At 45.7% G+C, this 144,179-nt stretch overlaps 1 protein-coding gene and 1 pseudogene across 7 annotated transcripts; both read right to left on the reverse strand.

The window, feature by feature from the left end:
• Positions 1-4,400: 4,400 nt before the first annotated feature.
• On the reverse strand, positions 4,401-5,335 carry LOC308254950 (small ribosomal subunit protein eS1-like; annotated as a pseudogene). The gene is made up of 2 exons: positions 5,119-5,335; positions 4,401-4,921 (listed from the first exon to the last, which is right to left on the reverse strand). The product of its transcript is annotated as a small ribosomal subunit protein eS1-like (transcript).
• Positions 5,336-23,858: 18,523 nt separating this feature from the next.
• On the reverse strand, positions 23,859-79,199 carry HNF1B (HNF1 homeobox B; the record flags this gene model as incomplete). 6 transcript variants are annotated; one of them, XM_080679834.1, is made up of 9 exons in its annotated part: positions 23,859-24,813; positions 33,351-33,469; positions 35,697-35,891; positions 40,269-40,404; positions 45,531-45,691; positions 66,208-66,443; positions 68,000-68,264; positions 73,843-74,042; positions 78,494-79,199. In XM_080679834.1, 9 exons carry the CDS (start codon positions 78,835-78,837, stop codon positions 24,793-24,795), a joined length of 1,677 nt encoding a protein of 558 aa, XP_080535960.1. In that variant the 3' UTR covers positions 23,859-24,792. The 6 variants fall into 6 exon arrangements, with proteins under 6 accessions (XP_080535960.1, XP_080535962.1, XP_080535961.1 ...); XM_080679836.1 differs by having other exon boundaries at positions 68,000-68,186; positions 78,494-79,003; XM_080679835.1 differs by having other exon boundaries at positions 23,860-24,813; positions 40,269-40,401.
• Positions 79,200-144,179: the final 64,980 nt, after the last annotated feature.

Raw genomic sequence — 144,179 nt, forward strand, 5'->3', positions numbered from 1 at the left:
TTAGCAGAACAGCTAGCTCATGGAAAGCCATCACGGGGGAGTTAGGGGTGGTAGGAAGGCAAACACCTTATTAGATGTTTCTTTCAACAAAATTAAGAACATAAATATATATATGTATATATGTGTGTGTGTGTGTGTTTGAAAAGCTATAAACCTGTTGGAAAAGAGTTTTTGATAGCAATTTTGAAAAACTCACATGTACCAGAGATAAATTCTATGTTTCTAGTCATTCAACAACAACAACAAGAAGGTTGGATGAAGATTTCAATCTAGGAGACCTAAAAACCAAAAAATAAAGAAATGGAGTAATTTCTGTTCTTTTCCCAGATAGTAAATTTAAATAGAAATTCTAATTATGATGGCAATGAGAAAGTTTTAATGTTACTTATGCAGAGACATACTCCAAAACTGTGGTGTTGTTTTTTTTTTCCTATCACATAGAAGTATAAAATCATTGGAAGTACTGTCCTAGGTAATGAAGTCATAATACTACTACTGTGGTGACTTGAAAAATACTATTCTAAATATAATTTATATAGTCGTCCATTTACTCTCACTGCAACTCTGTGTAGTAGATTTTATTTTTTAAATATATTTTTATTGATGTTGAAGAGGAAGGCAGAGGGAGAAAGATAGGAGCATCAATGATGAGAGAGAATTATTGATTGGCTGCCTCCTACATGCCCCACACTGGAGATCAAGCCCACAATCTGGGCATATGCCTTGACTGGGAATCGAACCATGACCTCCTGGTTCATAGGTCGATGCTCAATCAGGCCAGGCAGTAGGTACTATTTTTAGAATCAGCTTACAATTGAGAAAACCAAGGTTCTCAAACTTTCATAATTAACTGTGCTCTTAGTGTCCTAGTAATTTTTTCATGGCAACTCAGGCAAAAAGAAATACCTAATAAATCCATTTATTAAATTGTTAGAGCCAAGCCGAAACTGGTTTGGCTCAGTGGATAGAGCATCGGCCTGTGGACTGAAGGGTCCCGGGTTCGATTCCGGTCAAGGGCATGTACCTTGGTTGCGGGCACATCCCCAGTGGGAGGTGTGCAGGAGGCAGCTGATCGATGTTTCTCTCTCATCGATGTTTCTAGCTCTCTATCCCTCTCCCTTCCTCTCTGTAAAATATCAATAAAATATATTTAAAAAAAAAAATAAATAAATAAAAATTGTTAGAGCCAAATATCTTAACACATATTTATGATTTCACAATTTAGTAGCCATTGAAAAATACATATAAGTTGAAAGAGAAGACAGTATTCTTATTTTATTTAAGTCATCACCATTACTGCCTGGCCGGCATGGCTCAGTGGTTGAGCATCGCCCTATGAACCAGGACGTCGTAATTCAATTCCTGGTCAGAGCACATGCCCAGGTTGCAGGCTCAATCCCCAGTATGGGGCTTGCATGAAGCAGCCAATCAATGATTCTCTCTTATCAGTGATGTTTCTATCTCTCTCTCCCTCTCCGAAATCAATTTTTATATATCACCATTTCTTGCTAATAAGATATATGAGCCTGTTGGGTGCTGCACACATTTTAACCTTGAACTTGCATTAGACACTGCCATACTCATCTCCTTTTTTAAAAAAAAAAAAATCTTTATTGTTGAAAGTATTACATATGTCTCCTTTTGCTATATTCATTTCCTGTTCCACACTGATATTCACACAGTAATTGCTTTTCATCATAGCAACTGCAGGAAATTCTGTTTTGCAAAGATATGATATCATCAAAAGGATAGCAGTTTAATGTTGAAACAATGATCTCACATAATTTTCAACAGATGTATTGCCCTTGAAAATTTTAATTGTCCTATGTCACTCCATGTGCTTGCTGCTGTGGCACCCTGTGGTACCTTGGGGCACAGTCTGAGAACTGTGTATCTAACACAGAATTATCATTCAGGTTTGAAGACAAACATTTTGGAGAAAAATCAAGATCACAGTGTCATATATGATATTACTATGTTAAAATTGTATAGAGTTAATATTTTAAAAATATTGCTCTCCATGTATCCTTTAAAATGCATGCCTATTTTTTTTTGTGTGTGTGGCAGTTTTATAACTTCACTTGACAATCAACAGTTAGTTCTCATCCACATTAACTGTTGGTAGATTTCTGGAAGTAGTGACAGGCACATATGTAACCAATGTGTAGAGCTTGCTTGGTGAATCTTCATTCTCATTGTTTTCTGGACAACCACACCTGGATATAGTATGAGGCATCTCTTATTCCTGTGGGCCAGACAGCTTTGTTGAACCTGGTGTCAATGCACACATCTGGATTTCCCATCTCCTTCATGGCAACTTTCTGGATCTCTGAGTGCCCAAGGGCACTTTTTGAAACCCACTCTATGGATGGGCATGTGAATGTTGATGGTGTATTCTCTGGTCACTACCCCGTTGATGGCAGAACAGCCCTTCTTCTTTTTGCCACTCTTCTTTGCAGGAGCCACTCTGCCAGGCCCAAGTTGGAAAGAAAGTAAATGCATGTCTTTTATTCTGTTTTGTCTAATTGCTTTGGGATAGACTTCTATTTTACAGATAACATAACAGACACATAATCATCTGGCATGAACAATAAAATGTTAACATCATGTCGGTCAAAGGTAAATGCTTGCAGTGAAGGAGTAAGAAGCAAGAACAGTACATGATAAATGTTTCAGCTGATAATAAATGCAATAAAAATATTTTATAACACCAACTGCACAGGGTGAACTCAAGGAACTTTGCAAGTTTAACTGAACTTCTCTTTTAAGCAGATTGATTACTTGAGATTTTGAATGTTCAAACCAGTATACAAGGGACTTGATTGTTTTACAAAAGAATATTATTTTATAATCCATGGTACATTTAAAGTATGATATGATTCACTGAAATTAAGATGTATGCCTAACTTCTTTGAACATATTACTTTATAAAATATCCCTTTGTTGTTTACATTGCATTTTGAGTTTTCTGTCTTTTAGGAGGATAGGAAGCAAACCATTCACCTCCTAATTGTATACCAAGGGAAACTGAGACAGAGAGAAGCAGTGAGTTTATTAAGCATTGAGCAGTAAGAAATTAGAAGGCATCACTTACACATCTGAGTTATAAAAAATGCATGTAACAAATCATGTATGATATGTTAGTATCTAACAGCCATAGTTCTTTTCACAACAAGGTGATGACATATAACAATCAATAAATAAAATCATAAGTGTCCATTTTACATGATCTTGGATTAGTGTTAGTGTATGTGACTTAATCTCAATTCTATTGACATAGTCAAGTTAATGCCAACATATAATAACCCATGAGCGATGTGATTGAAATAGGCTTACTGAGAGACAGATGGAAGGAAAAACTTACTTCTATTTGACTCCTATAGTCATGATAAAAGTTTACTTTGATTAGTGTAACTTCAGCTTATATTAAAAGCATGAAAAACCACGAAAGTTTCAACTCACTTTACCTCATCATTTTGATAGCAGATTGGCCAAACAAAGCTACAGGTCCCAGAGCATTGAGTAAAAACACCTCTGAGACATCTTTGCAAAGTTATTCTACAACCTAGACTGAAATACTGTGATAATACCTTCCTTGGGGCTTCTGTTACTTTAATTATGAAGAGATGACACAGCATTGCCTTCCATAGTCAGATGCATGTCTCCCCCTTTCTTCTCACTGCTCAGGCCGAGTACCTGGGATTCTTTAAGGTAAAAATAAAGACATTTCTTTCTCTGTATCTTTGGGGAAAGGAGGGAAATCTAAGATAATCCCCATGGAGAGGTGGTCTTTTTATAAGTCTGCATACTAGCTCTATTGTTGTTCAGGTGTCCTGAACTGTCTTCAAGACTGTGAGCCATATAGTTCACTATCTAAAGTTTCATTTAAGTATCATGATGAATTGACAAAAAGAGGATGGGGAGGAATGTGAAAGAGTTTGTATAACAAAGAACCATAAATCATCTCTGGTACAGTGAGCTTTCTATCATTCAGCCAGTGGGCTTGTCAGAGGAGCTGCAGGGAGAAAGATGAGAGGAAAGAAGGTCTTTCAGCTACAGGGCTACAGCATCCCCCAAAACAGGAAAGCCATTTACTCCCAATAAATTCCTCCCTTAGGTATTTTTCACTTATTCATTTAGGAAAATCCTATCAAGCGAGTGCCAAATATGTACAAGACACTTCTAAATGCTATTGGGGAGGGAAGGGTTAAGGGAAAGGGGAAGTAGTACCAAGTTGAGTGAGATGCAGTACCTACCTGCCTTACTGTTTTCCTCCCCAAATAGGATTTTTTTTTAACTTATTGCCATTAAAAGTCTGAATTTTAAATAGATTCTTGGACAAGAAGCTTATCCATCAGCTTGTTCAACTTGGCAGTGCCCATCTCATCCCCAGTAGCTTTTCAAAACTGCTTATCTTCACTATTAAGCTCCATGAGTTTACTCAATTCAGATGTGGGCTTCTTCAGCATTTTGCCTTTTCTTACCAGGTCATCACGGAGCAGATAATTAGATTGGCAATCTTTTCTATGCCTTTTCCAATGCTATCTGGAATCAATTTATTGACCACTTCTTTCAAGTCATTTGTCTGCATCTCTAGGGTCTTTATTCCCATCATCTTCTTCCAGAATTGGTGGACTTGTTGATGCTGAGCCTAAGAGGCCTTCCAAATGTGATGGTTATATTTTTTTGTAAAACCAACACAGACTAGATGAAGCAAGTGACCATTAGTAGTCTTGACATCAACATGAGCTTTAACCATGGTCTGCCATTTTTTGACCATGGAGCACATTTTGTCATGGGTAAGATCCATGCCATGGAAAACAACTAGGCAGGTTTATCCTGAACACTCTCAGTAATTAGCTTGAATTTTCTAAATGCAACTTCATCATTCTGTACATCAGCTAGGCCAGTGGTCGGCAAACTGCGGCTCGCGAGCCACATGTGGCTCTTTGGCCCCTTGAGTGTGGCTCTTCCATAAAATACCACGGCCTGGGCGAGTCTATTTTGAAGAAGTGGCGTTAGAAGAAGTTTAAGTTTAAAAAATTTGGCTCTCAAAAGAAATTTCAATCGTTGTACTGTTGATATTTGGCTCTATTGACTAATGAGTTTGCTGACCACTGAGCTAGGCTTACGTCGAAAACATGACCCTTGAGACCATCTGATGTGATTTGGTTCCTTGAGTTCTTGTGACTAGTGTTTTTCCAATATTTCCTATGTTGAACATAGCTGGTGCTTTCACATCACACCAATCTTTCTTAGAAAATGGACCAACAACTTTCTTCTTGGCTTCCTTTTAGCCACCTTTGATAAGGTGCTTATTTTTGCCAACAACCATAATTCTGCTCAGAGAGTTAAAAGGCCTGCCTTACTATTGATTAGACATGTTTATGACAAGGACTCTGCTACTTCTTCAACATAAACGCTGGTCCGTTATTAGGATGTTCCTCCTTTTATGGAACAGATGTATTTCCAAGCCTTTCTGACTTTAAAGTATATTTCCATCAAGTGACTCTCAACTACATTCTCGGAAACTGTCCCTGTTACTTTAAGTTGGAATTAGTTACCTACATTCTTGTAGACCTCTCTTTGTGTATACACCGTGCGTGTGTGTGTGTGTGTGTGTGTGTGTGTGTGTGTGCGCGCGCGCGCGCGCGAGCTGTGACTTCTTCAATGGGCCTTTTTTGAGGCAACTGTCATAGAATCAAACGTGAAAGAGCATGGGCTCTAGAGCCAAACAGCTCAAATTAGAATCCCAGCTTCACTACTTACTAGCCATGTGTGATCCGGGTTAGTTTCTTAACCTCTCTAAGACTCAGTTTCTTACTCTGTAAAGTGGAAATAAAAATAGTTCCAATTTATTAGAACCTTGTGAGGCGCAAATGAGATAAGTTATGTCAGCATTTAGAAAAATGCCTAGAATAAGTAAGCATGCAGGGCTGCTTAGTCATTCCTGTTAGGCGCTTTACAGGTGAGCATTTTACAGGTGAGGAAGCTGATGCTCATAAAGACTGACTTAGGTACATTGGAGGAAGTGTGGTGCTGCATTTAAGAACTCCGGAGTCATGTATACCTCATGCATGTTCCTTTTCTGCCATTTATTATCTATACACCCCTGAACAAATAATTTAATTTCTTAGCCTTCATTTCTTTATTTGTAATATGAGATGACAATTGCTAAAAAATATCTACCTCACTGCTTATTGTGTGCATCAATAAGGTGATGTGTGTCCAGTGCCTGGCACTTGGAATGCACTCAGAACATTGGAAGCTGCTATGATTACCAAAAGTCTCCCAGTGGACCAGAGGCAGGGCCTGGATTTAAAGGCAGTGGTCTGACTCCCTCGTGCTTACCCTTTTCTAATAAATACACCACCAGCTGCCTTGTCCTCTGAGCTAGAATTCTAAAGAATCAGCAGAGGCAGTCAACAATTGGAAGGCTTGTTTCAAGCCCAAAATATTAGTTTATATTCACCTTTTAATGATTGCTTTAGAGTTTCTCACAAATATGTACTCACCCATAATTTTGACCTAGCCTTTCCGCTCTCAATCAAAGGAACATACTGCTGCCTTCACCCACATGGATTTTTCAAAACACGTGCCTTTGAAAGAAATCATCATCACACTCAAGTCTGTGGAGTGAAACCCAAGTGAAAAGGAAAGGTAAAAGCTTGTCTTCTTCCTTCCAGCAAGCCTTGCTTTGGACTACTGCCCCTCCCCAACCCCAGGAGGGGAGAGAGACCAGCCATAGGGTCAAGGAGTGGTGACCAGGTTAGCAACAAGGGCAACAGTGGGAGCAGACAAAAGAACAGAAAGTGGAAGCGGCTGGCTGAATGCCTGAGCATGTTTCTTTGCTGAAAGAGAATGGCGGGAACAACGAATCAAACTGAGAGAAAGGAGGGTGGAGGGGGAAGAGGACAGCTAATGGATGGGGTGGCCCAGCAGGGGTCAGAGGTCATGAGGGCACTCAGTGAACTAATTGGCCACTCTGTGCATATTCACTTTCTGCTTCTAGCCTACAGCTGGGCCTTGAGAGAAAGTTCTGGGGTTGATGTTGGCTTTATTTATTTATTCTCTGAAATCTGAGGCAATTAGTGGAAGGCAATTGAAACTGAAAAGTGAGACAAGAACTCTCTTTCTTTCTCCTGAAACAGCTGACCACAGACAACCTTCAGCAAAAGAAAATGCTAAAGATTTCACTTCATTCATTCATTCATGCATTTCTTCATCATCATCATCATCATCACCATGTTCATATGTTAATTGGGTGCCCTAGTAAATGTTATACAAGGCACATTCCAGATGGGAAAGGATTATAGACCTTTGGCTTAGAATTTATAGACTATCAGAGTTAGGCCTGGGCTTTAGGGATCACCTAGTCCACTTCTCTCCTTTTTTTTTTTTATCCTCACCTGAGGATATTTTTCCATTGATTTTTAGATAGAGTGGAAGGGAGGGGAGAGGAGGAGAGTGGTAGAGAGAGAGAGAGAGAGAGGAGAGAGAGAGAAACATCGATGTTAGAGAGACACATCGATTGGTTGCCTCCTGCTCGCACCCTGATTGAACCTGCAAGGGAGGTATGTGCCCTTGACTGGTGCCCTTGACTGGAAATTGAACCGAAGACCCTAACGCTCTAACCACTGAGCAAAGCTGGCCAGGGTTAGTCCACCTCTCTTGTTTCGTACTAAAGGAAATGAAGAAAACCATTTCTCAAACTCACAGAGAAAGTAGCAGACCAGGGTGCAGAGCTCAGGTCTTCTCACCCCCAGTTCAGAGATTTTTCCATTACATTTTTCTAAACATATTAACTTTGAAAATGTGTGCAGATTGGTGCAGTTAACAGCTCAGCCTCTGGGTCAGACAGCCTGGGCTAGAATGTGGGCTTCCAACTCTGGGCCTTAAGATAATTACTTAATCTTTCAAAACAACATTTTGCTGATCTGTAGGGTTGTTATGTGGATCAAGTGAGGTAAATGCATGTAAAGTGAGCACATGCTTCAATAAATTTTAACTATTGCTATTACTTCAGAGCCCAGTATAGACTGTGCTTATGATGATAAACATATACCACAATGAATACCAACTCTGTCCTCCCCAATCATCTCCATGGGCAACGCATTCCAAGATGAAAACCCTCATTCCCCCTCAGTTAAGAGACCTGTGGAGATAGGAGGGAAATGTTGGAGTCCTGTCTGAACTCTCTACAGACAGAGCTGTCCACATCTGGAATGAGCAAAGGGCTTGAACAGGGCCAGGCACATCATTAGCGGTCATTGTTGTTTGTTATTATTACTGGGAAGGAGGGATCTCTTTGTCACTGCAGAGGTTCAAGCATAAGACTGGCTTACCTGTTGTAAGAGAGACTCATGGATCAGACGGCAGTTCTGAGAATTTTCTTTTTAACTTTTGTGTAGTTGAATAGAACCAGTTTGCCTCACTCTTCCCAGAGTTCTGAAACAGACCATCATGCTGGTACTGTTGTACATGGATTCTGGAGCAGATGGAAATACAAAAGAGATGTAGATCATCTATGAACACTGTGCTCGCCTTCCCCGCAATGGGGCTTTACATTCTGAGCACCGTAGGGTCAGAGAGTGGAGACTATAAGCTTCTGCCCAAAATTTAACTTTAAAAAATATATATATTTTATTGATTTCAGAGAGAAGGGAGAGGGAGAGAGAGATAGAAACAACAATGATGAGAGAGAATCATTGATCAACTGCCTCCTGCACACCCCACACTGGGGATTGAGCCCACAACCCAGGCATGTACCCTGACCAGGAATCAAACCGTGACCTCCGGCCAGGCTCCAAATTTAACTTTGAAGCTCCCTTCCAGTTCTTTCCAATTCATTCATTCACTCATTACTGGAGTTTAATTTACAGACAAAAAAAATGACACAACTTAAGTGTTCAATTCTATGAGTTTTGATATTGTATACACTCATAGAACCTCCATTCAAATCAAGATATAGAACAGTTTTATCTATCTGTTGTACTGTATTACCTTTCTCATGTAGCATATTGCACTTAAAAAGAGATATTCCAGAACAAATAATGCCTTTGTCCAATTAAATGACTCTAACAGTGGAATTTTAGGGAGATATCCTGTAGAAGACTCCACCTATTTGTAATTTTTAACAGATTCATAGACCCTTAGACAACTCTTATTTTGTCCAATCTGCAATTTAATATAGTTATCCCTATACTACATCACTGACAGATAATCCTCCAGCCTTTACCAGCTGCCAGGGTGGGTTCAGTTCAGAGACAAACTGTTGAATAATTCTTACGTGGATCCACAATCTGCCCACTGGTCCAGAGAGCAGGGTGTTTTCTCCTCTACATAATACCTCTCATGTGTTTATTCTCTTTAGGTCTTCCCTTTCAGACTATTCAGATATTTGCTATTTTCTGAATGACATAGTTTCTAGAATTTTCACTCTCCTGATTATTACCCTCTACAGGCTTTCCAGTTGATCAATGTCCCTCTTGAAAAGTAATGCCCAGACTTTAAGGTCAGGTCTTATTGCAAACAAGAGGAGTCTCTTATGTCATACAATCTAGACACAGTTATTTCCATTGATGCAGTCTAGATTTTTGTCTTTTTTAGTAACTATGACGCATTGCTGCTGACTTATGCTAAGTTTAAGGTTAACTAAATCCATCTATTTTCTCATTTGAACTACATTACTTAAAATGTGTTATTTGTATGTTTGAAAATAGAGAAGAAAAGCTCTAAAGGCAGGAATATATATATGTGTGTGTGTGTGTGTGTGTGTATACCCACACACACACACACACACATACATACAGAGTCTTGTTAAAGGTCTAAATAGGTGCTGGATGCTATAATCTGGAATTGATTTTCAAGCCCCAAAGTGAGGGTCCCTGAAAGTATTAATAACTCATCATTGACCTGGCAGAAGTTAGCTGAAGAGTAAGTCCTAGCATAGGTTTCTCCATCTCTTGAGCAGGCTGGTTGCTTTCATTTACTGTTTCATTCATACACCAGATCAAGCATAAAAGTGTGTTTTCAGAATATAAGTCAAGGGCATAGCTCCTATAGAGCTGCGGTGTCTGGGGTTCCTGGGATATGCACACACGTGTGTATGGCACGGACAAGCACACACACCACGCTGCCATATTTGTGATGAGCAGTCTCTGGAAACAAGGGTGCCTTCGGGGGAGCAGCAAGTGCATGGGGTTGTGGTCTCCATTGCCAAGGGTGGCCACTTACTTCCTGCGGGGGTGGGGTGGGGCCTGCCCTCTTTGAACTGAGTCCAGGTGCGGTCAGTCTTTCCAGAGGTGTATCCAGGTGCCTGCGGACGTAGTTCCTATCAGGTCTGCCAAACACATCACCTGGTCTTAGACTGGCAAGGGAGACTGGCAGGAATGCCTACCTCACTGCCCCTATGCAGAGTCCTGTGCTGCATTTTTCAGGGATGCTTTCTTAGGTCAAAGGGAAAGCATTGTTGCTGCCCTGTGGCCAGGCAAACAAGCAACTGGCTTTGAAGTTCCAGCAGGATTTGCTCAGGCTGGAGTTGGGAGACTGAGGAGAGGCTTGCAAGCCTCCCCCAAGCCAGGCTGTGTTTGTTAACTCGGCCAGCCCACCTAGGCCTGGGGTGTTTGATGTCTCCAGAGTAGAAGGAGGGAGGCTTGCTCTGGGGGCCTCTGAGGGACATCTTTCAACTCCTGCTGAGCCTGCAGTCCCACCTAGGAGCAGAATGCAGACCAGGCTGAGTCCAGAAGAGCCGGGGACAGGGCTGCAGTGCAGGAAACACCTAGTGCCCTCCCATCAAGGTGGTATACTGGGGTCTGGTTTAGGGTAAATTGCAGAGTGTGCTGCTTCCCTTGGACACCTGTTTTTATTCAGGAGACATCAGGTAAGAATAATACCTAGCCGGTTTGGCTCAGTGGATAGAGCGTCGGCCTGTGGACTGAAGGGTCCCAGGTTCAATTCCAGTCTGACATGCCTGAGTTTCGGGCTGGATCCCCAGTGGGGAGCATGCAGGAGGCAGCCAATCAGTGATTCTCCACCATCATTGTTGTTTCTATCTCTCTCTCCCTCTACCTTCCTTTCTAAATCAATAAAAATGTATTTTTTAAAAAAATAATAATGCATGTCAAGGGAAGACTATTTTTTTAAATTCTTACCCTAAGATATTTTTTTCTTTGCTTTTTAGAAAGAGTGGAAAGGAGGGAAGGAGAGAGAGAGAGGAATATTGATGTGAGAGAGACACATTGATTGATTGCCTCCCACATGAGCCTCGACCAGGTTGGGGATCCTGGTCAATGGCATGTACCTACCTAGGTACATGCCATTGACGAGGAATCGAACTCAAACACTTCAATGTATGGGCCGATATTCTAACCACTCTAACACCAGCCAGGGCATAAGGGAAGACTTGAAGGGAGAAAGAGAGAGGCATCTAAAGGTGGCACTGGTGCTTTAGCAGCCACAGGCCTGAGGTTCCCACTTGCAGTCTCCTCCACCCCTTCTCTCCCTCCGCCAACTGCTTCCCTGCCTCCAGGCCTCCCTGCCTCACTGCCTCCTGCACACACACCCCTCCCCCACTCCTACCACTTACAACCTAAGCAGTTTGCCTTTCTCCAGGCAGGGATAACCTGCTATGTGCCTGACTTGGAAGCCACAGGTAGACCAGAGACACTGTCCACCTGCCCCCTCCCCTAAGCAATAAAATGCACTAGGTGAGGAGCCCTGGGTGTGGGGGAGAAACTTCTAGAAAGCAGAAGCCTGGGTAGGACAATGCTCCCACTGGGCTGGCTCTCTCGGCTTGCCTCACGATATCACTACATTCCAAAGCATGTTTATGACCTTTTGGGCCTGGCCATAGGGAATAAGGCAAGAAATAAAGCATTATAATTAACCAGTTCAATGTTCCATACAATATTAGCCATGAACAACTCCACCCCTCCACCCCTCTCTCACTCTCCCACACACCTCCCTCTTTCTTTCCTAAATTCCCCATTCTGCTACAACCAAATGTGCACATTTCTGCTAGGATCTCACCGCCACCCCCAGCACTGTTCTCTAGTCTGCCCCTAGCTGCCTACTCCTCCTACCCCTGACCCGTTGTGACTGAGAGAGCCTGTTTACAAGAAGTCCTTAAAATCTGGAGTTATAAATCCTTCCAGGACAGCCGCTCTATCTCAGCGCTAATGCTTGCGGTGCCAGCAAAAGGAGGCTCACCTGGTTGTGACCCATCCCCTCTTACTCCTTGGAGTTCACTGCTCCTCCTCTGCAAACATGGGACAATGGGCAAATGGAGTTACCTGTCTCAACAGGTGCTAGTCTGGCCTCACTTTCCTACAGGGTGATGGGGAGGTCACCCTTCGGCCCACCCACTCTGGACATTCCTGTGATTGTGATAGCCCACTGTTGAAGGTGATCCTCCCTTTGGTCTCTCATGACTTCAGCTGCGGGAGGCTGGGCCCACCTCAATGGCTTTAGAAGTCATCACTTGATCTACTAAGTTCCCTGGCTAGCCGGCAGGCATCGCCTGCATTGTCTGGGAGGGCTTCTGAGTTTTTCTCTGTCATGCAATGTGTAGTTTCCATACTAGCCTTCCCTACTAAGAACCTTGAGAGGAGTTGTTTCTCATTCATCATTGAATCCCTATGTCCAGCAGACTGCACAGAACATAAATATCTGGCAAATGAGTTAGGCGAATGCCGTCATACTCATCACCAGCAAATATTTATTGGGGGCATCTTCGGTGCAGTGACGCTGCTAAGCGGCAGGAGTACAAACATTAATTAGACATCATTCCCACTCTCAGGGGCTGGCACTGGAGTCAGGAGACCCAGAGAAGCTGCCCTTGCCAGAAGGTCAGAGGAGCTGGATTCCCCCAGGGACTTTGCTCAGGTGACCAAAGTTTGCCAAAGAGTAAAGTTACTACACGTGCCCCCAGACCCTGGTGCTCATTCATGGTTCATCTCCGTGTATTCCAGAGTGGAGCTGTCAACTTGCCCTATGTGATTCAGTCTCCTGGTCTCAAAAGTGTGAATAAAAATAAAACAATATTGCCCAGCCAGTGTGGCTCAGTCGTTGAGCATCAACCCATGAACTAAGAGGTCCCTGGTTTGGCTCTTAGTCAGGGCACATGCCTGGGGTTGTGGGCTCGATCCCCAGCAGCCAATGGATGTTTCTCTTTCAGCGATATTTCCATCCCTCTATCCCTCTTCCCTTCCTATCTAAAAAAATTCAATAAAAACATTTTTTTTAAGTAAAACAATATTGTCTCTACTTGGAAGGAATTGCTCAACCCTTTAGCCCTGGAAACAAGTAGAGTGAAACTTGCCCCCACTGCCTGGACTAGAGCCGCACCTGTTAGCAGTGACCATGCTGTTTGGTTTGGTCTCCCTGTGGATTTGAAGCCAGAGCTTCCACCACCCTCAAGAGAAAGAAAGGCATCTGTCTAGAGCTCAGTTCATCCCAACACATTGAGTGCCTCATCTGTGCTGAGTGCTGGGCTGCCACCAGGAATGGAGAAAATAATAACAGGGGAACAGTTCCTCCTCTAGGATGGGGGCTTATATCTCAGAGAACCTGGGAGAAGGACAGCAAGTTGATCTCTTGGGGTTCAAGGGTCAGCCCAGATGATGTGAGGGGCTGCTGCTTTATCAACGCCATGGTCTCATTGAGGGAACCTTTACTGCATAGGTGGGGGTCTAGCAGCGTGCATGGACAGTGGGGGCACTGGCAATGGGTGACATTTTCCTGCACAGCTCTTTTCAGTCTGCGCTTCTGAAACCTTTCTACTGAAGGGCCATTATTGGCAGAGAAGAGTGAATTCGCAGTCTCGAGGGGCCTAGGATTTTAAGTCACTGCACACAGGCAATTTCTTTGAAGCCCCATATTTTACCTTAAAAATGCATGTGAATTTTCTATTTTCTACCATAATGTGTTGATTTGCTTTTATATAAAAATGCAGTAAAAATTATTTGTCTTTGAATAAAATTGATGCTCCAGAAAGACAAATTCTTTTCTGTGGCTCTTGTACCCCCGGTTCACTGTCCTACCTATACCCTAGTGTGAGAAGTATGCCTTTTATTTTTAATCCTAACCAAAGGACATTTTTCCATTGCTTTTAGATAGAGTGGAGGGCGGGGGGAGAGAAAGAGAGAGAGAAACATCAGTGTGAGAGAGACACATCAATTGACTGCCTCCTGCACCAGGTACATGCCCTTAACCTGGAATCAAACCCATGACACTTTGGTGCAAAGCCGATGCTCTAAACACTGAGAAACACCAGCCTTTTAGGACATCAGACCTATATACAGGTACCACATCCAGGAGTACCACCTCAAAGGAGGCCTCTAACATGTGTGCATGGACCACATCCTCTATCCCAAACACTCTTCAGGGTCTGTCCTATGCTGCCCTGGTCACACATGCCTCTAGTCGGACCCTGTGGGACCATGCTTCATGTCTAGGATGATCTTGGTCCCTCCAATAGGACTTGATATCCAGTAACACTATTCCTCAAATACCTAGGGGCAGTGGCTCTAACCCTTTTGTAGTCTCAGGGAAGGGGGCAGTAAGCCTGAGATCCTGAGGCGAGTTGAAAACTACTATTAAAGTGGGTGCTTGCTGAACTAGTTATCGAAAGGGTCCTTGGCTAAGTATTGTCCTTGCACCTGCCTTGGTAGGCTTTGGCACCACACCCCTCCTTGCTTTCCCTGATACACCTGCTCCTTCCTACAAGGAAACTAGGAACCAAGGTTGCCTACTTGTCTGATGAGGTGGAAGTTAGATGACCTGAAGTCCATAGTAGGTTTGTTATGGATTCATTATATCAATAGTTTTCATATTTTAAAAGAAGTGCAACCCATTCATTGATTCATTCATGCATTTGCTTATTCATTCAACAAATTTTTGAAGAGAACCTACTATGCCCCAGGAACTGTATGGGGTACTGGAGATATAGGGTGAGCAAGAATAACCTGGCTTGGGCCTGCTAAGAACTTTTAAGTGGGAGACAGAACTAAACAAATGGTCTCCGGGGAAGCCAATAAAACAAGCTCAGATGGGGCAAGCCCCGGGCCTTCTGCCACTGGCTGCTCCTGCCCTAGATGTTCTACCAAAAAGCCTAAGTACACAGTTAGTAGGTCCCGAACTAAGTTGGGGGCAATGGTGAATTGCCTGCAACTCCTCATAGAAAGGTAAAAGAGAACATAAAATAAAATTCCCCTCCAAGTTCTCCCTAACTGTTCAACTGCCCCCAGAGACAATGCATCAAACCCTAAGTGTGCAAACACTTGAGATGAGGAAATTCATTTAATCCCCACATTCGAGCTGTGACGTTAAATGGTATGATTCTCTCCCACTTCACAGCAACAGAACTCGAGATCTTAGAGAGCTCATTTCTGAAACTCACCTGGCCAGGAAGGGCCTGAGATGGGGTTTACAAAGGAGGTGGGGAAGAGTAGGGCCTGGGGCGTGACTCTTGACTCTACTGAATAGTGCTGGGCTGGAGGCGTCCAGGAACTCGCCAGACAGACCCCCGTGGTTCCAGAGACTCTGGCCACTGCCCTTTATCTTTCCTCCCCATGACATGTACAGATCTGATGGCTCTGGACTCTAGAACTCAGCTAAGAGCTGGTGGGACAATGGAAATGTGGGCTTTGGAATGTATCCAAACAACCCACAGCCCTGTCCCCTCCTGCCCAAAGACTGGCCAATGACCCCTAAACCTCCTACTGGATTGTTCTTAAGAAACCTAGTGTGGTTTTGGCAACTGCCTGACAATGGACTGTCACCCTTTTCCACACCTCACCTTTGGAGGATCTTCACTTAAGGCTGAACTGCCAAATAAAGGAAAGTTCAACCGAATTTGGAATAAGTTATACAGCTAACCATGTTTACAGTCACCTTCCTATGACATTAAGGCCTCCAGGAGAGTCACTGAGAAGTCTGTGAGGTCTGCTAATTCCATTGCGAGTGAAGAATGTGTTTATTCTTCCAAGGAGCAAAGATCCCCCATTCAAAGTGACGTTGCCACATTGTGTAACCAGGAACACGGGTTGTTGCTGATGTAAACAAATGGCCAGGGCCAACCCTGCCAGGAGCCTGGTCTCCTTTTCTCAGAGGTGTTTCTTATGAATGGTTGTGCCCAGTGAAGCAATTTCCTGCCCTGTAAACTTCTGCCCAGCAAACCACATCTCCTATCTAGTGCTGCCTGGCTCTGGGTCATAAAACAATTCTCCAGAGACCAATCAGAACCCGATCAGGAGTCCTTGAGTAACAGGAAAATTACCCTCCACCTCCAGACGTAATGACACTTTGCAAACTAGTGGCTTTGCAGTTTGTGAACGTAAATATCACATGCCTTACCCCATGCCTTACTTTTGTTCATCTGAAATGTGGGGCCCACACACTTGATTCTCAGGCCCTGGTTCACTCCTCAGAGGCACTGGCTGGCTAGTGATCCATTACCTTGACCTGAGGACCCTGCAGCCTGGGGAACATATTTCACTGTGTCCGATCATGATTTACAGAGCCAGGGTAAGAGAAGGTCAGGCAAGGTCTCGGGCATGCAGAAGACAGAAGATTTGGGCTGAAACACTACCAGGAGCTCATTGATTTGGACACTCACTTTGCATTTTGTGGTCCTTGGCTTGAAATGTCTCCTCCACTCTCCCCCTACCTCACCGCGCTCCCCCGCCCCAAGTTGCCTGGCAAACTGTCACTCATTCTTCATGACAGAGTTCAAGTGCCTTCCAAGGAACCTTCTCTGATTTCTACCCAAATAGAATTTCCTCCATTGTCCTACCACTCCATCTTCTAACACCTGCACACTGCACTGCAATCACCTATTAATTTATCTGTCTCCCCAGCCAGGCTGGGAACTTCTTCAGGGTCTGCCTCAAAGTCAGTGTATAAAACAGGTTTGTTGAATGAATGAGCGAATGGGCACCTATTATGTGTCTTAGGTGCTTTGTATTTTGAAAATGTACACAAAATGTAGTCAAAGGAATGAAGACCTGGGTTAGGCTGGTAAAGAGAGGCATGACCTAGGATCTCTTGTCCTTGAGAAGTTTGCAATCTGGTCATCTTTCTGTGGATGGTAGGAATATTTGCAGATGAGGTATAGAGATCAAACCCACAGGTAGACAGACGTGGTTTTGTGTTGTTGTTGGTATTCTTTCCTGAGTGGCATCTCAGAAGCCAGAATGGGTTCCGTCTGAGCTAGTCTAACTAACCCTTGTACTACACAAGCCTTAAAACATTATCTAGGACTTCCATTTCTACCTTTTTCCTTTTTCCTTTTCCCCATTAATAAAACAGAAATATGTAATAAACAATGACGCACTCCTCTCTTTGAAGCATGGGAGGCCCCAGAGAGTGGTGGTGATGGTAGGTGTACATTCGGGCCATTTTCCCCACATAAAACCAACAAACTCTATGACATACATACACACATTTAATCCTTCAAAAAATAGTAACTGAGTGCCTAAGATATGCCAGGTACTAAATGCTGGGGACAAAACAGTAAACAAGACAACAAGTCCCTGCTCTCACAGAATTTACATCTAGTTGGGGGAAGACGTTCAGTGACGGTGGAAATGGAGCCATCATGTTCTCTCATGTTGTCATTGAAGAAGGACTGGATGTGAATCACTAACGTTTATTGAGCATTTTCTTATGTACCAGGCAAAGGGCTTTATGTGCCTTGTTTCTCACTTAATCCCATTTATAAAACACACAAGGACACAGGCTCAGAAAGGCTAAGCAGCTTTCCCAAGATCACACAGCTAATAAGTGGTAGAGCCAGGATTTGAACCCAGATTTGCTTGACTCCCTCAGCCTGAGCTCTTAGCCACCACTCGGCATGGCAGCAGGAAATATTTACTAGATGAACAAAGGGGTGGATGAATGGTTAACCCTAATGACAGCAGCAGCCTATTGTTTTGTTTCCATGAGACAAACATGAGCAACATGTTTAAGTTTTTCAACTGCTGAGTCAAGCTTCTCCAAAGTGTGGCTCCTGTTGAGAGTAGATTTCATAAAGATTACAAAACCAGCATCTTTCTGGTGACCATCCATGTTTCTTGCACAAGGCAAGGCAACCTATTTACAAAGGTAATGATGACTTGTAATTGGAAAAGTGCTAATAAAGAAATGATGACATTAAGTTCTATTTTCACGGTGCGTTGTAAAGTCTCTGTATTAGGCTGTATAACAACCCCCCGGAGAGATTAGGTCCTAATCCTTGGAAGCTGTAAATGGTCATCTTAAAAGGAAAACAGAGTCTTTTAAGGAAGATGTGATTAAGGAAGATTACAGGTGGACCCTAAATGTAATCACACGTATCCTTATGAGGAGGAGGAAGAGGGAGATGGGATACAGAAGAGAAGGCAATGTGACTGTAGGCAGGGACTGGAATGATGTGGCCACAAGCCCGGGAACCTGGCGGCCAGCAGAGGCTGGAGGAGGCAAGGAACAGATCCTCCTCTCTCACCTCTAGAGGGAGTGCAGCCCTGCCAACACCTTGGTTTTGGCCCAGTGATACTGATTGTGGACTTCCAGCCTCCACAATTGTGAGAGAATCAAATTCTGTTGTTTTAAGGCACCCAGTTTGTGGAAATTTGTTATAGGGGCTGCAGGAAACAAATACTCTCTCTGAGAAAAGGAAGCAGCGCAGGGAGTAAGTTTTTAACCACTAGCATAGGTGATTCAGAAATATACACTCTTGTGTCTTTTTAGGCTGGATGCCCAAAAGAAGTGCTGCCTTGGAAAGCAAGGGTATAGAGATCCCCCTACAGAAATGCATCTACGTCCTTCTGCTCCTGTGCCCTTTCTCTGCTTCGCTCTCTCTGGTACCTGTCAATAGCTGGCATGGTTTGTGTACTTGTTTAGTTATTGTTGGTTCCCTGACAGTTGAATGGAAGCTCCATGGACAAAGTGACATTTTAAAAACTGCTTTTCTCCCCATGCCTAGAAGAGTATGTAGCATATAATGAACACTCAATAAACACTTGGAGGAATGATTAAATGTCATCTTACTGTCACCTGGAGAGTCCTGATATCATATCAGAGATATGATAATAGCAGACATCACAGCATCACTTACTACCAAGATGCTTCCTAAAGTACCACTTTCAAAAATAAATGAGATAGGACCTATGTTCGGGCAATACTGTTTTTCATTTCCTAGAGCATCAATTTCTGCTTCCTACTTTGTTCAGGCCCCAATCCTCAGAATCATCCTTGATCCTTTTCTTTCTTACATTCCACGCCTAAACCATCAGGAAATCCTGGTGCCTTAGAATTCTCTACCTTCAAAATAACATCCAGAATCAGATGGCCTCTCTTCACCTCCATGCCCCGCCCACAAATTGGATGATGGCAATGGGCTTCCTGCTGGTTGGTCTCTTTGCTCTCTCTCTTGGCCCCTCCCTACAACTCAGCAGTCAGAGGGGCTCCTTTAAAGCATAAGTCAGATCTTATCGCTGCTCTGCACAAAACTCTCCGGTGGCTCCCCCAGCCCCCTCAGAATAAAACGCAAAGTCCTGACAGCAGCTTACAGCAGTCTCACAAATGGTGACAAGGCCCTGTGCCATTTGTCTTCATGCCCCGGCACTGCTCACTTTCCTGATCTAGCATACTCCCTCGTGCAGCTCTAGCTCCTCTAGCCTCCCTGCGTTTCTGTTCCTGTCCCCGTGCCTCTGTCCTGGCTGTTCCCTCTGCCTGGAATGCTCTCCTCCCAGGTGTCCACAGGGCTCCCTCCCTCGGCAACCCCAGGGTTCTTGGATGCCACTTGCTCAGTGAGCCTTCCTTGGCCACCCTATTTCAAATGACTGCCCCCACTGCCAGCACCTTTTCCCTGTTTTATTTTTCATAGACATTTTTATCACCTGACATGCGCGCACACACACACGCTCACACACACACACTTTATTGCCTTTTTCCCTCACTAGAATGTGAATTTCATGAAGACAGGGTTTTTATCTATTCAGTTCACTGAGGTATCCTCAGTGTCTAGAACCATGATGCCTGGAACACAGTAGGTGTCAGTAAATATTTCTTAAATAAGTAAGTGAATAAATAACATTATTCTGAACTAGATGATGTTTCCAAAAGCAAAGGGATACACAGAAGGTCTTACAGTAACTCAGGGAATCAGGCCTGCTTGCCATAGTGCGGGGTTTTAGGTTTGTCTCTTTTAAAAGATGTGCTTTATCTTTTTATCCTTCTCGTAATTGGGAATAATTTAATATAATTGGCTTATTAAGGATGTCTGGAGAATAGGGCACAGGAAAGAAACCCACTTTGGGGAACATAACAGTATGTTTCTGGTGAAAAAATTAAATATGTGGAGACAGTGAAGAAGTATCTGGTGTTTATTTGTATTGCATGATCTGTTGCCATAAACATACATATGCAGGAAAGCTGCTCTGACGATTCCTGCTCTTGAGGTTGTTCCCCTCATGTTTGCTCTGCTCCTTATCCCTAGTGTTTCCTGTGTATTTCCACATAGCACTTCACATGCACCCAGGAGAAAATGGTCATTGCAGCGCATGTGAAGTCCTGCACACTCCAGAGATTCGTTTATAAAATACAGTCATGTTATAAATCTTAGCTGACAATCTAGTATTTGATCTCTGAGAGAGAAAGAGAGAGAGAGAGAGAGAGAGAGAGAGAGGTGTTTTATATGCATTTGGTTCAGCTAATTGCAATTTCTCATGAATATTCAGCCTGTATGATGTAATTGGGACAGTTTGAAGTGTTAAGACATGAATACGACATATGCCACAGTGTGGTCCATTAATGGCATTTGTTTGAATTAGCTCCTCATTCAAAGGGGACACATTAGTCCCCTTATTTTCCTTGGAAGAAGTTCACTCTTGCCTCTCTCCTCGAGCCACACCCTTCCTTGCTCCCTGCACTCCTCCTCCACCTATCCTTCGGAGCACAGACAGCTTTAGTCCCCAGCTTCCTAGCTCGGGGGGGGGGGGGGGGGGGGCGGGGGGGGCCTCATTGCAAGATTACTACATCCTACTTTCTTCTTTCCTGAAAGAGACAAAGCCTTCCCCTGTCCTCAGACTTCCCCTTCCTCCCCCATCCTTGGTTCACTGCTGGGTTTGCTACACATCCTAGAAATGAACAAAATCATTTAACCAATTATTGGCAGTTTTCTTTACCAAGCATCCAATTTGTGATGAGGTTATCTGGAAAGATCAACCAGACCTAGAAGACTACATGAGAAGGCATTTTGGCATGAAAGAATATGAACACCAGTGCACTCAATGACACACTAGGCATGTTTTAAGTATGTAACATGTATTAACTCATTGACTCCTCAAACAACCTTATACAGTAGGTGCTATTATCATCACCCAACTTTATGTAGGAGGACAATGAATACGGGTTAGGTGGTGGAGCTGAAGATTCTAATCAAGGCATTCAGGCTCCAAAATGAATATCAAAGACCTGCCCCCAACTGGGGGCCAAGAGCTCACATTCTCTGCATTGTGTTTTTATCCACTTGAACTCAGCAACTAACACTCCGGTTATCTCTGCTTTGGGGGACAATAATCCACTGTTTGGCATGGAAAAGTTTAATACATTTTAAGGCAGATTTTTCATTCCTAATTTTATTTCTTATCCATGGATGTTAAAATGAAATCTGCCTTCCCTAAAGCTCACCCTAGAAAGTGACAGCCAGTCATGGTGAAAATGGAACTACCTATCTGTTAACCTGGGTGCAGAGTGTAAAGAGAGACCCTGGGAATGGTGGTCCATAAGGTGCGGAGGAAGGTATGGGGGTTTTCAGTTGCAAATGAATCTTCAGAGTAGGTAATACCCACCTGGACCCATACACAGCAGACCTCCTCGTCCTGCTTAGAGACAGTGGAGGAAGGTCCCTGTTCTATTTATTTTTCAAGTACAGTTGCTATTCAATATTACTAGTATATTAGTTTCAGGTGCATAGCATAGTGATTACGTATAACTTCCGAAGTGACTCCCCTGATAAGTTCAGTGTCCAGCTAGCCCCATACATAGTTATTATATATATTATTGACACATTCCCTATGCTGTACTTTACATCTTCATGATTATTTTGTAACTACCAATTTATATTTCTTAATCACTTCACCTTTTCACCTATCCCTCCAAGCCCCCTTGCATCTGGCAACTGAGTTTGTTCTTTGAGTCTGTTTCTATTTTATATTGTTCTTTAGATTCCACATATAAGTGAAACCATATGGTATTTGTCTTTTTCGGTCTGACATATTTCACTTGGCACAATATACTCTAGGTTCATCCATGTTGTCGCAAATGGTAAGACTTCATTCTTTTTATGGCTGAATCGTATTCCGTTGTATATATGTCCCACAGCTTTATACAATCATCTATTGATGGACACTTAAGTTGCTTCCATATCTTGACTATTGTGAATAACATTACTATGAACATAGGGGTGCATATATCTTTTCAATTTAGTGCTTTGGGTTTCTTCAGGTAAATGCCCAGAAATGGAATTGCTGGGTCATCAGGTGGTTCTATTTTTAATTTTTAAAGGAACCTCCATACTGTTTTTTGTAGTGGCTGCAACAAGTGGTCCCTGTTTGATTAGAAGGGAGGTGCTAATCTTCTTGGGGGCTTTCAGTTGACAGGGTCATTTTCTACATGCCTTTGTTTACATCAGATTTGGTCCCTGAAGACCTTCCCAACCCACCTATCCTCCCTCCCATCTCCACCTCTGCCTAGGTGACCTCTTGGATGAATATAACTTTCTGAATTCTCAAAGCCATCACAACAATGCAAGATCTAAAATCTATCAAAGCAGATACTTGCTATTCCAGGAACAACATGAGTCCAGAAATGGGGCTTCAATTGAGAGTGGCGATTGAGGCCTATATTCCCTTCCTCTTCCTGGAACTCACAGGCCATCTCAACTAGTGACAGGGGATCTTGGCCTCTCTTGACACGTGGTGCTTGGTCTTGGCCTCAGCCATCTCAACCCAACCATGAGTTTGCTCTGGACTACTTCAGTCCAAATTACATTGTTCAGGGGAGCCAGGAACCAAAGGAGGTCAGCATTTCCATATCCATCCATCCCTGCCCTGGGCACATAGTAGGTACTCAGTAAATTTGTCTGGCTCACTGAGATTTGCATCTCCCACTAAACTGGAATTTTTAAAAACCTGTTGCTTGGGGCCTTGCTAACACGTTGACTAGGAAATATTCCATCTTAAAGCAAGAAACCACAAGAAGTGAGAAATGCTGGTAGATCTATGCTGTATACAAGAAGAGACAGTCAAGAGAGCAAGCCCATCTTTCTTCTTCGTGAGTCAACACTGGATTATTTATGGCAAAGTCCCTGCTGGCAGAGTGTCCAGGCCTTTAGCTTTTCCCCTTTTGGACTATTTGTATCCATTAGCATCCCTGCTAGAGGGGGAAACCCGGGCAGAAGGCGACACCCACAGGAGCCCACTCTCCTAGTGACTGACAGCCCTACAGAAGGGAGGAAAAGCTGGAATTAATGTTTAAGCTGTGGTTGAAAAAGTGGCTCACAGGGTTTCCATCTTCCTGCTTTTTATCTGTTCCTATGACCACAGTCACCAAGAATTGGCTCTATCACTTTACTCTTGTGAATTGCAAAGAAAAAGGTGTTCTCTCCTGCTCTAGCTAGATCCTCTCTGATGGATCTGTGGAGTCTGGCTGGGACAAATGAACTCTTACCTTAGCAGTAAAGGCAGTGTAAAGACATGGGGACATGCAGCAGGGAGCCCAGTGGAGTAAGTGGAAAATTCCAAGGCGGCGGAGGCCAGGGGTCCTCTGTAGAATGGTGGCAGGGGAAGTGTCAGAGACAGAAATATGAAACTCTGGGCAGTGATAAAATAGTTTTAATGGGAGGCTTTCTGAAAGGACTTTTTCTTATGCTATTAAACAGCCAGTTTCCCTGCCTTGGGGTTTCTTGGGGTGCACTGGCTGAACCCTTAGCCCCACCAGATGCTAGGACGTTACTCTGACACTATGTTCAGCCCCTCCAGGGATCCAGAGGTGTGTCTTAACATCAGGAGACTGGAGTTAGCTGGGAGTCAGTCCAAAATACACGGTGTCCCTGTGCGTGTCCAGGCATGACAGAGGGGGCAAGGGCTGCACTTCCGATGTAGGATATTTCTCCATACGGGAAGGAAAAAGGGGGCAAATCACTTTGAAAAATTCAACTCTGACCTTTACAATGAAAACTAATAGATACTTTAGTATTATATACATGGCAGAGGGGCAAAAAAGTGGAGGGGAAATTGCACTTAATTACAGTAGTTTATAGTTTACACCCATTGGACAAATTTACTTCTTTAAAAGAAATCTCAAGATCAGTTGGGATGGGGGTGGGGGAGGGAGTGCTGATATTTACAGTGTGTTTGGCTCAGTTCAATATAGCACGTGTCCTCCTCTCCTCATTTCAGTAACAGATTCAAGTTTTCACATCAGTTTGTTCGATGAAGGAGCATAATGTAGACACTACGGCTTTCTCTCTTCCTCTTCCGTGGTTTCTTCTCCCACCTCTGGGTTGGATGGGAGGACCTGGCATCTTGGGAGAGGCATCGTGACAATACTGCATGGAAGGGAAGCTGGGCTTCGGGCTGCGCCTCCTGAGAACGGATTGTCCGAGGTACCAGCAGGATGTCAGGTAAGCAGAGACCTCTTGCAGGTGCTTGTCAGGCCACTGGACTGTTCCATGACAGCTGCCCGGAGAGTGATGGTGTGGAAAATAGGATCCTTGTTGCTGTGCACAAAGTAAGTGATGTGTGGGTATCACCAGGCTTGGAGAGGACACTGCAGAGAGAAAGGACAGAGAGCTCAGCTGTGTGCGATTGGCAGGGACATGGGCCATTAGTTTGGCTTCTGTAGGGGAGCTGAGACCCAACTTGGTCGGCAAAGAGCTGGGAGTGGAGGGCTGAGGACCGAGTGTCTGCTCAGTTCTGCGGTGCTGGTCCTGAAGCACATTTCCTTTAGCAAAACCTGCCAGCCAGCTTTCCTGGCCACTTCAGAAGGGAGAAGTGAATTGCTGCAGACCTTGCAATAGTCATAACTCGCTGACCTTTATCCTGAGCTTGGGCTCCTCTTTCTGTGAGAGCGGTGTTTATAAAGAGCTCAGTGTGGTTGCAACAGCGGCTGGATGGGCAGCTCTTGCCTCTCATAGAAGTGAGACCTCCAAGAGCAGGGCCCCTGAGAACATTGGTTCCCAAACGTTAATGGACCTACGAGGACCAGAGGTCCTGTTAAAACGGAGATTCTGATTCAGTGGGCCTAAGAAGCTGCATTTCTAATCAGCTCCCAGGTTGTGCTGATGCTGCTGATCTATTTTGAGCAACAAGGTCATAAGCACATGAGAAAAACGGCACTTACTCCAGTGATTTACCAGGGAAGGAGCGTGGGAAACTGCAAAGTGTTCTCTAAGGCTCATTACTATCAGGGCAAGAAACTTAGAGAGTTGGGAAAGAAATCCAAGGGCTGAAGGCTTCTGATGCCAGGCTTCCAGTGGGCTGGGGCGGTGGGGAGAGACCCCAGAATGGACAGGGAAAGCCTGCGAGAGGAGCCACACCCCCATCACTGGGCAGGCCCCTTTCCAGAGCCCTGGGCCTCATTCATTTCAACCATCGTGGAACATCATTCCTCTCCTTTTCCTTCCAAGGAGTCCTTTTCCTGTTTCCCTCTGTCTCCTCCTTCCCTTTCACTTGTGTTGGCATCTCAGGGGAAGGTTCTGCCTTTTGGCTTAGCAGCTTATTCTCTCAAGACTCCCCCTCAATCACATACACATGCGCCTACCACGACCAGTACAGGCCTACTATCCCATTATCATTTCATTAATCAGTACTTGCAACCATAACCCTAAATGAGGTTGCCATTCTGTCCATTTTACAGATTAGGAAATCAGGACTCAAGGAGAGTCGGTGAATTATGCCAGATTTCAGAATTATGAGGGACTGGAGCCAGATTCGTACCCATTCTGAGGTTTGAACCCACGTGTTCTTTCTATGACGCGCTGAGGTAAGGAGCCTTCGACTAGCTTTGAGCTCTGGGGTCAAGTTCCTCTCTCTGTGTGCCTCAGTTTCTTCACCTATAAAGTGGAGACTGTTGAGGGATTAGATGAGTTGATACGCAGGAAGTACTCAGACTGGTGCTCGGCGTAACTGTTCTCATTAAGACTGCCATACAGGGTGCCTCAGTCCATGCTGCTCTGCGTGCCCTTCAGAGCAGGACAGAGCTGTACCTTCGTGTGACAAGGCAGGTTTCTGACCCTTTTACATTCTTGAGGCCCTGCTCAGGGTCCTCTGATACCCTTTGCCTGCTCTTCCTCCCTCCACCCACCCCCACTCTTGAGTCTCTTTACTTCCCACTATCAGCCTTTTTCCAATTTTCAGATTTCAGGTGGAGGAGAGAGAAAATGGCTTGTGACCTTGCAGGTTTCAATAGAAGAGCAAACAAGAGGGCAGATAAGGAGACGCCAGCGAGATTCTATGACCTGTCATTAGGGATGGGCTTTCCCAGCTATCAAATGTTTGCTCACATAATAAAATGGTGACAGGGCCCTAAATGTTGTCAAAGGAACTAGAGTTATTTGCCCCCTTGAGTCTAAACACAAACATCTGATAAGGGGGACACTGTGGTCCCTCAGAACCAAGGCCCAGCACACGCAGCCCCACGGGGGGCCTTGCCCACAGGATCTCTGAGTGACTACAGAGCCCTCCGTCTGAAAGGGGTGGTGTCTGGGGCGATTGTTCAGGATGTCCTCCTTCTAAGAGGATTTGTTGATAGTGATAGCTAACATTTATCGAGGTCCTACTGTGTGCCGGGCACCAAGCTAACTAAGGGCTTTACACACATCATTGCACTGAGTTCTTACATCAGCCCTTTGAGGCAGGTAATTATCATTCATTCCTTTAGCACATGTGAGTGCCTTCTACATGCTTAGTTAGCACTTTTTTAGGCAAGGGGATGCAGCCCTGAACAAGACCCTGTTCACACCCTCACATCACTTTGGGGAGGGCTTTGAACAACAAACAAACAAACAAGCAAATATACACTGAGTGGCCAGAATATTATCATCTCTGAACGCATAATAATCTGGCCACTCAGTGTACATCCTATATAATAAAAGGCTAATATGCAAATTGTCCCCTCGACCAGGAGTTTGACCAGCAGGCAGACCAGCCAACCGCCCATGTCCCCTCCCCCTGGCCAGGCTGGCCAGACCCCACCCATGCACGAATTCATGCACCAGGCCTCTAATACACACACACACACACACACACACACACACACACACACACACTGAGTGGCCAGATTATTATGCGTTCAGAGATAATAATCTGGCCACTCAGTGTACATATGTATGTATAAAACTTTAGATGCAGATGAATACTTTGCAGAAAAATAAGCATGGTAAGAGGGTAAGGCGACTTGAGGAAAAGAGAATAATTTAGGGAGGGAGATCAAGAGGGACTTCTTTGAGGTGGTGACATTTGAGCTTAATGAAACGAGGGAGAGCAAGCAGGCAAAGGTGCACATTAAGGAGTGTTCCCGGCAGAAGATACCTGTAGAGGCCTGTAGCGGGACCACTTTGGCTCTGGTTCAGCTGAAGCTGAGGAAATGGGAGGAGGGGAAGGAGGTGAGAATGGTAGGGCCAGTAACAGGCTGATCACAAAGGCCTTGGAAGTTTTGATTGCAATGTGAAGCCATTGGCAAGTTTTGACAGGGGATTAACATGACTGATTTCCTTTTTAAAAGAGATAATTCTGGCTGCTGTGTGCTGAACAGACCATTCCCACAATAGGGGGGCAAGAGTGAAAGTGGGAGTGAGAAGTTAGGAGCCATGGCAGGAGGTCAGTGAGAGACGGGGGTGGGGTGTAGGGAGGGGTGGGGTACGGTTTCGGGGGAGGGGGAGGGAGGCCTTAAACTGATGGGGTGGGAAATAACCAGATTTAGGATGCATTTTGGAGTATCCCTAGAAGAACTTATTGATGGACTGAATGTAGGATGTGGAGAGAAGACTCAAGGAGACTCTCTGGCATCTCACCTGAACAACTGGTACCATTCTTGGAAATGGAGAAACTCAAGGAAGAAGCAATTTGGGTACAGAGAAATATGGGCAAAAGGATGAGTTATTTTAGGCAGATTCAGTTTGACAGGCTCGTCATATATATTAGACATGCACATGTATAGGCCAAAGTTGCATGGTGTTTGTGAATGGGCACTCAGGGGAGAGATCTGCACTGGAGACAGAGTTATAGAATCCATCAGTGTGTATACTTGATCCAAAGCCACTGGATTCATGGAGATCACTCAGGCGTGAACTAAGAAGAGAATGTAGCCTTGGGGCCCTCCAACAAGTGAATACTGGGAAGATGAATTGCCTGCTAAGGAAATGTGGAGAGCCATACATGGGTAATGTCCCAAAATCAAGTGAAAAAAAGGAGTGATTGGCTGTGTCAGAGATAGAGATTGAAAAGTGACCACTGAGAAAGAAGATGGGCTACATATATACAATGGACTATTACTCAGCCATAAAAAGGAACGAAATCTTACAATTTGTGATAACATGGCATTATGCTAAGTGAAATAAGTCAGAGAAAGACAAATATCATACGATTTCACTTGCATGTGAATAAATGCCCTTTGCCATTTAAAACCCTCCTTTCTGAGTCTGAGGGGCTCTCAGGGTTGACATCCTAGGAAGCCTAGTTTGCCCCAGCTGCCATTGACTGGGCATTTTGGGTCAAGCACTGAGCTAAGTGTTTTGCATTTAGTTATTATTTCAATTGCATTTAGTTATTTCAAAGATCCCATAAAACAGGAATCATTATCTTCATATACAGGTAAGGAAACTGAAGCTCAGAGAGGCTAAGACTTTTCTCTGGGGTCACACAGGTAGAAACTGGTTGAGTCTTAAGCCTGGGTCTGCCTAACTCCCAAGTCAGTACTCTTAAACAATTTTTTAAATATATATGTTGATTTCAGAGAGAAAGGGAGAGGGAGAGATATAGAAACATCAATGATGAAAAAGAGAATCATCGATTGCCTCCTGTATGCCCCACACCGGGGATTGAGCCCACAATCTGGGCATATGACCACGACCAGGAATTGAACCATGATCTTCTGGTTCATAGGTTGATGCTCAACCACTGAGCCACACTGGGCAGGCTCCAAGTCAGTACTCTTAAACTTCAGACCGTACTGCCTCACCGCCAGTGGAGAAGACCGGCTGGGTGGGGAACAGCTGCAGGGGATTTATGATGAGGCTTCTTGTCAGCACCCGTGGCCAGTGACCTCTCTATAAACTAGGACGTGGAGCAGTGGGTAGAGAAGTTGTGGAAACAGGAGTCAGCTCACAGCCTGCCCACACTTGTTCTAACCGAGGTCAGTGCTTGCTGTGGTCTTGTTTCCAGACTGGCAGGGTACTGTTTTGCAGGAGCTCAGGCACAGACCCAGTCAGACAATAACTTGCCAGCACCCAAGGGTTGAGAACAAGAGGGCAGCATAGCTCTGGGAAGGACAGATGGCAGAAGCTGAAGAAGGATTCCCAATGACAAAGTTCTAGCCTGAAGTTCCCACAACATGATCCACAAGGCCCCAGGGCATGTCTATCTTGACAAGAGGAAATACTGGGTTGGGACAGATACAAGTTCAAATTCTGGCTTTAGCCTTATATACCTGCATAATCTTGGGTCATTTTTATGGGTACTTAGAAATGGATATTGGAAGCGGAGTGTTGTTGAATGGATCTGGAGAAGACCAAAATCTGGAAGTTCAGCTCCAGATTTATTATCTGTGTGAACTTGGCCAGATCCCTCCCCATCTTTGAACCTCAGATTTTTGCTCTGAAAATCAGACAAAAAAATATCTACCTTGCAGAATGGGTGGGAGGGTTGCTCAGGAAAGGTAAGATGAAAAAGCACCTGGCGTGCTGCTTAGAAATGCTAGTTTTGAGTTCATTCATTCTTTCATTCATATTTACTGAATATCTACTATGGCCCAAGCATTTAGCTAAGCACAAAGGGCTTGGGTGCTTTGAGAGGCCCCTGAACTACTTGTATTTTCCTGGGAGGCAGATGAGGAGGCGTCTAGGTGTCAGCAGAAAAATGAGAAGCAGGGATCTGGAGAATGGTTCCAACAGGTGGGACGTGCTGAGAGATGGTTCTCATCCTGGGAAATGTTATTGTCAGAACCAACTTTGATCACATGTATACCAAGAAATGAGTTCAATATTTAAAGAGTGGATGGAAGGTGACTCCTAAAGGGTCACAGAAAGGGAGGGAGTTACCACTTTGAGTACTGGACTATGTACCAGCCACTGTCTTAGGCCCTTTTTTTATTTTATAAAGATAATTTTAAAAATGTATTTTTATTAATTTCATAGAGGAAAGGAGAGAGAGAGAGAGAGAGAGAGAGAGAGAGAGAGAGAGAGAGAGAGAGAAACATCAATAATGAGAGAGAATCAATGATCGGCTGCGTCCTGCACGCCCCCTACTGGGGATCAAACCCGAAACCCAGGCATGTGCCCTTGACCAGAATCGAACCCAGGACCCTTAAGTCCGCAGGCCAATGCTCTATCCACTGAGCCAAATCAGCTAGGGCCTCTTAGGCACTTTGACATTCTGTGAGATGGGGTAGGATGTCCCCATAAGAGATGAAGAAATTGTTTCACAGCAGTGAGTTAACTGCCCATGGTCATGCAGCAAAGGGTAGAAGGAGCTGGGATTAGCTCGGGTCTGTTGGCTTTTCCTAGCACTTTAGGGTGCCTCTGAAGTAGCATTGCCCTGGCTGTGTCCCTATGACTTGATTATTGAGGTGCACACCAATGGCCCTGTTCAATACATACATCAGCATCTGAAAGATTCTGGAAACCCTGCCTTGTGGTGTTTAACTGTTTAGGCCAATCATTCCCCCAACATATTTGACCAAGGAATCCTCCTCTCCTCATTCTACATGCCCCTGATTCCTAACAATGGTCTTGAAATCCTTTTCAGAAAATACTTTAAAACAAACAAAACAAGCAGATCTGCAACCAGGTCTCTTTTGGAACTCACTTTTGACTATCTGCCTTTGGAAGAGAATTTGTACAATCTTTCTTCACCCTGGGTTCCTTTACACTCATCCCGCTTCATTCTGCTTTTCCCATTCCCTCTTCTTCATTTTGGAGGAAACAGTTGAAATATAATAGCTAAATGCTTGGGCCATAGTAGATATTCAGTAAACATGAATGAATGAATGAATGAATGCATGAATGAGTTTAAAACTAGCATTTCTACTTTTTACTGTTCTTCCTAATTGTTAAAGACCACAAGAGCAGCGATTACTGTGGGTATTTTAAAGATGGGTATTGAAAGGCAAGTGTTTTTTAAGTGGAAAGAGTTCAGGATTGAGAGTCAAAGACCAAAGTCCAGAGATCCTGCTCTAGAATTGATCATCTGTGTGACCTTGGGCGGCACACTCTTCATCTCTGAGTCTTAGTTCATTTCTTTGTACTTCTTAGGTTTCAATAAAGAGAAAATGACAAGATGATTTTCTTGAGAAGTATAAAAGTACTATATAGTTTTATCCTTACTAAATGTAATCATTATCCTCACCGTCCTGAAAGTGAGTCTGTCACCAGACTCCTGAAGTGTCTGGGGACTTGGAGATAACTTCATGATAGTTCTAGAGGGACATGCACGCAAGCGTCAAGGTCGGCTGGCCACTCTGTCCAGTGAAGGGGAGAAGCCATTTGGGGGCTGGTACGGCGTCTCAGGGAGCATCTTGAAGTATTTTGATTAAGAGACCATTTCCTGAATTCAGAAGACTTGTTTCAACAAGCAAGCATCAAAGTCAACTTGGGAAAGACAGAAATAATTAATTATAGTCCTGTCTAGGGCTGACCAAGCGGCAGATGGATTGATAAACCTTTCAAAGGGGAAGGTATTCCCAAGCAGGGCTGCTGCGCCTGGCTGCCCCCGATTGAGATTTGTGAGCACAGATAAATGTTTTCCCTGCTCGGTACAAAGAGTGGGAAATCGCACAGAGTCGAAGGGCAGGGCAGTGTGTGGGGGGCTGTCCTTTCATCTTCCATTGGGTGAGAGAAGAGTAGCAAAGCAAGTCCCACACACCTCTCCCTTGCCCCCCAACTCCAGAGCCCAGCTGTGTAGGCACTGTGTGTGTGTGTGTGTGTGCCCAAGACACGCCAGGCACTTAATCTGGGTGACCTCATCGAATCCCAGAACAGGTAGGTGTTACAACCTTGTTTTAAAAATGAAAAAACAAAGGCTCAGGAAGGTCAAGATCACCAAGCAAGTGGTACAATCAGGAACAGAACCCTCCTGCTTTACACTGCAGACCCAGGAGGACATGGGGCAAAGAAAAGAGCAGAGAACCCTGAGCCCATGAAAGAACCTGCTGGAAGCGCATGGCAGTGGATAAGGTGTGATTTCCAGAGCTCAGATGGAAATAAAGATCATCAACAAAACCAAACCCTGCTGAGAGCCTCTGACATGAAGTTCAAGGTTGTCGTCTGCTTATCTAGTAATCAATAAAGGCTAAGCAGTTCCCACGCGGCATAGAGCCCAGCCACCAAAAGGCCTATTGTATTATTCTGGAATTGACATCTGTATTCAGACTTCTTGTTCTATTTTCCAGCTCTCAGTGCCCCATTACCGTCCAGCTGTCCAAGCTCAGCGACGAGCCTCGCTGTTGGTTGTCTTTACTACCCCATCACCTCTATGTGGTCGTGGGAATTAGTCATCAACTGAAACGGTGACTAAGCCTCTGGATTCCCCACTTTCAGTGCAGCAGGAAGTTGATTCTAAGGTGTTTTTTTATAAAACACCAAGTGAATGCAGGCCCCTGGACAGAACAGGCTGTCTACTAGGGAGTCCACATGGGTTGGTAGAATGGGTCATTCTCTAGAGCTTACAGCATTCTAGGTCCAGTATGGGTCCTGGACTGGAGAAATCAGCTTCAGGATTCCTGACTTACTACTTTCTCCAGCAACTGATTTGTGGGCAATCCTGAGCTCTTTGGAAATATCTTTTCCATGGATCACTGGAAATCCACTGGGAAATAGTCAATCTCCATGACTAATGGCTCTGTGGAATCCAGGCTCCAGTGACTTATCAAACTTCAGTCCTCATTTAGAGCTCTTGTTTGGGACACCAGGGGAACAATAAGCCTCTTTAGCTTGTGGCCCATCTTCTTTGCCCTGTGACCTCAGCGATTCCTTTAGCAAGTAGCAGAGAACCTCAGAAGGACCAGACTTGTGGCTGAGTCCAAACCTGCCAACACTCTCCACACATCAATAATTTTAGTCATCCCCCCACCCCCTTTCCCAATGGCATTACCTGTTTACTGGAAGACATGTTGGTGAGCGTACTGATGCTGCTGGTATCTGTTACCACCATCGCAGATGGAAACCGGGAGGTGTGGGAATACTGGGGAGGTTCCTGCTTGTGTGTGTACACTGGAGAGAGAGAGAGTGAAGACAAAATCAAGGTACCGATCACTCAGGCGTATGCACATCCCACACTATCCTTAACCAAGTTACTTAGCCTCAGTTTCCTGCTGGTAGAATGGGAATGATATCGGTTAAGGATTAGAAGAGATCATGTTTAAAGCACTTTGTACCAAATAAAAAGATAGCCTTGCACAGTGCCTAATGTGTAATGGTGGACAGAACTTCTGTGGTGGGAGCACTTCTGTTAGATGCCTGAGTGCCACCAATCGATCCTTAGGCATATGTGGTACATCTGGGATTTTAAAGCAAAAAAGTTCTAAGTAGCTGGAAAACTGCCAGAACTCAAGTACCAGGTTTCATGCTAGCAATCATAGATTAATTAAAAATTGTAATTAGACATGGGCATAATTAATTAATATAATTCTGGGCTTTCCAGATTACACTAAATGCCTTCTGACATTTAGTCACACACACACAACACCTCTTATGATACCCCAGAAATATGAAGCATAGACAAAAGGAGACTAGAATCTAATAAAACCTCCAGGAACATGTGGCTCCCTTTTTAGTGTTTTTAGTACTTATTCACCAAGTCTGGAACCTTTTGATTCACACTAGTTATGACTCTGTAAGATTTATGTAAATTCTAGGCCATGTGACCAACTAATGAAAGCATGTGGATGCTTGGCCTTGAGGGAGGGACCAGCCTGTTCCACCAAGGAGTCCTCTAAGTAGGGAACAGGGGTGAAGGTCACTGCCTGCTGCCTCAGCTTGCCCTTCCTGTGGAGGGAGGCTGGTTATTTCCTGGTCTGGAGCCCCACAGGCTATCTCTTCATAGTCAGCCAGGCCAGCTGAGCCTCAGCAGTTCATAGGTCGCTGGTGATCACTCTCTGACTGTCCCACCCACCCAGGAAGCTATGGAGGAAGCCTGCCCAGGTGAGGGGCAGGGGCAAGTGGGGAGTATACTGCCAGGCCCTGAGAAGAAGGGGACTCGGGCACATGTGCTCCCAGACTCTGCTACAGGCTGTGGCAGATGTTTTCAAAGCCACGAAAATGTGATTGGAATGTGAGATGGTGCTTAGAAACCAGCTCCACAGGCCTGAGGGGGGAACAGAGCCCGGAGGATAGAAGGCTGAACTTGACTGTCTCCCTCAGATCCACAGCTCAGCCCGCGGCAGTCAGGGGACAAACTAAAGTCCTCTTCCTCATTCCGGCCTCCTCCTATGAAGGAGTCCCTTAATGAACAGTCACTTGTGTTTCTATAACTCTTGATGCTTACCAAACACAGTTCATAACCACTTTTATCTCCACAATCACTCTACACACATATTACTTCCGTTTTATGGGTGAAGAAATTGAGGCTCAGAGTGGCTAAGTAACATACCAATGGCCATATAGCTGGTATGTCTCAGAGCCAAGGTTTAAATCTAGGTCTGTCTGACTCCACCACTCTATTCCAGAGACTTCTCTGATGTTCCTGTGGGGTCATGCCTGAAGCAGGGAAGCCATCCTTTCCCCAAATTAGCAGGCCAGGGGCTATACCCTAATCTAGCCAGAGGACTGGGGGCCCAGGGCTCAGGGTGGGGGTGGGGAGAGCTATAGGGGCTGGAGGTGGGTGGAAAATAAGTGGTTGAAAGGTAGATTTAGGGTAGGTGTAGAAATTGGAGATGAGAAATAGCCGGGAAGGGGGTGGGGTGGGGCAGACACACTAACATTCCTGGTCCAGGAAGGCGTGCAGGTGGTATTTTCCACCTCTACTCATGGTTTGTGATGCTTGGAGTGCAAACTGGAGGGCATAGGGACTCTAGGAGATTCTTCAATTCCAGGGAAGTCAAATAGGATGCAAATTATCTGGCAACTATAATCGTTTGGGAACGGCTGCTTGGACTTTTAGGTTGAAAAGGCTAACTTGGGGCTCACTGGGAAAGGTGCTGAGGTTGACTGGTGACACCATGTGCACGTGGTCCACACTATCCCTGCTCTCTATCTCCAACTCCCTCACAGGCTTCAACTGGCCTCTTCAGACCCTCCCCGGGACTCCTGAGGGTAGAGCAGAGGAAGTGAAAAGGCACAGCACCACACAAGGGTTATGCTTCAAAAACTGTCTTGGTTGATCATAGGTAGGAAAAAGGGAGCAAACCGACAAACTTCAGAGAAAGTTCAGAGCCAGAGTGGGAAGGGGTTGGCTGCTGAGGGCCCTCTGCGTTCCTCCCCAGCACGCCTGTGTCCTTACTGTGTGAGTTCTGCAGCTGAGTCACAGCAGCCATGAAGGGCTGCTGGGCCATGTGGCTGCCTGGGCTCTGCTGCATGAGGGGCTGCTGGTGAGGGCTGTGCAGCTGCTGGGAGAACTGCACCGGCTGCAGGGCTGCCAGGCTGCCAGCCACACTGTTGATGACGGGGACGCTCTGTGCTTGGGAGGTGTTGAGGCCTGTGGGAGGAAGAGGGAAAGATCAGAGGTGGCTTCAGGGATGAGGAGAGGTAAATGGATAGCCAAGGCCATCCACTAAGCCCCTGCTATGTGTCAGGCACTGGACTCAGCCGGTGACCCAGAGACTGCATAAGAAGCAGTTTTACAGGTCCATTTTCCAGACAACAACACTGAGGCTTAAAGAGATTAAGGGACTTGCTCAAATTCCACAGTGAGTTGTAGATGGAAATGGGCTTTAAACAGATCTGACTGAGGCTGAAGAGTCTCCCAAAGTCATATGACCTCCCAAACTTCCTTCCCTTGAGGTTGCCAGGGCCCTGGGAAAGCTGACCCTACTTGCTTACTCAATCCATGCCTGCCTCTGTGAGACATTCGCCCTGGTGATACCCTCAGGGCAGAGTTAAAACCACTCTGAAGAGCAGTTTATTGCCCAGATCTGTCTGTCCAGCAGAGGGCAGGAGTGTGCAGGGACGCACATTTTGGTACACACACACACATATACACACGTGCGGCGCGCACCACCTCTGCAGTCCTGGGAGTCGGAAGACACTCATTTAGTAGCTTTGTGTAAAGACCCTGGGAGAGGCGAGGTGTTCATTCTCTTGGCTGTAGCAAAGAAGGGGGAAAACCCTGGAACTTAGCCAATCTATGAGTGGGCATATCTTATCTGGTAACACCAGGGCTTGTGGCATCATAAGGAGCAGGTACTGGGAGGAGGAAATAGTAAATTGAAGGTTGGCGGTTGTAGTGGTTCTTGCCATCTTTCTTTCTTTTTTTTTTTTTTTTAATATATTTTATTGATTTTTTACAGAGAGGAAGGGAGAGGGATAGAGAGCTAGAAACATCGATGAGAGAGAAACATCGATCAGCTGCCTCCTGCACACCCCCCACTGGGGACGTGCCCGCAACCAAGGTACATGCCCCTGACCGGAATCGAACCCGGGACCCTTCAGTTCGCAGGCCGACGCTCTATCCACTGAGCCAAACCGGTTTCGGCTCTTGCCATCTTTCTGATCTGGGGATATGAGAACCTCTGGGGTTCTGTACTGTTTATATCCTGAGGCCTCTCTAAAACTGGGGTGGGCACTGCAAAGTTTGGGTCCCTGGTACCCACCTGCCATCTGTTCCCTGCACAAGACTCTGGGGAAGGCAGCTGAGGTGGTTGGGAGTGGGGACAAGAGCATCAGGGGAAAGACACCCAACCTCTTTCTTGGACCTGCCAACGTTCCTTTGACCTTGCCTTTTGGGAAGTGGGAGGAAGGGGAAGGGGAGAATAAAATGAAGAAGGAAATCCAGGAAAAGGTCTCTTTTAGTAAATGTGGATGGAACACCTACAGAGCCTTTCCTGAAATGGATAGTTTCATAAGCAGGTCTGTGGGAAGTCCTCCATGGAGATAGCACAAAGACCTCAACAATTGCCTACTCAGAGCTTTAGCTGATATTGTTATCAGGAACATAAAAGGTGAGTGAAGGGGGAATAAGCCCCCTCCTGGCTCTCCTGGGTGGGGCCTGGGGTGGGGTCCTCAGATCATCCTCAGAATAGCACTATCTCCAATTCCCCACAGGGGCTCAGTATCTCCCCAAGCCAATGTCTCACCTGATATCCTGGTATTCTGTTTCCCTCTCCTACCTTCCACTGATGGTCTCAGTCTCCTAAGAAGTCCCATAGACTTGCTGTTTCCCAAGAGCCCATTGTTGCTGCCTGTTGGGAAATCTCTGCCCAGAAAAGCAAATTATCCTGTGTAGAGTGGATGACATTTGAGGGCACGGTTCTGAAACCTGCCTGTGCTTTAGCATCATCTGGGTGAGCTTATGAAATACACATTCCTAGGCCCCACCCAAGGCTTAATGAGTTAGAACCTTTAGAGGTGAGGCCCAGGAATCTTACTTTCAACACAGTCTGTGACCCTGATGTGCCTCAATTCCAGGATTGAGAGCCACTGATGTCATTCTAGCTCCCATGAAGTGTATCTCTTGGCCTTTTCATCTGTTTTCTGGGCACTAATTCCTGCTTAAGAAGCATGGTGTCCAGGCCAGTAGATGAGTACAGAAGGAGGAATTGGCACTGCCACGTAATTTGTTAACACATTCTCCATGGCCTCAGTGGTCCCCAGGCAGGACTCACATACTCAACAGGACATGAGCTAGCTAAAAGAGGGTGCCTGCAACTAATTCTTCATCATGACACTCCACAGATAGGACTACTGTATCTCAGCCATGTTTTCTGGTGATCCTCACCATCCTTCATGCGCCTTCCCACTCCAAGTACACACACACACACACACACACAAACACACACACACACACACACACACACACTCACACACACCTTACAGTCAATGTACACTCTGGTGTTGCCATGCTGCGATAGGAGATTAAGATTAACAATACTGTGAGAAGGTAGAGAAGCATGGATGAAGAAAATCAGGAGGAACTAAATTGAAAAATATGGAGCAGCCTCAGGGAGGATTTTAGTTCAGATAGTGCCCAAGAATATATATAACTGTGTATGTCAGCCAAAGTTTGACATGGGAAAAACAAAGATAAGTAGGATAGTTTATGTATCTTTTTGGCTGTAGAACCAAACAGGTGGGATATCTTACCCATGGGCCTTTTAATCAAATCTTCTAGAAAGCAAGTGAGCTGATTTCAGGTAGCCTATCTCACTCTCAATGGCATTAGTATGGTTACCATATTTTTGGAGAGGGCCCAGTGAAAAAGCAGTAAGTTTAAACTAATTTATTATTTTTTAAGTCCTCTAAGGGCTTTCTCCATTCCCATTCCCATTTCCTCTAAGGCAGTGGTTCTCAACCTTTGTAATGCCGCGACCCTTTAATACAGTTCCTCATGTTGTGGTGACCCCCAACCATAAAATTATTTTCGTTGCTACTTCATAACTGTAATTTTGCTACTGTTAATGAATCATAATGTAAATATCTGTGTTTTCCGATGGTCTTAGGCTCTACAGCAGAGGTTCTCAGGTTGAGAACCGCTAGCAGGGTCGCCTAAGACCATCGGAAAACACAGATATTTACATTATGATTCATTAACAGTAGCAAAATTACAGTTATGAAGTAGCAACGAAAATAATTTTATGGTTGGGGGTCACCACAACATGAGGAACTGTATTAAAGGGTTGCGGCATTACGAAGGTTGAGAACCACTGCTCTAAGGGCTTTCTCCATTTCCCATTTCCTCCAAAATAAATGTGGAGTATACAAATTTCCGAGCAGCTAAGGATAAGGTGAGAGCCACACATACTCATTCAGACCGTCTGTGTGCCTCCTGTGGGCCTAGGCCTGTTCTGCCCTTAAAAAGCATACGAAGTCATTCTCTTCAGAAGCGACCCAAGTTGCTATCCTGGCTAAAGGTGGTTTAGGGAGAGTGGAGAGAAGGAGAGGAAAAGGCAGGAGAGGTGGCCAACTTGGGTACTTGTCACAAGGGAGGCCATGAGTCCAATGGGGAAGTCCCAGAAAGAAAGATGAGCAATGTGCCACCCTTAGATCTCTCCCGAGACTTCTCAGGAATACTTTCCAGAGTCACGGTGATGACTTGGCCTGAGCTGTCATTATGCAGCTGAAAATACGCTGAATACCAATCAAAGTTAAAACTCTGTGAGAGGCACTCATGGATACAGCCTGCATCCGCCCTCCCATGCCCTGAAATGGCCTATCTGAGATGGGGCACAGGCTCCCTGTGGAATATGAGCCTTCTGGAACTGGAAGGACCTGACCCATCTCCCCATCTTCAAGACAGGAGCTTCCACAATCTATTTCTCCTTAAAGACCCAAGGATGCCATGACTATTTCCCTTGGAGTTCCCTCCCACTGTATTTTCACCTTGGGCCAAAGAGGTCTCATCTGATCACACAAATTTCATTTAGAAGGAAGCCCATCATGTCTTGCTCCATCTTCACCGACACAAACATTAGACAACGTCCTGGAGAATCTCCCACATACTTAGGGATAGAACAAACACTAGACAAAAGTATAAACTACAGTATTATACATACTCATGCCTTATAGACTGACAAGTATGTCTATGCACACTGTCATTGATCAGCAACCCATTTTACAGACTAGGAAACTGAACCTCATAACTATTCAATGATTGGAACCTGGATGCACAGCTGGTAAGCTGTGACCAAGATTCAACCCCATCGCATAATTTTGTTTGTTTGTTTTAGGCTAAACAATCCAAATATCGTCGAGGTGCGAGATAAGAAACTAAACAAGGTGAATCAAACCTACAAGTGGTGGGTAAGTTTGAGTCCTTTCTTACCAGGTTGACTCCTTTTAATCCTTTCTTACCAGGTTGACTCACTTCCCATGCTACTTCTCTGTGCCCCCAAGTTTTCTGATCAAGAACAAGGCTTACTTTGTGCAATGGCCATGACTCCAGAGAGGGGTGTCATGATGAGGTTTTGAGATTGCTGGGGGTTATGGTGGGACAGGCTGTGGATATTCGTCAAGGTGCTGACTGGTGGCAAACCACCTCCTGAGACCGAGATCTGCTGGAAAGAAAAAACAAGAGTAGCATAAGTGGAATTGAAACTGCAAAGAGCAGTGTCCAAAATGACACCACTCAGCAATTCCTTAGCACGACTAATTAATGGATTAATTCATTCAGTCACTCATTCACTCAATAACAATTATTAAGCACCTACTTCCAGGTAGGAACTGTTCTAAGTGCTGAAGACAGAGCAGTAAATAAAATAGACAATAATCTCTTCCCTTATGGTTCTTCCATTTGTTGACTATCTTAGAGTTACCAGCCTGCCTTACTGATTCTTCTGCCCATGGGTATTATATGATTGTCACTTGCTCACTTCAGAAGTATCCTCTGTCCTGCTCTATGCCTTCTATATTATTGGTGCTAAAGACACATGATGGCTAAAAAATAATAACTGAAGAAATATCCTGGGATTCCCCGGTGAGAGCAGGTTAGGGACCAGAGAGGAGCTCAGGGAAGCTCTTGCTGACTACAAGCTCTGCCAAGCACTGCTCATACATTAACTCACAAACCTCACCATAGTCCCATGAGGTAGATACTCCTGCCATTCCCATTTCACTGATGGAAAAACTGAGGCTCAGCATAGATATGCATATTGCTTAAGATTCATTAGTAAATGGTACATCTGGTATTTAAGCTTGGGACTTATCAGACTCTAGAACTCAAGTTTTTACCTTTTATACAGAACTTTTCCCCACCCCTCTACCTATTACTAAGGGTTGGGGCGGATCAGCTATTATTGAGCTTCTCTACTTTTTCAAATCTCCACTATGCATTAGAATTTTTTTTTTTGTCAAGTAGCTGACATTGTATGATAAAGCTACTAGATAAGCTGTGGGCCTCAGGTATGCCCATTCTGTTTTACCATTACATTCTAGTGGCAGATTAGTAAGAAAAAGCTAATGGCATTTATGTGTTTACTTCATACACAGCCACTCTGAATCTTTTTCTTGACAATTGATTCCTTTTATTTATTCCTAAAAGTGTCTTTTCCATTTTGATTTTCTTCATTTTTCCAAGTGTATAATGGTAACATAAGCATATAATGCTGATAGGGTCTCTTCTGTGCTAGTACTAATATGTGTACATGTCATATTGCATTGGTTGGTATTAAATAATAACAGCGGTAATAGATGTGCTTGCTGTGATTCTGATGTTATCAGAAATGCTTCCAATGTTTTACCATTAATTGTAAGAAACTATCAGTTACACACACACTCTTTTTTTTTTCATGACAAACCAGTCTACTACTTATAGTTTTAACATAATTTTTAAAATTATTAAGAAAAGACATCCCCCCTCATTCTGAATTAATCCAGACATTCTGGATGGCATCAGGAATCCTGGGAGGTGCTTTAGGGTTAGGATACACACATCAGATGTAGTCTAGTTTCTCTTCTATCTCTTGTTACCAAGAACTGCTCAGATTATAGGTCTCCCACCAGCACCAAGGTAAGATACTATCTCCCTCTTCCCCTGCCCTTCTGATCAGCCCCATAGCTTCCAAGGTTAATTTGAAAAAGAAAGAAAAAACCAAACAGGTTTGTGTTTTCAAAATGAGCATCAAGAAGTGAGTTAGGGGTCATGTGACCAAGAAGGAATTCCAGCCACATCAAACAAGAGAAAACCAGCCTGTTCACTGGACTTGTTTTTCAAAATGTCAGAGTCATTAAAAAAAAAAGTCAGTAATGTGCCTTCAGACTCCCCTTGGGTAATGCAGTCCTTCAGAAAAAGTCAAAGAAGTGACAGTGATCTCTGCCAGTTCTTGGGTTTAGTGGTGAAAGAGAAACGTGGGTGCCAATGATACAAACAACGTAAATGTGGATGGCTTTAGAGTTCGTACAGTGCTTTCACTGACTGTCCTCGATAGATAATGACACCAAGAGGGAAGGCTTTATGATGATTGCCCCTCCATTCCAGATTAAGAAAATGATCTTCAAAGAATTGAGAAACTAGTCTATGTCATTTGACTAGTAAGCGAGGAAGCCAGAATCCAAACCCAGTTTTGCTGGAGTTTAAATCACACCCACTTACTATGTCTGGGTAATAAATTCCTTCCCACTCTAAAATGCAACCATTATTCCTTCCCTCCCTCCTGAGTGGTAGGGAGGGGGAGAGACACAGAGAAAGAAGCATTGATGTGAGAGAGACACATTGATTGGTTGCCTCCCATGTGTGCCCCGACCAGGGCTGGATGAAGCCTGCAACCGTGGTACGTGCCCTTGACCAGAATCAAACCTGGGACCCTTCAGTCCTCAGGCCCACACTCTATCCACTGAGCCAAACCGGCTAGGGCTGCAACCATTATTTTTTATTTGCCTCCAGAACTGATGGAAACCAGGGGGCTGCTGAGGATATCAATCATGATCCTTACACGGTAATTCAGAGAACTTGAATTAATGCTGCCAAGTGCAGTCCTTTCACTATGCCAACTGCTTTACCTGCCTACAACCTATGAGGTCGGTATTATTCTCCCTACTTTGCACACAAGGAAACTGAAGTTAGAGAAGTTAAGAAATGTGCCCAAGTGGTAGAGTTGGCATTGAAAGCAACTACCTGACTCCGAGGCCTGAGCTTTTCGCCATTAGGTCACACTGCTTTGATGCTGTGAAAATAGCCAGTACATGCTTTTAAAAAAACAAGGTTCAACATGCACAGACTGCAACCCTAGCCCTGGCCAGCTCTTTGTCAACGCATGCCATCTGGGCAGGGGTGGGGCACAGAGAGTACAAAACGAAGCGCAAATGGATCAGCATTATTTCCAAAACCAGTATCTGGAGGAAGATTTCAAATGCAAGTCCTACTGAAAGCACACATTGCTTGTACAGGCCTTACTCAAAGAATAGAGGAGCGATAAACCATCCTCACACCCATTCCCCCTTATTTTACCCCTCATTTTACAGATGAAACTCAAGTTAAGCAATGCCCATCCTATTGCTGATAAATAACAGAGCCCAAGACTTGGACACACTGGTCCCCCTGCCTGTATTATTGTTGCCTTGGTGGACCAAGATCTGTTAGATATTAACAGAAAACAGACTCTTGAATTAAGGTTTCAAGTAATAGCGACATAACATATGAGCCAGGGTGTTGGAGACTGGTGAAAAGCTGGTTCCTGCAAACAAGCTTCCAGGTGTTTGCTAACACTGAGGTGTGCTGTCTTGGTCAATCGTCAATCCAAGAATATACTGCCCATCAGGGCACTGTTAAGCAGAACAGCAAAAAGAAAGCGTGTCTGCAGGCTGCCCTTGGGGTAGCACAGCCTGGGTCAGGCAGTCTGCCTCTTAGGAGATCGAGGAGGGAGGGCTCAAAGGGAAACTCCAAGAAAAAAATCCACTGAGAAGTCAAGACCTCTTCCACAAGGCCCCTTCTCCAAGGAAGCCTGGGTAATCCCTACTTGTTTGGGTCTCAAAGTGACTCTTGAGAACTCATAAAGACTTGCTTGTGCCTCTCACAAGGTAGCTGAGACAAACTGTTCTTCATGGAGAAGCTGAAGGGAAAAGGGAGGGCCAGGAGGCTGCAAAACGCCTCCCCCAGGAGCCCCTTTCATTTATTTTGCAGAGGCCCTGCCAGGGAGATCAGCTCAGGTGCCCTGAAACTAGAGTTGACCAGGCCAGCTCTCTCCTCAGAAACTACACTTTGTTTTTCCTCCGGGGACCTGGGGACTCAATCACCTGTGACTCACCATTCCTGTGTTGCCCATACAGCACACACGTCAAGGTCTAAAATGGCATCTGCTCCCTGTCCCTTCCCCCCACTCCGGCCTCCACCGCCTCTGGGTCAGACACCTTGAGGGAATGCGTGCAGCTCCACCTTGAGCATAGAAGCCAGGAACCTGTGGCCCCCTCCCTGCCCCGCCTGAAACACAGAGCATGACCAAAGACTAAAGTTTTCCATTTCCTACCCTTACAGATGTCGTAATGCCTGTGTTTGCTCATGGGCCGCTCTCCCCTGTAACTGTGCTGCTAGAGGATTCAAACTTTGAAAATTCAAACTCAAAGAGTCCATTCCTCACCAAGTGTGCTCAACTTTACATCTGGGCATGGACTGTGGTTATGGATATAGAAAACGTCATTCAAAGAGAATAACACTGATGTTCACATAACAACAATACTGTCACTTTTTTTTTCTTTAAGTATGTTTTTACTGATTTCAGGGAGGAAGGGAGAGGGAGAGAGAGAGAGAAACATCAATGATGAGAGAGATTCATTAATCAGCTGGCTCTTGCACGCCCCCTATTGAGGATCGAGCCTGCAACCCGGGCATGTGCCCTGACTGGGAATGGAACTGTGACCTCCCTGGTCATAGGTCAATGCTCAACCACTGAGCCTCACTGGCTGGGCAACACTGTCACTTATTGAATATTTACCTTACCAAACACTGTGCTGAGTACTTCCCATGTTATCGCCTTTGTCTCCTCAGTAGCCCTATTGTTATTACTCCCATTTTATAGATGAGAAAGAGACCTGGAGTAGCTCAGTAACCTGCTCAAGGCTATACAGCTATTAAGTGCTGGAACTGGGATTTGAACCTGGGTCACTGTAACTTCAAAGTCGGTGCTTCTCACCCACCCTGTAAGCACTGCCCCACCCCATCTGCCATTCTGTGCCACAATCGTCACTAGCGTGCCATCCAATGCCCTTCAAAATCCCTGTTTAAGAAGGCTCTCCCCACCTGCCATCTACTAAATCCTGACTTAATTACTCTCCTTGCCAGCACCAGGGGGTGGTGAAGAGAAAAAGTGAGGCCCTCTCTGGGTTAGAAAAACTGGCTTTGGAGGCCTTGGGTTGGGGGTGGTGGTGAATGAACATTTTATCAACACAAATGTCATTGGCAGCCCCAAAACAAACAGTGTCCCACCCGGCTTGCTCCTTTATGAGGCATTCGATCAATAAAATGAGAGCAGAGCTCTGTCAGATTTATTGGCTGGGTTCAAACCGAACACCTCTTCTACCCGCCAAAGGCTGGGTCACCCATTCTACCTTTCCATTCCGACTCTGGGCAGCCCCCATCTTCCCCAGTAGGGCTACAATGGTTCATTGTTTGAGGCAGGCCTTGTGAGAAGTTGTGTTTGTTTTGCCTCTTATCTTATCAGCTCCAGAGCTACAATGGCCCAGGTGTACTCACCATTTTACCATCAGGTGAGAGGAGATTGTGGCCTGGGTCCAAGCTGGCTGGAGAGACTTGCTGTAAAACAGACTGGCTGGTCACCATGGCGCTGTTGCCATGGTGACTGATTGTAGAGGAGGAAGTGACCTCATTGTTTCCCTGTTGGCTGTAGCGCACTCCTGCAAAACAAGGCAGACCCAACAGTGAACATTAGTGCCACCAGGGCCCCAGAATACTAACTCCACTCCTTCCCTTGTTTTCAAGAGTGGATGACAAGAAAACAAAATTGCTTTCTTCTCCCCTGTCTACCCACAAGAAATACTGGCCGTCTTTTTCTAGGGGAAAGGCCTTTATTGAGTTTTGCAATGTAAGCTCCATGAGGGCAGGACATTTTTATCTGTTTAGTTTGTTCACTGCTGCATCTCCAGTAGCCACTCAATAAAAACGTGTCAAATGAATGAATGAATTCTGCTTGTTGCTGCATTAGCATAGTTCTTTTAGGATTCAGGGTTTTTTTCTTCCTGGCTGGAATATTTCTTTTATTCTTCAAAATGCCTTCTAAAAATATTTCCCTGGCATCTCTCGGCTATGTGTGGTTGCAAAGTATGAGTTAACCCATTTTACAAAGAGGCACTCGCCCAATGACCCCTGAAAGAGCCATAGCAAAATGCATCAGTCTCTGTGCACCACTGTTTTGGCTGAGCCCAAAAGGCCTGGGGATCACAGGCAAACCAGGACAGGGATGGGGCTGCAGCTAGGAGTCTTTGGCTCTGGGACTCACATTCCTTAGATGGGGTCCCATTTGGCTGACTTTCAGGGCACAGGGGAAGGCTGGGAGGTGGGGCAGGCAGCACACACAGGTGGGATGTAGATGCTTAGTAAGCACTGTAGTTTGGTCTGCAAGGGAGGGGAGAACCAAGCATGTTTATAATCTCACTGCCCTGACCCACCCTCTTGCTCAGGAAAGGGAAGATGCTGGGTAGAGATCAGACAACTGAAGGAAGCAGAAGCTGGGCAAAGAACCGGGTAAGTTTGCAGAATCAAAGTCCTGCTTGATGTGCCCACCAGACAGCCAAAGACAACGTTGGTGTAGCTGGGCAACTCACCCTAAGCTCAAAGCTTAGAGAGTGTTTTTGTGTTTTGCTTTGGATTTGACAAGAAAGGATTGGGATACCCTGTTCTGCAAGGGAGGCAGATTGGATATTCTAGGCATGAACTCATTTGGAGAGGTAGACCAACTATTTGGCTGTACTTCTCCTTTTGCCCAGTTTCCCAAGATAAAACTTAACTTTTTAAAGTATATTAATTCTGCTGGTCTGTTCCCACCCCCCCTCGCACCCTGCTCCTTCCCAAGGAGGCTACAAAATCCTCCCAGAAACCAGGCAAGCTGTCATAACCTGCAGTCTCCAATCCACTAAGATGAAGCTTGCCAAGAGGGGACCCAAGCCAGTTTTCCTTGGATCCCCTAAAAGACACTATCCAAGGCTGATATGGCCTAAAGCTTATGAGGGCTGGGAGAAGACAAATAAGTGCTAAAGCAGGGCTCTAACCCTCAAGAGCAACTTGTTTGACTATCAAGTGGTTGAATGCATGCTCTATGGGCTTCTACTATTGGTTGTTTTCCCCACCCTTTGATTCAAGGGGCTCTTGATGGGGGTGGTGTTGATAGTGGAGCAGCACTAACATTCAGTAGCTATTGGTCTGGGCCGTTACACTTTTGGGGAATTAAAAGCCATGAAGTTAGAAAGGAAGGCTTCCGCATCTCCAAATCAACACCCCCTGCCTAGTCCTGTCTGTCTTCCTTTGCACTGATCTGCAACCCCCTGCTTTCCTATTTATCACCCTCTACTTTGTCCCATTGGATTAAATTAGGTCCTTTTTCTCCACTCACATTAGCTCACAGTATTGCTATAGGGAAGAATAAAGACTTGAAGCTTGTGAGCTCAGAAGCCAGAGCCATGTTCAATGGAAAAGAGGGAAGCAGATTTCAAATCAATGAAAGGAAGAATTTTCTAACAAGGAGGGGCGGTGGGAAGACTGTGGGCTATGGAGCTAGACAAACTCAGGTTCAAATCTTGACTTTGCTCTTAACAGACGTGTAACCTTGGGAAATTTTTCTCTCTGTGCCTTAGTTTCCTCTCATAAAGTGGAGAGAATACTTTCCTATTTTTATATTAGAGATAACATCTAGAAAGCTCCTGGCACAATGCTAAATAAATGGCAGCCACTAAGGGAGATGCTGGGGGGGAGAGTGCTGGTATAGGAATAGACCCCAATATATGTGCCCAAGACTCAAGAATTCTAGACAACGTAAGGCAGGTTCTAAGCACTGAATGGAATTATCTGTCCATGGAGAATAGTTTCCAGAGCATCCAAACCTGGTGGACCACTGAGGCCCTCTGGTCCTCTCCTTTTGGAGGAACTGGACTTCACCTTGTTTTTCTCCTGCTTTCTCTGACTCCCTGACTAGCTATTTACCTCCCCAAGATGCTCTGCTCCTGAGAGAGTGGTGATAACGCTGGGAGTCAGGTGTGTTTTCACCCCCAGCCTGTCCCCATCATCGATTCAGTCTCAAGTCAAACAGACCCTGGTTTTAGCCTATTTAATTTGGCTGAAGGAAGAGGGCCAGGCCTCTGATGATCAAATATGGGTCACTGGGAGGCTTCTCCCCTACCACAGGCTACATAATTATTTATTTAAAAATAATTAACCAAAGATATGCACAGGAAACAAAGCCTTCTTTACAAGAGAGTCTGGCATGAGAAAGTCAAGAGCCATTTGTATAGCCCAAGGTTGCTGTGGTTTTCAAACATTGTTTTCTTCCCTAATAGAAATTCAGCATGTGAGAAATAAAACAGGGGACCTACTCTGTTTACACACAGATGGACCTAGACCTCTGTACATTCCTTTAAAGACCTCTGGCTGAGGGATAGTGTCTGCCTGAGAATTAGGAATCCATGTTTTGATCTTCACTCTGCCATCAATGTATCGGGTGAACTCTAGCTTCCTCATCTGTAAGCCAGAGGACTTCCCACTGTGGGGAGGGGGCTATTTCACTGTAGAGTGTGGTGGGAACTAGACATGAGGCCATTCATCAGCTCTGCATTTACCTATAACCCTTCCCACTGATGCTTTTCTCACCAGGAATTTAGTAATCACTCTGGACCCTGAGAGGGTGACTGTAATCAGCCAAGTGCCTGATTTGGGGAGGGGTTTGGCGGTACAGGGTGTATCACAAGGTATCTGCTGGTGCTCTTATTAAAGGAAGGAGAGGCCAGGTGCTTGTGTATTTCACAAACTCAGAAGAGGGCTTGAGATGAGAATGAAAGCAGAAGTCTCAGGAGCCAGGCAACCTGGGTTTAAATCTTCGCTCTATCACATAATAGCTGTGTGACCTTGGGGAAGTTGCTTAACCTCCCTGAACTTCAGTTTCTTTACTGTTAACATCCACCCCTTAGCTTATTGGGAAGAAGACTGAGGAGTTAATGGATGTCAAAGAACCCAGACCATGCTTGGCACATAGCAGTTGCTCAAGACACATCGGTTCCTCCTCCTTTGGAACTGTCTTTCTCTAAAAGACATTCTTAGAAAGGCTGATTTGAGCACATGCCAGGCATGTGTTAAGAAGTGAAATGTCATCTTCCCTTTTCTTTCACCATTGTAAGCTCTGAAAATAAATATGCTATGTGGGCTCTGGTTTAATATTAACTGGTCAAAGATGCCAGCTTAATAGCCCCAGAGGTCCCATAGGAGAAATGACAAGGCCAGAAGGTGACCATATACCTTCCACTCACTTCCTGGCTCAAGTCACTAATTGAGCACGTCCCCATCACTGGCCCTATGAACCATAGCAGGTGTGTCCCGTAGCAGATGTTATCTCAGCTGGAATCTAAAGACATCCCAGAGGCCCCGGCGAGGTTACGTACTTTCACCGGTTCCTAGTCCTCAGCGTCATGGATGATGATGCTATTCCTGAATTCCTGGAAGCATGTGGGACAGAGACAAATCATTTGCTTTTTCACATAGACCTGCCATTCCTCACACAGGCCCTGCCATCTGCTGCCTCTGTGCCTTTGCTTATGCTATTCCTCCTGCCTGGAAAGCTCTTCCCTTCTTTTCCATGTCACATCCTGTAAGAGAGCTAAATGTCACCTCCTCTGGGAAGTTTTCCTTGATTCATCCTGATAGTTAATCTGCTCCGTTCTTTGTATTTGAATGTAGTAGAGACTCCTAATGCTCTGATGATGTCTTTACTTGTCTTTCCCTCTTAAAGGAAGAGATGGCTTTTACTCATTATTGCATCCTCAGAGCCTACCAGAAGGCCTGAAATTGGGACTATTTATTGAATGAACCTTCAGCAACTTTGAGTATTCATGCCCCACAACAAGGAAGCATCCCTCTGGCAGAAAGAGAAAATATAGTCGGTTCTGCAGTGAAGTTTGTACTGAAAGTGTGGATTTCTTTCAAATCTACTGATATATTAGGGAATAACTTAAATGCAACATGAATTTCGCATTTGAAGAATTCAGACATCTGTACCCAGCTGAATGGAGCTACAAAGGAATACATTAAACACACTTGTGTGCATAAGCGTGCACACACACACCCGAAAAACATCTACTGCCCACCATCAGTTCACTGCATGTGCCATAAGCTGCATCTGTCCACATGTGGAGTCACAACTTTCCTTCTGATTTTCCATCACCCTTAGCCCACCACTTCACAGTAGCTCACAAGTTGCAATCCTTCTGACACCCACATCCATAGGCAAACTTTGGGACTTTTTCAAGACAAAGTGCCATATTTATTATTTCACAGCATTTATGTAGTCCTTAATCACTTAACAGGTGTAAAACCCTGCTGATGTTTTTATTAGATTCTTATCTGTTTAAAAGGTGTCAATGACGGAGTTTTTGAGTATTGTGCCCTCCACCCCATTTTTTCCCATAAGCCCTGTGGGTTTTATGGTGTGACTTGGCAAAACATGGTGGCTTTTATGATGCATATGCTGGGTTCTATAGAACTGGCTGTGCACCTGTGTTCAAAGACACACACCAATTGCCTTACAGAGAGGAGCTGCTCAGTGTGTAATTAACCACAGAGATTGTTCAGAAACCTGTGCTCGGGGACTTAGAACCACAGCTCATAGAGCCCTGTGTATCTAACCCAGCTCTCTAGGAGCTTGAAAAAGCAGCTGAGACTCCAATGCCACAATTCCAGAAATCAACAGGGCACCAGTGTCTACTCTAGATACCTTGAACTAACTCTTTCTATCTCTCTGCTTTGACTAGGGGCCTGTCAGCTTTGGGGCCTTGGCATTTTTGTCTATAAAGTGGCCATGCAGATCTTCCTTCTTCAGAAGCCAGGAGAATGAATGAATAAGGTAAGGTTAGAACAGCACTGGGTTTTCCCGGGAGAGAAAAATGCTAGGCAAACAGAAGAGTAATGTCAGCTCGGAAAGCATGACCAGAATTACTCACTTAGTGAGAAGAGGAGGGGAAGTGGGGCCTCCTGGGCAATGACAGGCTCAGCTTGCCCCCATGTGGTCTCTGGCACTGAAGCCTGGGGTCCCTTTCACTGGGGTCTGTGAGCTGCACCCAGAATTCGGTGGGATGCCTTTCACCCTTGACATTTCAAAGCCAGTCTCCCATCCCTGATAATGCAGGAATGTTCCTCTGGCTGGTGGACCTCTGCCAGCAGGAGCGAGCGTCCCAGCCACCAACAGAGTAAACATTACTCAACTGGCCAGGGCTCTGTCACACACATTCTTCCGCTGTGTTCCTAACCTCATGCAGAGCGCAGCCCAACCCTGTTGGGTCTAAAAACTGGGAATTAAACTCCAGCAGGAGGGACCATGCAAAGGAGAAAGTCCTTCCAAAAGGAAACAACCATGTCCATCAATTATGGGTAGACAGAGCTGTCTTTCCTAAAAGGGTTGGGGAGGGAACCCAGAGGAACCAGCCAGTCTTGATGGGCCCAGCACTGTGTCCTTAGAAATCCACTCCCTGTTTTTGCAAAGAAGAATCACTTTTTTGAGGAGAGAGGCAGAGACAGGAATGACGCAGTCTAGTGAACTTCTGAGACACACATTTGGAATAAAAGAATGTGAACCATTCCCTGGCTCAAGACTGAGAACTCCAGAAATGAAGGCTCTCAAATGAGTTAGCATTGCTGCCTCAGTTTCCTCATTGATAATACAGGACTACTGCCAGTTCTTATTAATATTACTGCCTCTGCAGGAATAAAGAATGTGTGCAAAGAGTTTAAAAATCTGAAAGTCTGGGAGGAAAAAGCTGATGCAAGATGAAAGTAATTTAAACACTGGGCTGGCTTCGATTCCAGGTGTCTTTCTACCTGAGGTGGCTTAGTTAGGAGCCCAATTCATAAGAGGAGAAACACAGACAGGCCTACAGAGATGGTAAACATTCTTGAACTCAAGGAGTAAAAGTGGAGTGATACTTAAGGGAAGCCCACAAACTGGTTTTCTTATAAAAATCAAAGCAAATGTAACCAAGAAAAGAAAAAAAAAGTCTTCCATCAAAAGCATCTTGGCTGAGAACAGAAGCTAATGTACACGGTGCACCTGTGGGAAGGTAGAAGGGACACAAATGCCGCCTGTCCTCCCAACCAGTTCCACCAGCCACCACAAACGTCAGATGGTTTGCAATGGACACTTCAGCCTAGAGACCCAGGCTGCCGGGGAGAGAAGCCAGGTTGGCATTTGAGAACTTGAGAAGTCCTCACATATGGGAGTGTTTTACACAGTCTGCTTCTCAGCATGTCACAGGTAGGTGCTCAGGTGACTGAGTGGAGAGCTGAGGTTTGAAGAGGAGGAGGTGATTTTCACTACCTCTTGCTAAGGGTCTCCCAGCAAGTCAGTGGTACTTCGAAGCTGACCCTTCTCCCTCTTCCCCACAAGCCCCAAACTGACTCCAGATATGTTGAGATGTCTATAGTTCAAAATAGTTTGAAACTATCTTATTTGTTTACTTGTTTCTTGGCTGTATCTCTCATTGGAATGAATATAAGCCCAAAGAGGGCAGGGCCTCAGCATCTTGCACAGAGCCTAGCCTGCGACAGGCTCTCAGAAGTATTTGTTGAATGAGTAAGTGATGGATGAATGGCCTACACTTCAACTCTAAGGGCTCCACGCTCCCTTCATCTGTAGTCTGAGTTGAGCAGTGGAGAACTGATAGGGGTACATTTATCCTCTAATTTTCCTGGTTTTTCTGAGATTAGGGAGAGGCATATGTTTTTAAGGAGGAAGAGAGGTGGGGGAAGAGAGAAGGAGAAAGCGAGATTAAAATATAATCAAAAAGGACCAAGATGGTGGCATAGGTAAGCACCTAAACTGCTGCCTCACACAACAATTTCAAAACTACAACTAAAAGACAGAACGGACATCATCCAGAACCACAGGAAAGCTGGCTGAGTGGAAATTCTACAACTAGAAGGAAAAAGAAAAGCTCACGGAGAATCAGAAGAACTGCAAAGGGCTGAGGTACGGAGACACGCATGCAGAGAGGAAGGGCGGCTGAGTGCCTGGCTGGCTTTCTCTGACAAGAGGGAGAAGGAAGCTCCCGACTGCACTGAACCCCAGTTGCTGGCGAGACCCTGTAGATCCAGGCTTATACGGGGGGAGTCTGGACTGCCAGGTAGAGAGAAAGACACACGAAGACTCAGGGGACCTGCAGAGGGCAGGGGTCTGGAGGTGCACGCGTGAGTGCGCGCAGAGAGGACTGACTGCTGAGGTTGCCGCTGGCTTTCCCTAGAGGGAGGGAGTCGGAAGCTCCCGACTGCACTGAACCCCAGTTCCGGGTGAGCCCCTGGGGATCCAGGTTCTTACGGGGGGAATCTGGACTGTCAGGCGGAAACTAAGGGGAGCTGCGAAAGGCTGAAGTCTGGAGGCGCGCGAGCAAGTGCGTGCAGAGAGGACTGACTGGTGAGTGTGCCGCTGGCTTTCTCTAGCTGGAGGGAACCGGAAGCTCCCGACTGAGCTGAACTCCAGTTCCACGCAAGAATCTGGGAATCCAGATTCATTGGGGGAGAAACTGGTCTGTCTGGCAGCGGGCGAAACTTGAGGGCGGCTTTCTCTCAGAGGTGCTTATAGCGATTACCGAGGGACACTGAGACCCAAGGGCCTCATAGGGCAGGGCTGACGGGAAGCCAAGACTGTCTGCTCAGCCCTGAGACACTGCCCCATCCAAGCTGAGCACAGAGGCTTTTGCAATTTTGCAAGTCTTGTCTCATAAGGCTGTCTCCAGCACAGAAGTTCTCCCGGCGTAGACACAGCTGATCCTCACAGCCAACTGGCCTGGAGGTCAATTCTTCCCAGTGACACCAACAACAATCAAGACTTAACTACAACAAGGCTGTACACACAGTCCACAAAGGGGTGCACCAAGAGTGTCCACCTCAGGTTAACTGGGGAGGCCGACCCACTGGGCCATATAGGAAACCTAGCACACATATCTACCCTACCAACTCAGGGAAGCAGTGAAAATGCCGCGTCAAAGAAACAGATCACAAACGAAAGAAATGGAGGAAAACAAACGACTGGATATAGAGTTCAAAACCACAGTTACAAGGTTTTTCAAGAATTTCCTAGAAAAGGCCGATAAATTTAGTGAGACCCTCGAGGATATGAAAAAGGACCAACTAGAAATTAAACATACACTGACTGAAATAAAAAATATTATACAGAGACCCAACAGCAGATAGAGGAACGCAAGAATCAAGTCAAAGATTTGAAATACAAAGAAGCAAAAAACACTCAACCGGAAAAGCAAAAAGAAAAAAGAATCCAAAAATTTGACGATAGTGTAAGGAGCCTCTGGGACAACTTCAAGCATACCAACATCAGAATTATGGGGGTGCCAGAAGAAGAGAGAGAGCAAGAAGAAATTGAAGAAATAATGACCGAAAACTTTCCCTACCTGGTGAAAGAAATAGACTTACAAGTCCAGGAAGTGCACAGAACCCCAAACAAAAGGAATCCAAAGAGGACCACATCAAGACACATCATAATTAAAATGCCAAGAGCAAAAGACAAAGAGAGAATATTAAAAGCAGCAAGAGAAAAACAGTTAGTTACCTACAAATGAGCACCCATATGATTGTCAGCTGATTTCTCAACAGAAACTATGCAGGCCAGATGGGAGTGGCAAGAAATATTCAAAGTGATGAATAGCAAGAACCTACAACCAAGATTACTCTACCCAGCAAAGTTATCATTCAGAATTGAAGGTCAGATAAAGAGCTTCACAGATAGGAAAAAGCTAAAGGAGTTCATCACCACCAAACCAGTATTATATGAAATGCTGAAAGGTATTCTTTAAGAAGAGGAAGAAGAAGAAGAAAAAAGTAAAGATAAAAATTATGAACAACAAATACATATCTATCAACAAGTGAATCTAAAAATCAAGTGAATTAAAAATCTGAGGAACAGAATAAACTGGTGAATAGAATCAGGGGCATAGAAAGGGAGTGGACTGACAATTCTCGGGGGAAAAGGGGTTTGGGGGGTGCGGGAAGAGACTGGACAAAAATCGTACACCTATGGATGAGGACAGTCGCGGGGAGGTAAGGGCAGAGGGTGGGGTGGGAACCAGGTGGAGGGCAGCTATGGGGGGAAAAGGAGAAACAATTGTTAATAATCTGAACAATAAAGATTTATTAAATTAAAAAAATATATATAATCACAGAGAAGTAGTATGGACACATTTGGGCAATGTCATGAAGATGGGAGGTGGATGTGCTGAGGAGTAAGTGTGACACAGCAGGACTTCCTTTTTACACCTGCGTTTTGGACAGTGGTTTATCTAGTGTGTAAAGGGGCCGATGGGATGTCTTCGAGGACCTCACCCATTCTCTGCTTCTTGGGGACTACTCATAGCACCCATTAATTACCTAGGATGCTGTCAGGGGCATGGGAACGGGTGCTTCCATGAGCACAGATTTACCTTTTCTAAAGGTTTTGGGCTACAGGTGGGGACCAAAAATTTAGATTCATCACGTTTGAATCCAGTCATAGGCCCCCTGGGTTGATTTGGGGATAAGGATCATCAATTAATGAGTGACTTAAATGCCTTCTTCTCCAAAGGAATCTAGAGTAAAACTAGGAAGGGTTAACGGTGGCCATCGTTAGGCTGTGGGGACAGACAGAGCCTGCCATAGCTTGGCTCCTCGGGTCTTTTCCAAGAGGTTGCCTTTGCAGGCAGGGGCAATGTGGCTGCAACAAAGGCCCCCGGGCTTGGCTGACGAGGAGAATGATGATGCTTCTTGTGGGTCTGGGCAACAGGGGGGAAGGTTATAAAGCCATCAGCAGCCTGAGCCACTGGGTGTCCACACAAAAGTTAGGTCCTATAAACAGACATCTCTATTGTGACTAAAGGGCTAATAAAATTGCCTTAGAAAAGAGAGGTTTTCCACTGCGACCTATTCATAAGCAGGACCCTACTGGGAAGTGACACCGAGGGAGAAGATCCTCTGAGGCCTGGCAAGTGTCAGAGCTACCGTGTTAAGGGGGTTTGCTTGGCCAGACCCTGGCCTCTTCATCAATGTTGGTGAGGGCAGTGCCATCAGCATCATTATCATCATCATCATCACCATCATCATGACAGACAGCCACTGATCACCACCTCATGGATGCTGGGCCCAGGGAGCACCAGGTGTTGGGCACTGAGACTCTGAAGGTGGATGGCTACTGACTTCCATTGAGGAGGAGCACCAGTGAAGTGCGCAGGGAGCACCCCAGAGAACTGGTGGCTGCCTAGAGCTGGGCAGTTTCCTTTCTGTTTTTCTAAATGACTCTGATTTACAAAAAGTCCAGTCCCTTTTCTAAACCTCAGTTCGCTCAATAGAAACTCAGGAAGAGCTGTTCTAGCTCTTTTCTTGCCCAAGAGATTATAAAAGGAACTAATCTAGTAGAACATAAAACTAACTAGAAGAACTAAACTAGTAGACTATCTAAACTAGTAAAACATTAGGGAGAAAGAATAACAAATATGTTCTTCAAAAAATCCCTGGTAGCATTTAATGTTGAGGGTTTTTTTTTGAGAACTATATACTTTGATTAAGCAGAATTAATGGAGGTAGAGCAAATGACATTGTTCCTAGAAAAAAAAAAACTATGCTTTAAATAATAAATGCTCAGTTTAACTCTGAAATTGAATAACAGATTATAAAACAGGGGATTCAGATATTAAGCTTCTGGACAGAAAGCCCTCTATAATATTTATCTCCATTCCACAAATACATGGAATGTCTATCATGTTCCAGGCATAGGGTTGTGGAACACAGTGGTGAAGAAAGCGAGTTCACACTTACATGTGAATGTGACTGCGCACAACTCTGACACATGGAATACATACATACTGAGCTAGATTTTCAGAGACTTCGGAGACTATCTTCCTCACAGTGAGAAGAAGAGTTACTTTTTCTTTGATGGGTAGGAATGCAAACCCTTGCTGTAGGATTCTCAAGGAGGAGGAGGAGAAGGCTCCATCTTGAGACAAATTAAGCACCTATTTTGTGCCCATCATGCAAACTGATGTTGCATAAATAGATGTTGTTCAGAGGTTTTCCACTCTTGCTGAGCAAGAGCTCACTGGACTTCACTGCCAACCCCACTCAACAGGAAGAGGCACCTGCAGTAGGCAGGGCCAGAAGGCATGGGCAGGCAAGCTGCCACTCAAAGGCCCTGAAAGTGTTAACTTCCAGCGGTTATAGGTGTCTCGTTTATACCCATTATAAATCTGTTTATTGTGACTGGCCCCACCCAATCTTCTGGTGCTGTAAAGCTCTATTGGTCCCTAATAAAGGTGGAAGGCCTCTAACAGCACACAATTCCTGAAATGGGGAAGGAGCGAGAGAAAGCAGGAGGGAGAGAGACGGATGAGGAGCTTAACAATAAAATATCACAATGGCAAACCTCCCTCCTGTTAATTCAAGCAGCAGAGTCCTGGGCCCCAAGACTTGATGCTCCACACAATCTCCAAATGAGAACCTGTCCGAGCTGAAAGGTCCAACACCCTCATTTGCCAGAATCCCCGAGATGTTGTGATTTGCTCAAGGTCACCCCTGCTCCTTAGTGACTCAGGTCTCCTGAATCCTAGTTCAGGGCCCCTCATCCCGGCTGCCTAGTACAGTAAGGGGCCATCAGGATGATTGCCAACCCCTTCAGAACCCTCTTGTTCCATCAAGCCTAATGGTGCACAGTCCTGACTCTACATCTAAATCTCTTAGGGAATTTGTTGAAACTTCACATGCCTGACCCTCTTCCCCAAATTCTGATTCTAAATGTGAGTGGGGGGAGCCATGTATATTTTTAATGAGCTCCCCAGATGTCTTTTATGTGGCCTGGGAAGGAGATTCGAGAACCACTCAGGTTTCATTATTTCTGATGTCGCAAATAACAAGCAGGGTTCATGAAAAGGGAAACTTCCAGGGAGAAACTGCAAACCATACCCTGGTCAAGAACCCAGGGAGATCCAAGCTCTTCCTCCTCTCAATGCCCTGAGGGTTCTGAGTCAACCCAATCAATCACACCTTCCCCGTGCCAGGCACTGCACTTGGCTCTGGGGGTGGCTTACCATATTTAAGCCTTACAACAGCCCTAAGGAGATAGGTATTGTGATCCCCATTTTACAGATAAAGAAGCTGAGGCTTAAAAAGATTAAGTCACTTGTTTGACGCCATGCCACCAGACAGTGACAGAACCACACTTCAAGCCCAAGCCTGTTTTGGGTGCTGCACCTTGCTACCCAGACATACCCGTCTGAGTGTAACCCTGACATGGGACTGCCTGTAACCACCTTGCCTTGGGGGATGCAGACACCCTTTGGGGAAGTCATTAAACACTCAAGATTGAATGGTGTTCCTTCAACTTGGGAAGGACATGCCCAGTAGCTGTCCTGAGAAACTTGACTCTTAAACTCCTAAACGCATGAGAGAGATTGAGCCTCATTATTGGACTCCAGTGGCTGAACTCACAGGTGTGCTTCTGTGGGGGCTGCTGAAGCCAGGGCAGAGACTGTGGGAAGGCGTCTGAAGCAGACACATGTTCACGGGTTGAGGGGAGTGACTTCCAGAAAGTCAGTCCTCAGGAATTCTGTGTTCCTGTGTTCATTACCTGTGTTCACTGCGGGGATTGCATCCACCCTCCCCTTCTTACTGCTCTTTGCCTGACGTGTAGGGGAGCTTCCCTCTTAAGAACAAAGGCCATTGAATTTTTCAGATTTGGACTCCCCCAGGAAAGTACCACACCCCACCACACCCCCAATTTGCAAGTTACCGGGGCTAAATAAGAACACGCAGGGTACACACACCTCCTTTAATTAAAGGATAAAAAATGCCCCATCAGGTATAGGAAATTGAGGATCATTTTATGAACCTGACCTCCTGCTACATGTTCATGAGTCCTGGTCCCCCACCACAATCCTTGGCGCTTCCCAGCTTTCTCTCACTGGTTAGTATATTTGCACTAAATGCCTATGGCACTGGAAATGCCATCTGGATGTCACAGAGCAATCCTTCTTGGAAGCGTGAGAAACTGCCTCGTGCTCAATGTGCTACAGAAGCCAGCCTGAGTCTGCGGCAAGCACCAAGGTTAGAAATACTCAAATTCTCTAAAAATTAGGATTGAAAGAAACCTCGAAGAGGAAAAGAGGAAACAACAAAAAACAAAAACAAGTAAAAACTAACAAGGCTCTGCAAGGAATGGTAACGGCTACCATTTATGAAAGTCCAGGATGCTTTACATATATTCTCACTAAATCCTTCCTGTATCTGCATGAGTGGGTGTCCCCACTTTACACATTGAGAAACTGAGGCTCAGAGATCCCAGAGACTTGGGATCACACAGCTAGTAAGTGGACAAGTTGAGGTTGGAATTCAGACCTGCTTCTGTATTCTATAGCCCATGATTTGGTTGCTATGCCCACTGGGTTTACAAAAAGATACCCTGTAGAGTATCTTCAGTGTATGTTAAACATTGGGGTTGTTGGTGGTGGGGCATCTACGGTTCAGCCTGCACACTGCGATTTTTAGAAGCTCCACAGTTGATTCTCAAGTGCAGTAAGGTGTAGGAACCATTATCCTAGAACGTGGGTCAGCAAACTGGGTTCACAGGCCAAAGCAGCCTGTTTCTGTACGATCCATGAACTCAGAATAGTTCATGGATCATACAAATAGTTATATTTTTAAATGGTTGGGGAAAATCAAAAGAAGATTTTGTGTTATGTGAAAATTCTAAAAAAATTCCAATTTCAGTTTCTGTAAATAAAGTTTACTTGGAAGACAGCCGTGTGCATTCATTTGCATATGCTCCATGGCTGTTTTTACTCTATAAAGGCAGTGTCAAGAAGAGACAGTATGGCCTGGAAAACCTAAAATATTGCCCTAGTCAGTTGCTCAGTGGTTAGAACATCAGCCCTCGGACTGAAGGGTTGCAGGTTCAATTCCAGTCAAGGGCACATACCTTGGCTGCAGGCTCAATCCCCGGCCTGGTGGCATTGCGTGTGGGAGGCAACCAATCGATGTGTTTCTCTCACATCGAAGTTTCTCTCTCTCTCTCCCCCTCCCTTCCCCTCTATCTAAAAATCAATGGGAAAAAATATCCTTGGGTGATATTAACAAAAAAACACACAACAACCTAAAATATTTACTATCTGGCTCTTTACAAAAAAATAGTTTGTCAACCACTATACTAGAATTCTTGTGAACAGCTAGGATGATAACCACAATTGAATGCTTCATTTTATTTTATGACTATGTTTCATTCATTCATATATATGTGTGTGTATATATGACTATGTTTCATTCATTCATGTATATATGTGTATATATGACTATGTTTCATTCATTCATATATATATATATATGTGTGTGTGTGTGTGTGTGTATATGACTATGTTTCATTCATTCATATATATGTATGTATGTATATATACACATATTTTTTCCTTCTCCATTTGTGCTTGTACTTCTTGGAAAGTGGGCAGAGGCACAGGCCAGATCTTATGCCTTTCCATCAAGCAATTAGCTTCAAAGACCCCTGCACAAATTTCTGCCTCTCTTTGTACCTTCAGTGTTTTAATTCTGTCCAAGTTCCTGTCAGTTCCCATCAAACCTTCAACAAACAGATTCCAAGGGCACTTCTCCCATTACCTGCAGGCCAGGGCTCTGTGCTCGCAGGCAGCTTCCTTCCTTCTCAGAGCTAACTGGAGGCAACAAGGAGTCCTTGAATTCTCTAAGGGTCCTTCAGGGGGATTAGGCATGGCCAATAGGCTGCTTACAGTGATAGGACGCCAGTATCTCCTGGCCCCTTTGTGCAGAGGGTGGAGCCCCGCCAGCCCAGCAGCAGGCTTTCTTTGTATGCAGGCCAGGGTTGGTCGCCTATCCCGGATGGTTGCTGGCAGAACGCTCTGAAGGCCAGGCCTCGTAATCTCATTAATATCCTGATTGTCTTCCCCAATCTAGTGGCAGCCCATGAAGGTGATACGGTAAGATAAAACGACCTCCAAATTTAACAGATAAAATGGCAGCCAGATAAAGTCCTTAGGAAGGAGAATATTTGGGGCCATATCCACCACTGAACTCCAAGTCAGTACAAAAGGGTTTCCTAAAATAGCAGATGTTTCAAGACAAGATTTGTTTCTCTTCTGAACTGAAATAATCTGCTACTTAGGGACAAAGGGGCTTATTTACTATGGGGACATTTGTTGCCGAGATGAATATTTTTACAACTGCCCTCATAAACCCCCTCCCCTTGTCTGCTGCGCAGAGAGGGGGTGGGGCTCCAGAGGTGAGCTGAGGTGCCTGCACTGTCTAAGAAGTCCCATTAAGTTGTTAAGACATTTAGTGCCCCAGACAGTGCTGACTGCAAGGGCAGTTCAAATCCCCACCCAGATGGGGATGGGGTCCTGAAAGAGAGGGCTTTGTTTCTTCCCCGGGCAGGCACGCATCCACCTCGGTCAGGGGCAGCAGTTGGGTGGGTGGGTGGTGGGGGGGGAGCAGTAAACTAGCCAGATTGAGAGACCCCCATGCTAACCCCACCTTTTTGGCCATGCTCTCCCAAAGCCTCTTTGTCATTCAGGAGGGGAGCAGTAAGAAAGTGGGAGAAGGGACTGTGTGTGTGTGTGTGTGTGTGTGTGTGTGTGTGTGTGTGAAGTGGAGAGGGAGAGGGAGAGAGAGTGTGGGGGGCGGGGAGAGAGAGAGTGAGAGGGAGGAAGAGAAAGAGAGAGTTGGTTGGTTTTTGTGACTGAAAAGTTCTCAGCACCTGTATAAAGCAAGGAGAGGTAGACAGGGTCTGACAACTCAAAACCTGTCTCTGCCACTTACTAGCTATATAAACTTGGGCAAATCACTTAGATTCTAAATATCTTACCTTCCTTGGTTGTAAAATGGGAATAAGGATACAGATGGTTTCTACCCATCAAGGTTGTTGTCGAAGATGCTGCATGTATGTAGGTGCTCAGCCCAGAGCCTGGTACCCAAAAAGTACTCAATCAACACTAGCTGTTATGATGATTCACTTTAGTTACAACCCTGCCACTGGGCACTTTTGAGATTTCCTTGGGTCCTGTCGACTTCAGCATCAAGGAAAACAATAGCAACCATACAGATATCCTAGCCCAGAGTTAGGCTTGTCTGGGACCCAGAGTTAGATTCCTACCGATGACTTGGGAGATGTGAAAGGGGATGAGGAGGAAGCAGGATGCTTTGGTTTTCAAGCTCTGATCTGACCATCAGGACAATCAAGTCCACTGGGCTTGGAGAGAGAGGACTAGAGTACAGAGGAAGGGAGGAGTAAGCAGCCACAAAAATGAACATCTCCTCTTAGTAAAGACGCATGCTCCAGGGTAGCTCACCCCTGTGCCCCCCTTTCTTTCCAGGAGAGTGATCCCTGATCTCCATCTGGAAAGGTGCTATAAGAATGAAGACAGTATGAGTGGGGTGAATGAAGGCTGATGAAGACCTGCCCCTCCTTTGCTGTCGCAAGGCAGTGAGGTGAGTCTACTGAGGGTGGTGGGGTGAGTTTGCTGAAGGTGGCCAGGTGAGTCCGCTGCAGATTGGAGCAAAGGGTACAACCAGCAAGGCCACCATGGCTTGGCCCAAGGCTAGCCCAGCTTCCATCCCATGCCAACTTCCTCCTCCTCCTCCTCAAGCCGATCAATACAAGCACCAGTCTCCAACCAGTCCTTTTCCTTGCCACAGCCCTGCTCTCTGACCTTTTGGGGGCCTTTCTCTTGATTCCACTCCAGAATGGAGGTAGGGGCCATCACTCCGGGCCTGCTCAATGGCCTCAGAATGGGCTGTCATGGGGTCTATAACCAGGGACAGCTCCTGCTGGCAAGAGTTGGAATGGGGGTTGGGGGTGCAGATAAAGGCTTTCCAGGCTGAAGATAAATGGCTGCCTGCAGCCTGCTACAGTAACTTCAGGCCCCCAAGAAGAGCAAACAAAGGGTGCCCCTGTGACACTCCCTGGAAAGATGAAGGCCCATCAGCGGCAGCCAGGCTGGTTCAAAGCCCCAACTTAATTGTCAATTAAGCATGCATAAGGGACACAAAGCCATGACAACCGGGGACTGCATGCTGATGTGTGATTGTAAAGCCGGGAGGGGCTACGCTGAAAACAGCTGATTCTGCTGACAGTGTGTTTGTAGGGCACCTTGTAACCAATCAGCCGCTGACAGAGGCAAAGTGCTCCTCCTGCCACTCCTATTGTGCAGGACATTCCAGGACCAGGGTCACACCGTGGTCATCGTGGGCAAGTGGGCCACAACGCGCTAAGCGTGGCCGGGAGGGAAGGGGCTCAGCTGGCAAAGGGATGCCCTCCTTTCCAGGAAGAGGCTTGAAGGGAAAGATTTGTCTCTAAGGTGCCTCCAGTCCTCCTGGCTCAGATGCTGGTGTTTGGAGGGGAACGAGGGAGGAGGTAGGGGCCATCACTCCGGGCCTGCTCCGGGGTGGGGAGCTGGGGCCTTGTCTTCACAGCTCAGCCTGAGAGGTTGCTAGTGCTGACGCTGGATGCTGGTTTCTCCTCGCCACCACAGAGCAGTTTGTATTCTGCATCCAGTTACAGTTTGGACCTGGTTAGAGACCAAGAGACCTTACCCTGGTCATGGGGACTGTGATGGGAAGGAAATACATGAGGCTCTGCCGGACCAAAGCCTTCCCTGAGCACTGGGCTACAGCCTGCTGTCTGCCTGGCCCCAGGTGCTTTCCCGAGGAGCCCGTCACAGTTCATGTGCCACCCGCCTTGGCAGCCTGAGAGGGGGACACTGGAACTGATCCCCACTTCCTGCACCCCAGGCACCAGCCCAGGCCCAGGACACATCTCACTGCCTCTCAGCAATAAGGCCCCAGTGTGTGAAATTTACAAGGAAATAGCTTCCTGCTGCCTATCATTTTTCCCCACTGTTTAGTTGTCTGTAATGATAATGATAATGACAGTAGTTATGGTTTACTGGGAAAGATAGTATTTATACATTTTCTCATTTAACCCGCACATGGACCCTAAGAGGTAGGTACTACCTCTCCATTTTAAAGACAGTAAAGTCAGGCTCAAAGAAGTTATGTGAACCGGCCACGCTGTAGTTATGGGAATTAACCTGGTTGATTAGAACCAGGATTCAAAACCAAGTCCAGAGAATCCAGTCCCTGGGTGTGGACAAGGACTAGCTTGAGCAGCCCTCCGTGAAAATTAAGGCAGAGGGAAAGGCGGACAGTACAAGAGAACAGCATCCCACGGTTCTGGCTCTACAAACAGCAGTCTGTCCCTAGAAAGATGCATGAACCCCCAAAGAGGACTTCAATTCCAAGCTAGTTCTGGGGACTCCACGCTAGCATGATGCCTTCCAACTAGTTAATAAGCTCTCAAGGGCAGGGACATGTGGCTTCCTCATCACTAGCAGGGTGTTGGGACTTGGTATGTGCTCAGAGCACACCTGTGCTGTGGAAGACACGGCATGGGAATCAGCAGCCTCAGTTTCCTTCTTCAACGTCTCTTCCAGTTTTAATATCCCATGATTTTTTAAAAGGCCAAGATTTCTGGGGACCCCAGAAAATCCACTTCCAGTAGGATGCACCTTCTCAGACTGACCAGAGGGGTGTCTGGGCCCTGCCTAGCCTCCAGGACCTGCTGCCATCCCTCCAGCCCAGCTCCCTGGGCCTCCTGTCAATACACAGAATGCCTAAGCTAACGACTCCGTGGTGACCTCACCACAACCCCAGCTTGTCAGAAAGCTGCTGGGCCTTTGTTTGGCTTGCAGGCTCCCTGACTTTGGTGTGGAGATCACAAGTCCCAGAACAATAGCCATTGTCTTCTCAATAATGCTCCTTGCCCCAGCCACGCCCCCCGCAGCTCCCAGCTCCAGCTCCATGGATCACTGCGGACAGCAAGCGCTCTAGTGCTGCTCTGTGCCGGTGCCGGCCACAAGCCATTTGCCACTCTCCTCTGAACCCTGCTTTGAATTGCCATAAAGGGGCTAAGTTACTCTGCAATCAGGCCAGTGTTGGTCTGGGGGCTTCACCGCCTCTCAAGAGTAACCAATCTTTCTCCCCATGTGGCTGAGCCCTTCCTCCTGTGTGATCTGGGTCCAGAGAAGTTCTGAGTCCTGGCCTGGGCTTTACACTGGACAGTTGCAGGCTCCCAGAGACCCCTGAAGAGGTCATGTTATGGGAGGGTACAGTGTGAAACAAATGCTTGGATACCACACAGCTGGCTGCTCTGAGCCTGCACCCCCTACCCCCTCTCCCCACCCACCCAACCACACACACAACACTTAGGTCAGCTCCAGATCTCAAGCCTCTCCCAGCAGAAGGGCAACCAGCAGGCAAGGGGAGGAATAGGTTTCAGAACCACTCCCAGGTTAGAGATGGTGCTTGTCTCTCCTTTCACAAGTCCTATCCCAGAGCAGGCAGGGGACCATCACACCCTTGGTCTATACAACCATCAAACCGGCCTCAATAAGCACACCCATCCCAGGAAGCCAGCTTTCCTGCAAGAACGAAGCCCCAGGGGGAAATACTCATCCCAGCCTATGCCTGATGCAACACTCAGCATATAAGGGTGCTTTCCCACAATGAGGATGTGGGATTCCATCCTGACAAGCCCATAACCCACAGCATAGGCATCCTAACCCAGGCCAGGGCCTGGCACACAGACACACACAGTAGGTACTCAGTTGGTTTTTGCCAACTCATCACTGCAAATATCTCAAGTGACTCCACCCTAACTCTGGCAGAACACAGAACCAACAAGCAGAGGCTGCCCATAGAGTGGCCCTTCCCCAGAGGTCCCTGGGCTCCTCCTGCTGGAGCTGGACAGAGCCCTGACAGGCTATGGACAGGCAACCTTTCTGCCTGCGGTTTGCACCTAGCACACCAATAAGGTAGGCTTCTCGGCCCAATCTGATGGCGGCACTGACCTGCTGAGTCATCAGCCACAGAGGGAGAGGAAACGGGACCAGAGAAGAATGGGGCAAAGGGCTCTCTGGAGGTGGAGCAAGGACTCAGAGGAACCCTGACCACAGCCACACACTCTTTTCATGAGAATATTCTGGCAACAGGAGGGGGCCGGCTGTTGGGCCATCCCAAAGCATTTTTTCCTCTGAAAAATCTTGAGCCAGATGAGACCCTGGGGAGAAGCAGACTGGTTGGATGGCCGAGGCCGTAGGGTCCAGGGCCTGCCTACCTGACAGCTTGTTGGGAGGAGAGGCACTGGGCTGGTGGTGAGGGGAACCGTGGGAGAGCAGGGGGTTCAGGCTGTGCGTCTGGTTGGAGCTGTAGGCATCCATGGCCAGCTTCTGCCGGAACGCTTCCTCTTTCCTGCGGTTTGCAAACCAGTTGTAGACACGAACCTCAGTGACCAGGTTGGAGCCCAGGCCGTGGGCTTTGGAGGGGGAGACGCCTCGCTGCAAACATTCTGCCCTGAGAATGGATAGAGGGGAGATGGTGAGCGAGGGTGGCCAGGGGCGGCTGGCTCTGCTTGGCCCCAAACACATAACCCCAATGGTTTTGGTTAGGAGTGTGAAGAGGCCAAGGAGAGCGCGGAAGCCTGGGAAAAACCTGTCCAGAGAAAAAGATGCCCGTGTAGTTCTCTGATGAGATGGCTGGAATGGGCTGAACACAGAACCAAACAAGCTCTGGTGCCTGGCAGCCAGGGGCTTAGCCTCTGATGAGGCTCCAGTAAGAAGAGAAGAGAGCAAGCTGGGGACAGGCAACAAAGCTAAGTGGGTTTCTTGACACCTCCTTATATTGCTGCTCTTCCCGCCCCACAAAAGGCCAAGTCCTTCCTTCACTGGCTATCTGAGTCCCTTCATAGCACTCTAAAGGAATTCTGGTCTTTTGGGGTTTGGACACCCCAAACGAGTGCCAGGGAAGCTAGACCCCTTATTTTCACTACAGGAGTCCCCCCCAAAGAGCAGGTTTGAGAGAGATTCTTAGACATCACTGGATACTGTCAGGGGGACAGAGCACAGCATGAGGACTCTGTGACATGCATAGCTGACTGCTCTGCCTTCCTATTTTCTGGCCTGACCTCCCTCGCCACATCCTTCCACCATCAGAGCCAGTCCAGACAAAGACAGAGAGAGCCCAGAGCCAAGAACAGAATGTTTAAAAAGTCACCGTTGGACGCCTGGCCAGTGTTGCTCAGTGGTTGAGCGTCAACTTATGAAACAGGAGGTTGCAGTTCGATTCCTAGTCAGGGTTGTGGGCCTGATCCCCAGTGGGAGCGTGCAAGAGGCAGCCAATCAATGATTCTCTCATCACTGACGTTTCTATCTATCTCTCCCTCTCCCTTCCTCTCTGAAATCAATAAAAAAAATTCTCTTTTAAAGTCACTGTTGGAGTAAGGGAGGATGGAGGCAGGAATGAAACAAAAAGATATCTCAAGGATATCTAATAGTTTTCTTTAAAATTACATGTAGTTGATAAGATACAAAAAGAACTCTAATCAGTATGGGTAGAGTGCACTGAACAGATCCAAGTCTCCTTTGGGACCAATGGATATACAACTGGTTGAGGACAGAGTCAGTCTGGGACTCATGGATAGTTTTTCCCTGGTCTATACGACAGTCAAACATGTGAGTCCCATTTCACTGGCACCATATTTTAGACCAGCGCTCTCCAGACTATCCTCCCTGGAATAACAGTTCACAAAGGGAGTCCCCAGAAGAAAAGACTCCATGGTTCACAACCAATTCAATAAAGCTAAGTGGGTTTCTTGACTACAGGGCCTTTATGACGCAGGGCCTTTATGACGCAGGGCCTTTATGACTGCCTACGAAGAAGTATGCATGTGATATTCCTCAAATTTACTTATTAAGGACTTGAAATTACAGTTCCATGGAACATGCTTTGGGAGACCCTAGTTGAGCCACACTTATCTGGGTAACCAGTGTCTCAACATCCCAGGACCCGGGGGATGGATCTCAGGTCCATGTGTTTGCCCGCCTGCTCGAGGGAGCTTCCGGTGGTGTTACCTGTTGCACTCCTCCACTAAGGCCTCCCTCTCTTCCTTGCTGGGGTTCTTTTGCCGATCGTAGGCCTGGTACAAGATTTGCTGAGATGCGGGCCCCCATTTGAACCGGTTGCGACGCATCTTCTTGTTGGGGGGCTCAGAGCAGGCATCATCGGACTGCCCAGGCCCCTGGCTCTGTTGACTGAACTCTGGAAAGAGAAACAGCAGCTGATCCTGACTGCTTTTGTCTGTCATATTTCCAGAACTTTGGACTGTCTGGTTGAATTCTGAAAAAAGAGAAAGGAGTAGATTTGATAGGGTCTACAGCCTTCACTTGGCAGACAGACAGATGAACAAAAACATTTTTATTCCTCTCCCCTAAGCTTTGCGACCTGCCGTTATTGTATGCGAGGATACAAAGGGGAGGCTCCGGGTAGGCCCCTCATGGCCCACCTCAGTTCATACCACCAAAGCCACCCCTTTCCTTTCTTTGAAGGAGCTCAAAGGTGGCCACGCATTTTTTTTATAAGAGCAATTTATTGTTACTTTTTCCCATTGGTTCCCTGGCCTCAGACATGAAGCAACCCTCTGTATCCTGAACTCTTGTATTTTGATGTCAAGGGGATGAACTCAACCAAGTCTCAGATCTAGGGGGAAACTACTCAAAGTACAATTTGCAGTTAGACAAATAGCTCTCCCCACCACTCCTCTCTCCTCATATGCCCTCGGCATCTTCATTATGATATTATGCTCTTAGGAAAACCTCAAACCTCAAACTTTTGACCACAGCTTCAAAATAAACAAAACAAGAGCTTTGTATTGGAAAGAGAAATGGCTCTTTAAGTATCAGATAATTTCAAAGGCAATGGTGTGTGTGTGTGTGTGTGTGTGTGTGTGTGTGTACACTCAGGGGACTATTTATGAGGGAAATGTCTTACAGACCCACCCACACATTTGAAAGATGGCAAATGCAGACGACAACAAACACAGGACTCTTCTAGGAATGGCATTAATGAGTTGGAGAAAAAGAAATGCAGATGGAACGATGCTCCCTGTCTGTCTAGTTCCCAGGATCCAGGCATATCATGACCCTCAACACATTTTGGTTGAAAGAATGAAAGAAAGACGGCAGCTTGCTCAGTGGTGATACCCTAGCTTTATGGTTTAAGTGGGATTTGGTATTTACTTATGGAAGGAGAGAGCTTCGTTGTGCTCTTCCTTACATCTGCGTGAAGCAGCGCTCATCGGGGTGACTGATTCCATTTACAGGTGAATAAGCACAGGGGCCAAGCACTCTGCTGAGCCAGGACACGTAGCAGATTCATTTCCTAACTCCTGGTACCCATGTTCTGGACCTTGATGTTTTTCTCTCTTGGTTCCTGAAGTCACACCCATATGTCTCAGAGACAACTAGATCCAAAATCCTAGGTCCAAAGTCAGGCCACTACTTAATGTTTGAATCCCCTCTACCACACCTTACCACATGGTCCTCCATCCATACACCTCCAGCAATGGGGAACTTAACCACCCCAATCTAGGGATTAATTTCCACTTTGGTACATCACAAGGAGCAGTGGGCCCCTAATGCCCCTGGATTCAGAACCCCCGCTGCAGGTGGTATTGGGCTCTCCTTAACTAACTGCGGACTGGCCAAGTCAATGAGCAGTCTCCCAGGTTGATGGACTGAACATGTTACTGGGCCTTTTATTTGGATCCCACCCACTTTTGACGATTCTCAGGCCATTTCAGGCTGTTTTCACTGGTCCCCAACTATTCCTTGAGATACCTAGGAGAGTTTCTGCCCAATTTACTGGCAGGAAGTCACTGACTCAATGGGATAATGCAGAGCCAGTACCAGCCAAGCTACTTAAGTCCCTGGTCCCTCAGCTTCTCCATATGTGGAATGGGACTGGGTGAAAACCTAAGGGGCTCTAAATATATTAGAACATCTACCCCTAGTCAGGATGATGATGATGACCCCAATTCCTACGGAAGCTATACTTTTCAAAGTGCTTTCACACCTCCTATGTCATTTGGTCTTCACAGCAGCAATCTAAATACAGTCACTTTAGGGACAAGCAGTCAGAGGGACAGAAGTTCTCTACTCAGTGGGGGTCTGCCTCAGTGTCTTCTCTCCTCTCTGTGGCCCTGTGGAATCACCATGAATAGTAGCCAAAGCCAGTATGGCTAAGCCTAAGGACCCAGGATCAACTTGAGGTTCTTCACTTGATGTGAATGGATGTAATAACAGTTAACATTTATTGAACCTTTTCTATGGTATTGAGCCAAGTTCTCTAAATGTGCCCCTTCATCTAATTCTCACAACCTCTCCATGCAACAAGTATTGCTCTCTCAATTTTATAGATGAAGAAACAGGTTCAGGCTGATTAAATGACCTGCCCAAAAGTCACATGGATGTGGGGCAGAAGCCAGGATGTGAACTCAACCTGTAGCCCCTAAGGCTCATAACCAGCAGCCTTTGCATCACTTCTCACCAAAAACGAAACACAAATAATACACCTACAAAACCTTCAAATCTGACTTAGGTGGAGGTAACAAAACTGAATCCTGAAGTTTTGTCTGTGGCAGGTGTGAAACACATTCACAACCACCCTTGGTGTGGGGGCTGCCTGTCTGTCAGCTGTCCTTTGAGAAGGCAGCAGCCCTCATGGTGCTCAGAACTCAGGTTCAGCCAGGCTGACTTGCCTGTAGGTGCTCAGTAACATCCAGGCTCTATTTACATCAGAGCCTTGGCCCTAACCTCTCTCAATTTTTGGAGAACAAGATTCTCCCAGGTTTTCCAGCCACCACCAACTCTCCACTTCTTTCCAGATTAATGGGGCGGGGGTGGCGGGCTGAGGCAATAAGAAGAGAAAGAAAATGTTCACTGCTAATAAAAATTAATTTGGAGAAGTTGGGTGCAATAAATTCTTTATAGGCTCAGAGGCTGGCTTGGACAAGGAGATTCTACATGCATAGAAGGGCCCATGAATATTACCATTTATTATTTTCTCAAGAAAATTTGTAATCAAGTAATAGCTTTTTAAAATTACCCTACCTCCTTTTCCTTCCTCCCATCCCATTCACACTGTCCCTCTTTTATTTATCTCACTTCCTAATTTTTATCTGTCAGACTTTGGTTCAAATGTCACCTCCTCCAGAAAGCCCTCCACGATGTCTCCAGCCAGTTTAGCAATTCCTCTGATGTCCCTTGTAATCCTATCTAATAAAAGAGTGATATGCAAATTGACCATCACTCCAACACACAAGATGGCTGCCCCCATGTGGACACAAGATGGCCACCACAAGATGGCCACCAGGGGAGGGTAATTGGGAGGGACCAGGTCTGCAAGGGAGGGCAGTTGTGGGCAATCAGGCCAGCAGGGGAGGGCACTTGGGAGGGACCAGGCCTGCAAGGGAGGGCAGTTGGGAGCGAACAAGCCTGCAGGGGAGGGCAGCTAGGGGTGACCAGGCCGGCAGAGGAGGGAAGTTGGGGGCAACCAGGCCTGCAGGGGAGGGCAGTTAGGGGCAATCAGGCTGGCAGGGTAGCAGGTAAGCATCAATCAGGCTGTCAGGGGAGTGGTTAGGGGGTGATCAGGCTGGCAGGCAGAAGCGGTTAGGGGCAAACAGGAAGGCAGGCAGGCGAGCAGTTGGGAGCCAGCAGTCCTGGATTGTGAGAGGGATGTCCGACTGCCAGGATCGGGCCTACTGGGATCGGGCCTACCCGGATCGGGCCTAAACGGGAAGTCAGACATTCCTCGAGGGGTCCCAGATTGGAGAGGGTGCAGGCTGGGCTGAGGGACAGCCCCCGCCCTGTGCATGAATTTCATGCACCGGGCCTCTAGTACCATTATAACAGCCTTTAGAAAGCCGTTGTCATTATTTATTCAAACATTTCATCCCTTCATTAGGTTGTAAGTCTCTGGAGAAAAGATCTTGGGTATCCCACAGCCCAGCACAGTGCTTGGCACCTAACAGGAGCTCATATAATATTTTCAGAATGTTTCTGAAGCTTTTAAGCTTTATGTCTCATTTGACTTTGAACAACAACAACAATGTAAAAACTCCCCTGCAGACTATCATAGATTTTTGTAAAATGTCGCTTCTCAGGTATCTTGAGAAATTTTCTAGAACTTCTTGTCTTTTTAGAAGCGCCCAGTTGGTCTCCCCTTTCTGAGGGAGCTCACATTGAACACAGGGAGGCAGCTCAAGCTAAAGATGCTGCGTGGGGCCTGGCTCCTGATAACGGACTTTCAGGAATTACAGAGTTGCTTCAGGTCAGAAACCCCAAATTTTCCCGAACTAGTCACCACGGATGATGGATCAACCCAGAGCCCCTTCTCCGACACAGCAAAGAGCTTTCACGTTACTGCTTGTAATCTATCCATTTAATGCCTCCAACAAAAGAGCAAATGACCACAATATAAAATGAATGTCTAAAAAACCTTTCCTTCCATCATGAAGGTCTCTCCAGCTCCCAGACACTGAGACAATAAATACTGAACCAATCACTCTGGAGCAGTGTATGACAGAAAACAAGAATGATTTTTTAAAGTGGCCATCCAGCTAGAGGGGGGTACAACTAACCCAGAAAGTGATGGAAACTAATATCTTGACAAAGACAGAGAAACTCACAGCCCAGGGGACAGTGTGTGGAAGACTGAAAACTCATACAAAATTTTCCTAGGAAAAGTGTAAGATCAAAATAATTAAAGCATTGCTCTGGCCAGTGTGGCTCAGTTGGTTGAGCATTGTCCCATGCACCGAAACGTCACTGGTTCGATTCCTGGTCAGGGCACATGCCCAGGTTGGGAGCTCAATACACCATCATGCAGGAGGCAGCCAATGTTTCTCACATAGATGTTTCTCTCTCTCTCTCTCTCTCTCTCTCTCTCTCTCTCTCTCTCTCTCTCCCTCCCTCCCTCCCTCCCTCCCTCCCTCCCCCCTTTCCTCTCTCTCTCAAATCAATAAAAACATATTTTAAAAAATAATTAAAGTATAATGTAAAAGTATACTTTTCCTAAAATAGAAACAGTATGTTATTCATACTCTGGCCATTCAAATCAAGTTGAAACTTCCTTAGACTTCAAAACAAAACTCTCTCAGTATTATTGAGTGAAAGAAATCTTGGGACAGAGAGGAAATTTGGGAATGGAATGACAAGAATTGACTGGTCAGAGTTCCAAAGGCAGACACGTTTACTGAGTCCTGCCTTAGTGAGAAGCAGCTTCTTCATTAGACAGGGTCACAAGCTGAGGTCCCGAAATGACCAATTTTCATCAGTGTGAGTAGCACCTTAAATTGCTTCAGAACTCAGTAACTACCCCCACACCCACCACAACAAAAAACAAAAACCAACAACAACAACAACTATGATCAGGTTCTGAATGTATTTTTATATAAATACTCTCTATTTCTAAAAATATTTTTCCAGAGGGGAGAGAACTAGCAGTAAGAGTGATCAATATTATTGATTGAATATGAAATGTCTTCCTTGGGAACTTTAATCTGTGTCAAGGGGAGCTGCTTTGCTTACTTTGAGGATAATATTCCTCTGTTACTGTCTCGGTTTCAAAGAGAAAGACGTTGGAAGCAGGGGCCAAAAATTTCAAGGTAAATTGCACACACTGAAGGACTTGTCAAAACACCAGGCTGGGTAGTAAAGGAACCAGGGAAGAAGAAAATGCTGTAGGCTAATCCATCATACAGCGACTAGGACAGCCAAATCCACCTGCTAGCTTCATTATATGTAGCAAGTGCTACGAAGGCTTTTTTGATGAGGTGAAAACTGAGGTATCCCACAGGGGTCAGAGTTAGGGCAAAGGTCACTCCAGGTTGAGGCAGAAGCAGAATTAAAACACTTACGTCGGAGGATCTCCCGCTGCTTTCGGACGTACCAGGTGTACAGGGCGGCGCGCTTCTGGGTCTTCATAGGAGTGCCCTTGTTGAGATGCTGTGAGAGGTGTGACTGGTTCAGACCCGTGACATCGACCACCTCCCTCTGGGGGATGTTGTGTTGCTGCATGTAGCCCTTGATCATCTTGGCAGCCCTCCAGGGGTCCTCACTAGACAGATAAACAAGTGGTTAGGGTGCTGGTGGAAGATGTCTGGGGAGAAATAATCTCTTTCTCTGGGTTTTACCTAAACTCTGTGCAAAACTCTGATCTTCACCTATTTCTTCACCTGTCCTAGCTACATCCTTGGGAAAGAGATGAGGCCAAAATAGAACCTATATAGTACTATATGAGAGCTCCTATAGAGTACACTCCATCCCTTTCTTCTGCGATTAGGAGGGGAAAGATGAAGATGACTTCCTGTCTTCAGGAATGGGAAAGCACCACCAGCACTTGATAGGCAGAAAGAAAAGATCCTATTTTATTTTGGTTTTCTTCATTTGCCTGGAATGTGAGAGACTTAAAAGACAGGAGCCCCATTAGAAAGTGGAGATGCCATCGGCTTGGGCTGGGCAGAATGATCCTACCAGGATAGGGGGTAGCATCAGTTTCTCAATTTACCTAGACCTCTCCCACATTATTTTCCTTCTGAATGGGTGTCTCAGTTTCTTGTCTTATAAAATAGGAGTAAAACATATATGTCCACCTCCTGAGAAGCAAGGAGGACTTCTTAGCCAGATATTAAATGGTTTTCCAATTTTTTGAAAAGTTTTAAGAAGTATAATAACATTCTTCCCTGGGACTGAAAAATCACTCCATTGAGGCAAACACATAAAGTTAAAAAATAAATTTCACCACAGCCACGCCTCCAAAATAAAACCTAATGGGGAGAAATAAATAATTTTGGTTTCTGAATAAGATATTACCTATCCCCAATGCCTTGTTTTCCTGAATTCCTACATTTCTGCCCTAACAGGGTCAGAATATCTGAAAGGCAAATTTTCTCCTAAATTTCAAGCTTCAGATAAGAACTTGCTTATATTTTTCATTTCTCATAAACAATGAGAAATGGGGTGCAAAAGGCTTCTTTAAAACAATGTGCTGATGCCTTTGAGTTTTATTTATTCAAAATAGTTTCAACTTTGTCAATATCTTTTCTTGCTTGTTGAATAGGTGACTTAAAACTGAGAGATACCATTTAAAACAAACAATGTACAGTATAGAAAAAAGTGCTAAAGAAGCAATATATCCACATACACTATTTAATGCAGCTACATACTTAATTTTAAAAAAATCAACATCCCTTTACTGTACGTTGATATATATAGTAGCCTGATAGAACATGAAAAAAATGAAGGGAAAAATTAGTTTCAGATAAAACAATAAAAAACGATGTAGAGATCAAAACAGATATGGTGTTGCAGATTAAATAACCAATTTATTTCTAAATGGTACCTATAATATGTCAAATAAAATAAATTTTGTCTAATGAATTAAAAATCTAGTAATTAAATGAGTATAGTTTGTAAGCATTTGAATAACAGGTTATTTAGCAGTTCTTTGATATTAAATTCGTGAGAACAGAGATGTTTTTGAGAAATGCAAACTTATAAGATTAATTAAATATAAGTTAATGAATTTCTCAAGAATTAAAAAGGCTGCTTCCAACTAATACAATATAATGAAGTAATAACAAGAACAAAAAGAAATGAGAAAATGCAAGTACAGTTTCAAACATGGAGAATTCACCTCCAGTAAGAGAAAAAAGAATGTAACATTTTGGACATACCCGTGTATCAGAGGTAATTTAAAAGCTTATTTCTGGTAAGTACTTCCACAGATATTTTTAGGTTAGGAAAACACTTTCAGCAGATAGGAATAATAATGGCTAAAGTTAGAAAAAGCATTTGCTTCAGTTAATACTGTTTTAACAGATTCTTTGGTTATTTTTGTTTTGCTTACATTTCTTTACCTGTGTTAATTTTGTGTGTCTAAGAAACCTAGCAGAATAGTGTAATGTTCTAAGATCTAAAGGTTCTGTGGAAAGAATGAATTAGCTCAACAACTGGGAAGGTTTAAAAAAACAAAAGCCCAAGAAAACCCCACGAACTGTAGCAAACCTGTAAGCCGCATTGAAGGACTAGAGTCCGGCTAAGATGGCGTAGTTATACCTTTACAGCTTTCTGCCCCCAGAATTTACATCTATTCACTGGGAAGAGCTCAGAGAACTGCTTACTTTTTAAAATTTGAAAATATTCTGGGGTCCTGAGCCCGGTAAGTACACGGCTCCGGAGAAGCGCGCGCGGCCATTGTGCTCGCAGCGCAGGTGTCAAACGCCCGCCCCGGCGCGGGCACAGCCGCCCAGCACGCTCCTTTCCAAACAATACCTCCTGGGCCCGAGCGGCACCGCCCTGGACCCCGAAACCGCCGCCGCCCGGCTCCTCCGCAAGCCGCCAACTTTCCCAACGCGCGCGCGCCAGCCGGGAGGCCGGCTCCACCTGCAGCCGCGGACGCCGGCCGCACAGCCCCCGACCCTTCCTTTCTCGCCTTTCTCTTCCAGAAGGTATCCGGTGCGGTGCGGGCAGGAGCTCCAAAAAGTGACTTTTCCTGTTCGTTTCTTTCCGCCTTAGGGAACTGAGTGAGCCAAAAGGGGAGTGCTTGTGTCTGGTGCTCAGGACCCGACTGTGCAGTGCCATGGGAACCGTTAGCAATTTCTTGAAAAATTACTTTAATAAAGTCCGACAACTCCCGAGGTGGGGGAGGAAAGGCAGCGGCAGCCTGGGACGAAACACCGTGGGTCTGTCCTGTGTCTGCAGCCCGGCGAGGGCCTGAGGCCCCCTAGGCTGGCTCCCCACCCGCGGGAGCCGGGGCTCGGCGGAGGGCGGAGGACGGCGCAGGCGTCGGCCGCGCGGGGGCTTGGCCGGAGCGCCCCGCAGCGCCATGCGTGCCTGTGCGCGCTGGCCGCGGCGAGCAGCCCCGCGTCCGCGTTTGGATCTCCTTCCCTCTCTAAGCCGCGTTTACAACTTCACCAATGAATAACCCGCCTCTCTTTTCAACCTAATCACGGCTCTTTGTGTATCTTTCTGTTGATGATTTATAGAAATAAATTAATAACGCCCTAACTCCACGTGCTGCCGTTGATGTTACCTCTGTGCTGCGTCCAGCCCCGCGTCGGGCTGGGTGCGGAGGGGCGCCCTGGGTCGCCCCGGACTCCCCAGATTTCCCCGGAGCCCGGCTGGAAGGTGGGCGTCTGCGGCCGGGCGGATAGGCCTAGGCCCCGCAGGCCCAGGTGGCAGGCGGCGGGAGCTCAGTCAACCCGCCAGGCCCTGGTCAACCTCCAGGCCGCCCTGGCGCCCCAGTCACTCCTTCCGACCCGTCTCACCTTCCTGTCCCCGAACCCTCGGAGGGGGGAGAGAAACCGCCACTGCACCGGGGAAAACAAGGGAAGAACCTCAAACCCATGAATTGTAGCAAAGTACTTTGGGAAGAAAAATCTAGAAATTCCCCTGACTGTCTTTGCTAGAGAGTAAACCGGCGGGGTCCCCAGATAGCAAATTCAAATGCAAGGTCATATCCCATCCCAAACTGCCGCTGCGGGCGTGCAGCCGAGGCTGCCAGAGTCCAGGACGGGACTTTGGTCCCGGCCCTGCCTTGAAACCGCGGCGCTGAAGTGTCCGAGGCGGCGCGAGGGGCTGGGTCCTACAGCGAAGTGGCCGGGAGCGACGTGCACTCTAAGGGAACGGCTCGGCTCCTTCAATAATTAGTAACCAGCTGTCAAAGCCTAAAGCCGGTCTACGAGGCCCAGCAAACGATCCCGAACCGGGAGACAGACCGCCGGCCAGCCGCCTGAGTTCCCCGGGGACGCGGGGATGTCACCGGCGAGATCCAGAAACGCCCTCCTTTCTCAAATCGCGACCAGGTCCGCTGCGAACTGGAGTTTGAGCCGCATTTGCCTCTCGCTCCCTTGCTTAAATACGTGCACTTTCTTTTGCCCAGTGCGGGTCCACCCTGACCCTACAACAGACAAACCTTTTCCTTTGCAAATCTACACCTGTTTGGGGGATTCCGGATAATCCTGGGGCCTAGCAAGAGCGCTGACAGTGGGAGTGGGAGTGCAAATGGGAGAACTCGCCCCCAGATCCCGGCCCGGGCGCAGCCGGTCCCTCTGCAAAGCACTGCAGGGCACTGTGCCGTAGGCCGGCCTGCGTTGTCCTGGACCGAGTGGAAGCGGCCAGGAGAAATGCGTGGCCTGCGACTCATGGGGCCCGAGCCTCTGCTCCTGGGAAACCGCGGCTGTTTCACTGCACCCACTCGCACCTTCCGTTGCGTGGGCAACCCGTAGGCAAAGGGCTCCGCTGCTCGGTTCCTACAGGCCCAGCTCCAGCTCTGCCGGGAGGGCCCCTCGGGCCGGACACTAGCCTGAGCCGGGGGATATGAAGCCCCAGGGCTCCGGGCCGGCCGGGGGAGAGGCTGGGAGGGGTCCAGGTGTGGGGAAGAGAAGCGGAGCACCCCGCCGGGGCCTTACTTCTCTGGTGGGAAGTAGGCAGAGAGCGGGTGGTCGGGCGAAGGGTGGCTCAGGCACATAGGGTCAGGCGCATACTCCCCACCTGGCCCGCACCTACCTGAGCATCCGGTCCACCTCCGCCCGCTGCTCCACCGCCTCCTCGGTATTGAGCGCTTGCAGCTCCTTGAGGATGGGAGGGGTGTCATAGTCGTCCCCGTCCTCGGAGCCCTCGTCCCCGGACAGGCGGCCCTTGGTGTGGCCGTTCGTTAAAGTATGGAAGACCGGCTTGGTGTCGGGTTCGGCCCCGCTCCCGGGGGACAAGGGCAGGGTCTCCAGCTTCACCCCGAAGCTCGGGGATGGCAGCAATTCCTCCAAGGCCTGGACCAGCACCTCCTTGGTGACGCCGGAGCTCAGCAGGGCGCTCAGGAGTTCTTGCTGAAGCGACGTGAGCTTGGACACCATTTTCCAAGGACAGAAAAAGAAGGGGGGGATGTAGGTGCGAGAGAAGAGGGTGGTGGGGAGTTTCACAAACGAACCCCAAGTCCAGGAAGCCCCCCACCCTTCAGCCTCCAGACACCTGTTACTCCCCGGGGTCCCGGAGTCTCCTCCGAGAAGTCAGAAAACTTCTAACTGGCCATGATCGCCACCATTAGGCCATATAAGATATGCAAATCAGCGGGGAGGGCCGGCTTTCGGCAAGATGCAAATGATCGTGGGGAGGGGGGAAAACCGAGAGCGGGAGAGCCCGAGGGGCAGACGTGGGGAGCCGGGGACCCGGGCGGGAGCGGGGCTTGCCGAGCCCATTGGGCTCCCGCTGCGGGGCTGAGGGCCTTCTTGTACTGGTTCTGTTTATCAGCCAAACTTTAGCCGACCTTTGGACTTGTTAAGCAAGGAGTTTGCAGCCTGGTGTGGAAGGCTCCGGGCTTTCCCACCGGCTCTAGTCTGGAGAGAAGAAACTGCGCTTCAGGGGCCCAGGTGAGAGCTGGAGGAAGTTGGGGTGTTCTTGCAACTAGGAGATGGAGGAGTAGGGAGAGTAGAGTCTCTCCGAGGCTTCCGAACCAACGCAGGAGGTGGAGGGCCGGGGGAGCCAGCCGGACAGAGATACTGACCGCTTGGGAAGGGACGCCCGGACCTGGGGGAAGAGGTGGAGGAGGGGAGGGGGGTTAGGCGGGATGAGTGCAGGTTGCAGAGACCTCGTTTAGTTGCACTCTGCAGCCCGCCCCCTCTAGCCCGCTCGGCGGTTAGATTTGCAGAAATGTCGCCTCCGAACGTAGGCGAGCGGGAAGGAGGCACAGGCTAATGTATGGTCAAGGGGAGTAGCCAAAGCTCTTTCCCCAGTACCGGGCTGCCCCCGCACCAGGCCTGGCCCAGCTGTGTGTGTGTGGGGGGGGGGGGGGCGGGAGCGGGGACGGGGGGGCGGGCGGGGGCGGACGCTTGGGCCACGCTCTCCAGTTTAAAACCAGACTATCAAAGCGCCTCCACTTTCGGGACAAAATTAGGATGGAGGGGGGCCTGCTTTCTAGCAGTGAAAGCAAGCCGCGGCCTGCATGCAGCTGGTGGCCAGTGGATGGCCGCGTGTCCCACCTTGACCCACTGACTTCTGGTTTATTCACAGCTCTGGGACACGAGCGGTTCCTGGGGGCGAGGCCGCACTCTGCAGCGCAGGGAGGAGGCACACGTTGAGATGGCGTCCAAGAGGGAAATACGTTTTGTTTTGTTTTGTTTTGTTTTGTTTTTCCCACCCCGGTCTGGGCCAGGAAGGAGGCCGGGAATCTTTCGGCATCATAGAAATTTCACCTGCATCTCCCTGGGGCGTGGGCAGGGCAGGCAGGAGGCCCAAGAACACCCCATTAAGACAATGCAGAAGAAAGAGGGGAACGGGCTTTTTTAGGATCCACTCATCACAGACACACAGTTTCTGGGGCAGAGAAAATCCCTTTCCCCTCTCTAAGCCTCAATTTCATCTGTAAAATACTGATGCCTGCAGTGCAAGGGGCGGGGTGTGTGTGGGGGGGTTGTGTTCATTGAAGGAGACTCCCTGGGAAACCCTGGAGCCTGATAATACTTGGCAGTCTGGGGAGGCAGGAAGCCAGTTCCCGTAGTAAAATCTAGCCCCTCTGGAGGTTTAGGGTTCTCAAAGTCCAGCAGATCCAGCGCTGGGGTTGGAGGGACTAAGAGATTAGAAACAAAAATTCAGACCCCTCGGGGAATTAGCAAAGGTGCTTCTAAGCAAATTCTCCTACCTTTCCCACTTTTAACAGGTAATTAGGAGGAAGTTGGGGTTAGTTTCAGGAAGAGAAGAATTTCGTTGTGGGGGAGGAAAGGTCTACAGCTCTCCATCTGCTAAATTCAGAGTCAAATCTAGGTGTAGCAAGGCGGATCCTCCCAGTGTCACTGATCCAAGTCAGGCTGCTGAGGAACTAGGCTGCCCCTTTTAAATACAGAATCTGCTACGCATGTGCTAGGAGCCAAAAAGAAGGAGGGTGGTTGTGTGCATGGATCCCTGGGGGAAGTTTGCACTATCTCAGACTCTCCCTGAGATCGGGGTAGGCAGTAAGTTCATGGAAATGAGGTTCCTTCGTTTCACCTTATTGTGTTCTGGTTGTTGTGACATATGGGAGGTCCTCCCCCTCACAATTCGGCCCACTGGGAGAACATTCTCTGCCTACCCAGCTCCCCTCAACCAAGATAATGAAGTGTTGGGAGAGTAAATGTCCCTGGAGAACACGCTCTTTGTCTCTGTCTCTCACTTGCTATCATGATAGAAGCAGTCAAGTGTAATGAAGATCAGTTTCTGTGTTTAGCTGGAAAAACCCATTAAAAAAGCAGCCATCACTTCCCTTTTAACCACAGAACTTTGATTTGTAGTTCCAATTGCTCTGTGCCCCGTCTGACTCGCAAGCTCCCTTCTCTCTCAAAATTCAGGTGGCGGCAAACCCATCCTTCCCCCTTACCCCAAGCAAACTATGTGAACATACAGGAAGTCTCACAAAGTAGAGGGAAACTTCCTATGAGTGTCCAGATAGTCTTGCAGGTGATCTATTCCTACCCAGTGATTTCCGGTAACCCCCTGCCCAGATGGACCTTGTGTATGCCGCCTAGGGCAATAGGAGCCCTCACAAAGTAACTGCAACTACAGATCCGTGAACAGATCCAATACCTACCCCTTCATATGGAAAGTGTAAGCATCCCAGCAGATAGTCCTACAGGATGTGAGCCGAAAATGCCAGCTAAATGAATTATCTCATAAAATCCTTTGGTTAAACTTCCCCCAAACAGAAGAAACGAGTACAGTGGAAATACTCTTTGTTTATGCTTCACATAGGATAAGTGGTGATGGACTGATAGAGCAGCCCCATTTTAAAGATGGGAAAATAAGACATAGGGCATTTTAAGGAATTGTTAATGTAAAGGCTGAGTGGTTATTTCTGGATGATGCCATAAAGGTAATTTTTGTTTCCTTATTTGTACTTCTCAGTTTTCTGAGTTGTCAGCAAGGAAGTTATAGAATACCTTTCCTAGACACAAAAGGGTATATACTATGTGATTCCGTTTATACAAAATTAATAAGCAGGAAAAATTAATCCATGGTGACAGAAGTTAAAATCGATGTTACTTCTGGGTATTCATAAAGATGGATGGGTCATGAGGGAGCTTTCTGGTGTGCTAGAAAAGTCTTATATCTTGATTGGGATGGTGGGTACATCATCAGGCTATACATTTAGGGTTTGTGCATGTTGCTATAAATTATAACTTAGTAAAGAGTAAATTAAAGCAATAATTCCAAAGTGTAAAATGTAAAGAGTGGATGGAAGTCACTTTCTTACTCCCTCCCAACTGTTTACTGTTGACATGTGACCCTCCAGCTTCTTTTCCATTTACCATATATAGTTTATCACCATTAAAACCTATAGACCGATATGTTCCAGGGGTTGACAAACCTTTTTTATAAAGTGCCAGATAGTAACATATTTTAGGCTTTGTGTGCCATACAGTCTTTTGCACAAGTACTTAACTCTGCTGTTATAGACAATACATACCTGAATATGTGTGGCTGAATTTCAATAAAACTCTATAAAAACAATGGGCTGAAGACCTTGTATGCATATATGCATAATCCATGGACCCAGCCAGTGGGATGATAAGGGCCTGGGCAGAGAGCTGGGGTGGACTGGAAGGGGGCGATGGGGGAGTAAGGGGGACATATGTAATACTTTCAACAATAAAGATTTTTTAAAAACCAGTGGGCTGGCTGGATTTGACCCATGGGCCCCAGTTTGTCAACAGTTGGATAAAGCATCCATGTAGGTAGAAATAGATGTGAAAGAGACCCGAGGGGCATCTCACTTCACTCCTTTATGTTTGGGATGAGGGAGCAGATCCAGGGAGGAGAAATTACTTTCCTGAGAGATACCGCAGAGTGCACTGGGGAAATCCTGGCTTTGGAGTCAAATAGGCCAGCTGCTTTCTGGAAGGTTGATGGGGGGCAGGGGGCGCGGGGGGCGGGGGAAGGGGCTGACTTTGGGCAGGTGACTTAATTTCTTTGAGTTTTAATACGGTCATCAAATGTAAATGGTGATAACAATGGAATTTATACTTCATCGGGTTATTGGAAAAATTAAATTAGATAACTCAGAAGAACACCTTGTATGGGGCTGGCACAGGCAGGACTTGGTTTCATAAGTGCTTCCTCAAACAGCACGTGGCTCAGGGGCTCCCTGCCTTCCTCCATTCCTCCTCCTAAATGCACAGCTTCTGGGGTAAGTTCCCTACAAACACGACCAAGTGTCCACTGTGCGTGAAGCCTTTTGCGGAGAACTGAAGGACGCGGGAAGATCTCCAATCCCATCAACCCCAGCACTCGGCTTCCTTTCCAGAAATCCCTCCAGCTCTGCGCTTTTGTTTCCCTGTCAGACATTTGCTGGGGAAACTCCTAAGCGTAGAGGAGATTTCCCTCATTTTGATTCAACAACTCACATCCTTCTGCCTGGTCATTTTTAGAAATAGGGTGTTTCCAGTAGTTTGTAAAAGATTAAATTAAATATTAGCAACCTAGTATGCTATTAAACTAATAAATACTACACCTAGCAGAGAGAGAGCCTTCACTCCAGAGCAATAATCTATTCCCCTTTCTTTTACTACACCCATTAAAAGTGAGGCTGGCAGGGGGCCCAGCACACAGCAGGTGCTCCATAAATGTTTATTGAATAAACAATATAGCTAGGCTATGGTGTTTAAAGGGAAGGATAAAAAGCAATGCCCTTTACTAAAATTTCTTAGAATCTGTTTTCAGATTAATATTCAAATGCGTGTTAGTGAGATGCCCTGGCTACTCTTTCTCCTTTATTTCTCCTCACAAATCTATGAGGTAGACAATATCATCCCCACATTAACGATGAGGAAACGGAGGCTCCAAGAGGGTAAGGATTGGCCCAAGGACGCACAAACAGAAACGGAACCTTGGACTTGAACTATGGATTTCCTAATCCCATGCTAAGTGTCTCCCGTCAGCTCTTTCCCATCTTCCGAGCCCTCTACCCACTTAAACAGAGCGGGAGCACATAGAAACACCTGGAACAGTCCCAGCACAGAGAGAGGTCTTGTGATTGTGTGTGTGTGAGAGGGAGACCAAAGTCTTCCTATCTAAGGAGATACCTGCCACATAAAGAACTAGCATGTTTGCTCAGTGTTTTATGGTGTGCAAAGATCTTTCTCCTTTTGTTTGATCCTCAAAATAGTCCTGCAAAGAAGGGAAGGCAGGCATTAGGACTCACATTTCACGGATGAAGAAACTGAGGCTCAGAGAAGAAAAATGACCCCCCCCCCCCCGAAGATGCCAGAATCACCATCTATTGACCCCGCGTCATCTGAATTTAGACGCCACTGTTTTCTCTACAACATTGTGTTTGTATAATGACCAGATTAGTGCAAAATGCTGCCCAGGAGCAGATACAAGACCTAGGAATAAGACAGGATAAGAGACCCCCATTTCTACGTCCAATGCCATGCTTCTGTGATGGAAAAGCTTGGAAGGGTGTCGGCAAAGGCTCTGGGTCCAATCTATGAGTTAGGAACTGCGGCCTACTTGGTATTACCCTGGGTCTTGCCCACCTATGTCTCCTCTCCTCTCATTCTAGTTCTTAGTGGTAGAACAGAACCAGGGAGGACCCTGCCCCTGCTGTGCCAGCTTGTGTCTGCTCAGGAGTGCTGTCCACACATGCACCTTGGGCATAAAGGTGGCCACGAGGCTTCACGCTAAGGGATGGTATCCTCTAGTGCCCTGGTTTGTAGACAAAGACCCTGCTTCCAGGCCTGGGGGGTGAAGAGCCATCAGGGGTGCTGAATCAATGCAGCAAACATTTATTGAGCACCCACTATGTGCTGGGCACTATAGGAGGTATCCAGCACTGCTGGGATGAACAATACTCAATTTCTGCTGTAAAGAAGTTGGTTATATAGTGGGAGAGACAGACACGTATGCTCTTAACTTCTATTGCTAGATAGAATGGAATAGTCTTTATAATACTAGTAGGTGCTGTGCTGATTGCTTTACAGGAAGAATCTCATTCACTCCTCATAACAGTCCCAGGAGACAATACCATTATTCCTATTTCTAGTTTTTTCAACTGATGCTCAGAGAGCTTGACTTGCAGAAAGCCTGTTGTTGCTCAGACCCAGCTGAGGTTCAAAAGCAGCTCTGTCTGGCCTCAAACATTTTCTGTACCAGCCAAGAGGCAGCGGCAGCGGGGATCAGTGTGGGGCTTGGAGTCAGGCTCAGGTAGTTTGAAATCTGTCGCTGCTGCTGCCTAGGTGTGACCTTGGGCAAGTTTCCACTCTGAACCTCAGTTTCTTCAACTGTAAAAAGGAAAACTGTAGAAATTGGCAGGAAAGATAACATATATAAACAACTGGCACAATTAATAAGTAGCAACAAATGCTAATGATAATAGGAGCAACAGCCAAGTTCCTGTGGGGGCTCAGAGCCCTGGACGGGTAAGATTTTGACAACAAAACACCAGAGAGCATTTCAGGCAGAAAGCAGAGCTGAGCAAAGCTTAAAGGTCAAACCAGATCCCACAACTTCCCCGAAAACTTGCTTTAAAATTTATGATCTGCAGCAGGAAGCTTCCCTGATGAATTTTCCCTTCCAATCATCTCATCTCCACCCACCTAGCCCCCAGCCCTGCAACCTTCTGGGATCCGCTGAGGTCTCACTTCTTCAGGAATACCCCACCTAACCCCAGGGTGAGTTCAGTGCTTCTCAACTGAGGGTGGTTTAGGCCCCTAAGCGAGATTTGGTAATGTGTGGCAACCTGAAATACTAGTAATTTTGCCTTTGAACTTCTGTTTTGTAAGTGAAATCTGCTGGGACAATGGAGCATGCCCCAGGGACTTGGTGCCTCAGCTCACAATCCCACCTCCTGCCTCCTCCCTGACTTTCTGGGGTTGAGTTTCAGCTCCAGTTCCTCTACAACCTAGTGTCCCTGGCCCTGCCAGGCCTCTCTCCCCACTCCTACCTGACAACCATTGCTGCCTCCTGCACTCTTAGGGAGCCTGATTGTGGGCACGGGGAGATTGGGATAGGGTGTTCTAGCCCTGGTGTATCTCAGCGTGGGGCATGATGGTGGCCATCCATGACCCACACGGACAGTGCCACAGAGCATTAGGCAAGCCTCTACACAAGCCTTTCACCCATCCTCATCTTTGCAATACCCTTGGGGGTCACCTATCTCCCATGGGTTGGAGTAGCAGCCATGGGAAGGGTAGATGCCTGACTTGACTTCCACACCCTCAGCTGGGGCACAATGCACAGGCCCATTGGCTGGGCAGAGGAGAAAACTGGCAGCTTTGGGGCTGAGCGCATGTGTGCACACTGAGTCAGAGTGGGGTCCTCAGACACCTATGAGTGTTTGTGCTGCTAGCATCCCCATTTCCCAGGGAAATGATGTTAAGCAGCAAATGAAAAACACGGAGAGTGAGAGCAAGAATGAGAGCAAGAATGAGAGAGAGAGAGAGAGAGAGAGACAGAGACAGAGAGAGAATAGACCACCGAGAACATGAGAAATCTTTATATTTTAGTTTCTTTAATGACACTTTTCCCCCTGCTTTTCAGACAAGGGGTCTCACATTTGCATCTTCAGGGGGCTCCACAACTGACATACTTGGTCCGAATGTCTAGAGGTGGGTTGAGACCAGGGATGCTGCTGCACAGCCTACAATGCACAGGGCAGCCTCCAAAACAGAGGCTAATCCGGTCCCAAACCTCAGGCTGTTTACTCCTTTTTTTTTTTCTTTTTTCTTTTTTATTTCCAGTATCCTCTGGGCTTATCTCTCTTCTAGCCCATGCTCAAAGGCAAGATTGCACTTGTATTAATCTCTGTGTCTCCAGGACCTAAAGCAGTGTCAGCACATAGTAGGTACTCAACATTCATTGACTAGTCTGACCAGCAGGGCCGACAAACTTACCTTATCCAACGTTCACCTGTCATTTTGTACTACATGTTGGAAGCAGGAAAGCATGTTTAGATATTCTAAGGAACTGCATGATTCTCCGTCTTATCTTCTGTAAGTGGACTGTGAAGACCTAAGGTGCAGGAAATCAGCTTTCTAAATCTTCTGTGTGGTCAACGCTGCTTAGAACAGTGCACTGCTTGCAGCAGGCCCTCTGTCAGCACTGGCTTACTCACCGGCTCTGTGCTGATTCACCACTCTGCATGTGCAAGGCCCAGAATACATGCATTTATTCATCCACAGGCATCTAATCAAGCGTTTACTAAATGTGAAATGCTGGGGATTTAAAGGTGTAATTCCTACCCTCAAGGAGTTCTGTCTGGCCAGGGAGCCAGAGAGTGTTTGAACTCCGCTTAATAAAGCATCACAGTTGCTGTGAAATGAACTCCCAGAAAACGAAGAATTAAAAAAAAGAGAGAAGATCCCGCAACCCCTTTTCAAAGGAAATCTCCTTAAGCCAATTTGGTGTAACTCAATCATTTGCAGCACTTAGCTTGTTTGCTTACCAAGTAAGTACCTTTCTGGGTCAAGCACTATTCTGGATACTGGAGACACAGCAGGGAGTAAAACAGAAGGTCCTGTCCTCATAGAGCAGTCACTCTAGCAAGGGGGCAGAGACCATGAAACCAGTGAATGAGCACATACAATAGTACTTCAGGGGAGGGCAGGCTACGGAGAAAAATCCAAGGGCGGGGGACATAGGAAGGGGGTGTGGGAGGCACTATTGTGAGTGAGGGGTCTTCTGAGGGAAGATTTTTCAAATAAGTGACATAGAGCCAAAAATCCAACGTGGTGTAGTTTCTCTGCAGTGACAACACTTCATGGAGTGTCGAGCCTCTGCCCTCCTCACTGCTCAGGCCCTACATGCACCCCGAATCCCCTGGGAGTGCAGTCAAAGGCACTGACCATAGATAGCAATGAAAAAAATGGTATTCAGAATTTAAGGGGCTTTTCTTTAAAGCAGAACTTGGTCAATGCTCCTCTCAGTTAAAAAAAAAGTTTGAGCACCTTGATCCCATTATTTGTATTAATTCCCTGACTCTATGTGCTACTGTATTAATAGTTTAGGCTTATTATAAAGCAAACATGAAAATACAAAGGCCTTGGAGTTAACATGAATATAAAAATAAGAGCTAAGCCCTAACCGGTTTGGCTCAGTGGATAGAGCGTCGGCCTTCGGACTCAAGGGTCCCAGGTTCGATTCCAGTCAAGGGCATGTACCTTGGTTGTGGGCACATCCCCAGTGGTGAGTGTGCAGGAGGCAGCTGATCGATGTTTCTCTCTCATCGATGTTTCTAACTCTATCCCTTTCCCTTCCTCTCTGTAAAAAATCAATAAAATACATTAAAAAAATAAATCAATAAAAATAAGAGCTAATATTTTCAGCCTATGCCCATGACGTATCACCTTGTACACTTCACTTTGGGACCCCTATTTGGACACATGAAAGTACTACTGCATTTTATTTTATTTTATTTTATTTTATTTTATTTTATTTTATTTTATGAAACTGAAAACCTGGCTAGAGGTCGCCAAATATCTGCCTCTCAGGATTTTTTTAAAAGATTTGAATAAAGAGGAAATTGATTGAAGTATAGAATGAGAGAAAGGAAAAGAGGATAAAAGGAAACAGGGATAATGAGAAAAAGAGATAAGATAAATAACATTTTAAAAGGAAAAGAAAAAAATAAAGGAAGGGAAAGAAAAAGAAAGAGAAAGAAGAGAGAGAGAGAACAGTCCCCCAGATGCCACTGGAGAGAGGCCGTGAGGATGTTCTCTGCCTGCTTTTGCCCAGACCTCACAGTGTGGTAAGAATGTTCTGTCACAGTCCGTAGGCTGGACCTTGGCCTCTGCATACACTCAGAATCAGTGGCTAATGAAGTGGATATTATTTTCTGGTCCATGTCTCTTACCCTATGGCTGGTTCCCCTCTGTGGCCCTCACTTAGCAGCGGTGTCAGGAGCGATGTGGAGGCTGACATTTTCCCATCACTGTCCCCCACACCTCATTAACTTCTCCTTGCAGCTGGAGATGACCATTACGGGTTAGAAAAGCCGGCGGGTTCTTCAGAGAGCTGAGCAATGCACAGTTTCCCAGAAGTTTCTGACCCTGGAGTTTTCTCCTGTAGGGCAAGGGGGATGCTCTGGTTTAACTACCACCAGAAGCAAGTCGTGTCTGAAGCTCCCAGAGAACCCTGAATACTTCTTTCTTTTTAGAGATTTGCTTTAAAAACAGAGGAATGAGACAAGGTGCTTAATGTAGAACTAATCAAAGAATACAGAAAGACTATGCAAAATGGCACAAAATGAAAATTCAAGCCATGCTCATTCCATGAAATGTTCTTATTTCAAATTTGATCTAGCCCCGGGCCAGGAGGCCTGCAATATTTGCTGCATGGATGAACAAAGGAACGGTGAATTTTCACGGTGATCATGTGACGGTATCAGGTGGGTAGTGTCTTCATGTGACTGAGGAGACTAAGGCTCAAGAAGTTAGGTGTCCAAGGTCATGCCGTGAGTAAGCAGGTGGCAAAGTCCCATGTTCACTGTCATTGGGGCACTGCTTCCGGGAAGCCCTTTTGTAACCTTTGGGAAAATTTGTCATTTGCCTAGATGCTCTGGTAAAGTCATTCCTTGAATTCATGTATATTGAATACCTATAAGAAGACAGACAAGGTGTGGGGCACGGGGTGGGGTGGAGTATAAAGCTGCAAATCCTGCCCCTCCCCTCAGAAATCACACAGCCCGACAGGTGCTCCTGGACAACCACATTGACTCGTAAGTCCATTGTTTTCACTGTTGTCTTCAACGTCTCATTATTAAATATTTTTCTACTCTATCTGAGCATTCACATAAAAAAAAGACTTTTATTTTTAAATTACAAAACTAACAAACATCACCAAATGCTTCATCAGTTCCACTTCTGGGTGTACACCCAAAAGAATTAAAAGCAGGTCTCAAAGTGATACCTATACACCCATGTTTATAGCTGCATTATTCACAAGAGCCAGAAGGTGGAAGCAACCCAAGCGTTCATCGATGGATGAATGGATAAGCAAAACTGTGATATATACATAGATGGAATAGTATTCAGCCTTAAGAAGGAAGGAAATTCTGACACATGCTCTGCTATGGATGAACCTTGAGGACATTATGCAAAGTAAGTGAAATAAGCCAGTTACCCAAAGACAAATACTGTATGATTTCATTTATATGAGATAGTGAGATCAGTCAAATTCATTGAGACAGGAAGTAGAATGATGGTGGTCAGGGATGGAGGCAGGTGAGGAAGTGGGGAAGTGGGAGTTTGGTTATTAAATGAAATGTTCTAATAGATGCAGAGTTTCAGTTTTGCAAGATGAAAAAGTTCTGGAGAAAGATGGTGATGATGATTACACAACAGTGTTAATATATTTAATACTACTGAATAGTACACTTAAAAATGGCTAAGATGGGCCGAGGTTTGGCTCAGTGGTTGAGCATGGACCTATGAGGTCACCGGGTCAGGGCACATGCCTGAGTTACAGGCTCAGTCCCCAGTAAGGGGCGTGCAGGAGGCAGCCTATCAACAATTCTCTCTCCTCACTGATGTTTCTGTCTCTCTCCCTCTCCCGCTCTGAAATCAATAAAAATATTTTTGTTATTAATAAAAGAATATATTTTTAAATGGCTAAGATGGTAAATTTATATTTGTTTTACCATAATTTGCAAAACCTAATAAACATTTTAAAAATGCAAGCAATCTGAACTATGTAAAGTAAAAACAGAGTCTCCCTTCTCACCTTACTGATTCCCAATCCCCAGCTCCCTCCCTTTCTCCAAGCAATTGCTCTTCATTTGTCTGTTTCCTTTCTGTACACTTACACAGATGTGTGTGTCTGTACTTTCAAAAACCAAGTCAGTACCCGTGACCCCTGATTCCTTCTTAACTGTTTTCTCCTCCTCAAGGGCAGCCAAGAGGAGCATTTAAGCACATGGCAGTGAGGACTGATTGCTGGGTCTGCATTTCCATTCCAGCCCTTAATGAGTGTGACGATGGGCTAGTGACTTAACCTCTCTAAATCTCAGTTTCCTCACCTGAAAATGGGTACACTATTATTGTTAGGACTTCATAAAAAGACGAGTGGCAGATGCTTGGCACATAGGAAACATGCAGTCAGGTCGGCTGCAGTTGTTCTTTGGAAGTTGCTCCCATGACTTGGGCTCCGCAAACCATAAGGACACAAGGAAGTCTGGGGTCGGGGGGACAGGGGGATAGAAACCTCGTAGGAGGTGCTACAGGCAGACTTGCAATGTGTGTATCATGTTTCCACAGAGGGTCTAGCTAAGAACAATATATTATCTCTATCTTTCCAGCAATCAAGAACAGCTGTTATAATACAGACACCCTTTTCAAAATAATAGGTCCCCAGAATGAAAATTAAAATGTAAACTTTCAGGAAGAGGTGGCAGAGCAGAATCCAGAAAATCTGTAAGACCCGGGGCACATAGATAAGGTAATTATCAGAAGATACCGGGTTGGTGGAATATGAGCAGCACTTAAAGTCAAGAGACCAGTTTTACCTTATAGATATATATGACCTTGAGTCATGCATACTATAAATTCTTTGAACGTCATTTTCCTTGCCCAGAAAGTGGCATCATATTACATATTACATAGGATCACTATGAAGATTAAACGGAAATGGTATGCAGCAGGGCTTCGCCAACCAGAAAGCGCTAAGCAGGTGCAAATGATTACTACTGACTTTTTACCAATGGATTCATGCCAACGCCCTGCTACAAGGCCTATGCAGTACGGAAATTATTTACTTTTTAAGAAGAGAAATAACTTTCTTCTTGGGAATATTTAATCATTATTAAAAAATTAAGGCAAAATGAGAAAGCGCATGTTTCCTTCATCTCAACTACTGTTGATACTTTTTAATCCTTATTTATTTAGTTAAAGGTATATCAATATATTGAGTGAAAAAAGATTTTGAACATATTCATAGTGTGATTCCATTTATCACATGTGAATTACTGCCACTCAACTCTTAGTAAGAATGAACATACAAGATACTACATTCAGATCATATGATCTTTAAGGGTTTTTATAATCCTGGTATCTTACCAATTGTTTCTAAAGAGCCTTCATGTATTTAAACTGGAATAGTGTACTAGTTAGGTCTTAAATTCTAGATGGGTAAAAATGGAGATAACATAGCATCAATTCAAAGTTTTAGTGAAGATTAAATTAGATAATGTACAGTGATGTCACAGAGTGAGCCTTCAATAAATGTTATTTGCTATTTTTATAATAATAATAATAATAATAATACATTAAAGTTATTTGGTTCCCTGCTTTGCTCAAAGGACTTGTTTACTGATTACCAGTGGATAGTTGATCTGATTAACCCATGATTATTTGAGATAAATAAAGTAGACCGTTTTAGAAACTAGGATTCTCAATTTACAAGGTTCGCAGGTAGAGCAGAAGTAAGGATGATTATACAAAGACTCTTTGGTGATGGGGGTGATATGTGATGATGGGTAGGTAGTCAGGCTAAGTGATGATCCTGGGATTTTTAATCTGTGGTTACCCACGGTGGCTTCCTTAGTCTAAACCAGTGGTTCTCAACCTTCCTAATGCCACTACCCTTTAATACATTCCTCATGTTGTGGTGACCCCCAACCATAAAATTATTTTCGTTGCTACTTCATAACTGTAATTTTGCTACTGTTATGAATCGTAATGTAAATATCTGATATGCAGGATGTCTTAGGCGACCCCTGTGAAAGGGTCGTTCGACCCCCAAAGGGGTCACAACCCACAGGTTGAGAACCGCTGTTCTAAACTGTAACTATTATTATTACTGATATTTCATGCGGCTTTCTCTCCATCTCCCTGCCCAGAGCTTCTATAGTGCTACTGCCAGATTTGCTAATATGAGAGGAAATGGTACATTTTTCCTTTGCCAATGATGGGAAACTTATTATATGAACCATCTCATAATTCCAGAGCAAAATTTCCCCCATCTAATAGAAATCTAAAGTCTTTCCCCTACACCTATCAGATAAAAGGGTTATTCAGATGTTGAACATGCAACTCTTGGACAAAACAAGAAGTTTAAAAGTTACTTTTTAAAACAGCATTTTCTACCATGGGAAATTTCTTCTGTATCATGGAAAAGCCATTAACACACACACACGCCCACACAGCCTCCCTCTCCCAGCTTTCAATGAATGGCATCAATAACAATTGTGACTTTAACCACAACAAAAACGTGTCACCTTTTAGGTGGTCTCTGAGGTTTACTTTCTAAAAACCGTTTTGAGGAGCCAAGTTTTGGTTTTGGTTTTGTTCTCGGATCACTGCTGAATGACGAAGGACTTCGGGCTGTTTACTCGGGAGGGCTTTAGATATGGTTATTTGTGTGGCATTGTATCAAGGCCTTCAAATATTTGCCGGGAGGTTTGGTGGAAAATGTCTAGACCAGTGCAAACACTGCAGGCCCCGGAGAAATCCAACAGGCTCAAAGGACCACTCAAGGTCCCCCGCTCCTATCATCACTATGAGGAAACCCTCTGAATCTGTCAGGCTGGATGAGCCCATTGAAGAGACTTATGTGGATCCAAGTCAGCGAAAGGATCCAGATTCCACCCACACCAGTTCCCGTTCTTTCACAAATATGAGCGGTTCGGTGCCGGGTCACGTTGGCAGGTCACTGGCCCTCTCTGGGCTCTGGTTTCCCCAGTTTGAAAAGAAGGTGATGATCTCTAAGTTCCTTTCCTTTGATCCTACCTGTCTATTACATACCTCCTGGGTATAGTCATTGGATCAGGCTGGCAGTGGAAGACAGAAAGAAAAATAAGGTAAGTTCTCTCATGTCCAGAAAGTTTGAATGGATGTTTACTCTCTTTCAGTATCTTTCAGCTTCTAGCAGTCTCTTGGAGGCTCATAATGAGAGTATACACAGGGTAGCCATAGGCACATAGTAAATCATTATGTTATAATGCACAATGAAATAATATTGTCTATGTTTCCAGACTTTGTGACCACCCTGAATTTTTGTACAGGTGACCACACGCTCAGAAGGCCAACCTACAAATAAATATACCCACAGCAGCAGTTACTTTTATGTGTAATAATAGCCATGATATATGGAACACCCACTTTGTACCAAGCTCTCTGATAGCTGCTTTAAAAATGTTTTCTCGAGAATTTTCATGACAATCTTGCAAAGTAGCCAGCATCATCTCCACTTTACACACAAGAGGATGAAGACTTTAAGAGGTTAAGAAACGTGTCCAACATCCTGCTTACAGTCAGAGGCTCTAAACCCAGCTAGCTGGTTTTGGTTCCAGAGTGTGGTCTTGCACTACGCCTCTGCCTCTAGGTGTAATGTTTTGCATTTTACAAAGCACATAGAGTCATCCCAATTTTGAAGATGAGTAGATTAAAGCACATAAAATCCCTTGGCAAGAGAGAGTAGCAAATGTGGACTCGAAACCAGATGTTCTTACTAAAAAACATAAAAATAAAAAACAGGGCTTTCCCCACCTCGCAGCACTGCTTGTGCAGCGTGTCCTGGATGACAGTTTTTAAAGATTTTTTGAAACCCCACCCCCACCCCAGGTGGGACAAGGACTCCACAAGTCTTCCTCCTTCCGTATTGTTTATATGCAGCTTCCTATTTCTGTCCTCAAATCTGCTTTTCCTGCTATCTCGCCCAATCCATAAATGGCAATTTCATTGTTCTCCCTGTTCATATCCCCAGACAAGAACCCATTCTTTTCTTGTAAACCTGTATCTAATCATTCTTCAACAGTTCTGTTGCTTCTTCCTTCAAAATAAAGCCAGAAGTTGACCACTTGTTGGCACCTCAATCAGCATCCTCTTAGTCACGCCAGTCATCTTCCCTTATTGTCTGATCTGGTTCCTTGGTTTCTGCCCTTGCTCTATGGTTTAATCTCTATACAGCAACCAGGGGGATTTTGTTAGACCATGTTCTTCTCTGCTGATCAATACCCCAACAGCATCCCAGCTCACTCAGAGAAAAGCTCTATGGGAAGTACTTGTCTTCAGCCAAGGTTCTCCTTGCTGTACCTGACACATTCGTGCCTCAGGACCTTTGCACTTGCTGTTTACCTGCCATGGGAAATCTTCTCCAGATATCTGCACAGCTCGCTCTTCATCTCCCTCAAGTCCCTAATAATTTGTCATCTCAGTGAGGCTTTTCCTGCCTACCTTTATTAAAATCATATCCCATCCCCTACTTGATATTCTCTAGCCCCATACCTTTGCTTTTTTTCTTCTTCAAAGCTGACCGGTTATGTATTGAACCAATTAATTCTGTTTATTGTCTGTCTCCTCAATTAGATGTAAGACCCAAGAAGGCAAGAATTCTTTTGTGTGTGTGTGTGTGTGTGGCGGGGGGGAAGGTCTGGTTCATTCACTGCTACAATGCCAGCATCTAGAACAATGCCTGGCATTTAGTAGGTCTCAATAAATGTCTTTTTGGATGAGTAAATGAATGAAACTTCCCTGGCCCCTATAACAGGTATTTGAATTTCAGTTCTGTTAGGCCTCATCTTTTCATAATCCATAGAGCAGATCACTTTTATCTCGGTCACATGGCCATCTTGCGAGGTAGGGTTCTGTTATCACTGCCTCTCCACCTGAGCCCAGCTCCCGCCTACAAAGCTCTCCAAAGAGGCGTGGGTGGTGTGTCATAGTCGTGATGGTCACTTCTGACCACATTCTGTGAATTTAATGAGGGACATTTACTTAGGTGTCAGCCCAGACTGCTCCAGAAACGCTGCCTTTATGTACAACACTTTCATTTTTAGGAGTCATCTCGCTGCTGAAGGTCAACCTTTCAGCTTATTGAATATGAATTATTCAAATGTGTCTGGTCGTATGGGAAAACGTTCAGCCAGCAATGAAACGAGGGTGAATCGGGGCAAGAGACAGAGCCCATATTAATGTCCTTCTTTTTTTTCTCTTCTCTAACAGGGCAAATGCTCTTGAATGAGCCCCCGTGTTTCTGAGTTGAAGAGAGGGAAGGAGCACCAGAGGAGAGCCAAGGTTATTTGTTTTATAATTTGAAAAAAAAAAAAAAAAAGGAGTCATATATCAAAGTTACTGCTTGAGATATTTAATGATAGAATTGCCATTCAAAATTTCTTTAGGGGTAATGTTGCCGATTAAAAACAAAACATGCACTTCCATTTTGCGAAGGAGGAAACAGCCACCTGGATAGGGGTCATGATTTTCCAAGGACAGCAGCAACCCAGTCAATTCCACCCTCATCTCAAGGGACAGCCCTGCTTGCCTCCATCCACCTGAAGTGTCCCCACACTGTCTCTGGAGGGGTGTATCCTCATGAAAGTGACCCACCTCTGAGAGAAAGAAAAAGAAGTGAAAGGCCTCTACTTACTCAAGCCCCCAACAGTGTTGGATCAGGGGTGAGAGCAGAGCAGGCAGCACTGGTCCTTCGAGGTCACCTAAAGCCAACCTAGTGGTCAGTGGTACATGGGGAAGCAGAGGTGCAGAGCGGATATGTGACTCTGCCTGCCCATGTGGGGAGCTGATGACCGGAAAGGAGAACTCCCCCACTTTGCGTCTCCACGGAGCTATGTCCAGGATCCTCAAATTACTTTAGTGACCTGATGGTCTCATACTCCCATTTTCCAGATGAGGAAACAGAGACCAGTGAGGCAGAAAGAGCACTGAGGCTGAGGAGAACTTAGGAGGCCAGAGAAGATATTTAAGATAGACCTTCACCCCAGCGGGTCGTGTGGAATTTATTTAAGCAGGACTTTCCGTTTTTTCTGTCTTCCCTTCCTTCAGTGTCAGAGTAACTTATCCATCGATTTTGTCTTGTCCCTGAGGAAATGGCCTTATGAACTTGAAAAACAAATGCCTGAATCCACTGAACCAAGTTAGTGTCTTGTACTGTCCTTTCTGTTCCATGCAGGTGTTTCTGCCTGGAATTGGGGTCAGTTTGGTCAGACTGGGGGGAAGAAGTACACAGCCGGATAGTCTCCTCAAAGTGGGCTATCCCAGTGTCCATGGTGCAGAGCAGGTGCTTAACAAATGATCATTGGAATGCCACTGGAAAACTTGCAAGTTATCAATTTCACAATTGACCAGTGAATGAACCTATTGATTACTCTGTCCGGATTTATACTTGGAATTGAACAATAGTCAAGAGACATACGTGTGTTTCTAGTCTTACCCTTGGGGGCCTTAAAGTCTCACTGGAAGTCAGTTCTATCACACATGACACCAACTTAGCAAAATATAAGACAGTTCCTATGTAAGACCATATGACAGTGATAGGATTGTGGGAGTGTATTTAATCATGCCAACAGAATAGTAATGAGAGTAGTGATAATAGTCACATTCTTTGAGCAATTACTGTAGTTACCACTAGGCACAGGCAAAGCACTTTACAGATATTGTCTCATTTAATCTGCACAACAATCCCACCAGGTTGGTACTAATATTATCCCCTTGCCCAAGGTCACATAGCTATAGTGTAGAGCCAGAGTTTGAACTCAGGTTCATCTCCAAAGCCACATTCTTAGTGTTGCTACCTATAACCCATACTCAGCCTTCTACCCCACTCCAGGCCTCTAGGTATATGTGGTTTCTTTAAATACAACTCTGATACTATTCAAACGCTCTCTCCTCATCCTCTGGCCGCCATGTCTGGTTCAGACCAGTGGTTCTCAAAGTCATCTAGTAGGGTCCAAATGAGAGAGAAAGAAAGGGGAACTGCTTATAACCTGTGGCCCATTTACTTGCACCCCAGCGGGGAGTAGGAGCCTGAGAGAACCTTGTCCCAGCATTAGCAGTCAGGCAGTCAGGTGGAACAAGCTGAGCACCATGTTCCCTGTCACCTGCTGTTGCTATTCCCACTTTGCCTGTGCCCTTCCTTCTCTCCTGTGTTTAACCTTGCTCTCCGGAAGCCTGTGTCAAATGCTAGGAAGCAAATCACCTCTAAAGCTCTGGGAGCCAGCTCTCCTTGATTTACTAGGAGTCTCCCGGGTTCCTCAGGGTACTCCTAGCTCCTAATCCGGTTATTTTCCCCTGGGGGGTTGGGAGATTTCCAACATTGTGGGTGCTGGATCACTGCTCCACCTTGTGGTTATGTCTGGGAATTGCAGTGCTCCTGTTCCGGTATGGGGCATAAAGGATTACTAGGGCCCCAGTTTCAATTCCACCCTCTCCCACTCCTGTACTCGCTCAGCCTCCCGGTTTCACATAAACTGACAAGCCCATTTGACTGCCTCAAATTACTGTCTTGGCTTTTGGGTACATTGCAATTAAAATCACCCTGATACTACTACTACTGCTAATACCACTCTTCCTACTATTCCTACTGCTATTGCTACTATAACTACTACCACTATTACTATCACTGCTGCTATTGCTACCTCTACTACTACTACTACTACTGCTACTACTATCACCATCGCAGCTACTACTACTATTAATAACACCACCACTATTACCATTACTGCTACTACTACCACTATGAATACCACCACTATTACTAACTATAATTACTGCTACTGTGGCTGTTGCTGCCTCCAAAGACTTGCTGTGTGCTTGGCTCGTGGTATTTTATTTTATTTTTTTTAAAAATTTTTTTTAATCCTCACCTGAGGACTTTTATTTTTTATTTTATTTTATTTTTTTAAATATATATTTTATTGATTTTTTACAGAGAGGAAGAGAGAGGGATAGAAAGTTAGAAACATCGATGAGAGAGAGACATCGATCAGCTGCCTCCTGCACGCCCCCCACTGGGGATGTGCCCGCAACCCAGGTACATGCCCTTGACCGGAATCAAACCCGGGACCCTGCAGTCCGCAGGCCGACGCTCTATCCACTGAGCCAAACCGGTTTCGGCGGCTTGTGGTATTTTAAATTGTTTCACTTAATTCTCACGTCAACCCTTGAAGTAGGAAATATCCCCATTTTACAGATAACTACACCTTGGAGAGTCCCATGAATTGTCAGAATCCTCACAGCGAGGAAGAGGCAAGTCAGACTCTGAACAGCAGAGCCCATGCATTTAATCACTGGGCTAAATGGTCTTCCAGTGTAAGGAGGTGACATGGGCTCTGGAGCCAGGGAGACCTGGGTTAGACTCCGCACCAAGCTGGGTAACAAGGCAAGTTAGTCTTAATCTGTAAAATGGGGCTTCCACGTGTATGTAGATGGTTCTTTGGAGGATTAAATGAGAGGATTATATAAAACACAAAACAGAGAAGCTGCACATAATCGACCCGACTCCCAGCGAGCCTAACAGACTTATCTTGCGTCTCTCCTCCCACAGCTAACAATAGGTCCTTGTCGAACGTTTGTAGGATGACTCACTCTCCGCTCAGGCCATACAAACTGCTGGTTAATCATTTGTTCATTTGTTCATCCATTCATCCATTTATCACACAATTATTGAGCACCAACTATATGCCAGGTACAGTGCTCGGGTCATGGGGGATAAAAAGGTGAGAAAGCAGATGTGGTCACTGCTGGAATGTTCTGGGTGCAGACAGGGTATGCAAAGAATAGTGTAGGCAGGCAAGGAAGGTAGCATCTAATGAGTTTAGAAAGAGAGGTGAACGAAGGACATCCATGATTAGGCATAACGAAGATCAAGATACATATTTTAAGAGGTTGGGGAATAGATAGCCAAAAGGGAGAGAATGCCCATCATAGGAAAGAGAAATCCCATTGGTGGGTGGATCAGGCAAAGCTTGGTAGCATCACTATAAAGGCAAAGGAAGGGGTCTAAGGCAGCAGCCTGGAGGTACATCCATGTAATCAGTGTCTGATCATTGAGGGCACTAACCAACTATTCGTTCACAGCAGCTTCACTGAAGAGGAGGAGACCTGGATATTAGAGATTCCTCTAGAGTCAGTAAGGGACAGATCGGTAACCAAGCAAAAATACTCTCACTATATGCCAGGCACTGTGCTGGACTCCAGTCCTCTCCACCTGCACATGGGCCCGCATTTCACAGATGAGAAAATTGAGGCTCAGCCATTCAATGACTCATTCAAGTTACTGGACGTGGACGTCTGGATGCAAACCTGGATCCATTTCATTCCAAAGGGCACATCTTTTCCATCACAGGTCACATTGCCTCTTTCTTTCACCAAACAGGCAAGAAGCCCAGTGAACTGTCACTCAGATCTGACCACCCAGAGGAAGAGCTCTGATGCAGCGTTTCCTGTGAACTAAAGGAAAGGCAGTGTCCTCAATATAACGGATGCAAGGTGGTGTGTGTTGTTTTTTTTTTTTTTTAACCTCTTTAAAGCTTCAATTTTCTCCTCTGTAAAATAGAAGATAAACCAATAGTATCTACCACAGGAGTAAATCAGGTAATAAAGAGGAGCTCCATCAAATGCATGTATATGCTACATAATTGATGCCTGTCAGCTGTCACCTTTTTTAACTAGAAGGGCCTAGGTAGGACAAAGCCAAGGGCATCCTAGGTGCTTGGGATGCTAAGATGCTTCCTTTTGTCCAGGGCCTGACAAAGTCCTGGCCACCCCACCCCTCACTACAAACCAAGTGGGTGTTTTGTGAGCTTATGAATTTTTATAAGGTTCTATTTTTGCGGTTTCATGTAATGCTCCAGTGCCATTAGACACGTCAGCTCCTGACCTTTCAGTCGGCGAGGCACTTCCCATAAACAGAGCCATAAAAGCCCGCTGGTTCTCTCCTTGGCACATGCATTTGCTTGGTGCTCCCCCTCTCTCCTTCACCATTTGAATAGTGATGTCACATTCCAATAGCCTCTCACCTCTACTGAGAAAGACCTGCCTGTGATTCCCTTCTGAGCACTCAGCAACTCCCAGGGGGAAGCTGTGGTTTCAGCAAGGTGCTGGCATCATGAAACCGAGAGAGACATGACTGGGTAGAACAGTTACTCAAAGGTAGGAGAGAGAGAGAGAAAAAACACACCCACGTGCGTTTATTAAGAACAAGTCAGTGGCCGAGTCGGTGTGTGTGTGTTTTTTTTTAAGGCTTGCTATTAAGACTTTGGCATAACAACATTAAGGAAATACAAATAGAATAAAGCATCCACCCAAATGCTAGCCCCACTGCTTTCCTCTGTGACCGCTTCCAGTGTTTACACATATTTTAATGAAAATTATAATCATACTGTACATTGGTGCTGGAATCCTCTTCCCCTTCGCGTTATTTCAAGGAAGGCCTTTTCTGAGTTGCTTATTGTGGAAGCTGTCGCATCGTGGCTCATCCCTGAGACTTGCTACTCCAGCATCTGGGTCCCAAGCAACCCGAGGGGTGAGTGGAACAGTCCCCAAACCTTTGGTTCAAGCCTTGGTTCTGCCATTTACTGGCCATGTGACCGTGTTGTGGTTACTGCCTTGTGCTCTGAGCCTCAGTGTCCACATCGGTGACAGTGAGGCGTAGAGGCTCGTCAGGACCTGCCAGGGAAATCCTTCAACAAATGGGAGCCGTTGTTAGAGATGTGCTGCTGTGGCCTTGGTGTCAGATGGTTCTAAATAACACCAGGATGGGTGGCTTTTGCAAACTGTCTTCTCCTTTTGACTTCTCTGCTAGGGAAGAGCCGTAGGAGTGAGGTTGTTTGGCCTAAGACTATTGGCATTTTTGTGGCTTTAATAAATGCCAATGTACCTTCTAGAAAACTGGCAGCAAGTCACTTAGTTGTTGGCCATGGAACTTGTATTTGATCCAAAGCTAGCAGCAAAGGAAGGTGTGGGGACTGGTAATGTTAGTAATGCAATTCAGCAAGAAGCAAGTTCTCTAGGAACCAAGATAAGCCAAGACAGTAAGGAAGTATTGGAAATTAGGTTGGGCATAGTTAGAAACCAACTGCAGGTAGATATTTACTACCCAGATACGGCATATACTCCAGTACGGTTCAAGTATTTGATATTAAAATGTGACTCTTCACAAATTTATTTCTGGCTTAAAACCTAAAATGAAATTTCTGCTTGAGTTTCACATTGATGGTTAACTCTCTTCCTCTAAGCGCTGTGTCTCTAGTTCTTTTCTTAGAGTTTATAAACTGTTCAAAACAAGTTGCTCCACTCATGTATTCCAAATTTTTATAATACAATAAAGCCATTGCTTTGCTGGTTTTATATTCACTTCGCCAAACAGTAAACCTCAGTGCACAAGTGCTGTTTTCCCACTTGGAAGAAAACATGGACCTTGAAGTTCAGGGCCATGATACAGTTTTCATGGATACTTTATGATTTATACCACACTTCTTCGGTGGGGTGTAGACAGCACTGAACTGAGAATTGCTTGATCTGGGTTCAGGGACTGGTTCTCTCAGTGCAATATGGGGCAGATCCCTTTCCCTTCCCCAAATTCTGATGCCTGCTTCCATGGAGATTTCCTGCTGTGGTGGGCGTGTTAGAGGTGAGTGATGGGAATACAGCCCTTAACAATTTATTTGTTATTTCTAAGTGTTAAGATGATCTTACTTCTCAAGTTCAAGTGCATGGTTTCCTTGGTTCTGCCCAGCCCATTATCCACCTATAGGTCCTATGGCCCCCACTGGGAACTCCTGTAGGAATTCACACCTTTAAGTCGAAGACTTTGAACTAGATAATACTGAAGGTCTCCATTGAGAGTTTATTTAAAAAAAAAAGAAAAAAAGATTTAGTGAATGTTGAAATTAACCCAGGAAAATCACTTGGGCATAAAAAAGTACTTAAGTCAATATTTATCTTCTTAAGTGTAATTTACAGATGAGAATTGGAAACAAAACAAGTATCCAGTGGTAGGGGATAGTTAAGTAAATTGTGGTGCATTCACATCATAAAAATGCTTTTGTGGCTGTTAAATTGAGTTTGAAATAACATGGAAAGAAACTTCTGGAAAAATGTTCAATGATAAAATCAAGTATAATGACAAACAAAAAAAAACACACCTGGAAAGATATATCCAAAGTACCTATAATGCTTTTCTCTGGATATTCAGATTTTGGATGATTTTATTTTGTCAACTTTTCTGTATTTTATAAAATTGTATGTAATTTATTTCTGTTTTTTATAATCAGAAAAATATTTTTTATTTGATCTTTGTAAATTTTTTGAAACTAACCCAAAAGTCAGAATACCCAAAAGTTGAAGACCTCTTAGTAAGGTAAGAACAGCCAATTAGGACAGTAAAATAAATATGTGAATGAGAAAAATGGGCAACATTTTCCCCTTTTGACATAAATGAAACCACTCAGCAAGAATTCTTAATCTGAGTCAGAGAACCTGGGTTCAAATCCCAGTAGAATTCTGGCTGAATGACCTTCCGCATAATTAGTATTTCCAATTCTCAATTTCTTCATTTATAAAATGTATCTCTCCGGATTGTTGTAAGATCCAATGACGGTGGAACTCTTCTGTAAAATGATAGGTGTTATAGGAAAGGTTAGTAACTTCTGGAAAAAGAAGGAAAGGAGCATTTCTCTGCTCTCCTTTGTAAGGAAAATAGCAGTGTTTTTCAAACCCTGGCCCATTAATGGGTCGTAAAATCAATGTATTGGTTCACAAACAAAAGTTTACTTTTTAAAGAATATAACTGAAAATGCCAGTGTGTATTGCAGAGTAGTGTCATTGTTTCATGAAACATAGATACCAGGTTATGATGTAAAACACGTATATTTCTTACTGGCCTGAGGGACCTAAAATGACTGGCTGGGGCTAGAGAGTCTGTCTATTGCTTTGAGGTCAGTACCCATGGGGAGACCAGAATCGCACAGGCTCCTTTCTCTTGGTCGATGCATGAAACTCAACAAAACGGGTGTAGGGTGGCTTGTGAGTCTGTTTCAGGAGGAGAGGGGACGTTAGAGAGGGAGATGGCTTATTCCCCTGCGTGATATTACATTTACATTTGTAGCATGCTCTGCCTTTTGTAAACAGTTTAGTGTACAGAATCCACCCCTCCTTCCTTCTTTCCAAAAAATATTTATTAGGCACCCACCGTTATAAACTGAATTGTATTTCCGCCCCCCCCCCCCCTCCATTCATATGCTGAGCCCTAACCACAATACGTCTGACTGTATTTGGAGATAGGCCTTTGAGGTTAAATTTGAGCATAAGAATGGAGCCCTAATCCAATATGACTGGTGTCCTTATTAGAAAAGGACGAGCCACCAGGGATCTGTGCACCCAGAGAAAAGGCCGTGTGAAGAGACGGGGCGATGGCTGCCATCTCCAAGGCAAAGAGGGAGGCCTCAGGAGAAACCAAACATGGCACCTTGATCTTGCACTTCCAGCCTCCAGAACTGTGAGCAAATACATTTCTGTTGCTTAAGCCCTCAGTCTGTGCTATTTGGTTATAGAAGCCCTAGCAAACTAATATACCTACTGTGTGCTGGGTGCGGTCCAAGGTCCTGGGGGGTCTGGAGATGAAAAGATCAGCTTCCTATCTTCCCGGAGACAGGTAAACAAATAACCGCTTACAATGCAATATGGTAATTGCACTACAATGCTGAGTGCAGCTCAGAGTCCAAAGGGGCTCAGAGGTCGCTGCCTCTAAGTCTTCCCAAGGGAGTCAGGGGCAGCATTCCAGAGGAGGAGATTCAAGAGGCTTTAAGGATAAGCTTCATTCCTCCTATGTTCAGACACTGCTAATAACAGGCCTTGGATTGAAGCACAAGTCCTGGTTTCTGATCTCCGATTCCTGATACCCTATAACAGACGAGTCTCTGATTGCAGGTACATCTGTGATACCTACACAGAAACTGCAATGGTCTTAAAGGGACATTTGGAGGGGACCGCCAACAGGCTCTAATGGAGGGACGTTCAGGGGTAATAGACTTCTTGAATGTGGCGCAGGTGCAGAGTGAGAGAGACAGAGCTCCGACTCTGTCCCCACAAGGAATTCATTCTTTCCCCTCCACTCACAGGCAAAGCCTACATCCTATTACAAATCTTTATTCTCTACAGGAAGGGGTTGCAAGCTCTCTCTGTAAAGAGCAAAATGGTAAATATTCTTGGCTTTGAGTACCATATAGTCTGTGCAACTACTGGACTCTGCCATTGAAATGCACAAGCAGCCAAAGGCAACATATAAACAAATGAAGGTGGCTGTAGACCAACAAAATGTTGTTTATGGACACTGAAATTTGAATTTCATATAACTTTCACGTCATAAAATGTTATTTTTCTTTTTTTAAAAACTATTCGGAAATACACAACCATCCTCAACTAGTGGGATATACTAAACAGTGGTCTAACTTATAGGGTTTTGTGCTCCAGCTCTCCCCCCCCCCCCCCAAGGGAATCCTAATAGTATAAAAAAGAAAGTTAAGGATGGTCGAGTTTGCATCACAGCTTTTGAGCTTTCATAAATCAGTTCTGAAATTCTCTGTGACATGGTGCCAAGGCTATTTTAATACAAGAATTCATCTCTGCATTTTAATAAATGCATTTAAAATACCCTCGGGGTATTTGCACGGTGACGCGGGGCATCCCTTCCCCTTGGTGGGCCTTGGTTTCCTCATTAGTAAACTAGGGGGCTGATTTATGCAACGGCTCAGGTCCCTTCCTCTCTGAAATCCCATGTGATTCTGAAAGTGTCCCCCGCCCCTCACCGCCGCCACCCCTGCTAATGCTGAAGGCTGTTACAGCTCCTCTCGGCTCTGCCTCTGACCACATACTTGGGCCTGTGGACTTTGTGACACTGCTGTTTAGCTGCCTTTTCCCTGTTAATCTTTAAGAAAAGAAGGATTAAATATACAGAACTGGAGAGCTGGGCCCTTTGCATCTTTCTCTGCAACAAAATGTGGGTGGCCCCTTCAAGGAGCTTCTTCCCTCATCTTTGTTCTCTTTCCCGGCTAATTTTGAAGTCATTTGGAGAACTTGCTGTCAGATTTGGCTTGCACCTCCATAGGGGGCAGTACCCGCAGCTCTGGGCTAGCTCAGGGGACCCCATCTCAGTTTCTCTTGCAGGAAGTGACTATACCCTGAGGGCCCTAGACACTGTTTACAGGCCACATTAATTACCAGTGAAAGAAAAATGCCCAGGGCAATGTAATTAAATGTAGGTGAGATTATTACTGGAAAGAGGATACCCTCCCCACCCCCCTTGGGTAAGAAAAGACCAACAGGTCCCCTGAGTCAGAGTAGCATAGAGAAGGAGCTCTCACTAGAACACCAGTACAGTCATGAAAACCAGCAGGCAGATGGCCAACCCTTATCATCCCCGTTTTCCCCTCTTCCCAACATCCTACTAAGAATTCAGGCATTCACAGCCTGTCGAGGACAGTTTCTAAAAAGCAGGTGGGCTCAGAGGAACCACAGAGGATACAATGTAATCTGATTAAATGACCTGGTCTAATTTTAGCCCCAAATGCTGCAGGGGCATTTGGGGTGCTGGAGAGGATGGGGTCACTGGGCTCATGAGTGAGCCTGACTTGAAGGGAAGCTGCCTTGTTATAGTTTTGCTTGAAGTCTCAGAAAAAAGTAGTGTTGGCACCCTAACCGGTTTGGCTCAGTGGATAGAGCGTCGGCCTGCAGACTCAAGGGTCCCGGGTTCGATTCCGGTCAAGGGCATGTACCTTGGTTGCGGGCATATCCCCAGTGGGGGGTGTGCAGGAGGCAGCTGATCGATGTTTCTCTCTCATCGATGTTCCTAACTCTCTGTCCCTCTCCCTTCCTCTCTGTAAAAAATCAATAAAATATATTAAAAAAAAAAAAAGTAGAGTTGGCATTAGTCATGAGAGAGGGAAATGACTGTCCCGCAAGGAAATACATTAAAGTTCGTTTATTTGGTTAACCTGGGAAATAATTGGTTCTTCTTGTCCCCAGGCACCTAGAATACCACGTACAGACAGACAGATCTTCACCCTAACCACACAGTATTTCCCTGCAGCCCCTGGGCTCTGAGCTTTGAGACTCTGTGTCTTTCTCTTAAACTTTGTTGCTCTTTTCCAACTCATCACTTCAAACCCCATGACCTGTGTACACTGCGCGGTGTCTGCCTTGTATTGGACCCTTGCTGGTCAAAGGCTGGTCTGTGGGCCAGCAGCGCTGACATCATCCGGGAGCTGGTTAGAAATGCAGAATGCAGGTCCCACCCCAGACCTCCTCAATCAGGATCTGCATTTTCAAAAAGCTCCCTGGGTGGCTTGTGGTACATTAAAGTCCCAGAAGCCCTACATTAGAGAACAGCTGTTTGCTGAGGGTGAAAAGGGGCAGGTGCCCCAAAGGAAGTGCAGAGGAGGGGCCCTGGGGCTTCAGAGAAACAGGAGGCCCTTGCATGCTTATTCGAAGGTTCTGCCCGCCCACGGCTCCAAAGGAAAACTGAATTTCATGATGGGGAAGGGCTGCTTGAGACCCTCCCACACTCCACAAACTACCGTGGAGTAAGGCCCACAAAAGCTGCAGCGTGGTCACTGTTCTGGAGGAAGGGGAATTGTGTAGGAGAAATGGCTATGATTCTAAGTAGGTAAATAAAGGAAAATAAAGTTAAAAATGAAAATACGTGAAAAAACATCACAGAAAATATTCTATTTCCCATGCGTGCTCTGTATCATCCAGACTGTTAGTATGGGGGGTGGGGGGGGCAGGGCTTCATTCTGTCCATCTCTGTGTCCTCAGGATGAAGCACAGTGAGGCTCCACAGCAAGAGCTCCATAAACTTGTGTAGGACTGAACCAAACTGTGGTGATTTTCACCCGCAAGACAAGCACACCCTGGGGTGGAGGAACATAGCCTTCTCTTGGCAGTTGCAAGGCAGCTTGAACAAAACCTTGCAATGTAGCCATTATGACCCTGTCTTCTTCATTCCAGAAAGGTAGATTCTAGACAGTGTTTCCTTCCGCTGCTCAAGCATGAATGAGAATTTTTTTGAAGACCAGGTTTCGATCTCCCTCTAATAAAGCCTCGGAAGAACTTACCAGGGAGGCACCTTGACATTTGACTGTTAGCACTGTTGGGAATGAACTACAATACACAGAACTTTTATTTGTAAAGCTCTTAAGGTATTCTAATATTCCGCAAGTTAGGTCAATACACTCGTGCCAGTTTGAACAAAAAAGCTAGGCATTGTTGCCAAATGTAACTAGAGAGGGCCTTAGTTTATGCGCTAAAATATGTGTCCCCTGGAGTCACTGGGTCCTGTGTCTATTTCCAGAGAGAGAGAGAGAGAGAGAGAGAGAGAGAGAGAGAGAGAGATTGAAAGATGAATGGGGTCTTAAACTTTCCATTTCTGGTGTTAAGCCTCTCCTTTGAGTACATTAAAATTATAGACTTTAGAACCTGAAGTAACATTCATTCAGTCAGTCAGCCATTCATTCTCTCATCAGAAAGAAATATGTGGAGACTTCTGGTTAATGAGACTGACTGGGCTTGTTTTTCTACAAATTCATAGAAAATCTGGATTAAGGAGAACAAAAACATTAACAAATACAATGTTGAGCTTGTAAGAAAAAGAGAGAGAAGGGTTCAAAACTAGAGTAGAAAGTAAGTGCTGAGACCGTGAGGCCAACATGGGTTTCAGATTCAGAGATAAGCTTTAGGGGGTTTCATTTCAGCACTAAATGAAGGCACAGAGGAGAAGCCGAGGACAGGGAGAGGTGAAGAGGTAGGGTGAGTGATACGGGCTCCCCTCTACACAGATGGGAACTGCTCACCAGCCTGAAAATTTATAAGGAGTCTGATACCCACCTGGGACTATGGGTGGGAAAATAGACATTCATGAGAAGTTGTAAACCCAAGATTATGCCATGTGTCAGTATAGAGATTATAATAGCCAGTATGAGAACCAGTTCAAACCAGTAAAAGACAAGGGCCCTGAGAGAGGCATATGTGAAACTTCACAAAAGATAATCCCTGCTGCAGGTGAGCCCACAATGAAAAGTTACCAACTATACTGGGAAATGAAGCACCATGAGGGTGAGTTAACAGACAACGAAGTACGAGCATTACCATCCACAAAACTGCAGGTCATAGGACATTCTGAAAGAGATTATAAAACACAGGGGTGGGCAAAAGTAGCCTCCTAGTTGTTCGTATGGGAATACATGCAGGTTAGATTATTACAACAGCTTTATTAACCCTGTGTTTTGCATACTCACAACTGTAAACCTACTTTTGCCCACCCCATATGTGCGTTTAAAATATTTAAAGAGACAATAAATAGGTCAAGAATGGGATACTGAGAAATAAATAAATTGTGAAAATGTGGATTTTTTTAAATTTTAATAATAGTTTTTTTAATTTAATAAATCTTTATTGTTCAGATTATTACAATTGTTCCTCTTTTTTCCCCCCATAGCTCCCCTCCACCAGGTTCCCATCCCACCCTCTGCCCTTAGCTCCCCACCACTGTCCTCATCCATAGGTGTACGCTTTTTGTCCAGTCTCTTCCCACACCCCCCACAACCCTTTGCCCCGGAGAATTGTCAGTCCACTCCCTTTCTATGCCCCTGATTCTATTATATTCACCAGTTTATTCTGTTCATCAGATTTTTTATTCACTTGATTTTTAGATTCACTTGTTGATAGACATGTATTTGTTGTTCATAATTTTTTAAATACTTTCTTTTTTAAAAAAATATATTTTATTGATTTTTTTACAGAGAGGAAGGGAGAGGGATAGAGAGTCAGAAACATCGATGAGAGAGAAACATCGATCAGCTGCCTCCTGCACACCTCCTACTGGGGATGTGCCCGCAACCAAGGTACATGCCCTTGACCAGAATCGAACCTGGGACCTTTCAGTCCGCAGGCCGACGCTCTATCCACTGAGCCAAACTGGTTAGGGCTGTTGTTCATAATTTTTATCTTTACCTTTTTCTTCTTCTTCCTCTTCTTAAAGAATACCTTTCAGCATTTCATATAATACTGGTTTGGTGGTGATGAACTCCTTTAGCTTTTTCTTATCTGTGAAGCTCTTTATCTGACTTTCAATTCTGAATGATAACTTTGCTGGGTAATCTTGGTTGTAGGTTCTTGCTATTCATCACTTGGAATATTTCTTGCCACTCCCGTCTGGCCTGCATAGTTTCTGTTGAGAAATCAGCTGACAGTCGTATGGGTGCTCCCTTGTAGGTAATTAACTGTTTTTCTCTTGCTGCTTTTAAGATTCTCTCTTTGTCTTTTGCTCTTGGCATTTTAATTATGATGTGTCTTGGTGTGGTCCTCTTTGGATTCCTTTTGTTTGGGGTTCTGTGCACTTCCTGGACTTGTAAGTCTATTGCTTTCACCAGGTGGGGGAAGTTTTTAGTCATTATTTCTTCAAATAGGTTTTCAGTATCTTGCTCTCTCTCTTCTTCTGGCACCCCCATAATTCTGATGTTGGTATGCTTGAGGTTGTCCCAGAGGCTCCTTACACTATCTTCAAATTTTTGGATTCTTTTTTCTTTTTGCTTTTCTGGCTGAGTGTTTTTTGCTTCTTTGTATTTCAAATCTTTGACTTGATTCTTGCGTTCCTCTAGTCTGCTGTTAGGTCTCTGTATAATATTTTTTATTTCAGTCAGTGTATGTTTAATTTCTAGTTGGTCCTTTTTCATATCCTCGAGGGTCTCGCTAAATTTATCAGCCTTTTTCCAGGAAATTCTTGAAAAACCTTATAACCTTGGTTTTGAACTCTATATCCAATCGTTTGCTTTCCTCCATTTCTTTCGTTTGTGATCTGTTTCTTTGTCTCCACATTTTGGCTGCTTCCCTGAGTTGATAGAGTGGCTTTGTGTACTACGTGTCCTATATGGCCCAGTGGCTCAGCCTCTCCAGTTACCTGAGGTGGACACTCTTGGTGCACCCCTTAGTGGACTGTGTGTACAGCCTTGTTGTAGTTAAGTCTTGATTGTTGTTGGTGTCACTGGGAGGAATTGACCTCCAGGCCAGTTGGCTGTGAGGATTAGCTGTGTCTACACCGGGAGAACTTCTGTGCTGGAGACAGCCTTATGAGAGACTTGTAAAATTGCAAAAGCGTCTGTGCTCAGCTTGGATGGGGCAGAGTTTCAGGGTGGAGCAGAATGTCTTGGCTTTTCATCAGCCCTGCCCTATGAGGTCCCTGGGTCTCAGTGTCCCTTGGTAATCGCTATAAGCACCTCTGAGAGAAAGACGCTCTTGATTTTCGCCCACTGCCAGACAGTCCAGTTTCTCCCCGAATGAGTCAGAGTTCCCAGAAACTTGCCTGGAACTGGAGTTCAGCGCAGTCGGAAGCTTCCGTCTTCCTCTCGCTTTAAAAAGCCAGCTGTGCACTTGCGCCTCTGGACCTCTGCCTTCCGCAGCTCCCGAGTCTCAGTGTGCTTTCTCTTTTCCTGACAGTCCAGATTCCCCCCGAATGAGTCTGGTTTCCCAGCATCTCGCCCGGGACTGGAATTCAGTGCAGTCGGGAGTTTCCATCTCCGTCCCACTTTAGAAAGCCAGTCGTGCACTCAGCCACCCGTGTACACAGCCGCCTGTCCTCTCCACGTGTGAGTCTCTGTATGTCAACCTTTTGCAGCTCCTCTGAGTCTCAGTGTGCTTTCCTCTTTTCTTCTAGTTGTAGAATTTCCACTCAGCCAGCTTTCCTGTGGTTCTGAATGGTGTCCATTTTGTCTTTTAGTTGTAGTTTTGATATTGTTGTGCGAGGCAGCAGTTTAAGTGTTTACCTATGCCGCCATCTTGGTTTCTCTCAAATGTGGAATTTTTTAAAATAAAAAAATATAGTCATTGAAACCTAAAATATAATGGATTGGTAGATGATAGGATAGTTGCTAATGAAGAGAGAATTAGTTATATGAAATATACATCTAAGGAAGTCACCAAAGGAAACATGGATAAGTAAAGAGACGGGAAATAAAGAATGGGAAGGTCCAACAGTCTTACAATAGGGATTCTAAATGAGAATCTAGAGAAAATGTAGGAAGGGCAATAATCAAGAGATGCTGGTTTCTAAAACTGAAAAAAGATATGAGTTCTCAGGTTAAAGGGGTATACTGGTTCCTATGCAGGATAAATAAAAACAAGTCTACACTTAGACACATCAGCATTATGAAGCCACAGAAATTATACAGACCAAAACCAAACCAAAACAAAACACACCAAACCTGCCAAAACATGAAAAGCTACCAGAGGGAAATAAAAGCACATCTTCCTACACGTGAAAGTCAGTTAAATTGAAACAAGACCTCTCATCAGCAACCAAAGGTGACAGAACACAGTGGAAATAATCTTCAAAGTGCAAAGGAAGGACAGCCATGAGTGTTGAAATTCATACCTAATGTATTATTCAGGAGAGACAGCAAAATCATGATATTTTCAGGCAAAGACAGAGAGATTTTTATCTGTCAGTGAAAGGACTACTAAAGGATGCACTTCAAGAAAAAGAGAACTGAGCCCAGATGGAAAAAGTGGCATTGCAAGAAGCAACATGAGCTAAAATAAATACCGTATATATGTAAGCATGCTACTATATCTCAATAATCACTGGCTATAAAACTTTAAAAAAGAGTAATTTTTGTAGGTTTAAAAATAAAATAAGGTACTAAGATACAATAGGGATTTGGGGAGGACAAAGTAAAGTGCTCTAAGGTTTTTATATTTGGGGGGAAAAGGTTAGACATATTGGTTAACATTATAGTCATTAAAACAAGAATTTATGTTAAAACTAGAGGCCCGGTGCACAAATTTATGCACCAGTGGGGTCCCTTGGCCTGGCCTGCGCCCTCTCGCAATCTGGGACCCTCAGGGGATGTTGGATAGCAGGTTTTGGCCTGATCCCCACAGGCCGATCCAGACAGGAGGGAGCCTGATCTTCTGTGTTGAGCATCTGCCCCTGGTGGTCAGTGCATGTCATAGCGACCAGTTGACCGGTTGTTCAGTCATTTGGTCATTTGGTTGCTTAGGCTTTTATATGTATAGATATTAAAGGTTTCTACTATAAAAATGGAAATAAAATGTAAAACTTGCAAACCAAACAAAGGAAAATAGAGAAAAACAGAGTCAATTTGGTAAAATGTAAAAAAGAGAGAGAGAGAGAAGGAGAAGCAAGGATAAAAAGAAGATAAAATAAAACAGTAGAAATAAGTTTACAAAGGTCAGTGATCACAATGACTCTAAGTGGATGAAATTAAAAATTTCTGAACACACCCTGATGCCAGACAGTGCCATGCACTGGGGATACAAAAGTGGATAAACTCAAGCTTTTGTCTTCAAGAAGCTCATGTGGGCCCTGGCTGGGGAGCTCAGTTGCTTAGAGCGTCATCCCAATACGCCAAGGTTGTAGGTTCGGTCCCCGGTCAGGACACATATAAGAATCAAACAATGAATGCATAAATAAGTGGAACAAACCATGCCTCTCTCTCTCTCTCTCTAAAAAAAAAAAAAAAAGCTCATGTGGGGAGAGGGTAGAGGACTGGGGAGGCAATAATAACAGCAGGCTAAGCATTGTGGTAAAGGGAGACAGAGAGTGCTAGGGGGGAAGGGCCACCTAACTCAGCCTGTTGGGGGGGGGGGGGAAGGCTTCCTGAAGACGATGCCCCGTGAGCTGCATCCTGAAGGATGAGTCAGAAGGCAAAAGGGATAGAAGGGGTGTGCCAGGCAACGGTAATGGCACGTACAAAGGCACGGAAATGTGAGAAAACATGGCATGTTCTGGTCCAAACTTCTTTTATGGATAAGGAACCTGAAGCCAGAAAAGGTAAGGACACTGTCCCAAGGCCACCCAGCTAATTAGTAACAGAACCAGATTTATACCCAAGACTCTCATCTCCTTTTACCCCCGCCCCCCCCCCCCTTTCTACTGTACCACAGGGCCCTAGGTTTGTAGCAGGAGGTTCGGTCACTGCATGTGGTTGAGACTCCAGCCGACTTTGTCAATGAACTGCATCTGGGTGTGGGGGCTGGATCTGGCTCTGGCCTACCCTGGGCGGGAGCAGAGCCAGGAACTCGGCAGTTTCCAGGGCTGAGCAGTGCAGCTCACCCCAAGGAAGCCATGGCACTGATGCCCAGTTCAATCATTAACTCCAAGTTCACAGGGCTCGAGCTGACCTGCACAGGTCTGGGTCTCCAGGGAGCTAAAAGACAGCTCTTGAGACGGGAAGGAACCAAAGTTTAGAATGGGGTCTTTTGTCCCTGAGTGGCTCTCCATACACTCTGGGCTCAGGAACTTGCTGTTCCTCTCGATTTTGTTGGAGTTACCCATCATCTTTTTTAGCTCCATTTCAGGCGTTCCTTTCAGTGTTCACAGTAGTGTGTGCTTTCCTCTGCCACAGCCCTTACCCTGCATGGTAAGTGGCGACTCATCCACCTGCCCCACTAAACTGTGACCTCCTGGAGGGCAGGACTCAATCTTTGATCTCAGCATCCTCAGTGCCTGGCACAGCCTGGCACATAGTAGGTGCTCATTAAATATTTGCTGGCTGGTTGAACAAATGAGACCCTACCTCTGCCTGCAGGTGCTCCAAAGCACATATTATGCTTTTCTTTTCTTTTTACGGAAAGGAAAATGGAGAGTGATTTTGCATTAAAAGTTCAAGAGAGGTTCACAAACATCTCTTAAAATATCATAGAGCAAGATGAGGTCCACTGGTCTGAAAGAGATGGAATGTTCTTAAGGAGTTCAGTCTTCTCCGCTTTATCCCCTACTGTTTGAATGACTGCAGAGCATACGTAAGGTTGCTTTGGCATTCTCGGGAGAGGGGTGCTATTCAAGCATGATGTGGCATTTTATTGAGGAAACAAAAGCCCCGTGGAGGGCAAATTCCACCAGCTTAATAAAAGTAACTGCTCCTTATCGCGTCTGAAAGCTGCAGCCTGCAGTTGGAGAGACTGCATGAGCAGCAGCCTTACCAAGCCCTGAGCATGCGACTTTAAGGGGACTTCGGGGTCCATGGAAGAAAACTCCCACTGGAAGGTGAGGTGCAGGTGGCAGCACCATTTCTGTTTCTTTCCGGTGAACCCGGTTTTCCTGATCTGTAAAGTCGAGGCAATCCTCTCTCTTCACAAGGCACTTGTCAGGAGTCATTGCAATGACGGCATAAAGACCTGGGTACCTAGAAGATGCTCAATCATGGCGCAAATATCTTCTCTCTCTCTTGAAAGTAAGACGCCTGAACCTATGTAGAACCAGAGATGTGGAAGTAAATTCTGCCCTCAGAGGCCATGTGACTGGTGCCCAGCGATTCAGCAGTGGAGTCTGGAAGGAAAGAATCACGCTGCTGACTACTGGTTTTAAAGTGTAAACATTTGCCTACAGTGTTGCTATAGCCAGCACTGGAGGATGCTGGGAGAAACCTCTCTTGCAGGAACAGTCTCTCTCCTGGAAAAGCCAGCTTGCCTGGTTGGAGCTGAGCCAGAAAGGCTGACTGTCACCGTAGCAAATCCACCGTCCTGGATTCCCTGGGAAAATGGGCCAACATCAGAGAGCTTCCTCCTGGACCAGCCTCTGGGTTCTGGTCCATTTGCTGGTTGGTGGCATATAATACCACCAGTTGGAATTCACCTCTCCAGCACCTGTAAGTTCTCAGAGCCTGCCAATTCTTTAAAATTCTAGCACTCGGTGATTGTTATGCCAGGAGATTAAGTTAATTCTGGAAAGACCCCAGGCCTGGATGCCTGCAGCTTCCCGCCGGCCCTTGGTCCCAGCACCGATCGGAGCAAATCGCCTTCGCAGGGGATTGGAAGACGCTGAGCTGCTCCGGTCGCCTGACTTCTTTCCCCTTTCGCCTTCCATTTCTGTCCCTTTGCCCAAAGAACTGAGATGAAATGAGACGTAAATTGCCAAGGGGATCCTTTCCTGGGGCAAATTTCCTGTCTTTGCTTATGGGCACAGAGACCCTAAGTGGGGAGGCCAGTTGTGGGGCACTCTCCCAGAACCAGCCCTGGGGTGGCAGGTGCAGGCAGCATCCACTCCCTTATGGGGGTGGGGTGGAGCAGGACAATGAAAGACTGTAGAAGACCCCAAGGGCTGTCCCTATTCCTCCACTCTGCCCCAACCCGAAACTGTCAAGCCAGAGAGAGAGAGAGAGAGAGAGAGAGAGAGAGAGAGAGAGAGAGAGAGAGAGGTGGGGAGAAAGCGACAGAGGGGGGAAATCAAAGAAAATTGCAAAAGTCAATGGCCTGGAACTAGAGGCAGCCTCAGCAACTGCAGTGTGACTTTGATTCCCCTATCATAACCCTGAATTAAAAATTCAGGCAATTATCTGCATGGCTTCCTTCTGATTAGAATGAGCCGGAGTCTCATTAATGCATCAGCACAGAGGAAAGCCATTAGGGTCTGTGAAATGGAATGTTTCTCTGAGAACAGGTTCCGCTTGATGTAGAATACCCAGCAAAAAGAAATTTCACACATTTTTGAGCTCAGAGTCACAGGACAGCTCCCTGCTTCAGGGCTGCAGGCCCGCCACTGTGGTCTTGTCCCCTCTCAGCTGGCTCTGGGTGAAAGCCACCTTTGTTTCCCAGTCTCTCGCTGGCACCTCCATCTGCCGGAGTTGTGTGGAGGGAGGGGGAGAGAGTTGAGAGGCCCGAAGGGACTTCCTGGCTGCTCTCTTTGCTTGGTCCTGAGACACCAGTCGGCCTGGCTGCCCAGTCTCAGTCCCTGAGCCATGAGGAACACCGGACTTCTTGGGAATCCACTGCCCTCCCTCGTTAGGACTAGAAGCAAGTTTGTTGGGGAGAGTGAAGGTCTGAGACTCCAGAAAAGATAAAAGTGTCTTTATGTCCCCAATAGTCTTGGCACTTTCCTGACCCATTGATGGCTCGGGCATCTCAGGGGGTCCAAGCAGGATCTGGTGGAGCTGAGCTAGCCGTGAGTGGCCCGTTGCAGGCCACTCTCCCAGAAGTTGGAGGGAAGGGGGACACCCTCTATTCACCCCTTATTCTAAAAGCACGGAGCTTTTATAAATGCAGATCTACTGCCCGGCCCTAAGTGAGTGGACATCCCTACAATATCTGGCATCCGGAAGCTCTCGTGCAGCTTTCTTCTTCAAATGAGTGTGGATTGCTTCAAGGGGAACCCAAAAGCAGTTTTCTAAACAATTACCCTTGCAGCCCTAATAAATCCATCTCTTGGGAGAATTGGGCTTGACCCACAAGTATCATCTGGATTTTCTTCAAGCCAGTGGGTGGGACTTGGGTTCCCCCATTTTGGACACCTGACATTCTTCTAACACAGGGATTCTCGATGCCAAACGTTGACCCATGGGGTACATGACATAAAGAGCCTCTTTAAGAGGAAAGCCAGTCTTACATGGTGAGAACTGGAAAAGATGAAAAGGTTTTTGTAGAAAGGGAACTAATTACAGTCAATAGAATGCCAACCAGAAAAACATTTCCCTTCGAACTGTGTGAGCAAGCCACGTTCTTCTCCTGGCACATCTGTTAACTATTCAGTGTTAAGAACCAGGGCTGTCTGTGCAAAGCTGTAAATAGGAGACTGTAATCAGGATAATGGAGTCAATATATAACTGATATAATTTGTATCAATGGCGCCCCCTACTGTACACCAGGGAAACCAGGCAACCAGTGGTAATTCAGGTTTTCAAAATGTTTTCAGACACATCCCACGTTAGAAGGGTACATTCCTGGTCACCAGGGAGTTTTTATAAAGCATGTTTTCAAATGTTGCCGACAGTTTTATGGGTGAAGGCTCGTGGAGTTTACCTCACCCTCCAACACAAACAAGATGCTTGGTGATTCAACCATGTTCTTTGTAGGCTCTGAGTGTCGGTCTTTCTAACACTGCAATCTCACTGGGCCAACATTCAACAAAGTTAAATGCAGCTGAAATTACTTGTGACTACAGATGATCCCCATGTAAAGAGCTGACCTTAAGGCACCTGAAGTCTCGTGTGGGTGGAGGTTATCTCCTGGGGCTCCCCGTCTGGCATGAGAACTGGCCAAAGGTCAGGAATGTGGGCCTTCTCCAGAGGGAAGCTACTCCACCAGATCCACAGCGGAGGCCCTTTTCCTGTCATCGGAAATGATCAAATGTCAGCTTTGGTATCCTCCACTGTATTTCTCAATATTTTAAACACAGACTCTTCCTACTCAGATCATTCCTTTCTTCCCAAGATAACTCAGTTCTGACCATTGTCATTTGTCACTCCTTACTCATTCAGCAAATAATTTGTGACAGCTACTATTCTAGGAACTGTAGCGCTGAGTATGTAAAACAGATGAAGTCTCTGCTCTCATGCAACATGTAGTCTAGTTGGGGATACAGACAATTATAGAAGACAAATGAGTGTGTCAGTGATGTAACTGCTGTGGACAAACAGAGCTGGCTAAAGGGGTAGAGAGGGAGGGAGGGATACTTCTTATGGGCGGTCTCTCTGAAAGGCACCCTGGAAAAGCTTTGTGCCCCACCCTGGCGATCTATCTTCCTTCTCTCCTTCAAAACTGGGATATCCTCTTGCTTAGAGCACCTCAATTAAACTTTCCTTCTATTGACACTGCCTTTAGCTCCTCTCTGCTCAAGCTTCTTCATTCTTGGAAAGACATACAGTTATATCTTTGATTATAACCTCCTGGAGAATAAGGGTTCTGTCTTCTGTTTCTTTGGTTTGCTACCAGAGCAGGGGGTTGGGAGGTGGGGAAGAAACCAGCATTTTTATGATGTGCTTGAAACATCAACGCATCAGTTCATCTAATCCCCACAAAATGCCTGCAGACTCCGTGTTATTGTCCCCATTTTACAAACAAGGAAGCGAGGCTTAATGTATCCACGGACACCCGCCTGCCCAGTGGTGGAACCGGGATGTCAACCCTGAACTATTAGCATCGTGGCCTGTACTCTGCCCACTCCTGAGCACAGAGTGAGTGTTCATGAAGTATTGTCAGTGAGTAATGAGTACAAGGAAACGATGAGCTCTATTTCTTAGAGAACAGCCATTCCATAGAAGTGATTAAACTCCCCCTGTCTGCTGGATTATAAATCCTTCCTTTGCTACTAACCAGGTGGCCACAGGTACTTCACCTCGCCTTCCTGGGGCTCCCAACCCTCCCCCATAAACTGAGGTTGACCAGATGAGCTCCCAGGTCTGACATTCTAAGGAATAGACTCTTCTGTAAGGGATGGGGAAGGGCAGACGGGGAGGAGAACTCGGAACTTCACTGCAGCAAATCTGATTTTTATTTTTTAATTAAGAGACAGAGAACAAAGCACAACAGTTTGTTCATTCAATTAAAATTCAACGTATACTGAATACCTACTATGTGCTGAGAACACAGAAATAAACTTCTAAAACATTGTCCTTACCCTGTGATATGTGTAAAGGGAAAGACAAATACCACAAGAAATGACTACACTAATAATGGCTAACATTTTGCATGACACTCACTCTGCCAGAAATTGTTCTGAGCCCTTGAAACCTTGTAACTCATTTTAATCTCCCCCACCATCAATGAGGTGGGTGCTATTATTATTCCTATGGATGTCATTATTCCTATGGATGTGTGTCAAAGAGGCATTGTGAATGTTAACAATGCATGAAAAGTGTTTGTTCACAGGGCCTGAGATGTCGAAGGAACCATGGCGATGCTGGAAGTGAGGTAAAACTGTGCAATGTTAATAGGTCATTTCGTTCTCCTGATATTTCTGTTATTCCTTGCTTGACCCTCTGCCATTTAAGATCCAATTGGAGGGAAGGCATTTTCTGTAAAGAGCAGAGAAGGCATTAGAGTTTTGCAACTCAAGACCCATGACTGTGAAGTAACTCAGGATACAAACTAACCTGGTGAGTTAGAGCCAGTTTCCCTGCTCCAGGGAGAGAGGAAAGAGGCCTGCAGAGACCCCCTGAGAAATGGAGCAGGAGACCCTGCTCCCCATGTGAGCTTGATGTCCAGCAAGTCCTGGGATCAGAACCCAGAGCAGGAATGTCTGGTCTGCGTGTTGGAAAAGCAAGGACTTTGGATCAAATCTGAGTTTGAAGCCAGGCTTCACTCTTTTCCAGTTTGCAGGATATAGGGCAAAAGGATCTCCTCTAAATCTATTATAATATTTATATAAGATGACTATACAGAGACAGATCCCCCCAAAATGGGGCCTGACACTTTCATAATTTGACAGTCTCTTTGAGAAAATAAGAAGCTGCCCTAGCCGGTTTGGTTCAGTGGATAGAGAGTCGGCCTGCGGACTAAAGGGTCCCGGGTTTGATTCTGGCCAAGGGCACATGCCAGGTTCCAGGCTCGATCCCCCCCCCCCATGTGGGGGGCACACAGGAGGCAGCCAATCAATGATTCTCTCTCATCATTGATGTTTCTATCTCTCTATCTCTCTCCTTCCTCTCTGAAATCAAACACACACACACACACACACACACACACACACACACATATGTAAAAGAATGCAAAATTACAAGTTAGGTTGGGAAACAGACACAGAGAGTTTGGATAGTTGCCAAAGTTACTTGGCTGATAAGTGACAAAGCCAGGTCTCCAACCCGGGTCTTTTCCTTCCGAGTCTAGTGTTCTTTCCGTTGCATCATCACAGGGGTGTATTTCTGTCCCTGGGGCCCTGGAGGGACTACTGAAGATGGAAGAAGATGTAATCAAGAATGGGAAATCCCTGATTTTGCCTGGGGCAATGGAACAGGAGGGTGAGGATTCTCTCCACGTTTCTCCCATTTCCTGAGCACATAGTATACGCCAACATGACCATCTACTTAGATTTAGAAATGACAAAAAATAAAAATCATTTAAAAGCTGACAAATACCCCAAATATCACAAAATCCAGAAAAAAAGACCATTAAAAAATAAATTACCTAAACAGAGCTCTTAAAAATACCTTCTTACCCACATGTTGACTGCATAGTTTTTGATCACTCCTGAAGACGAGAATTTTGTGATATTTTCCACAGTCAGAAGAGAAGGATAATTCAGTCTTTCCTTAGCATGGTTGATTAAAATTTGGTGTGTATTATTGAGAGCTTATTACTCAGCTTCACGAGTCATTATTCACACAGTCAGGCATTTTTTCAAGGTTGTTGTCAAATTTGGAAAACCTCTAACAGGTTTCTATCACACATGAGCTCAGGGCATTTCAGGTGTTACTCGGTAATGAATTGATGGCACCCGTTACCCAAGGGCCATTGGAGGCTCTGCATGAGGGAGGGCTCCCAGCTTCAGCTTCCTCCTGGAAGCAGGTATGTGTGCAGCTCAGAGCCTGGGTATACTAAGTGCTCAGGAAATGGGAGAAACAGTGGAGAGAATCCTCACCCTCCTGCTCCATTGCCCCAGGCAAAGTCAGGGATTTCCCATCCATCCTAGATTACATCTTCCTCCATCCCAGGTAGTCCCTCCAGGGCCCCTCAGAAGTCAGGGACAAAAATACAACCCTTGTGATGATGCAATGGGAAGGACACTAGACTCAGAAGGAAAAGACCGGGATTGGGGTCCTGGCTTTGTCACTTATCAGCCAAGTAACTGTGGCAAATCATCTAGCCTCTCTGTGTCTGTTTCCCAACCTCTGGGATTGGCGTAGGTGTGCCAGCCTCATGGGTTATAGAGATTAATGGTAGGGTATAGGTAAAAGAGCTTTGTAAATTATACAGCAATTTTACCAAAGTGTTCTTATTTTGGTGCCTGGAAGTTACCAGGAATCAGTTTGGACACTCTCCAATATCTATGGACATCTTAACTTCTTTGCACTCTGTGGCCTAAAGGATTGGAAATTCAAATTGGACTTACAATCAAATTTGGCATAAAGAACAGGACAGCAAAAGTGTCTACTCTTTCCACAAAAAGGCATTCCATTCCAGCTATTGTCATAATTTGTGCAAGAAATAGGCATTCAGCCCTAACCGATTTGGCTCAGTGGACAGAGCGTCGGCCTGCGGACTGAGAGGTCCCAGGTTCGATTCCGGTCAAGGGCATGTACCTGGGTTGCGGGCACATCCCCAGTAGGAGGTGTGCAGGAGGCAGCTGATCGATGTTTCTCTCTCATCGATGTTTCTAACTCTCTATTTCTCTCCCTTCCTCTCTGTAAAAAAACAGTAAAATATATTTAAAAAATAAAAAAGAAAAAGAAATAGGCATTCAAAGATAGACAAACACAATCCTGGCCCTTTAGGTAGGTCAGGCAGATAGATGGAACTTGAGACTGACTTCAGAGGATGGGTTAGGCTCCCATGCCTGCTAAGTTTACAGCCCAGGCCTCCTGTGCCTCAGTGTCTCCTTCTGCCAAGGGGCATGGCTGACTACCCAAGAGGAGTGTGCTAACAAGTGAAGGCAAGCCTGCGGACCTTGGGGAACCCTTGGGCAGGTGTCTGACAGAGCCATCAGGGGGCTGCACGGAGCCCCATGGGGGCAGCTGTTCTCCTTGGGGAATTTTCAGGAAGCTTTGAAGTGCCGCCAGGGCAAGGGAGGCGGCCCCATCCTGGAGGTACGGTCACTTGTAATTTACTCCTCCACGTGGGCCCTGGAGCGCCAGCCTCATAAACACATCACCCACTCAGCCCTGCCCTGTGTCAGGGAAGACTGACAGAAGAAGGGGGGTGTGAGGGGAGGAACCGCTAAATTAAGAAGGTCCCTGGGAGTGACTGGCCTACAGACACGACTGAGTCCCCCGAGTTTCTCTCTTTAAAGTATAAATATTTCCAACTAACATCACAGACTCCCTCATCATAAAATCAATAAAACCACAGGGAAAATGACCTCCCGCTTGACTGCCCCAGAGATATCTCAGACGGAGTCATTTCCCCTCCCGCAGAAGCAACTGTGCTGGGGCTTGGGATTTTAAATCCAGGCGCTGCTGCTGAGAATTTGAGGCTACGATGAACGTGGGTAGGTTGGTATGTGTCTGCCTCGTTTTACTTGCCACATTTTGTGATGGCTTCTGTGCAACTCCTGCCACATGGGACTTTTTCCTGGAGTCACACCTGGGTTCACACGCCCAGCTCCTCTTATTACTGGCCGGTTGTCTGGAAAAGTAGAGTTTCTCCATCCCAGTTTCCTCACCTAGGAAATGGAGGATCATAGTGCAAGGTTGGCCTGCCCTACTGGGAGGTGACAAGATCATGGGGTCTGTCCAGGCAAATGCTTTGTAAACCACAAGGCTCTTGATAAATAACAAGTTTTATTATTAAGAGATAAAAGCGCCAATCCTGCTAATGTTCCTGTTAGAACTTCTTATGCTGTGAGCGAACCTAACTCAAACTGGCTTAAACCACATGGAGACAGTTTGACTTATGCAACTGAAAAGGGCTGAGGTGGGACTGATTCAGGCGAGGACTAGACATTCTAACAATGTCACTGAGGCCCGGTTCCTCCTCATCGCCCATGGTGACTACAGGTCTCATGTATCAAATTTCAATGGCTCTCTTTATGCATCCAGGGGGTAAGATGTGCTGATTGGCTGAAGAGAATCAAGGCCCATCTCCAGATCTGGGGCAGAATCAGGATGCCAAACAAACCATATTTGGAGGAGTTATTTTATCAGAAGGAAAGGTGAGTGGATGCCGAATTGCACAAACAAGATCTATTCAGTACAGTCCACCCCCTTTTGCCATCCAACACCCACACTCACCTGTATCTCCATAAATATACCTTCAAAAGTACCCACCCTCTACGTCTACATCAATACAGCCAACCTCCTTCCCCAAAAGAGACAAGCCACAATTTCATCCAGTCTGGGTGATATTTAGCCCTCAGCTGTGAAGCTCTTACTGTCCTGTGTGGTCCAGCCTGGCTGCATGGTAAACTGAATCATGCTGATGCACTCAGTCAATAGGAATGGAGAGAGAACAGGGTGATTGCAGAGAAAGAACAGGAAACAACTCTCCATGGTCACCAGTCCAGAGCCCAGAGCCCATGTCATAGTTCACCAGAAATCACAGGCCATCCTGCCTGGCAGCAAGTGTACAGCTTCCCCAGTGCTGCCCTTGGAGGCTCCCCTTGCCCTTTGCTCTCTGTGGCCTCTGCTTGTCTCTTCAGGAAAATCTCTCCTGTGGACCATATGATGTGTGCATGGAAGATGGCCCCCTTCCACAGTGTTAGCAGCTCTCTTCCTGCTGTTGTGAGCTTGGGGGTCTGGAAATCACTCTCATAGAGCATTGTAGGCCAGATTGGAGGTTTCTTTGCCAAAATGGTACCCTTAAAAGGTTATGGAGCTCGAGGTTGGGGTGGTGGAGCCACAAGCCAAGGAGCCCCTGAAGGCACCAGAAGCTGAAAGAGGAAAAGAGCTCTTAGAGAAAGCACAGTCCTGTGAACACCTCGATTTTGGACTTCTGGCCTCCAGGACAATGAGGGAATAATTGTCTGTTGTTACACACACACACACACACACACACACACACACACACACACACACACACAAGGTTAATGGGTTGCAACAAGATGGATGGATCTTGAGTGTATCATATTAAGGGAAATAAGTCAGACAGAAAAGGACAAGAACCATATGATTTCACTCATATGTGGGATATAAAACAAAAAGCAATAAATGAACAAACAAAATAAACTCATAGATACAGACAACAGTATGACAGTTATCAGAGGGGAAGGGGGATGGAGGGATTATGAAGAGAATAAAGGGGGTCAGATATATGGTGATGGGAGGAGACTAGACTTTGTGTGGTAAGCACACAATGAACTATTCAGATGATGTATTATAAATTGTACTCCTGAATATTGTTATTAACCAATGTTACCCCAATAAATTTAATTTTTAAAAAAGTTCATGGGACTCTGGTTTATTTGCTTCTGGCTACCACTGGATTCTTCTAGTAACAAGAATCAGAGATCTTTGCTGTCTTCTTTACCTGTTTTTTCTACTGGGTTGTTTTCCTTTTTTCTTATTAAATGTGCAAGTTCTTTAATTGTTCTAAAAATGAGTCCTTTGTGTATTGTATTACAACTATCTTTTCTCACTTGCCTTTTTACTCTCTTAATGGTATCTTTTGATGAACAGAAGTTGTGAATTTTAATCTAGTTCAGTTTATTGTTTTATTTCAATGGCTAATACTTTTTGTGTTCTGTTTAAGAACCTGCTATCCTCCAAGGTCATGAAAACATTTCGTTCTATTCTAGAATATTTGTTAGTTTTTCTTTTACATTTAGATTTATAAGGCACCTGAATAAATTTTATGTATTGGATGAGATACAGATTGGAGATTCATTTTGTTCCCCTATTGGGATAGCCAACTAAAAATGAGTAAGATTGTGAATTTGCCCTTTTCTGAAATATTCCCACAGAACCCTACATAGAATGAACTAATTATTTTAAGTTAATTCAACAAACACATTTGCACATCTCATATTTGCTAGTTTTGCTAAGTTGGTAAGAGAGCTGACATCTGACCTCAAACCCGAGGGGGGGAACAGCCAGGAGCGGGGCTGGGGAAGAAAATTCCAGGAAGAGGAAACGAGTAGGTAGATAAAACCTGGACGTGTTCCAGGAACAGCAAGAAGGCCAGTGCAGCTGAAGTACAATGTGCAAGAGGACTCAGCTGAAGTACAATGCACAACGTAATCCTACGAATGTGAGATCAAAGGGAAGAGCCCAGACCGGTATCACCACAGATAATGGAGCGCTCGCTGCCTGCAAAATTCCAAGGGGAAACGTTTTTCAACCCAGAATTCTCTCTATCAATAGTGAGGACAGAATAAAGACAGTACAAGCTGACAAGAACTCAGAACTTTCACCTATAAAGCAACTTGTCTTAGGATTTGTACATGGCAATCTACTCCCACAGGTGGGGACAGGAAGAGGAAGACAGGAGCCTCCTCGGGAAGACAGGAAGGCACGGGCCACTGCGAGGGCCGTCATCTTCACTGAGAACAAGGGGGGCAGGTTTGGAGGATGTTTGGAGGCTGTCGAGCTTCTATTTGTGCCCTTTCCAATCCAGGGTCAAGTAAACTTGGCCCAGTTTTAGATTGCTCCCCTCATTTAAAGTCCTTTAATGGCTCTGAATAAAATCCAGTTTTCATTGTGATATCAAAGGCACTTCGTTAGTGACTTCTGCCCATCTCTCACCACTCGGGATGGCCACTCCATCCAGACTTCTTAAAGCTATTTATCTGTTTGCCACCTTGGAGCCTGTGTATCTGCTGCTCTCTCTCACCAAGGAAATCCTTCTTCCTCTCCTTTCTTTCCCTAGTAGATTTCTCCTTGTTTTTCAAACTTTGTTATCTTGGGGAAACCCTCTTGACAACCTTGTGCTCTCCTCCTACCCACCACTGGTTTAAGTCCGTGATTTTATCCGATGATTCTCTAGGTTGCTCACCTCTGGTACCATTCTGTCTCTACTAATTACCTATTCCTCTGTCCTCCTCGCTAGATTATAATCTCAGTGCAAGTAGGGGCTGCATTTTTAAAAACATATATTTTTATTGATTTCAGAGAGGAAGGGAGAGGGAGAGAGAGATAGAAACATCAACGATGAGTCCTAGCTGGTTTGGCTCAATGGATAGAGCATCGGCCTATGGACTGAAGGGTCCTGGGTTCAATTCCAGTCAAGAGCACATGCCTGGGTTGTGGGGCTCAGTCTCTAGTAGGGGGTGTGCAGGGGGCAGCCAATCAATGATTCTCTCTCATCGTTGATGTTTCTGGCTCTCTCTCCCTCTCCCTTCCTCTCTGAAATCAATAAAAATATATTTAAAAAAGAAACATCAATGATGAGAGAGAATCATTGATTGGTTTCCTCATGCACGCACCCCCCCCCCCCAAAACTGGGGATGGAGTGGGGAAACAAACCATGATCTCCTGGTTCATAGGTTGATGCTCAACCACTGAGCCACATTGGCCATGCAGTAGGGACTGCATATTAATTAAGTTTCTGTAATGGCTTCTCTGTCGTCAGACTGCTTAGGTTAAAATCTCAGCTGCATCACTTGCCATGTTATCTGGGAGTTCAGAGTCTCAGGTCCTCACTTGCAAAATGAAGCGGTGTTTATGGGCAGCACCTGGCACACAGAAAGTGCTCAATAAGGTGTGTGGAATGAATCCATGCAGATAGGCTGAGTTTCCGGGGTGGGGACCTCTCAGCAGGGGAGTAAGGATGACTCACTTTAATCAATCTTGATCCTTCCCCTCCCTTCCCAAGGAGCAGAGCTCAGCTTCCTCTGTAGGACTGTTATGCCTTGAGGGTTAAGGGGAAAATCTGAAAAATGCAGGCTCTTTCTCTTTTCATGTTTATCTATGTGTTGACCTAAGGAATTCAGAATATCTCATAAAGCAAAAATTTCCAAAACATGTTATTGTCTGACCATTCTTATGAGGCTACTTTAGGACCCAGGTTAAGGACAGGACACCCAGTTAAACTTGAATTTCAGATAAACAATTATTGCATGGGACATGATTATACTAAAGAATTACTTGTTGTTTATCTGAAATTCAAATTTAACTGGGAGCCTGCTCTTTTTATTTGCTAAATTTGGCACCCTTCCCTCTGATTGCCTTCTAGTCAAGGTAAAGCAGCTCCACCTTAGGGTTAATGTTTTGTAATGTGCGCCATCTAGTGGTTGCATGAACAAGGAGGAATCCAAGAACCCACAGTCTCTAAGATACGACCTGAAAACAGCATTGCGGGAAAGCTGAAAATAAGCAACTATGCTTTGATTTTTTTAAATTTCTTTAAACATTTTTTAACTTGCATCTTTGGACGTGGTGTCTGTGATCAGATCAACAGCTTAGAGAGTCCAGTGGATATCTGAAATCTCTTATAAGCCATCCAGTGTTTAAACAGCAACGCTCACCTGGCTGAGGCCTTGGGCTCCCCCATTCACCCGTGTATATGAACACACAGCCCTGACCTTGATCTAGTGTGCTTCCTAGCGTTCCTCGGGGTTGTTTTACAAAGCACGTGGCACCCAGCAGTGTTTATCAAGTACAATAAATGTCAGGCTGGTGCGATTTTATTAAACCCAACAGCACCTGTAGAGAGACACAAGCAAGCAGGTATTTCCTGTTTACAATTTAACCGAGGGGGTGTAGGAGTGAGTGTCCAAGGGAATTGGCACCATCCAATGGGCCTCTGGCTGCACACTGGAATCACCTGGGAAGTTTTATAAGTATCAATGCTTGTGCCTTCCCCCTTCCCTCCCCCCTCCTCCTCTCCCACTCCGTTTCCTTCTTAAACCACGTGAGTTTACACATGCTGTAACTTTAAAGTAGTGCATTATGCAATGTCACAGACTTTACAAGAGATGAACAATGAGATCAGATTTCACTTTAAAGTTTGAGGTATGTTAGGAACAAAATCTCTCATCGTCAGCATCTCCGCTGGGATGGATAGCTCTTCGTTTTGTTCTATAGACAGGCTAAAAAGTACAAGAGCTTCCCTGGGTGGGGTTTAGTATCTGCGGTTCTGTGATTTCATCAGAGACACTCATTATGAAATGGTGTAGAAACTCCATTCGCAGTTTAGCCAGGATAGAAACCCAGAGCACAGTTTTTCTTTGAATAAGCTTTTGGAATAAACTGGAAGGTGAGAGTTTTGGGGATGGAAATTTGTTTTCAAATACCCTTCAAATGGACAAAGTGTCACTATAATTACAACAGTAATTGTAATAATGATGAAAAAAAAATACCTGCGATTTATTGAGGATCTCTTATTGGCCAGGCATTGATCAGGATGCTTCACACGCATTTTATTTTTTAACTCTTAAAGCAACCCAGCAGGCTAGGGCTATATCCCCATGTTACACACGGGGAAACTGAGGCTCAGGTTTTTACTTCCTAAGATGACACACCCAACTTTTACTGCAAATCCTTTGCTCTGCCTTCTCTGATATTCTGCCAAGATCACAATGCTTAGTTCTGCAAATTTCTTTTCCCTCTAAGCTCATGCTTGTGACAGAGAGCTCTCTGCCAAGTCCCTCACATGTCAACAACACTCCATTTCCAGCCACAGCCGCCCAATATTTTAAAGTCCTTGAAAACAGAGTTTTAAAAAATTCACTTCCTTCTGGCTGGCTCCAGAAGTCAAAAGCAGTTTTCTTTCTTCCTTTCTTCCTTTCTTTCTTCCTTCCTTCCTTCCTTCCTTCCTTCCTTCCTTCCTTCCTTCCTTCCTTCCTTCCTTCCTTCCTTCCTTCCCCCCTCCCTCCCTTCCCTTTCCTTCCTTCCTTCCTTCCTTCCTTCCTTCCTTCCTTCCTTCCTTCCTTCCTTCCTTCCTTCCTTCCTCCCTCCCTCCCTCCCTCCCTCCCTCCCTTCCTTCCTTTCTTTTTTTCGGCACTTACCTTTGAGTAGCTGAGACACCTTGGGAGTCTTGCAGGGGCCTTGGTGATGACATTAAGAGCTGTGCAGTTACACCTCGGAGATAATGTGGGTTTGGTCCCAAACCGCCGCAACTGAGTCGTAATAAAGCGAGTGTCGCAATTGAGTCGTAATCTTGCCTTCAATTTGTAAAAAATGCAACATCTATGAAGCACAATAAAACAAAGCACAATAAAATGACGTATCCCTGTGTGGGATAGAGCCCACCTTGGAAGGAAGAACAAGAAAACAAATTATGCCCTGGCGGGTGTGCTCAGTGGTTAGAGTACCGGCTCTCACACCAAGAGGGGACGTACTTGGGCTGCAGATTCAATCCTAGGCCCCGGTCAGGGAGCATGCGGGAGACAACCAATGGATGTGTACACACATCCCTTTCTCTACAGTACAGGCTCCTGGGCAGAGCAGAGCTCTGAGTTTGTGGGTATTCAAGAGGAAGGGATCCCAGGGTGCAGGGAGTGGGCAGTGGGCCAGACAGAGGCACCTTTTGGGCTTTGCTTGGGGACTCGGGATGGCCACTCGGGAGGGCTTTGAAAATCTTTGTGGTGTTGTGGGACAGTAAATCTTGTCCATGTCACAGCCAGTGGTTTTTTTTTTTTTTTTTTTTTTTTAATATATTTTATTGATTTTTTACAGAGAGGAAGGAAGAGGGATAGAGAGTTAGAAACATCGATGAGAGAGAAACATCGATCAGCTGCCTCCTGCACACCTCCCACCGGGGATGTGCCCGCAACCAAGTCACGTGCCCCTGACCGGAATCGAACCCGGGACCCTTCAGTCCGCAGGCCGACGCTCTATCCACTGAGCCAAACCGGTTTTGGCGCAGCCGGTGGTTTTTCTGAGCACCCTAGATTTTTCGGATTACCTCTCCTCTGTGACCCCATAGCTGTCACAGGACTTAGCACACTCATTCTTTCGTTCCTTGAGGACTGTGCCAGGGGCCGGGGGTACACTGGTGAACAAAAGCGTCATGGCTCCTGACCCCATGGAGCTTCCCGGCAAGGAGAGAGGCTCACTGTCACCTGGACTGACACTGTCCCCAGGCATGGCGAGCTGCTTAAAGGTTGTGCTTACTTTTTAACATTTTCATTTTAGTTTTAGTTTATTACATAATCCACATAAAATGTGCCCTTTAAAAGTGGGTAAGTGGGTGGTTTCTAGTCTGTTCACAAGATTGTGCAGCTCTCACCGCTATCTAATAGCAGAACATTTTTCTCTCCCCCAAATGAAATCCTGTACCCACCAGCTGTAACTCACCATCCCTCCTGCCCCCAGGCCCTGGCAACACTAACCTGCTTTCTGTTTGTGGGTTTGCCTTTTCTAGACATTTCATATCAATACAATCATGCAATACGTGGCCTTTTGTGTCTGACTTTTTTCACTTAGCATATTATTCTCCAGCTTCACCCACATTGTAGCATGTATCAGTCACTCATTACTTTTTATGGACAACTAGGGGCCCAGTGCATGAATTCGTGCACCTTGGAAGGAACTGTGGGCCACGAGGCTGCGGTGGACACAGGGGTAGGTCTCGGCCCACCCTCCACAGCCCCACCCAGCCCGTCCTGCCACAGCCCCCAGTCCCCTGTCTGCTGGCAGCCCCGCTCCCGCCACACCACTGCCACCCCCACGTGCTGATGGCGCTGGCCCCGCTTGCACCTGCTGAAGGCCCGGAGCGGTTGGGGCCAGCGCCAGCAGCGGGTGCAAGCAGTGGCTACCAGCCCCTATCGCCCCTCAGGAGCAGGGGGAGGTGGAGAAGCCCTAAGGGGCAATCGGGGCCGGCAGCTGCCACTCGCACCTGCTGACAGTGACCAGCGCCCCGCCTTGGTCTGGTGCGTCCGCTCACCTGCTCCACCATCCTGCCACAGCCAATGCCTGCCATGTTCTGCATTCTGCCACCTGCTGCTGACACTCACCATGTTCCACATGCTCCCCCTGGTGGTCAGTGCACGTCATAGCGACCGGTTGTTCGGTTGTTCTGCCATTTGGTCTATTTGATATTAGGGTTTTATATATATAGATAATATCCGTTAAATGGACATACCACATTTTGTGTATGTAGTTATCAGTCGCTGGATTGTTACATTCACTTTTGTATTTTGTGCCTCAGTGTCTTCCTCCCTCCTTCTTATCCCCCAATACTTATTATTCCACACCTAGCACATAATGAGCACTGTAATTAAACATCTGATAAAAGGTTCCAGTCTCAGGAAATTGAAAGACAATATTTTTAAAATTTTTAAATACATGCTTTATTTTAAAATAGTTTTAGATTTACAGAGAAGTTGCAAAGATTGTACAGAATTCCAATATACCCATCACCTGGTTTCCCCTATTGTTAAAATCATGCATACTATGTATGGTACATTTGTTCCAACTAAGGAACCAGCATTGTTACATTACCATAAACTAGACTGTCCATTTTATTCAGATTTCACTAGTTTTTCCACAATGGCCTTTTCCTGTTCCAGGATCCCACCCAGGATTCCTTGCGTCCAGCCATTGGTCTCCTCAGGCTCCTCTGAGCTGTGAGAGGTTCCCCAAGGTTCCCCTGGCTTTTGATGACGTTGGCAGTTTTGAGGAGCTGGTCAGGCTCTCTACAGTGTCCCTCTGCTGGAGTTTGTCTGATGTTTTCCTCATGGGTAGATGGGGGCTATGGGTTGGGGGTGGGGGGCGGGGGATGATGGCCAAAGAAGTGAATAAAGACATCACTCTAAAATTGCTGTGAGGAGCCCTAGAACTAAGAAGTGAGACTAAATCTGCCAGGATTTTTTCAGGAATTTTATTTTTAAGAACCTCAAATGGCAGACGTGGTGTGTGGAAGGGTTCCCTGGGTCTTTTCTCCAAAGAGAGCTGTGTGTTGCCTGTCTCCGTGGTGGCGAAGGAATGAGCCTTTTACCTGACATATAAACACAACCTGACATCTGCCCTTCTCTCCCCGTTGGCTCTAAGTGTGGCTTTAGTGAGTCAGGCCCCCTTCCTTGGAGTCTATAGAAAGTTGGCATCAACGTCTCCAAGGCCTCGTCCCCTGCTGACAGGTGCTCTAAGAGATGATCCTCAGTTCCCTCAACATCCGGCAAGTCCCAAAGCTTGGCTCCCCTCCCTTCCATACCAGTCCCAGGCTGTTGTATTCAGGTGACAGAGGCCTCCCGAGAACACACCCACCCCAACCCCATTTTAAACACCTTCCTTGCAGACACACACACTGAAAAAACAAAGCCTAGGCCGTTGCTGTGTGGGTCTCCACCTTGAGGACCCCAGCAAGCATTCCGGAGCGGCCGTGCCCAGAGCAGGACCCTGTCCCGGCCGGCCCTGCTCCCCTGCTGACACAGCACAGGGGCCAGAGTGACCAGGGTCACAGGCAGATCCACACACCGCACGGACCTGCAGACTCTCTCACCCCAAGGGGCTGTTTTGGTTCAGCAGCTCCTGTGGCTCGAAGAAGTTAATCACTGATGACAAGAGATTAATTTGTAACTGGACAGGAGACAAGATAGTTCAGGCTTCGGTGGGGTGGCACTGAACTGTGGCACGGGGCATTGCTCAGAGGACGCCTGGGCCTGCAGCTGGGTGCAGAGGCTGAGAACTTCAGGCCCACATTGGTTCCTAGAGGCCGCCTGGTCCAAAAAGAGGGAAATTGCTGAGGACTCTCCCTTCCTCTCCGCGGCATATTCGCTGGTCTTAGAAAACCTGTCCAGCTTAAAAAGTCCGGTTAAGAGGGAGGATCGCCTGCCAATCTAGCTGGAGCCCCCTGGCCAGCAGTGCAGGAGGGGAAGGGAGGAAAGGGGCGGGGCAGGAACAGAGGCGATGGAAGATGGAGAAGGATGGACAAGAGCTGGGGTGGGGGGAGAGCGGTCTTTCCTTCACCAGCTTGTGGACAGTTCCCACTCCAGCCAAGGCAGATCTCTGAGGATCTGCCCTCCCATCCACAGGCATCCCCTCTGTCATTCCCAACCTTAGACCCCATTCTCCGCCCCCGTCCCCCGCCTCCCCATTCTGAGCCCAATAAAGATGAAGTGAAACAGGAGGTGCAGGACCCTCAGCACCCTGATCTTTATGCTCCCGACATTGCTTTTAAATGGAGTAAAATGGCCCATTCCTGCCACGGTGATGAGCTTGGCTGGACACCCTGGCTGTGGATGCTCCTACAATTTTGCCAGCGTTAGCACCTCTTCTTTCCATCCAGGACAGTTTGGAATTCTTAAATCACACCTATTTATCAGGGCCCTGTGTATGCGAGCAGGCAGCCCCCAGCACGGAGGAATAGGTCTTCCCTCTGCTTGCAAATACATCATTTCCCAAAGACTCACGGCAAGAGCAGAGAGCAGAAAAGCAGAAGTGAAGGCTGGGTCGTGGGTGGGTCTTGGAGACCATCTGGGTGTCTGGAGCGGCAATACTGCCCTGAAGGCACTAGGCTGAGAAGGCTATTCGTGAGGTCACAGTTTCATTAGAGAAAGAGAGAGAGGTAAATGGAAACCAAAATAGGAATGAGGCCTGCATTGCAAATGGGGGTGTAGAGGGACTCCTCTGTGTTTTGCTGAAATGTGGGTTTCCTGCCCCGAAGAGTTCTGGAAGCCCAGTTGAATGGTGGATGACTTACGCTTGATTTACTACCAGGGGCTCAGTTGCTGTCATTTTGATTCAGTCCCACTGCCCTGTTCCATAATGTACCCCATGTGTGTCCTGTCTCTCATTTTTTGTTCATTTGACCCAGAATGCCCTTCTTTCCTGTCTTCACATCACACTACCATCGAGACCTGGCTGAGGCGTCATTTCCACCGGAAGGCCTCCCAGGAGACTTCAGGTTGGACCTCAGGCTCCCTGTGTTTAGTGTCTAAGGTTCCTACATCTATTGCAACAGTCTGTGTGGGTTCTCAGTCCTGATGGGTGGTTTAGCATCACTCGGAAAACCTGGTAAACATACAAATTCTAGACTCCTCGGGCGAATTGGGAAGCTGTGTTTTTACTAGTGTGTTTTGTCAGGCCCAGGAAGGGATGCCGAAGTGCAAGACCCATGCCCTTTCATTCACACCATTTCCATCCATTCATAGCTCCTGCTTTGCACCCCAGACGCTGTGCTGGGGATATAAGAGCAAAACCCAACATAGCATCCCCTCAGACAGCTTACAGTCTCGCAGGGGAGGTGGACGGGAATCAAAGGACCTACACACATATTATTGCAAAGTGCAACATGCCAGTTATAAAGGCATAGCAGAGCTGCTTTGAGAACCCATAACAGGGAAGGGGAAGGCTGGGAGGTCAGGGAAGGCCAACCTGAGCCTTAATGAAGAATAGTGAAGGACAGGGAGAGCAAGGAGACGTCTCTTACTGGGTTCTTCTCAAACTGAGCAGCCCTGGAAGCCAGTGGGAGCCGTTGGAGGCATAAGCCCCTCCCAACACCAGATGGTCTCTAAGAGCAGCTTCTCCTCACACCCGCCATGACCCAGCCTTCACTTCTGCTTTTCTGCTATCTGCTCTTGCCATGAGCCTTTGGAAGATGATGTGTTTGTAAGCAAAGACCTATTTCTCCTGGCTGGGAGCTGCCTGCTAGCATACACAGGGGCGTTGCTGAATTACAGAAAGGTGCACCTCCCTTTGAACTGACATAATCTCTCACTGAGCACACGGCTCAGCTAGTGGGCAGGCTGGATTTAAGCTACCCCCTTCAGCCCCTCCAGCCCCAATAAACCAAGACCCTTGTGCAGTGAACACCATGGACAACCTTCCGTGGCGGCCCTGCTGCTGTCCCAAGCAGAAAATTCGGGCTTCTTGGCTCTTCCTCATAGCTGAGAGATTTCTTTATTTTATAAGGAGATAATCATATCTTATATGGGCACAAATCCGTTTGGACATTTAGAGAGGGATTTATGTGTATCTCTGGAGAATTAGGTGTTTTTCTTATCTAAATTAAAAAGAGGATTCTTTTAAATGTGATCCAAGAGAGTTCTTTCATATGGTAATTCACACACACGCTGGCTGATAAGCCCTAGACTTGGCATAAGGTTCAAAGCAGAGATTATGTTCAGATGAGGCACAGGGATGCTTTTTGGGCTGATTTGCTTTTAGCTGCTGACATTGGGGTACTTTTGGCCTCCAAGTGACTGGCAGAGCCAAGTTGATACCTCACAGGTGCTTTCTTCTGTATCGGAACTTTGTTGGGGGCCAACAATGTCCAGGATGAAGATGATATGAGCTAAACAGGTGACTGTGTGTTGGGGAAGCTGAGAAGGGGCATGTAGGACTGGAAGACAGTGTCTCGCCAAGGCCACTGTGGCCCCTCCTCTTTCACCTATGGGAAGCTGCCTTTCCGACATTAGAGGTCAGCGTCAACTACAAAGAGATGACACTAGCAGTAGCGTGGGACTGGGAATGGAAGAAAGGGAGGATGGAAGCTCTTCCATCTCCAGTGGAAGATACCGGAGAATAGACAAGTGAGCCGCATGCCATATCCCTGTTTCACAAACAACTGCAACAGTTGGTTTGAGGTGAGTGAGAATTGAATGTCAAAGTGACATCCTACTTTGAGTACCATATCTTTCCATAGCTGACATTTGTGAAAACACTTTCAAATGTGATGATGAGCTAGTAGGTGCCTGGCACCTAGCAGGTGGCCAGTACATGGTAGCACCTCTCATGTAGATCCTGCTAAGGAAGGGTGCAGAGAAAGGGAACTATAGATCTCTCTACTCCTTCAATCCCCTCAACAGTGCTTTCAGGAGATAGAATTCTCCCCTTCTCACAGGTGAGGAAACAGAGAAGATACGTGTCCTGCCTGAAGTCATACAGCAGGGTGGTAATGAACTTGGCTCTTCCGGTTCCTCGCCATTTCCACCATGCCATGCTCACTTCCCTTAGCTTCAGCTGACAGTTCCTTGCCTTGCCTCCCTAGGAGACGTATAGACATGACCCCCGAATTCAAGTGCATTGGAGCAGAAGAGTGGCGCCTTGTGTATAAGGTCTGACTTTGGGTAACAAGTATATGGCGGCTCAGGCATTTGAGAATGCTAGCAATGGGAATACCTTCCCCCAAGATGCAAGGTCAGGGGACACTGTGAGCCATACTCAGATTTGTTTTGTCATTTTCTTACTCCAATACCACCTTGTTTTCCATAGCCCAAGCTCCATCAGCACACCAGGACCTGTTCTGATTCAAATTTAGAAAGTCAACACAGACCTATCCAGCTGAGGCTGCTCCTGCTCAGTTCCTAGGGAGTCTGGGAACCCCCTTTCCTTCTCTTGCCTCCTGGTTACTCTGCTGCTAATGAAGAGGCAGGGACAGCTTTGAACAAAGACCCTTCATCATTTCTTTTGTGAAACTGTCCTAGAGATTAGGCAACTGTGAGTTTTTCATCAATAATCATTTCTCTAGTAAACTTCAATAAGACCTAACTCTAGAAAAATAAAATTCAACATTTCTATTTCCTGAGAAGGGTGTAGGTAAATATGGAAAGACAAATCCAAAAGGTGAGCTTTTCTAACTCTGAAGGGCACATGTAGCAGTTCTGACCAGGCTGGGAGCAAGGAGACCTACATTTTGGTCCCCATTCCCTCTTGCTGCCTCTGTGATCTTGGGCAAGTTGCTTGACCTCTCTGGGCCTACATGTTTGTTTAGGACTCTTTCAGGGCAAATATGTTATGGTTATAAACACAGAAGAGATTTTCTGCATAGTGCTGAATTTCACACATTCACCATGGCCAATGATACTTGATGAGTTTAAATATTTCTCTTGGTTGGAACAGGGACAGCTAGTTAAAACAAAGACTTGAGTTCTCTCCAACTGTAGCCCTAGGTTTGTGGGTTTGGAAGGCCAAGCCACCTGTAGAGTCCTATGCATTTTACATGGTAAAAACATTTCCCATTTGCTTACAATAAAATCCTGGAAGGGAAGTGGTGTTTCCAAACTCCACTGAGTTGCAGCCTCAGAACTAGAGAGCTGGACCGTGTGGTCCAAACTCCTCAGTTTACAATGTGGAGGCCCAGAGTCAAGGAAGGAAGTAACCGAGGACTCCCAGAGAATTTGAGATGGAATGACAGCTAGAACCTGGTTGCCATGGTCCCCAATCTAATGCTTGTATCCTTTCTGTACAAACAGAAGCTGATTTGAAGGGCAAAGAATTACAAAAATTATACCATTATCTTAAGAACAATATTAGTACATGTAAATACATCCTGAAAGACATTTATTCATATTTTCAGTTTAACACACATCGAAACCCTTCATGTCTTTAAATACCACTAGAGACATTCGATTTGCATTTCCTGAAGCCACTCCAGTGAGCAACTCTGAAATAAATGAAAAAACAATGGTCAAGCCTGAATGCACACTGAGGTTTCCATGTGCTCAACTCAGCAGATTCAGGTATGACCCCTGCAGAGCTTGGACTCTGAACTGGCACTAACATTCTCTACGCTCAATGACCATTTCACACAATGAATTCATCTGTGTAATTGTGCTTAGCTGTCCTGAGATTAACTCCATGTTTGCATGAAGATCAAAATGCTTACTTTGAAAAGTTTGGTTTTCTTCCATTTCTGTCTTATCTGAGGAGGTATTCACACTTGGGATTTCCTGGGTTTTTCTTTCTTAAATCTCTTGTAGGGATTGAGAATGTGAGGGCAAGAGTAGGGGGTGGGGTGCCTTACCTTGTATTGCTCTCCTTTGGAAACAACAACTGGCAATCACTCATCACTATTTTGATGTCCTCTTGTCAAAGGCAACCCAGAACACTGGGATCTGAACGTGGGTAACCGCATTCTTGCTGGCTCCCACCCCTAAATCCTATGCTAGTTAGAACATAATCTAGAATTCTGCTTTATTTAAAGAATTTCTATTGGATTATAATTTACCTACAGTAAAGAGTACACATTTGAAGTGTACATCTTGATACATTTTTGATATATGCATATATTTCTGCTTTTCTTATACCTTCACTTGGCAGGGAAGTTTCTGTTCTGGGTTTTTCCAAGGACTGCTGCATCTAAGTAGGGTAGAGGTTGACATCTGAAGTGCGGGAAGGGTGGTGGTGTGATTCATGTCAAAAGGACTTATTTTCCTCCTAGCCAGTTTGACTCAGTGGATAGAATGTTGGCCCTCGGAGTGAAGGGTCCTGCGTTCGATTCCAGTCAATGGCACATATCTCAATTGCAGGCTTGATCCCCGGCCCTGGTCAGGGCTCATGTTGGAGGCAAACAATCAATGTATCTCTCTCACATCTATGTTCCTTTCTCTGTGTCTCTCTCCTCCATTCCACTCTCTAAAAATCAATGGAAAAATATCCTCGGGTGAGGATTAACAACAACAACAACAAAAAAGAATTTACTTTCTACCCTTTTACCTCACCTGCACTCTAGGTACAAGTTCTGGAAGAAATTCTGGAAGGCATTCACACTTTCACTCACAATGGGGATCTGCAGGAAAAAAGGAGACATGTGAATGGGGTGGGGTGTTTGCACTTAATCATTACCACTGCTGACATCAATGAAAACCAAGTAATGCGTATCATGCATGGGCCCCTACAATGAGTGCAAGGAGGCCAGATTCTCAGGAAGTGCTATGAGAAGTTAGGGGATGGACAGACGACCAAACTGAGAGGGGAAGCAGTGTGGCTTATATTTCAGCTGAATTCAGTGTACTCTTGCATCTTGTGGTTGAAGAGAACAAACCGCCCTGGCTATTTCAAAACGATATCAGGAGAGGAGTGGCTGCTTTCCAGGACCCCAGTGGGTGCCCAGGACACAAGGCAGCCTTGAGAACAAATACATCCCTTCCTGAAATAGGAAGCCAACTATTTACTTATGCAAGTAATGCTATAAAAGGGCTTTACAAGTTGAGTTGCAGCTCCTGAGCTTTGGACTGACCCTGAGATTTGTCTCAAAAGGCTCCTTCCGGAGGAAGGACTCAGGTCGAGCACTGGCTCAAACAGCAATGTAAATCAAGGAGAACCTCCTGCGTCGACAAGCTGAACCAGCCCAGGCAAACACTCTTAAGACAGCTTCGGTACAAAGATGACAATATTATCATTTCAACCTGAACAGGCATCACAACCTGGTTTCAACATTCATTTTGTGAAGTTTTAAAATAAAGTTCACTTTTAAATCCTATGATACCTCATCTTGATCACTTTCTTGCATACCCTCAACTCTCCCTCTTCACTTCATCATATTCCTTTGGCAAAACCACCACCGGGTTAGATCTAACTTTCCACTTACTTGGTGCCTGACCCTGTGTGGCTGCATGAGGTTCGAGAAAAACGCACAACCATGCTGGTGGCTCACACTTTAAATTCAAAGCCTCAACCCTAGCCTGTGGATTGAAGGGTTCCAGGTTCTATTCCGGTCAAGGGCACATGCCCGTGTTATGGGCTCGATCCCCAGTAGGGGGCGTGGAGGAGGCAGCCAATCATTGATTCTCACCATCGATGTTTCTATATCTCTCTCCCTCTCTCTTCCTCTCTGAAATCATTAAAAAAAATATTTTAAATTCAAAGCCTCAGACCTCACGCAGCTCCTTAGTGCTACTAGGCAGTCATACCATGCATCCCTCGTCAATATATATGGGCATATCCCACTTGATCAGTATTTGTTGAATGAATGGAATGAATAAATGAATTTTAATTAGGGTTCCATTGATGCTTGCCCAAGTTTGAAAATGAATTTTATTTTTAAAACTTTTTTTGTTGAGATGAGCATTGGCTTTGGACCCAGAGACTCATATCCAAGTCCCAGCACGGCTGCTTACTAGCTGGGCCATCCTAAGTGAGTCAGGCTTCCTCTCTGGGACTTCTTGTCTTCTATTAAATGAGGTGGCAGTGCCAGGTACACTGGTGGATGGAGAGTCTCTCCTGGACGTTGGTTGAATGAGTCATATGAGTCCCTACCTTCTCCTGAAGTTCACAGATCTGTGATTTATTTGTGTGTGTGTGATTCTTTCTTGAGCCAAGCAAGCCCACAGCTAGGTGTCAATTAGGGGAGAGAAAAGTGAGGCCAGACTCGAAGAGAAACACCTGCTCTTCATTGGTCTCTGATTTTACTTTGGACCCCTTCTCTTCATTGGTCTCTGGTTTTACTTTCTGGTTCCAAAGCAGGCAAAGCTCTCACACTAAAAGCCAAACGGTGACTTTGATTCTGAGCAAACTTCAGGTGGAGTGTAACGGAGAGGTGGCATTGAACTGGGATTCGGGGACCTAGAGTCTAACCCTCCCTCCTCTCAGGCCTCAGTTTCTTCATCTGTATAAGTGAGTGAGTTCAAGGTCACTAAGCCTTTACCTGGCTTCCACCACTTCCCAGCACTGGTGGCCTCTTTTTTGCCATTTGGAACATGCCTGGCCTGTTTTGGATCAGAACTGGCGCAGCATCAGCAAGTTTATGGTTTTACAAGCCCTGGAACATACTTTGCAAATAAATGACAAAGGCGTTAGGAATACTGCATAGAAACAAAGGTGCTGTGTACAAGGGAAGAAAAGATGCTGGCGATAGAAACACCTGTCCTTGAGTTTGAAACCAGCTGGGCAAGTGACCACAGCCCGTGGGAGACCCACAGGCGCTCGGAATACTGCATGGCACTTGCCCCGAGTGTGTGGTATGGCAGGCCGTTTGGGGGCTACATAGGCAAATCATTTTTAAAAAGCTCTAATCAGAAAATAATTTTCAATTACCTTTCAATCTTTCTGATTCATTTAAGGAGTCTTGCTGTGCTGGAATTTGTTAATCTCACAACTTTAGTAATCTGTCCCTTCCTCCCTGACAACAGTCTCCCAGCCCCCACTTTTTATTAAACAGAGAGAAAATAGGGTTTAACTCAGGAGCTTTACCTGTCTAGAATTTGATAATATTGATTTGCTTTACTGCATTTATTTTTTGTGGTTATTTTCCATTGATGAAAAGTGGTATTACTTTTTCCATTTTGAGTAGTTAAAACGTTATCTTAAAATATATGTACTTAAGTTTAAAAAACTGAGTTAGTTTCTATAAAAATATTAAGCAATAGCGTATGTCCTACACAGATGTGACAACACAGAGCACAGGGTTCCTGGGGGTTGGGAAGCACTAGTGGGTGGATTCCCCGACACAAACGGGCATTGTTCAGAGAGGGGAGCTCTCTCTGGGCTCTGCAGTAGTGCCTGTAATGCTATTTAGATCTACTGGTAACTCGGTTTCCAATCTTTCTTTTTTCTTTTTAAAATAAATGCTTACCTTTTCCTGATCATTATTGTACAAAACTTGGAAATACAGAAAAACATATAGGGCAAGAGGAGAAAATATAGAAAAATATATAGAATAGAAAGAAAAATCACTCATTACTTCTCTAGTAAGAAATAACCTCTCCTAATACATTGGTAAATTTTTCTTTTTTTAAAAAAATATATTTTATTGATTTTTTATAGAGAGGGAGAGGGGTAGATAGTTAGAAACATCAATGAGAGAGAAACATCAATCAGCCACCTCCTGCACACCCCCTACTGGGGTGTGCCCGCAACCAAGGTACATGCCCTTGACTGGAATCGAACCTGGGACCCTTGAGTCCGCAGGCCGACGCTCTATCCACTGAGCCAAACTGGTCAGGGCTACATTGGTAAATTTTTCTTCCTCAGTGCACCAACATAGCTATTATTATAATGTGTATTTTTATTCTTAAGCCTATTTTATTTCCTTAACATCACAGCCTAAACATGTCCCCATATCACTCAAACTCTTTATAAACTTTATTTTAAACAGCAGTAAGGTATTTAACAGAGAAGCCCCATTGTGGATTGAACCATTCCCTGTTAGACATTGGTTGTTGCCAGTATTGTCCTTTAAAATGTGATGAATATAGTCATGCACATAGCGTTGTCTGCATGTTGCATAGTTTCCTTACTATAATTCCAGAATGGCATTTGTAGTTGGAAAGATTTTTAAGGCTTTTGGGATACCACTGCCAGATTTTTTCCAAAGGATCAGACCAAGAGGTACTCAGAACTGAACCTGAGTGATGGAACCCACTCTGGTTTGTGTGTGCAAGGTGGGGTTGTTCCGCTACTTTGGGCAAGTTACCCAACTTCATTACCTCCTGCTCGTGCAGGTGTGACCAGTCACTGCCCAGTAATCCAAGAGCGAGTGCTCTCGTATCTAGGCTCACCAGGGCCACATTTCAGCTTCCAAAGTACACACTTTTTTAAATCCACCTTATGTGATCCTCCTTTCATGGAAAGGGATCGACAATAGTTTCTGGAAAATTTCTTGTCCCAACAGTCTAAAATGCTTTTTTGTAGCTGAGCTAGGAAAGGCTTGAATAAACATTGCTAATTTTAGGGAAGAAGTGCAAAAGGCACTCATGTGCTGGGTGTTCATGATGCGCGTGCTGGGAGCTGTGCTGGGAGTCATGTGTTTAGCATCTCATGTAATCCTCTCAAACAGCCTACACAGCGAGTTACACAGAACACGCTCCACAGGATGCTAGTATGTGTTCCTTGCGAAAAGAATTCTGTTGCATGGAAAAGGCTGTGTTAATCAAAGTTAAAGGAATTCTTTTACAGTTTTCTGTTTGCTTAGTCTAATGTTATTCGAAAATCCCCAAGGTGGGGAGGTGATATTCAGCATCTGCCAAACTCACTTGACAATGAAACCCTTTCTCACACATCTCAGGGGATTGATGTTCCAAAGAACACACTTTGACAGGATGCAGGACAGGTTAAGGAAGGCTTCTTGGAGGAGGTAGCACCTGAGCTGTGCAGTGGCTGCTTCCCTACACACGCATGCACGCACACACGCACAAACACTGCAGTTTGCCTAGGGAAACAACAGCAATCACTTCTTTGCAGAACCCCAGAAATAAGCACAATCAGCAGCTCATGTTTATTTTAAAAAGTCAGGTAAAATTAAAGGTCGTTTGTGAGCTCCTCAAGGCCAGGGCCAGTATACTATTCTCAACATGCAGTTGCCTGACACAGTGGAGGTGGTATTTGTTGTTTGTTTTGTGTGAAGGATGACGAATGAAGGCACGAAGGCATGAAGAGTGAAAGTTTGCTGGTCTATGTAGGGGCGGGCAGTCCTACCAACTGCCCACTGTTCTCTCCTGAGTCCCAACAGAAACGCTGGGGGCAGCCAGCAGGCCCTGCTCCCCACGCCTACCTGGACCAGTGAGTTTCACACACATTTCCCTACCACGGTGACATCTAATTGTATTTTCCCACCTCAGAGGCCTACGAGTTTCACTTCTCTAGCTGTGCCCTGGGTGCCAGCAGGTGTTGGCAGAAAAGAGTGGACCTGGTGGGACAGTCCTGCTGCAACTCCAGGCAAGTGCACTAACCCAAAGATAAATCATGTGAATTCACATTCAAAGTGCGCAAGTGGGATGAAATGTCCCGTGTCCCTTCTGTAGCCATAAACCTCCAGGCTTGGGAAGGTAATTACCCTCCTCTTAAAAAAGCTATAAAGAGCATGGCACATCAGCAGTTGGCAAAGAGCATCCTATAAAAAAAAGCCTAATAGGCTAAGTGTCTGGTTGACCAGTCAGCCATTCAACCAATCAAAGTGTAATATGCTAATGATATGCTAAGGCCACTCAACTGCTTGCTATGATTTGCACTGACCACCAGGGGGCAGATGCTCTGATCAGCAGGTTAGCTCACTGCAGGGGTCTGGCCGATTGGAACTGATGGAGATGGGCCAGACATGCCCTGGAGCCCTCCTGCAGTCCCTCCCCAGCTGGCCAACCTCCTGCATCCCTCCCTGGCCCCAATCATGCACTGGTGGGGTCCCTCAGCCTGGCCTGTGCCCTCTCACAATCTGGGACCCCTCGGGGGATGTTGGAGAACCAGTTTCGGCCCGATCCCACAGGCCAGGCCGAGGGACCCCACTGGTGCAAGAATTCGTGCACCAGGCCTCTAGTAAACTATAAAAGGTCCCTCTAGGCGGGGCCCAGACTACATGTCCTCTGCCTGCTGAGATTTCCTCTCCTGCCCCTCCCAGCATGGGCCATGCTTTCTGGGGGTACCTGTTGGAGGCTTTAGGGGTCAACTGCTTGTGCTGGAGGCTTCCATGAAGCATCTGCCCTCTGAGTAACTGGCTCCTCTCTGCTGCTCTGCCCACACTGAGGCCACTTTACCTCCTATGAATAAAAAGAGCACTGTAAAGGGAGTCCAGCTCCAGAGTTAGCCATGTGACTG

This window comes from Plecotus auritus (assembly GCF_963455305.1).
Source record: "Plecotus auritus genome assembly, chromosome: 7".
Taxonomy (NCBI): Eukaryota; Metazoa; Chordata; class Mammalia; order Chiroptera; family Vespertilionidae; genus Plecotus; species Plecotus auritus.